General features: G+C 41.4%; 2 protein-coding genes across 2 annotated transcripts in view; both read right to left on the bottom strand.

Moving 5' to 3' along the window:
- Window positions 1–6,957: 6,957 nt before the first annotated feature.
- On the bottom strand, window positions 6,958–98,743 carry LOC136876470 (cytochrome P450 6k1). The gene is made up of 9 exons (XM_067150457.2): window positions 98,679–98,743; window positions 82,859–83,051; window positions 76,595–76,783; window positions 75,239–75,372; window positions 57,267–57,474; window positions 32,754–32,929; window positions 27,006–27,227; window positions 18,041–18,301; window positions 6,958–9,076 (listed from the first exon to the last, which is right to left on the bottom strand). Exons 2-9 carry the CDS (start codon window positions 83,044–83,046, stop codon window positions 8,901–8,903), a joined length of 1,554 nt encoding a protein of 517 aa, XP_067006558.2. The 5' UTR covers window positions 83,047–83,051; window positions 98,679–98,743; the 3' UTR covers window positions 6,958–8,900.
- A 44,757-nt stretch (window positions 98,744–143,500) lies between these two features.
- Window positions 143,501–144,179, bottom strand: part of LOC136875985 (uncharacterized) — a 56,075-nt gene continuing 55,396 nt past the window's right edge. The window contains exon 6 of the mRNA XM_068228118.1: window positions 143,501–144,179. This exon is cut by the window's right edge and continues 2,574 nt beyond it. The gene's annotated coding sequence lies outside the window, so the exon portion shown is untranslated.

Raw genomic sequence — 144,179 nt, forward strand, 5'->3', positions numbered from 1 at the left:
AGAGATATTTCTCGAAAAGAATTTTCTTTTGCCAGCTTTTCAACGCCTTAACCAATTTCAACGGGACAAACGCTGAATCGTAGCGGACGTCATAAAAGTTAATCCCTGTGAATTTCGAATTAATTCATCCCATGGTTGTTGAGTTATAATAATTTAAAGTCTAAAGAAATTACGCACTCACGGTCACATGGCCAAGAGATGCTACCCCTCCCAGCGCTGGTATCTATATATGTCAAGGCTAGCCAGCAAGCAGGCCAGTACAAGGACGAGTATACAGATGTGTGTGAGTGAGACAGAGGAGAGACCGACCCGCGTACAGTATGTTCGCGCAGTCACGGTGAAAGTACTTGCCGTCGCATTTCCGGAACACGAAGTTATATCGCCGACAGAATTATAAAAGACGGCGCACTGTATTTAGTACATCGCGTCGCGACTACAGCCTAATCCTAAAAGTCATTTAAGAATATAATACGAGTGAACTTATTGAAGTGCAAATATCAAATATTTAACGTTCACAGAATATGTCATTACGTGTAGACTTAGGTTACTTCAAATGATATTGAACTTGTACAGAAACTAATGTGTAGAATCACTAGAACTCATTTCTTTTCGAGTATTGAACTGTATTTCTTTATTCACGCCACATCAGTATACGACTTACAGTAGTAATTTGAGTGAAAACTAAGAACTTTTTCTGAGGTAATATGACGTTATAATAACAAGATAAGCAGAAAATAATCCTTAGTGACTTAATGACTGTGTTCAAAGACTGTGATTATCGACTATGATTTGCCTTTTCAAGTGTGAACTGTGTAATTATGAACGTTTCAGTAACGACTTTAAATAGTATTTCATGCAGGAAGGACTGTGATTCTTCATTTAACGTCTTGAAATTCAATTACGCCATAAATAGTGTTCAACAGTAAATGACAGTGTCAGTGATAACTACTCGCACTAAGTGAATTTTTGTGTGCGAAAAATCACCCTAACAAGCTGCAATTCTACATGATCCAGTTCCAACCGTCATCACCTCATCGGGAACGTCAACATGGTGTGTTAAGGGAACATCGCCGATCCTGATTCTCCACGGAACATTCCAGATGTCCATCCTTCGACATTTTGTAGCAACATTTCTTTCAGTAAGTGAGTAGTAACAAACTGACTAAAATTTTTTTCATTAATTTTGAACAGTGGAAACTTCAGTGCCGCGTGTGAACAAATATTTCAAAGTTCTCATAATTTCTCAGAAGTGATTAATTTAATTTCAAATTTTATATCTCACAGAAAGACTTTAGGCTTTTCAAGTGTGCTATATATCAAGGTTTACAAACTGAAAACTGAAAACTTTTAACAGAAATTTAATTTCTCTTATCAACTTACAATTACAAGTGTATGCTTAGGTTTAGAAAGACTTTAGGTGAAAATTCAATACCTCATATTCTCACATATGAAAGACTTTGGAATCAGTGATATTTATTCCATTTTCATGAACAGAATTCAGGAAGATAACGTTCAAACTTTTAATTTCAATGCCAGATTTGAGTCCAATAATCATATTGCAGGGTGAAGAATTAATAAATTGTTTTGAAAATTTTTTTTAACCATCTATTATTCGCTCTGCGAGTCTATCCTACTCTGTATCGGCTCCAAAACCAAGTTCCACTCCCTGAGGTCCTACTCATGCCCTTTACCCAAAAACTTTTACTGGTACAATAGGTAGTTACAACAAACTTCCCTCAATTTGGTATAAATCAGGCATATAGAAGACATTTTATGATGGCAAAGAAGAAATCCGTATTTGAATGCGCTGGTTTGAAAATCTTAATTTGTTTACGCAGAAGTTTTCTACTGGAACTACTTCCAGCTATTTATTAAAAAACAATCCAAGGTGCTTCTTTTCATTTGTGATAACACTTCTCACTGGAACAAACTCTTCATTGGTGTATGTTGAAGTACAGTAGTTTTTCAGTCATGTATTCATATATTTCTCAGGCTTAAATTGGTCAATTGTTGAGGCATTTGAATTTATGAACATAAGGATGGAGATGTAAGGAACGAACAGTGATGACCTCAAATACGTGATGGCTGATAATGTTGTTCATGAAGCTGAAACTTGGATGTTTACGATTACAAGCGTAGCTGGAGAGTTAAAACTCACTGACAGAATGACGAAATTGCAAAAGAAACAAAGCCAATGTAGAAGGTATACGCAAGAAATCAGAAGACACACTCTAATGAGAGGAGTTAACCAGAGCGCATACGGCGTATACCCGCGTATACACTCGACTACAGCCCTGATTACATCGATGGAAATACACCTATCGAATAAGTAAACATTGCAGCTATCTTTAATCTGTTACACACCAGATCGCCTGTCAAAATTCTTCCGAATACCTAACATAGAATTCCTTTCGGAACAGGCGTTGTGGCTCCTGAAAGACTTCACATTTTAGATTAATGAACCCATTAATAATTTTACTTCAAGCATGAAAATCTCGGGGTATGTTACCAAAGCTAAGGCCGTTCACCCATTTTTTAAATTCTCAAAATTTCTTGTAATCATCTTCCATTTATACTCGACACTCTACGAGGGAACATGGGCATCACAATTGCAATGTCATGAAGCACAAAGAACAAATTAAATAAGACGTAAAGCTGTGAAGTATACTGGAAAGACAGGGATAAAATTGTTTCGAAGAATTATAGAATTAACGTGGATTTTGGGAAATATGCCTTCTTTTAAGACGCACATAATTATTACACATATCTACCATTAAGCAGAGGAATAGGAAGGATCGCAACAACAATCAGCTATTTCAAAGATCAGTAAACCAAGCATAGGTATTTCAGAAAAGAGGGTTCAATAAATAGGGGCTCTCAACACCAGATATTCGATATGCGTCAAGTAACTGAAAATGCAACAAGAGGAACAGGCAGTTACAGATATAGAGAAGATATATGGCAGGGTATCAAGGAAAATGATGATGGCTTATGAGGTTTAGGCAATCAAAGGCATTTAAGTTAACAAGTGGGCCACAGAAATAAATGACGGAAGAAGTAGTTATAGGGCTTCATTTTTATTGCTTATCGTACACCGTACGTGCATGGTTTTCTGGAAGATGTAAAATATCAGGGAGAGGTTCAGTTTGGAGGTGTACAAACTCCGCATTTAACTTGCCCATGCTTGCCTGCTCTCCAGGCAAGCAAGCTAGCCGCACATAAACAACAGTACAGGCAGGCTGCTGCACTCCTGGCCAGGTCAAGCTCAGCCCAACTTGGGCAGGCCACAGGTTAGCTTGCTTGCTTGCTTGCTTTCTTCTTCCTGCTGCGTTAATCTATGTTTGCTCGTTCATTGTGCTGATGTGAGACTCGCGTGAATGCAGACAGGAAAGGTGTTGTTACATGCCAGAATGTATATAGGATTCGTCAATACAAATATTATTTTATATGGTTATTTAGTATTACGTTAATCATTACAAAGTTTATTTCGTAATAATAATAATAATAATAATAATAATAATAATAATAAATAATAATAACAATTTTATTTGCTTTACGTCCCACTAACTACTTTTACGGTCTTCGGAGACGCCGAGGTGCCGGAATTTAGTCCCGCAGGAGTTCTTTTACGTTCCAGTAAATCTACCGACACGAGGCTGTCGCATTTCAGCATCTTCAAATACCACCGGACTGAGCCAGGATCGAACCTGCCAAGCTGGGGTTAGAAGGCCAGCGCCTTAACCGTCTGAGCCACTCAGCCCGGCTATTTCGTAATTCAGACGTCTTATGTAACTAATTAACAAATAATATTTGTTTCTGTCAAAAATAGTTACTTAATAAAACGTAGGTTCTCTGAACAAAAATATCATCATCATCATCATCATCATCTGTTTACCCTCCAGTTTTGGTTTTTCCCTCGGACTGAAGCCCTGTATTGTTGCTAGAATAAATTCACCACTTTTTAATTTTTCTTCGATTTCCTTTAGGCTCCTTTTATAGTTACATGCCACATGCTACACGCCACACGCCAAGCATGTGAATTAACATTGTTTAAATGGGTCCATTTTATACTTACCTGTTCGCGTCTCGCGGTCGCTTCCTCCCGCCAGGCATGTGACTGAGGCGGGTCGGGACGAGCAGGTGGCCGCCACGCCTGACATGTCACGCCACGCGGGTGGGACCAAAACCTTATGGGAATGTTTATAGTTGACGCTTCATGCCGGGCGGTTCAGTACAGTTTGTGGTCTAGTCGAGTGCTAACCAGGACAATGGATGCTGGATTAGATACGGAACTGCTCATTAGCGAATGCAATGTAGATCGGTATTATGGGATCCAGGTAACGAAGGCTACAAAAAATCGAGATCTTCGGAATAAGACGTGGGAGTAAATCTGCAGCGTTATCACCCCTACGTATGAAGAAAGATTCATATAACGCACACTCTCGAAACCAAACCGATTCGGGTCAGTCCCAATTGAGTTATGTCCTCCCAAATCAACCTTCTACATCTTTGTCTGATCCAGGTCAATTCCAAATTTACTATAATGATCCATATCAACGCCGGCCATCATATATTTGCCTAGATGAATCTACACATTCTTGGAAATCAGCAAGTTCTGAATAGTTTTAAATGTGAAATGACTAGTCAGCAATATACAAAGCACTTGAACTTTACTCAAAGCTAAAGTTACAAACATAGTGTTAGAAATAATTTACATTTAGTTTTTTACACGGTATTTTATATAATGTTCTTTGTATTTAATACATCTGTAGATTGTAGTTTCACAGAACCGCTCTATTGGACGAATGGGCAGGAAGTGTTTTCTTGTAATATGGAACTGACATTATACTTTTCCAAATAATTCATCAAATGATTTTGGGGTCATCCTAAAATAATTAAAAACATTGTTTCGTCCTCTCGTGGGTTAGTGTAAAGGATTTTGAAAGCTCCTATCATATACTGTATATTTGAATGTTCAGAGGATGAAAAACTGAAATGCCTTTTCCTCTTTTTTATTCCTGCCCTTATCTTGCAGAGGTATGCAGCTGCGAATACTTTAGTTGTAAACTCTGCCATTGTACCTGCTTGACAGATACGAAACTATAAAAGGGTCCTTTCCAAGTGCGAATGCCACATGCCTAGCTTCAAGCATGTGGCATGTAGCATGTGGCATGTAAGTATAAAAGGAGCCTTACGGTTGACTTGTTCATTTTCCTGCTGGTTGCACCTCGAACTACAACAGAGCTGCACTCGACGGAATACGTAGCTGCACTAACATATAACGGCACATTCACGTCGCATCGATAGCAAACTTCACGTTCACTCTTGTCAAGTCCGGCAGTCCGAACGGGTACCAGGCAACCTGTCAGACTTAGGGAAACCCAGGTTTTGGTTTGCTATGACTAGCGCGCTCAGTACGCATGCACTCTTGCTTCGCTGACTCTCAAGCTAAGCTCCTTTGCTTGCTGCAGAGCAGCTTGGGGCAGGCAAGCCCGAAGTACAATTTGTACACCTTTAGTTCAGTTGGGTGGACACATAGGAACCAGTTTAGGGTATTGGTATTAACGCTAGACAGTGTTGAAAGCTGAAATACAGTACCTTGAAGTTTAAGAAAGAAGTACAGGAAGTTGATAAGAATATTTGCATTTCCAAAAGTTAAGTTATGTGAGTTCAAGCGAAACTGAAGAAGAATGAATGTCAGGTAGAAAACATAAGACTGAAATACGTGGATTGTTTCATGTACTTAGGATATGTGTTCTCCCAGGCAGCTGAAAGTATACTACAGTAAGAAAATCGTATCAAGGTGTCGCTTCAGTCCTCTCGGTTTTGATGGTGTGAAAGTGTCTTAAGTACTTATGTGTAAAAATAACGTGAGTGATAAATAAAGGTTACCTATCTATGGACATGGTTATGAAGGGTACTTGGGGTTGTAGTAAGGATGTAAAGGAGATGGTGTGTACGTCTCTGCTAAGACCTCAATTAAAGTATCAGTCAGTCACCACTGATCTGCATTTAGCGCAGTCGCTCTGGTGGCAGATACCTTATCCGTCGTTTACCTAGTCTACAGTAATTTCAAAGAAGTTGGAAATTTATCTAACATTGGTAAATTATTCCACCGGGCGAGTTGGCCATGCGGTTAGCGGCGCGCAGCTGTGAGCTTGCATTCGGGAGATCGTAGGTTCTAATACTACATGTCGGTAGCGTGAAGATTGTTTTCCGTGGTTACCAGTTTTCATACCAGGCAAATGCTGGGGCTGTACCTTTCCTATCCCATTGTCGCCATACAACCTATTTCTGTTGGTGCGACGGAAAACAACTTGTAAGTATATATAAATATATATATATATTGAAGTAAAATGTTATATTGCATTGATTAGGTGGATTACCTCATTAGTCTTCAATAATTAGCTAGACAATATACGGAAATACCCAGCCAAATACGAATGTTTGGTAACCGTATAAAATAAAGGACCTACCATATCGACGGTCTAGTTCTAATACCACGTATCTGACAATGACCTTCCTACCCATTATTTTCCGTAAGACTGGTCACGCCTGCCCGCCACATATGGATATGCAGTCCATCAGAATAATTTTCGCTGTTTTATTTTCCTATGAATAAGAAATCATTCTACGTTATAATGAAAGATGGCTACTCAGACTCATATTGGGATTATGACAGAGAGTATGTAGGCTTTAATTTCAGCAAACGATAGCTGCAGTCGCTTAAGTGCGGCCAGTATCCAGTAATCGGGAGATAGTGGGTTCGAGCCCCACTGTCGGCAGCCCTGAAGATGGTTTTCCATGGTTTCCCATTTTCACACAGGCAAATGCCGGGGATGTACCTTAATTAAGGCCACGGCCGCTCCCTTCCACTTCCTAGGTCTTTCCTATCCCATCGTCGCCATAAGACATATCTGTGTCGGTGCGACGTAAAGCAAATAGAAAAAAAAATTCAGCAAAATGACATTTAACACTTCATGGCTTGTGCATACTTAAAGTTACCTTATTTGTAAGAAATATTGCTATAAAACGGCAATCAAGCGTATCATGCACAATTATGAACCCAGAAGTCAAGCCAACTATTTCAGAGTTAGGATTAACATACAATGTGCTGAGCATGCTCTTTTAGAGAGAATTATTCCCTACGGAAATACAAGTATTGTTAGACTCTGCATTTAAGACGTAAACACCAAGTAATTACTTCTCAGAAATGTTTGTATTCTTTAGGTAAGTTTTGATAGATTTCATGAATAACAGTATCATATACACTGAGTGGACAAAAGTCATGGGAAGACACTGAATGTGTTGATAATAACGAGTTGCTTCTTCGCGAACCCTCAAAACGGCAGCAATACGGCGAGGCGTCGATTCTACAAGGTGTTGGAATTGTTCTGAGGGATCCTGACCCACGCATCTTGCACTACTACCCACAATTGGTCTTGTGTAGTTGGAGCGAGTTTCATGGAGCTTCCGCAGCATCCCATAAATGCTAGATTGGATTAAGATCGGGGGATCTGAAGGGCCAGTCTATGGTCGTAACTTCACTGGAGTGCTCCTCCAACCACCTGCGTGCCACCACAGAGAGTGGACAGGGCGCATTTCGGTGTTAAAAAATGACATCCCCATCAGGGTATTCTAGGGCCGGAAAGGGATGCAGATGGTCTGAAAGAATGTCCACATGACGTGCACCTGTCAGCGCTCCCTGCAGCTGGACAATGGGGCCTAACTGAGACCACGAGAACGCCGCCCAGACCAGAACTGAGCCACCTCCCGCCTGCACACAACTTTGTTGACACGCAGGATCCATAGTTTCATGGGGCAAACGCCACACTCTCACGCGCCCATCTGCTCGATACAACAGGAACCGGGATTCACCGACCATACCACACGCCACCACTGTTCCATGGTCCATTGCCGTCGTTAAAGGGCCCTTGCACGCCGTTGAGCTCTGTGTCGAGGTGTCAGCAAAGCGACACGAGTTGGTCGTCGGCTGGTGCAGTTGCCTCCTTACAGTCCTGAAAGGAAAACGTTTCTGGCTCCGAACATTCAACTGGCCGGTGATCCGACTCACAGTAGCCCATCGAGCGCCCAGTATGTTTCTGCGAAGGCTATGTGATATCCGTTCGTTAAACACCTGTGATATTCCCGTGCGGCGGTTTACTCGGGTGGTAACATTCTCACTGCGATAGTGAAGATCCACCCTGACACTGTTGAGTTCGGAAACCCGAATTCGCATGTAATCTAAGCAATGTTACAACCCACGTGTCGTACGGCGATGATCATCCCAAGTTCAAAGTCAGTTAATTCGCGACGTGTTGCCATTTTCACGCCACCGGTGTCTGTGACAAACTGCTCAGCTACGCCGAAGCTAGGCGCAATGCTCAGGGGTCATATACAGCATATTTTCCAATGGGCCACCCATTCTCATGAATTTTTGTCACTCAGTGTATGTAGGTTTATGTTATGTAAATTTGACATATGATGTATGTACTGAAGTATTGTTGTAGCATATCTAATTCTGTATAGACTACAAGTACAGTAGTTGGAATATATTTCAAATTTCAAACTGAATTTGAATGTCCGAGGATTGATTTACATTTAAATTGTCATCTATAAATATGGTAAACCATCCATACTTCGCAATTCTGTTACCATTGATTGAAATACTTATGTCAGTTTTGACATCAAAATTGATACGTCCTGGATAGGAATTTACTTCAACACTTTCAACTATTTATAATTTAATACAAGATATTACCATACTACAAGCTAGCACTTTCGTGATTAATACACTTCTTCATCTTTTCACATGATTTCTTACGTCTGTGGTTTTTGATCAAATGCTTCAAATACAGTGACAACATTCATAATAAAAACAGCTTAATATCATAAAGATTCTATTGTACATCGGTCCTCTTGACATAGTCGATCCATAATCCTCCTTTGGCGACTGGAACAAGAGAAGTGCGGTCGATCACAATTGGAACTGGAGTCTTAGGTGTTTTCCGAATCTCAAAATTAGATATTATAGTCGCCAGACCAGCCTTCATCTGCGTCAGCGCGAATCTCATTCCTGAAATTCACAAAAGATTAAAATCACAACATTAGTCTCTAAATACGAGGGCCATCCAGAAATTAAGTTTCCTATTTAAAAAAAGGACATTATTGGCACGCGATACAGCAATGCTGGAGCTAATTTTAGACGTAATCACCACCAGAATTGAGACACTTGTCATATCGTGGGATCAAATTTGTATGCCATTGTCGTAGACATCCGCCGTCTGGGAATGCAACCAGCGTGTGTCGTTTTGTCTTCTGCTCTTCGTCCGTGTGAAAAGGCAGACAGGAGGACCGTATTTGCTAGAGGTGCAAGAAAAGATAAAAGTCACTCGGTGCAAGAACAGGATTGCATGGTGGATGATGAAACATTTCCCATCCGAATTCCTGCTGAGCGCCGAGCCGTATGTTGACGAGCATTGTCATGGATCAGCACAACACCTGCGCTGAGCATTCCACGCCTCCCGTTTTGAATGGCCCATCGCAATTTCCGTAGAAACTTTATCACAGACTGAACCTCGCAGGTGGCGGGAGAAAGAATACGAGACACTGCTGCTGCGCTACTGACACCAGACGTGGCTTGTCTGGCCGGAATACGACTCCCACACCATAGGTCTGTCGCGCATGCTTATATTTCCTGCCTAAATATGTTTCCTTTTACAAGAAAATAAATAGAGAAACTTAATTTTTGAATGGCGTACTTAATAAACTGTAATGGAGTTTGAATAACTACTCGTCATGGTACTATGTTGTCTCTATTACATTCATGCTTTCACATCATTTGTCTGCATCTCCGCGTGTTGAATATCGTAACTGTATGGGCTTTTCATTAAATTGCTGATGGTGAGCCATCTTGTGGTGGATTTAGTACTAACAATTCGAAGTGAGTAGTTGGTGCTGCTATCTGGCCGCCAAGAAGATAAGCTTGCTTGGCCGTGAATCGTGCTCTAACAATCAACGTGAGCAGTTGTTCTGTTTCTTGGCTTTTAAAACTGGAAGACGCGTTGAGCTAATCTCTGCTGGTTGTGCCTTAAAGATACAAATTATCTTACAAGAAGGGAAGATGGTGTGGATATTTGATCCCGGCTGATGGATTCTCCATCTGGCATAAGTGCCGAAGATGTGGTTTGTTTTTTGAAAAGATTTTATTTCTCGTAAACACCGACCTCGTAAGTAGCTTCATTGGATGTCATGACTGTTTTATACTGAGGAACCAATCCTGTTATTTTATGGTGTTAAGACGCTGAGTACTTAAGTCTACGATATGTGAGAATTTCTAAAGGTGATGTTCGGATCATTTGTGGGCTAAAGAAAAAAAAATTTAGAGTCGAAAACAGGTCATTGTCGTTAACTTGTAATGTGAAAATATTTGGGGTTTCAATTTAATTTAAGAAGATAATTATATGTTAATTTTCGCTTCTGCATTCAGTTATATTAGGTTTCGTGCACGAAAGCAATAATTATGTTCAAGGAGCTCCGACAAGATGGTGTACGAATTAATTGTATAACCTTAAAAGCGTGGTTTTATTTCATTTCTTGTTTTAAAACATAATCAAATATTTATTTTTAAAAAATATTTTCAAGCCATTTCGGGCTGTAAAAAGAAAACTAGTGCTTTAAATGAAAGCTGATCTAATGACTTACTCGGTACATCGTGTTCTCATTTGATCATGGCGGTTGTCCTGTGTAACGCAGCTGTGTAATAGAATGCAAACGTAATGGGGGCGTTGCTGTGTTGAATCTGTCATTTGAGTATCTGCTTATTATTGTAGTCTTGACGATCATCTGTATTGGAAATATTTGCGTGCATTGGATCATTTCTGCTGTATTTGACTTATTCCTTCGATTTTGTTATCGTCTCTGGGGAATATTGAATTTTTTATCCTACTTCTGTATTTATTTTCATGTTCGTGAATTATTTCTTCGATTTCTGATATTGTGTGTTTGGTTGGTCCTTACTGTTTTCACGCAACCTCCGAAAACCGAGATAGTCTATTAGATAGGTTTTCATTCTCCATTCTGTAATGGTGGATTTAATTATTTAATTTCCAATTGAACCTCGTTCTTTTATTTTTCTAAAGAGGTCTTCTGTTTTCATTCAATAATTATTGATGTAAGGATTTTACTTTCTACTGGGTTTTTCTTTTAATTGATCAGAATAGAATTCAGTATTTATCGTATTATTAAGTCTTAAAAAAATATATATTAATTTTGAGGTCGGTAAATTATAAATGTTTTGGTATTATTAAAGTTTTCTTAAATGGATCAAGGAATTATTATTTCAGTCAATTAGTTAAGGTTATTTTAAGTTGATTCGCTTGGCCTCTTGTGTCCAGTGCTTCCTCAATCAGCGACGGCCTTTTGGTTGGGATAACTGTAAGTATTTCCTTATTTTGCTTATTTATCCCTGGTCGTGCTCACACTCTTGACCTTAACTTATGTTGTGAGAAAACATAAAATATTTAGAGTCACTAAATGTTATGGTAAGTGTTTTTAGATGTTCACTGGGACACAGAAGATAGGATCAGGACATTTCAAAGATAATTGACGTTACCTTGATCGCTAATAAGATGGATGGACATCGGCTAACATAATATGGACACGTTTTGTGCATAAATGGCAATAATTGTGACACGAGAATGGTAAAGAAAATTAATTCTGCCAGACCCCAGTCACGTGAAAGGTCAAATATGCTAAAGGGAGACGCTGGCTGAATACCTGTGAAATCTTGAAACTGTCCTAGTTTTTTAAATATCTGAGACAGAGTAACGAGCTTCTGTACACACACAATCACAGTAGATTCATCACTGTAGGTGATGCTTGCAGCCAATTTTCATTCTTAATTACTAATCACTGAACTCAGATACATTTTCTTAAAATCCAGTGTATTACCGGGTATATGCATAAGTCTTTTCCAGTTTCACTAAGAGATAGCGCCAGCGAACAGTACGCAGCGTATGAATTTGACACATACGTCAGTTTCTTCGTCTGGTATTAACCTACCAGCACACACAAGTTGAGTCCGCCAAACACTAGCGTCTGTGTTGTATCGTCAGTGATCATGTCGACGTTTGTGCCTGAAAAAGAACATTTTCGGCACGCATTGCTTTTCTTATTTAGTCAAAAGGAAAAGGCTGTGGAAAGTCATCGTTTGCTGGTAGCAAGATATGGTGAACACTCTCCATCGATTAGAACATATGAGACATGGTTTCGACAATTTAAAGGTGGTGATTTCACTGTGAAAGACAGTGCGCTCTGGTAGACCACAAAAGTGCGAAGACAAGAAATTTCAGGCGTTACTGAATGATGAACCAACTCAAACTCAACGCTGTCGCCAACAAATGATTCATTTAAATCTCTCATTGATCGAAAGACGACCAGAGTTTGCCAGAAGACATAGCAAAGTGATTTTCTTACCCGACAATACACCGCCTCACACAGCAAAATCAGTGAAAGACACCTTGAAATCGCTTGATGGAACATCCTTCCGCACCCGCCGTGCTCTCCCGACCTGGCATCCATATGACTATCAACTCTTTGCATAAATGGGGCACGTCCTCGCAGAGCAGCACATCAGCAAAATAGAGGAAGTTGGAAAATGGCTCGTCGATTGGTTTGCCGCAAAACACAAGCAGTTTTTGTGGCAAGGCATTCATAACTTACCTGAAAGGTGGGCGAAGTGCGTAGAAGCCAATGGCCAATATTTCGAAAAAACGAAAAATGAATATCCCTTGAAAATTACGAGTTTTCCTTACCACAAAAAATCGTCAAAAATGTATGCATATACAATGTATTTATAAACTTTGTATAGATGGCTTATTAAATCAGATCCTTTATTGTTTTGAAATGTTTCTTTATATTTTAATTAGATTTATTTTTAAAGTTATTGTTCATTTCTTGTCAGAAAATTCTGTTTAATGATACTCCGGTAACAATTAACATAACAGATATATCGAAGGAAGCTTTTAGTGAAATTAGCATAATCTAAAGCAGAAAGTCAGTGCCCAATTTCATTAAATGTTATCGCATCTATAGTATGAAAATTGCAAATAAGAAGAGAACCAACAAAGAAAGTGCAGAGTAAGTATAAAGTTTTGAGAAAAATATCAAAAGTTCCCTCCCCAGAAGCTGACCTAACTGCTGCACTTAACAATGACCTATTATCCTCAACACTGTAGTTATGCTTTCTATTGTTAAACTCTCCTCCAAGCTTTGCCATTCTGAACTATCCAAATTACAATTTTTTTGGTAGAAATAAAGATTGTCACTATATTCATAAGAAATTATGAAATATCCAGAAACTAAATGAACACTATGCGCCAAGAAACAACCATTGTCTTCTATTACATAAATAGCTGTAGTCCCAAAATTCTCACAGGGTATACTCCAAGACAGGGCATGATAATCCCGGATGCAAGACCACCCTGATGTTTAAAGTTAGAAAATTGAGCAAATTCTAACAAGGGGCCTGTCCACTCTAGAGGTCTGTTTCAAGAAATGGCGACTTAGTTCTGGTGCAAGTAAAACAGAAGTGTTATGCTTCCATCTACCAGAGACTAGCTCTACATCGGAATGCGACTGTGGTGCTCCATAGCAATCCAAATCGTCGGTAGCTGGAAGCTTCTTCGGGTAGATGGGCTGATTCCTTTATACCATCAGAGTCAGTGTTAGAGTGGTTGGAAGGGCTGGACATTCTTACATGAAATATTATTTTTATTGTAATATATTCAATTGTATATGTGTAGATTTTATACCATACGCTCAATAAATAAATAGGGGGTTATAGCTGGTTACAACAAACTTCCCTCAATTTGGCATAAACAGGCATACAGAAGACATTTTATGAATCCACATTTGAATGCACTACTTTGAAAATCTTAATTTGCTTACACAGAAATTTTCTACTGTCCAACTTACAGCTTTTCATTCGTGATCACACTTTTCACTGGTACAAATTCTTCAATTGGTGCATGTGAATTACGTTAGTTTTGCAGCCACGTATTCATATATTTCTCAGGCTTAAATTGGTCGACGGGTGAGGCATTTGAATGTATGAACATAAGGATGGAGACGTAAGGAGCGAACTGTGATTATCTTAGATATGTGATGGCTAATAATGTTGTTCATCAAGCTGAAAATTCGATGTTCACGATTACGAGCGTAGCTGGAGAGATAAAACTCACTGACAGAATGACGAAATTGCGAAAGAAACGAAACCAAGGTTGAAGGTAAGAAATTACAAGGTATAAGGTATAAGGCGTATATATCCTCGCCTACAGCTCTGATTAAAGGGACGGAAACACACCTATCGAATAAGCAAACATTACAACCATCTTCGATCTTCTAGACACCAGATCGCCTGTCAAAATTCTTCTGAATACCAAACATGAAAGTTCTTTCAGAACAGGCTGTGTGGCTCCTGAAACATCTCACATTTTAGATTAATTAACCTATTAATAATTTTATTTCAAGCATGAAAATCTCGGAGTATGTTACCGAAGCTACGGCTATTCATCCAATTTTTAAAAATATATTTTTCTCAACATTTGTTGTAATCATCTCACATTTATGCTCGACATGCTACGAGGGAACATGGGCATCACAATATTACAATGTCATGAAGCAGAAAGAACAAATTGAATAAGATTTAAAGCAATGAGTATACTGAGAAGACAGGGATGAAATTCTTTCAAAGAGTTATAGAATTAACATGGAGTTCGGGAAAGATGCCTTCTTTTAAGACGCAGATCATTATTACACATATCTACCGATAAGCAGGGGAATTGCAAGAACTATAAGCTATTTCAGTGATCAGTAAACCAAGCAAGGTGTTCATAGGTATATAAGAAAAGAGGGTGCAATAAATAGGAGCTTTCAACACCAGATTTTCAATATGCGTCAAGTAACTGAAAATGCTACAAGAGGAAGAGACAGTTATAGATGTAGAGAAGATACAGCATATGGCAGAGTATCAAGGAAAATGATGATATCTTTTGAGGATTAGGCAGTCAAAGACATTTACGTCAATAAGCGGGCCACAGTAAGATATTACGGAAGAACTTGTTCTTTGTTCAAGGTAGTTGCAGGGCTTCAATTTTATTGCTCATCTTACACTGTACACGATTAGTTTTCTGGTAGATTTAAAATATCAGGGAGTGGTTCAGTTGGGTCGACACATAGGAACCAGTTTAGGGTATCGGTATTAACGCTAGACAGTGTTGAAAACCTGGAATATAGTACCTTGAGGTTTAAGAAAGCAGTATAGGAAATTATAAGAAAATTTGAATTTCCACAAGTTAAGTATGTAATTTGGGGCGAAACTGAGGAAGAAAGAATGTCGGGTAGAAAATATAAGACTAGAATTCGTGGATTGTTACATGTATTTAGAATCTGTGTTGTCTCAGGCAGCTGAAAGTATACTACAGTAAGAAAATCGTATCAAGGTGTCGCTTCAGTCCTCTCAGTTTTGATGCTGTAAAAGTGTCTCAAGTACTTAGGTGTAAAAATAACGAGAGTGGTAAATAAATATGGACATGGTTATGAGGGTACTTGGGGGTTGTAGTAAGGATGTAAAGGAGTGGGTGTATACATCTCTGGTAAGACTTCAATTAAAGTATCAGTCAGTCACCACTGATCTGCGTTTAGCGCAGTCGCTCTGGTGGCAGGTACCTTACCCGTCGTTTATCTAGTCTTAAAGAATTTCAAAGAAGTTGGAAATTTATCTAACATTGGTACATTATTCCACCAGGCGAGTTGGCCGTGCGGTTAGTGGCGCGCAGCTGTGAGCTTCCATTCGGGAGATAGTCGGTGCGAACTCCACTGTCGGTAGCCCTGAAGATGGTTTTTCCGTGGTTTCCAATTTTCATACCAGGCAAATGCTGGGGCTGTACCTTAATTAAGGCCACGCCCGATTCCTTCCCACTCCTAGCCCTTTCCTATCCCGTCGTCGTCATACGACCTGTCTGTGTCGGAACGACATAAAGCAAAATTGTAAAAATATATATTGTAATGCCTAACTCCTCTTCCTATTAATAAATAGTTGGAATTTCAACTTTCTTGATGGTTTCAGTGTACGGGACCCACACCAGGATTGATTTTTACGAGAACTGGAAAATCCAAACGAGACCAGAATGATTTGGTCTGGGTGATTTCCGACAAAAGAATGTTGTAAAAAAAATTGTGCTGGGAAGACTTTGGAATAAGGAAACTAGCTGGTCGACTAAGAGGAATGTTCCGAGCTGTCAGTGGAGGGATGGTGTGGAATATCATTAGCACACGAATAAGCTTGAGAGAAGCTTTTAAAGGTAGGATAATGTTATTGGATTAACGTCCCAATAACTACTTTCACTGTTTCTGAAAGCGCCGAGATGCCGGAATTTAGTCCTACAGGAGTTCTTTTACGTGCCAGTAAATCCACCGACACGAGGCTGACGTACGTGAGCACCTTCAAATACCACTGGGCTGAGCCCGGATCCAACCTGCCAAGTTGGAGTCAGAAGGCCAGCACCTCAACCGTCTGAGCCACTCAGCCCGGCTTTTTTTTAAAGGCAGGAAAGGTCACAGTATGCAGATAAAGGTGGAATTCAAGAGGACAAATTGGAACAAACATTCATTTATAGGAAGATAAATTAGGGATTGGAATAATTCATCAAGGTAAATGTTCGATAATTTTCCAACTTTTTGAAATCATTTAAGAAAAGACTAGGTAAAAAACTGATAGGGAATCAGCCCCATGGATGACAGCTCTAAATGTGCATCAATGATGACTGATTGACTGACTGATGCATTGATAGATAGATAGATAGATAGATAGATAGATAGATAGATAGATAGATAGATAGATAGATAGATAGATAGATAGATAGATAGATAGATTGATTGATTGATTGATTGATTGATTGATTGATTGATTGATTGATTGATTGATTGATTGATTGATTGATTGATTGAGATGTAGCGAAGCTAATGCAGTGAGTTCACAGATGTGATCAAGTGTGTGCTTCAAGATGGAAGCGAGCTCGCGAACGAAATTATCTTTACGCCCGTCTGTATTCAAATCGATTTTGCTGTACAGAAGTGAAATTTGGGAGACTCACTTCTTATTTATTAATTGTTAGTGACTGACATGAAGGTAATGAGAATGATTGTCGGTAGAAACAGGTAGTAAAAATGGCAGGAGGGTATTCGGAATGAGAAGTGTAGGGTGAGTTTGGAATGAACTCATAAGATGAATTTGTACGTAAACCGGCTTCATTGATAGAGTGTGTGAGGCGAATGGTGGAGGATAGGTTACCTAAGAAAGGTATTCGGGAGATAGTGGATACGAGTACCACTGTCGGCCGTCCTGAATATGTTTTTTTTTACCGAGCTCGATAGCTGCAGTCGCTTAAGTGCGGCCAGTATCCAATATTCGGGAGATAGTGGGTTCGAACCCCACTGTCGGCAGCCCTGAAGATGGTTTTCCGTGGTTTCCCATTTTCCCACCAGGCAAATGCTGGGGCTGTACCTTAAATAAGGCCACGGCCGCTTCTTTCCCACTCCTAGCCCTTTCCTGACCCATCGTCGCCGTAAGACCTACCTGTGTCGGTGCGACGTAAAGCCAATAGCAAAAAAAGATGGTTTTCCGTGGTTTCCAGATTTTCACACCAGGAAAATTCTGGGGCTGTACCTCAATTAAGGCCAGGACCGCTTCCTACCCATTCCTAGCCTTTTACTTACCTATCGCCGCAATAAGACCTATCTGTGAGACTTGCAAATAAAAGCAAGTTACCTAAAAATTAATGGACTGGACTTTACTGGGAAACATTGTACTGACAATATTATGAAGGTACGCTTTCTGAAACTGACAGAACGTAACCCATCAACGACGGGAAGGAGAGGTAATTACAGTTTGAGGAACAATAGCGGTTTGAGGTTTGTGGTATACTCTCACTTCTGTGCTGGAGGCACATTTTTGTGGGTGACAATGGGGAGTACTCACCGAGACATATCCGTGGTCCATCGCCAAATGGAAGATATGTGTAGCGTTTGATGTCGGACTTGCGATCTTCAGAAAAGCGGTCTGGGTCGAATTTCTCCGGATCTGGAAAATGTTGTGGATCGAAGTGAAGGCCTTCGATGGGAATAATAACTACAGAGCCTTTCTCCAAAGCAAGGGTCGCACCATTCGGGAGGGAAAACTGAACGGGCTTCGTACATATCCTGTCTATAACTGGCCCAGGTGGATGAAGCCGCAATGCCTCTGCAAAGACAAAATAATATGGAAAATATTACATACGTTCATGTACAAGATACCTTCAGAAAATCAGGTAACATGATCTCACATGGAGAAGCTTTATTTTACACATGGGAAAGTTTTATTTTACACGCAGATGTAAGGATACACATCAGTAGGGCACTCATACACATTAATTAATTAATTTATTTATTAAACACAATGTGTACAATCAAGTTTTTCACCACTCTGTCATTTCTGTGATTAGAGATTGAAGTCTGTTTACACATTCCACTAAATGGTATTTAGCGCATGATTATTGCATTTCTTGCAGACGCTTGGGTTCATGAAATGCCTCATTATGGCAGATCTTCCATAAAACCCGTGGACAGCGAATCGTGTACATCGATGTCGAAGTTTGAAATTCGGTCCCTTCCAACTTTCTGACTTCATTGCATCAGTCTCCATTATTTCTTGAGGCATCTCGTGGGCTTTTTTCCGTCTCTCCTCGATGATACTTTTATATCCATGCGTTTCCGGAAGATCAAAAATGTGCTTTATGTCTTCCATGAAGAAGGTTTCCTGCGCTATTTCATAGGCAGTAAATGTACCATTTCTATTCTAGCACTTGTTCCAAAGGTACACCAAGGCATCGATGTTGGCATGAAGGAAAGGTCGTTGAATCGCTTACCGCCCAGGTGCTTCTTCAGTGGTCCGAAGAAATGGAAATCAGTGAGTTCCAGCCCCTCGGATATGTTTGGTCTATCTATCTCTGGGCAGATAGATGGTTTGTGGAGTACCGATATCTGTGCTCCTCTGTGTTCTGTAATTTATGAGTTATAATAGTTATAAACAGAGATTTGTTTACGTTAAGTAGTAATTGATTTTTGTGTATTAAATGTGTGGGTGTCGAGGGGACACAAGGTTCATCAAGCTTGGCTGACACAGTAATATATTTATACGATGTGATTTACCCTGAAAAACTTTGCAGGGTTTATCTTAGCTTAATGTTGCGTTTGGAAGTTTGCAACGCTGCACCGTATGTTATTGTCGCAACTTATTCTCTTACAAATGAATAAGTATCTGCGGGTGTCAAAATATTTGGAAGAAACAACATTTTGGTAAGTTTGCAGCTTGTGGCACTCCGCCTCGGCTGTACCCGAAGTTCCAGTGCTTTTAGAAGGCTTAGGTTTCAGGAAGTGAGAACTCTTGTATGACTTGGTGGGTATATATTGTTTTCCATGGCGGAATCATTTTACTTGGTGGAGTGGGGTGGATTTAGTGTAGGATTAATTGTCTGCTTGGCATGGTGGCAAGTGAGGGCGGGTTTTTGAGCCGAGAGTAACTTTAGTAGAAGTATATGTAGGAGGGTGGATGTGTTTTGGCTGGGCTTGTGGGCATGTTCATTGGTGAAATGACCGGGGTTCTAGGGTGGTGGGATTTTAAGGCTTAATAGTGTGGACGGTATTATGTGCGTGTTTAGGTGTTGTGCACGCCTGTAGTGGGCTTTAACTGCCTTTTTAACGAAAGGTCAGCTAGAGAATGAGGCCGCGTGGCTACCGTGAATTCGCACACCACGCCTGGTCCCTTAGTACCTTACAACCAGTGTGACGGTGAGAACCACCACATCTGTTGCAGCGGGTGGTTTGTGAGCAAGTTGTTCAGTTTCGTTTGAGGAAATTGAAGCATTGTGTAATGAGTGTAGGCCTGGTGGCTGTGCGGGTTCGGGTGTCTGTTGTGGGAGTATTGCGTGTTGGTGGTTCCTGTGACTTGGGAGCCAGTTCAAGGTTGTAGGGAGGATGGTCCATTGCCTCCAACCGGAAGCGCTGTAACGACTCACGCACCTGAAGAGATCACGATTGTGTTGGGTGACCTTAAGGGTCATGTTCGACGGACTGGCGAGGATTATTTCGATTGTCGTGGAGGCTTTGTTTACGGAACGTGGAATGGCCAGGACGAAGAGATCTTCCAGTTTGGCTCAGCATACATCTGTCAGCAACATATTTTCTAAAGAAGGACGAGCGCCTTATCATGTACAAGGCAGAAGACCTAATGTAAGAGATAATCGTATATACGCATACAAGTTGTATCAGAACTATACCGACAAAAAAATCAGGAATGCTCTTTGTGTTATGTTAAGAACGATGATGCAATCGGATTGGCGGAAAAAAAATATTTTCGAGAAAATGAGAATACTTTGTTGCTTCCGGGCGCGTGATTCAAATTGACGAACTCGCCATGTTTGCTATGCCAGAGCAAAAGCCACTGCCATGCTCCAAGGAAGAGAAAGGGAGGCAGGAAACTTGGGGTATATGATGGAGGTGTGTATGTTGTCGGTGTAGTTATGATACACCCTGCATACACAGACTGATTGCATTCTCTTCAACTGCAATATAATGAAACCGTTAGTCGATAACAAGGTCATCCCATGAGATCCTCTGATATCTCACATAGACTTTTGATCGTTGAGCTCCAGGTACGCTGTCGGTTGAACGACAAAGTCAGACCAACTACGAAGATTAATTGGTTTATGCTGCATGCAGTGGCGTGCACTGAACCCCATCTGTCTTTGTATTAACATTTTCTAATTATACTTTAGAACCCTTTTTAAAATGTTTAAAAAATTGCGAATATCTAAGCCAAGCCAAGTACAGCTGTCTCCACAATCCGCTCGCACTACCGCAGTTCAGCTTCTCCAGCGAGTTGTGTTTCCTTGCCGGCGCAAAAGAGAGCTACCCCAACAAAATATAAGGTCACTTGGGTGACGCATGCACTTGAAGCTTTCTCAAGGCGGAGCTGTGGCCCCTCCCCCGACAGAAATTTACGGTGACAGGCCAGCTAGCTTAGGTAAGGTAATGTTAGTTTTAATACTTGACACTCGAAGTATTCAGCGCCGCACACTAGAGACTGCTATATCAACATCTTAACAGTATAGCCACTTGCACATCGTCTTGCTAATAAAAATAGAGCCAGTTTATGAAATCACTTGTAATATAGAAGAATATATTTTAATCTTGGGTTTCGGCATGTATACAATTTTTTTGAGCAATTCATTGATTGCACGTGTAGAGTACGTATTCCGATAACCGTAGAAAAATATTAGGTTCCCAGCATGAACACAGAGCTAAGCGCGAGGTAAAAGAATTTTTTATTTGGTTGTCTTGTGATGGTGGTATATAGTGAATTTTTGTAGTGGATTATAGGTGAAGGTTGCGCGAGTTCTGTGGCATTCTTCGTGAATATAATGTGTGTTATACGTCGTGAAGAATATTTTTCCCCGTTTGTCGTTGATGCACACACACTCAGTATGCGAGTAAACTATAAAATTTCAGCGACGATAAAATACCAGTTAAATTTTGCTGATTCAGTTTAGTTTTTAAGTAAAAAGCAAATAGTCCCAGTGTATATTTGTTAAAACCATGACTGTACTATCACGAAGCATCACCGGATGAAACTGTAAGTACACTGTTTAAAATCTGCTATAGATTAAGTTATGATGGTATCGTCACTGTCGTGAATATCAATTTGGAAGTATGTGTGAGTGTGTGGTTGAAAATATTATTGAAAGATCTTTTCAGATAGACCTTCCCACGAAAAACGCAGCCTTATAAAATGGTAATATTGACTTTGGAGAGTGTCGTGGGGTACAATTGTTTATATTTAAAAGAAACATGTTTGCAGTTGGGGTAATGAATATGTTCACCGCACGCCACTGGCTACGTAGTATATAGACAGCACAGCCAGCCATGATGATATCGGGGCTATTTTTACAGGACATGCATGATAAGCATAACGACACGCCAGATCAAATGTGGGAGAGATTCCAGAAGTACTGCTCAAGCGGAAAAAGGCATCATCTTGGAGTCTCCAACGACAGAGTGAAAATAGACAAGGAAACCTGGTGGAAATATAGCATCCAGGAGGCACTGAAGGAGAGAAAGACTGCGTTCAAAGCATGGTTGAAAGAGAAAGTGATTGTACTTTGTAAGACGTTAATGAAAACATGATTTAAAAAACATGTTATCACTCCTCAATAGGAATGAGTGCACGAGAGCGCAGGAGCTTGCCATAATAGCGCCTGGCTCTCAGGATTTTCACTCAGTAACCTACTGTTCAGTTTCCGTGCATTAAGTGAAGCATTACCAAAAATATAATTCACATTCACCCTTTACAATTTCAGTTTCAGGAGTTAAGATGGGGCTACGTCTTGGGCAGACGAAGTAAACGTTTTGTTAGAGAGTGTTCGAATTTTGCCTTATTTTCAGCCAGCTTCTTTTTCCTTTAACACTATTCGTTTTTGTCTACAAAAATTCTAGCGTTTAGCAAATCTTCTCTTCTTCTTAATCTGTTTATCCTCCAGGGTCGGTTTTTCCCTCTGACTAAGCGAGGGATCCCACCTCTACCGCCTCAAGGGCAGTGTCCTGGAGTTTCAGACTTTGGGTCGGGGGATACAACTGGGGAGAATGACAAGTACCTCGCCCAGGCGGCCTCACCTGCTATGCTGAACAGGGGCCTTGTGGAGGGATGAGGCGATTGGATGGGACAGGCAAGGAAGAGGGAAGGAAGCGGCCGTGGCCTTAAGTTAGGTACCATCCCGGCATTTGCCTGGAGGAGAAGTGGGAAACCACGGAAATCCACTTCCAGAATGGCTGAGGTTCGAATCGAACCCACCTCTACTCAGTTGACCTCCCGAGGCTGAGTGGACCCCGTTCCAGCCCTCGTACCACTTTTCAAATTTCGTGGCAGAGCCGGGAATCGAACCCGGACCTTCAGGGGTGGCAGCTAATCACGCTAACCACTACACCACAGAGGCGGACAGTTTAGCAAATCAATCTGTCTTAATCCAAAAACTGGTCGGCTAATGTCTTGCTTGGAACTTACATGCCAGGGATGTTCCGTGGAAATTGCCTGCAGACTTCTCGACATGATTCGGTTTTCACATATGTGCAATGCATGAAAACTATTCGTTTTAATGTGAGATTTCCGGCAACCATATTAATGGTATAGTAACGAACACACACACCGATTATAATGAAAAAAAATTACCACACAAATAAAGAAGAGACTCTGACAGTAACGTCTAGTACTCTTGTAAAACAAACTAAACACGCGATAGCAGCACCCGGACCCATCTGATCGTACTAAACAGCCAGCCAGGTGCCAATAACGTGACTGGCGTGACCTTCAGACCGCCGTGTGTCGGCTCTTGGCCGAGTGCTAGGTTGCGGGATATTTGCAGTCAAAGAGATTTGCGGTCACCAGACATTTGCGATCACTGAGATGTACTAGTGCCCATTCACAAACATTCCCCGGAAGTCACAGAAGATTTGCAGTCACTCCAGCAGTGGTTGAGCCTCAATAGCTTAATTTCGGGGTATCTCCGCTAACCTGCCTGGCTTCCTGTTCACTCGCTTCGGGAGCAACGTTCATTTCTCGATTAAAGAAACAATCTCTTAAGAAAATCGACGCATCGTTGAAGCATGTTTCAAGGACACTTTTTGCGTTCCAACTGCATTAACAAATATGAAAATATAAATTACACACTTCAAACCTACATGAAGTAACCAGAAATGAAACGACGAGAATGATGGTGGTAATTATTTTCTGTAAAGCTACTGCTTATTTCATAAACAACCTCCAAACTCGAGAGTACATAATATTTTTGTCGATTAGAGTGATAATTGCACTTCTCCGCACCTCAGCCGACACAACCCGGGCACAAACACATATCTTCTTCTCCTTAATCTGCTTAACCTCCAGGGTTGGTTTTTCCCTCGGACTCAGGGAGGGATCCCACCTCTACCGCCTCAAGGGCAGTGTCCTGGAGCTTCAGACTTTGGGTCGGGGATACAACTGTGGAGAATGACCAGTACCTCACCTGCTATGATGAACAGGGGCCTTGTGGAGGGATGGGAAGATTGGCAAGGAAGAGGGAAGGAAGCAGCCGTGGCCTTAAGTTAGGTGCCATTCCGACATTTGCCTGGAGGAGAAGTGGGAAACCACGGAAAACCACTTCCAGAATGGCTGAGGTGGAAATCTAACCCACCCCTACTCAGTTGACCTCCGAGGATGAGTGGACCCCGTTTCAGCCCTCGTACCACTTCCCAAATTTCGTGGCAGAGCCGGGAATCGAACGCGGACCTCCGGGGGTGACAGCTAATCACGCTAACCACTACACCACAGAGGCGGACACAAACACATCTCACTGATCGCAAATGTCCGTGATTTTGTGGTGACCGCAAATGTCTGGACACAGAGAGCTATGCCAGCCCCTATCGAAAGATAATCTGACCTCACTGAATAAAGTACATTGAAAAATCAACTCCAATAAAATGAATATTTTATTTTCACGACCACTTTGTACTCGAAATCAACTTTCAAATTATTAGGTCGTGTTCAGTACATACAGTACAGTACAGTATGTTGTCAAGCTGCATGGCTAAATGGTTAGCGTGCTGGTCTTTGATCACAGGGGCCCCGCGTTCGATTCCCGGCCGGGTCGGACATTTTAACCATAATTGGTTAATTTCTCTAGCACGGGAGCTGGGTGTATGTGTTGTCTTCATCATCATTTCATCCTCATCACGATGCGCAGGTCGCCTACTGGAGTCAAATCAAAAGACCTGCATTTGGCGAGCCGAACTTGTCCTCTTACACTCCCGCCACTAAAAGCCATACGTCATTTCATTTCTGTACATATGTTGGTTTTTTAAGCTTAGGCAATCGTGCTCCAGCACGCCAGGTTTTCCCAACATGAACAGAGAAGCTGGTAAAAAATCCAGTGTGCTAGAGGTCGCACCAAGGACGCGAACGTGTGTTGGACATGTCTCAATCTGATCACCCACCAGTAAGTGACGAACATGTACAGGCTGTGTCCGACTTAGTGGGGATGCATCGGATGTGAGCTACGCATACCGTTCCTCCACGGCAGACCGTCATTGCGGTGTACTACTGTTCTTTTTTTTGCAAAACAATCTGTGAGCATCTCTGAGAAAAAAAACGGCGACACTTCATGGATAACCCACCCATCGTTCTGCAGGGTACTCCTACAGTACACACAGCAGGAGATGTGTCTGAATTGTTCAATCGCTGGGGGTGCTCTATCATCCCCCATACTTTCCGGATTAAAGTCCCTGTGACTTCGATAAGATGAAGGAGCCACTGCGTGAAAAGCGCTTCCGTAGAATTGAAGACGTTTTGCAGGTCACCGACCTCTCGCTTCGCACCATCGACAGACTGGGCAGTGCCAACGGGATACAATGGTTTTCGCACGGCTGGGAACACGTTGTACACAACGCTGGTAACTATATCGAAGGCCTATGGGAGTTAGAACCATTCATGTTTTGTATGGATCAAAACATCGTCAGATGTTTCATTCCAGGCTTGTGTCAATGTCATATGTTACGTACACATGTTATGTGACCCTCTTATACTGATTCTGATGGTTCCGTCAGCTTCCGCTTCGAACGCTAGCGCTGTACCGCGTCCGGGAGCCATCTGGTGACGAATGAACGTACCATTTCCACTTCTATTAGAACGTCTAAATTCAAAAGCTCATTTTTTAAGAAGCCTTTCTCGTGGACAGTCGAGATTTTCTTCTGATGACGCAGAGCACAGTTCTTTCACCTTATTTTCTTGACACGGCATAAGCCCCAAAATCCTATATCATGTCAATAAATAAATTACTTGCCAAAAATTAAAAACCAGCCCTTGTATCAAGGAGATGTTAAGTGCAGAACAAAATGGCCAACCGGATACAGGTGGTATCTAAACTCACAACTTTCCACTTCGCATCGGATGCTCTTACCATTGAACTATGCTAACAAAGGTCATATTTGTTCTGTTGAAAAGGACCTCAACTACTGATCTGGCGTAGTTTCTTATTTTCAACTTTATACCCCATAACGCAACAACCCCGAAAGGCCTTGGCTTACCAAGCGACCATTGCTCGGTCCGGTGGCCTGCAGATTATGAGGTGTCGTGTGGTCAGCACGACGAATCTTTTCGGCCGTTATTCTTGGCTTTCATGACCGGGACCGCCATCTCACCGTCAGATAGCTCTAAATTGTAATCACGTAGGCTGAGTGGACCTCGAACCAGACCTCAGATCAAGGTAAAAATCCCTGACCTGGCCTGGAATCGAGCCCGGGGCCTCCGGGTTAGAGGCAGGCACGCTACCCCTACACCGCGGGGCCGGCCTTTCAACTTTATAACTCTTCAATTTTCGGCCCAACGATTTTCGTAGAAAAACTTTGTTATTACGTCACATCTACAGATAATAATTCAAATGAGACTTCTTTTATTTATAAACGTGCAATGCTATTCCTGTGTAAAATGACATTCGTTCTGTTACAATCGTAGGCAAACAAAGGGTAAGCGTTTCAAAATACCTTTTTTTTGGTAACACTCTTGATTTAGATGTGGGGATGCCTATAGATGCATGTGTTAAAGTATGTTAACACGTCAAAACAAATTTAATTGTAAACTGAAAGAAAAAAGAGAGAGAAAGCTGTTCCCTGGGAATTGCCAACCTTTATGATTTAGAAGGTATAATTTCGGGCGCTTCCCGTCGCTATACTGGTTTGAACGCGAGGCACAACCTTGGGGCCAACAATCACAGGTGCGAAACCTGCGCGCTGTCGAGACGGGATGCACCAAATGTTATACCTTTTGAGCTATAGGTCTACACCTGGCACTGCAAAGAGGGTCAAGACAAGGCAAAAGTGCTCACCATTTATCACCATGTCCATGAACACCATCTCTTGAAGAGCTTCGTGGCACAACTGATTGTTGTACGTGGCCAGAACAGAGTCCACTTCTGCTCGAAGGCGATCTTGGACCTCAGGATGCACCGCCAACTCGTAAAGAGTAAAACTTAGAGTGACGGAGGATGTCTCAAACCCATCCAAGAAGAATGTTAGGGCATATGCAGCGATTTCTTCGTCTGTATATTCTGAAATATAACAATTAAAATTAAAACAAAGAATACATAAAATGATAACGCTTTAATGCCGGTCTAAGCCGCCTGTAGATTGCAACACCGCTGTGTAAAGCTCATTTGAATTCGCCCGGGAAGCGATTTGATTCGCTACATTCAGCAGCTGATAAAATAGCAATGGCGTGAGATATAAGTTTAAAACAAATATTTATCAGTATGACCAACCCTGTAACGCTCATATACCCGATTCCCGTTGCTTCCCACCACCAGCATACCTTTTCTGGTAATAGGAATGTGCTTTACTACGTAAAAGTCTTCGTTCGAGTAGATGCTTCTAGCGAAAAACACCCGGAATTGCCTTTACCTCCAAACCAATCCTTACCCGCTGGGGTACATCGATGAACGCTGCTCTCTCTTTTATGCTGATAATTTCAATGAAGTTGAAGTTCTTTGTGATCTAAATCCAAGTGTTGCTTTATCAATTCACCTTTCAGGAGAACAATTTCAAAAACGAAACGTTCTCCATTCATGATTTTTCATTTTTTATCATACGTACATATCTACAGCGTCCGCCTCTGTGGTGTAGTGATTAGTTGCCACCCCCGGAGGCCCGTGTTCGATTGCCGGCTCTGCAACGAAATTTGTTTGTTCTTACAATACTGTCCAATCACGCCCGTGGACGACGAGGCATCCTTCTATGCATACAAAATTGATATTAACCGATAAAGTCATTGTACAGGCTACTGTAAATAAAATATCAGCCTCCAGGAAGACATATAAAGGGAAACATTCAATGTGATTAGATCTACAAATATTTAGCGTGTGTAATAGCATATTTCACGGCATATTTTCAAAATGTAAAACCATAAATGTATATAGATATTGTGACAGTTTCAATAGGCCGGATGGCTTGAATATGTGAATTGAGTGGCATGTCTTCGAGTCAGTACTCTTTGGAGTCACATTGAATTCACCTGTGGGCATAATATTCTTTGAATTAATGGTTTAAGCCGTAAAACTGTATCTTGATGTCAACGATTAGGAGTGAACCCGTCCAAGAAAGAAAGAAAAGAAGAAAGAAAGAAAAGAAAAGAAAGAAAAGAAAGAAAAACAGAGCACGCATCGCTAGCATACGAGAAGCTTGCAGTTTAACACCGGTCATAACCAACCATATGAACGACTTGTGATACTATCAGACTAGCGTGATAGAAAGTCAGTGTGTATGTCAAAATAACGATTATAATAATGATGATAACAACGTTCCTGAATATTATTTTACAAATAAAACTAGTGTGGAAAATTATTACTGTTGCTAACTTGACTAGAGTTCCGGTCCGAACGCGCGTGCGCGGAGCATCAAGGACTCCAACCCATCAGCTGAGAAGAGAAGTAGGTTATTGTGCTAGTGGGTCTGTCAGTCGCCGGACTTCAGTGGAGCTCGACACGTTGTGGAAATAAGTCCTTGGTTCGAGAGCGGACGACGATACTCGAAAACTGAATCGAGGAAGTTGAACTGTATTAGCATAGTTGGACTATTCAAATATACTACTTAGAATATTACTCTTGTCAACGCACGTAATGGTTAGTCCACACCAAAGTTAATAAACAATGTTAACGAAACAAAGTTAATAAACAATGTTAACGAAAACATTTCTCAAGATGTTAATAAACTTTTGTTAACAAACCTCTTTAACATTGTGTCCACACCAAATAAACTTTTGTTAACAAACTTCTTTAACATTGTGTCCACACCAAAATATCTGATTGTGATGTTACAATGGATAGCGTCAGGAAGAAGAAAATACATCTGCAGCTTTCATTATTTTAATGAATGCAATTAGAGAAAAATGCAGACATAAAGTGTGGCAAAGAAAAATATTGGAAAATCGTTTAGAATTAAGTTTGTAGAGGACACTTAGGCCTATGTCAGAACTTTCAATTCATGATGCAGCAGGCTTTCAAAACTTTCTGAGAATGTCCCCACAAGACTTTCAGTTCTTGTTGACAGTAATTGAGTCTGAAATTGCAAGAAATGATACAAATATATCGGAATGTCATCTGCATTAATGTTAGACTAAGTATAACTTGAAGATTCGTAGCGACTGGTGACTCCTATCAAGGATCATGTAAGAGTGTAAGAGAAATACTCCTACACTTCACTTATGTATTTGTATGGTGTATATGAGTTGCTTGCGATTCGACAGTCGATTTCGAAAAATAAATAAAAGTATTGTATTCCGCGCTATGAATTTGCGTGTTCTAATTGCGTCTTTGCGCATGTGCGAACCGAAATGTTAACGAAAACACGAAATGTTAATGAAAAGTTTCATTCACAAAAGTTAAAGAAATTTTGTTTATCAACATGTTCGAAAAGTTAATGAACACGCTATTTTGTTTATTAACAGACAGAAATGTTCATGAACATTGTTCATTAACAATGTTTATTAACAAAGTTAACGAAAACATCTTGGTGTGGACGCACCTTAACATACAGACGTCAAGTTAAGTTGAGCCGCCTACAGTGTTTAGTATACGAACGATATTTCCACAAAGTGTTGTGTGGCAAATTTACTAATATTTCTTGTGCTAGTTTCAGCCTGAAGTTCAAGAGGATAGTTATGGATATCATCAAGGTGATGTCACATACCGCTATACGCGTTGGTGCAGAAATGGAAGCTTAAACGCATGTGACCAGCTGACAGCGATGGGATGAGAGAAAGGCACCTATGACTGTATTATTATTATTGAGTACGACCAGCCGTTCATCATGAAGACGTCGCAAAGCTAAGTCGACACAATTGTGTAATATAATATGTTTGGTACAACAGTAGGTACGTAGCAGTAGTTGGTAAATGGTCTGGCAGTATATTTTAGTTATGTAGTCGTAGTACTTTGCCATATTATAATGACAGTGGAAGATCTTCACATATTTATTCCTGTTGTATAATCGTGTGATATTGGAACGGCGTACATGACTTATGAATTATACTAGATGTATCAGGCAGTGATAAGTTTCAGGGTGTATCTTATAAATTTATTATAGCCACGATTGGTGGAGATTAATGTTAGAGCATTCGTGTACGTAGATTTGATGTTTCTGGATGTACAGTCGTCGTACAGAGGCGAGACACAATCGTATATGGTATCTATTGGGTGTATAATCGTGCGATATTGGAACTTAAGTCTTAAAAGATAAATGATTCCTTCATTTTGGATCAGAACCCGTGTAGATAAGTGCGGAACAGATATAGTTGAATCAAAATATGAGAACCGGCAGGTGGATTGAATCTTCAAGAATCATATACGCGTAGGACTTGTTGCGTGATGTTAGATTGAGTTTGTGATATCCTGGGGTGGGTCACAAATGTATTATTGTATAGTAGGAGTCGTTATTAAATATTTCACTACTGTTAATGTAATAATTTAGTCTTCGAGATAAATTATATTATAATGAATAGTTGAAATAATTCTTCGAGAGTAGAATTGGTAGTGGATTATGACAGATATTTGCGTGATTTAGGATAATGAACCTACGTCTGTTTGAATTTGAGTGTGTTTTCGAAGATGTAATCGTAATTAGCTTTATCCTGAGTTCTCTATAATTCATGACTTTAATGTTCACGATAATTCACGATGGTTCTAGAACACCACTGGAGACTTTGCCCGAACTCAAGATTTTCCAGAATATTCGAGGCTTTTTCTTCCAGATCATCTGACTGAACTCTAGAAATTTCACGATACCTTCAGCTATGATAAGCTTATCCAATGATATTCCGACAATATGATCAAATTATTCAGTGATATTCCGACAATAGGATCGTCTTAATGTAGCCACGTGTGTAGATAGTGTAAAATAGGGTGTAAATATTAGTGTATTTTTATATTATTATGGTTATGGTATTTTGGAGTTGATTTTCCTTTTGTCGCAGATGTTATCATACGATGTGGACAGTGTTAATTTCTTCGTTATTTGCATTCAGAATTCGTGATATGGCATTCCAGAAGTTGAACTTTGAGTTAGGCAGACCATTTCAAATTTATATTACATTTCCAGACTTTAGTAATTTATTTATTTAATTTTTGTTAATCCAGTAAAAAACGACTGGTAATGGAACAGATTATTATCCAATTGAGCCGACTCAGTTTTTTAATAGAAATTAAAGCATCAAATTATGTAATTGTAATACGAACACAAAATTTTGAATAGATATTGGAAAATTAATGTGATTGTTGAACAAAAGTTGATTCAATTTTTTCTCTTTCTGATATTTCAGAGCTGATCGTCTAAATCCAGAACTTTCAATAAATCAAATGAAATCTCTTTACCTGATCAAAATATTAAATTTAACATGTAATTATAATTTGCTAGGACAAGATAGGGCGTGAAATCATGTACCACCCCATTTGATTATTTCATTTGTACTTCAAGAGATACATTTTTAATTTATTAAATATCATTTTCATTATCACAGTTTAGAAGGATGACAATTTGAGTATATTTTTGTTGTTAATAAACCATGCCATATATTAATTTTTTTCCGTATTTTCTTTATTATATGCCACCATTTAAGTTCATATTTCCTATGCATGCGACTTTCTTGGATATTTAATCTATCCGTCCTGTTTATGAACTGAGCACCTGAGGTGTCTCAGTGTTCTCCGACTGTAGCTTAACCTTATTAACGGTTGCAATATATACTATAGATATTGAAATATAATTCTTCTTCTTCTGCTTAATCTGCTTACCTTCCAGGATTGTCTTTTCCCTCGGACTCAGCGAGGGATTCCACCTCTACCGCCTCAAGGGCAGTGTCCTGGAGCTTCAGACTCTGGATCGGGAGATACAACTGGGGAGGATGACCAATACTCGCCCAGGCGGCCTCACCTGCTATGAAGAACAGGGGCCTTGCGAAGGGATGGGAAGATTGGAAGGGATAGACAAGGAAGAGGGAAAAAAGCGGCCGTGGCCTTAAGTAAGGTACCATCCCGGCATTTGCCTGGAGGTGAAGTGGAAAACCACGGAAAACCACTTCCAGGATGGCTGAGGTGGGAATCGAACGCACCTCTACTCAGTTGACCTCCCGAGGCTGAGTGGACCCCGTTCCAGCCCTCGTACCACTTTTCAAATTTCGTGGCAGAGCCGGGAATCGAACCCGGGCCTCCGGGGGGTGGCAGCTAATCACGCTAACCACTACACTACACAGGCGGACGTCATAGGAATTAACTAATGAAAGTTAGTCCCCTTCCCGACCGGGAATCGAACGCGGGACCCCTTAAAACAAAAGGCCAGCATGCTAACCATTTAGCCATTTAGACAATAGGTAGTCATTAGAAACATTTAAACTGATTTCAGTAGTAAAACATACCTCGAAAATCTACAGAAATCTAGTAATAAAAATATCATGTACTGTATATCTGTATGTTTACACAAGCGTCAAGAACCCACGGCTAATTCTGTACTATGGCAATTTTCTGGTGTATCTGTCTCACTGCAAATCTACAGGATATTTCTATCGTATATGCATGAAGGAATTTACTCACCCATCTTGACACCTCCAATTATAATACTACTGGCATCGTCATCCACTCGTCCTTTGTTCTTGATCTGAACTAACATGTCAAGGTAGTCGTTTCGAAAAATCTTATTTTCTTCACGATAGGTGACTGCTTCCTTAATCATTCTTCGGAAGAAATTGGATACTTCCTCGTTCATGAACCTGTGGACAAATGTTTCAAAGGTTTAAATTTAAAGTAAGTAAAAATGAAATGGCGTATGGCTTTTAGTGCCAGGAGTGCCCGAGGACAAGTTCGGCCCGCCAGATGCAGGTCTATAGATTTGACACCCGTAGGCGACCTGCGCTTCGCGTTGAGGATGGAATGATGTTGAAGATGACACCTACACCCAGCTGCCCTGCCAGCGGAATTCACCAATTATGGCTAAAATTCCGGACCCTCTCGGGAATCGAACACGGGACGCCTGTGAACAAAGGCCAATATGCTAACCATTTAGCCATGGAGCCAGTATTAGATAGGTAATTCACTTTTGAAAGGCTGTACACGGGAAAAATGGTGAAAATTGCTCTTATTTCAAATTGGGAATGTTATAATGTATACCAGTCGTCAGCCGTTCATTAGAGGAACATTTGTACCAATTTGCAAATCTTTACTACGACCCTTGAACTTGCGGGTAGGGCCTAAGTACATTTCTACGAAACTCGAGGTAGAAAAGTTCCGCAAATTATCAAGAACGTGTGGGACACCAATACAAACATTCTGTGGTGTTTACAGAACTTAAATTACAATTTTCACGGTGTTTTTATTGTTCATAATTTAATAATTTTGGTAAGAACAAGTAGAAATATTCGAATGACTAACGTGGTATGTAGGCTGTTAGATACCTCAAAATCCCTAGTACATTATTATGGTATCAATTGCAACCTTCTCCGTCGGGTGCATCATACTGACAGCAGTTAAAATTGATCCCTGTAACACGGGTTGCCACCTTCCACAGGGAAAGAAAAACAACGTTTCGATCATTCCATGTTAAGAAACCAGTATTACCCTTAATGGACCTGCAATGAGTGAACTCGCCCCCTCTTAGACACCCATAATTTCTCGTGTTTAAGAAATATAATGTGCTTGACATTGTATTATGAAATAAATAAATAAATAAATAAATATATATATAAATAAATAAATAAATAAATAAATACATAAATAAATAAAGTATGGGGCATTGTTTTGCCCATGCGTTATTAAAATAACTATTGAAGCTTTTCTACTTCATAACCATATTGGTAGGGAGGAAACGCAATTGTGGAAACAGCCATCGCTGTGTTGTCTTCCTCCAGTTCCTTCTTATGTCACTCTAGTACATGTAACGCGGAAACCGATACCGTAGGCTATGAATCCTGGGAGCTTATTACTGTTGTAGAGAAGTCGTCTATTTATATGATGCGTATGTTTTTATTCCTTATATCAGTACGCACTTGTCTTATGTTGAGTGTACCTTGATTAATTAGCCTACGTGTGCAATTTCTTTCTTTTACAATAAAATTTACTTTATAAATGAGGCTGAGGAAGAAAAAAATGTAAACTGTGCTTAATTTGCAGCTATATTTTCTCCTCTTTCTATCTTGAACTAAAAAAATACGAAATTTACTAATTTATTTTCAGCCGTTTTCCTCTTATGCTGTGAGCATCAAAATGAGCCCCTCTAATCCGCCTCCAACATACCCTAGAGTTCGCGAATATAATTTGAACCTTATCTTTTTATCTTTTTTGCTATTGGCATTACGACGCACCGACACAGATAGGTCTTATGGCGATGATGGGGCAGGAAAGGGCTAGGACTGGGAAGTAAGCTACTTGCTTTACGTCGCACCGACACAGATAGGTCTTATGGCGACGATGGTACAGGAAAGGGCTAGGAGTGGGAAGGAAGCGGTCGTGGCCTTAATTAAGGTACAGCCGCAGCATTTGCCTGGTGTGAAAATGGGAAACCACGGAAAACCAACTTCAGGGCTGCCGACAGTGGGGTTCGAACCCACTATCTCCCGAATACTGGATACTGGCCGCACTTAAGCGACTGCAGCTATCGAGCTCGGTGGGAAGTAAGCGGCCGTGGCCTTAATTAAGGTACACCCTTAGCATTTGCCTGGTGTGAAAATGGGAAACCACGGAAAACCAACTTCAGGGCTGCCGACAGTGGGGTTCGAACCCACTATCTCCCGAATACTGGATACTAGCCGCACTTAAGCGACTGCAGCTATCGAGCTCGATAGACAATGTTTTCGCCCTGGGACTGTCATTCACTCGGCCTCAATATCAACAACAACAAACAACAGATAAGCCTATTCAGTAATATATTGGACAGTTTAAACTCATTAAAATTGATAGACAGGTGTTTTTTCAAATGTGGTAAAACTACCGAATGCAACTGGTATATAGAAGGAATGCAACTGGTATATAGATTATGTGATATACTACTGGTATGCTGTTAAAGCGGTCAATAAACACTTAAAACAAGGCTCGATTCTGAAGAAGCCACTTCCATTAAAGAAGCACAAGAAGTCTTCGGCAAAGGTAGTGTTCATGATCAATTTATATTAATTTTTCCAATTTCATGTTCATAATTTTAGCCTTCAAGAAATTGCAAGAAAATGGGCTGCCCCTTCACTTTAGTACTGGAATTGTTGAAGGAGTTGAACGATCCCTAATGAACCAAGCAAATCAAATTTCCTTGAAAAAATTAAACGGAGTGTAGCGTTAAAAAGCTCTGGTCTCCGCAAATTTATAAACATTTTTGGTGCTCTCCAAGGAAAAGAAAAAAATTACTGTGCATCGATAATGTAAGTTTTTTATTTCGTTATGTTGGAGTATGCTCCAATAATGGCATATGGTGTGGACTGTAGAGCAACCACAGACCTCAGGCAGCTAATGGAAACATTTTGGGAAAAATGGAAGGACTTAATAACGGTGGTTTTGGATTTGGAAAAAGCATACGGCAAGTTGGAGAGAGGAAAAATATGGGAAATTTTAGAAAACATTACATCCCAGAAGCACTAATTAAAACATTTCAGATGTTGTACGATGGTTGTGAAAGTAGTGTGCAAGGAGGAGATGGAAGATCTCAGTGGTTTGAAACAAGAAGAGGTGTCCAACGAGGGAGTTATATTTCCCCAGTGCTCTTCATTTAACTATTGGATACTATTATAAAGGAACTCAAAGAAATAGATAGGGAATATCTTAATGCATTTGTTTTTTTTGCTGATGGTATTGCTATTTGGGGAGAAACTGCGAGAGATGTTCAGAGGAGACTGGATCTTTTGAACACGAAGTTTAAAGAATATAAGTTAACTGTGAGCAAGAGCATAACAGTGGCAATGAAAGTTAGAAGGAAACATACACCTTGTAACCTCACCCTCGAGGGAGAGAAGATTGAATTTGTGAATACCTTTAAATATCTGGGGAGTACAATATCAAATGATGGAAGTGCCAAGATCGAAGTGTTGAACAGGATGCAAAAAGGATCCATCTTCTTCCATCAAGTACGGAACATAGTTGGAGATAAGGGAGTTCCTCAGAGGAATAAACAGACCCTGTTTAAGACTTATCACCTGCCCATCATGACGTACAGTCTGGAGAGTTTTGTCGTACATAAAAGAGAAGTAAGTCAACTGAAAGATGTTGAAATGAAGTTCCTTAAATTAGCTGTACAGAAAACAAGGAAGATCAGAATTAGGAATGATCAGATACGAAGAAACCTGCAGGTCAACTTGACCATGGAGGAAAGGCTGAAGTGGCTAGGACACGTTAAGCGGATGCAGGTGACTCGAACAACACCAAGGAAATGTTTTGAAAAGATCCTTCCGGAAAGAACACCAATTGGACGACCTAGAAAAGGGTGGTTAGATCAGATAAGAGGAGACCAAGAGAAGAGAGGAGAGACATGGGATGTCCTAAAGAGAAAAGAAGCATACCAGAACCGTAATAAATGGAGGCACATCGTTTCTAAATATCCTACCCGGCTCGCTGGAAGGAATTCATGATGATGATGATGATGATGATGACGATGATACAGAGAGAGTGTTTTCAGACTACAGAACCATTTTACGTGAAAATAGGCTGAAGTTTATGCTCGAATACCTGTTGCAACATGCTGTGGTTAAGTGTAATAAAGATTTATGAATTTCACTGAGAAAATTGAGCATTTTGTTGTGGTAATGTGCTTTTATGTTTACATTCTGGTCAATGTTTAAAGTGTAACATTTATTTTTATTACACAAATGTATTGCTAATCGATATCAGATTTATGTTTTCAGTGCATATTTCAACATTTCTAGGAACCTCTGTGGCTGAGTCGGCAGCGCATCGGCCTCTCACCGCTGGGTTCCGTGGTTCATATCTCGGTACTCCATGTGAGATTTGTGCTGGACACAGCAGAGGCGGGACAGGTTTTTCTCCAGGTACTCCGGTTTTCCCTGTCATCCTTCATTCCAGCAACACTCTCCACTATCATTTCATTTCATCTGCCAGTCTTTAACCATTGCCCCTGAGGAATGTGACAGGCTTCGGCAGCCGGCACAATTCTTATCCACGCCGCAAGATGGGGGCTTCATTCATTCCATCGCTGACCCGGTCATTGTCTGGAAAACAGGTTGTAGGTTTTTATTCATTTTTATTTTAGTGCATATTCCGACACTTATTTGCATGCACATTTTGACATTTTTGAATTTATTTTTATTATCCGAAGCCTGGTGATCAGATATCATTTACTTGTTCCAGGGATGATCGCATGTGCTTTCTAAGAAGTTTTGTGACTGGGTATGTAATTTGTATGGTATGAAGTTGTTACTTCACATTTAACACTATCTGTTACAAATTACAAATATTCTTATAGATATTATATACGTCTTTATCTGAGGAACTGAAACCAGTTTGTTTATTGCTAGGCAGATGCTATCCATGCTGTCCGGTCTGTGGCAGAGAAGCACAGCAGAGGGAAGACAAGAACAGTCCATAGAGCCTTTCTCATTCATAAAAGGCATTTGATTGTGTCCCCCATGAACTTATCTGGTATTCGCTCCGCACCCATGGTGTCCCGGAGATATGTGTCCGTTGGGTTCAGCTCCTCTATCGCAACTCTACAAGCTCTGAGCACCGCGCAGATGGCGTCACAACAACATTTTATATTCGAGTGGGAGTTCCCCAAGGATCCACCCTCTCACCACTCTTCTTCGTCCTATGCTTGGAAACAGTAATCGCGGACCAGTAAACACCCCATCCATGGACGCTTCTCTACGCAGATGCTGTTATGCTGGCCAGCAGCTCACGAAATAGGCTTAATGAATTGGTTACCCAGTGGAAAACAAGGCTGGAATCATTTGGATTACGGATAAACCTTGCAAAAACAGAATACTGTACGGCGGAATGTTTGCAGATCCTGCACGTAATGGAGATGCGCATGCATAGACAGTAGAGGCGATTGGGAATTAGAAGTGGTGGTGGGGGGGGTGCACAACCATTTATAGACGACAAAAAGTCCTCGGGTCCAAGGGATATCGCGGGGTGGGGGTTGACATAAAAAATGAAAGAAATTGCAATAAAATGGTTAGTTTTTAGTGCTCTCTGAGCGATTTCGATAGAGGGTTGACAGTATAGCAACTTAAGTGCGGTAATAAAGGTACCATAACCGGGCGAGTTGGCCGTGCGGTTAGGAGCGCTCAGCTGTGAGCTCGCATCCGGGAGATAGTGGGTTCGAACCCCACTGTCGGCACCCCTGAAGATGGTTTTCCGTGGTTTCCCATTTTCACAGCAGGCAAATGCTGGGGCTGTACCTTAATTAAGGCCACGACCGCTTCCTTCCCATTCCTAGGCCTTTCCTGTCCCATCGTCGTCATAAGACCTATCGTGTCGGTGCGACCTAAAACAAATAGCAAAAAAAAAAAAAGTACCATAAAATGAATCTTTCGCCAAAGGAACAATAATTACGCATGTATTACAACTAAACAGAAGTACGGTGTGATTATACAACTCAAAAGTAATTTAGTATTTGACTGTACACTAAATAACATACACTAGGCAGAACTGAACAGACATTGGCTGAATGAGACTGCCAGATTGACGAAGGCAAGCGGGTAACCTTGGCAAAAATACACCCTTGCTACCCTTCGTCGCAGAACATGCTACACATTGCTCTGCGGGTCTTCACTAGTTGCTATGGCGCTGTACAATTCGGTTAGCCGCGACGAACGATATATTGTGCGCATTTACGCTAAATATGTTTCTTAAAAATTAAATAAATTCAATGAAAGAATTAGCTGCAAAGACTACAGAGTTTGTAAAAATTGCTTTTTTAAAAATAATTCCCATTTTCATGCGGCTAAAATGGAATAAAAATGGAATATTTGTCCACAAAGTGTGGGGGGGGGGGTCTGCCCCTTCCCCTCGCCCCCTCTAATCACCACTACTGTGCTTAGATCGATGCTGGGAGTCACGCGACTAAATCTCACTAAGAACTAAGAGGTCGGAAACACTCTTACAAGGGAAGAGCGCGAACCGAGAAATCATGGATCTTACGTAAATTTTGCACATACGTTAAATGAGCCAAGAATAACACAGCGGACAAACATTTCTTTCGGAAATTAATTCATGCGACCTACAGAAAGCGTTGACGCGCTTGGCTACGCAGGACTACGGCGCGTGCTGGGTTCAAATACAGTAGAGACAATACGCGACACTTCCGGATTTAGCCTTGTTAAAATGGGAGACAAGTCGCTAGTGGCGCTCCTAGTGGCGTGACCTGAAAATTCACGCTAAATTCAAATATCAATGGAAATGTATATACGGAAATGGATAAATAAATTACGTCTAGAAATAAAGTGTTACTAAGACATTAACTTCAAAGTTGCTAAAGCAAATCTGGATAAATGAATGAAGAATTGTTTAACAGGTTATTATTTAAAGACTGAAATTAGACATATAATCAAGATGTGAAATGGACTGCTGTGAAAGGGCTTGATCTTTCATTTATGCATTACTTTTTTTAGCTTTAGCATTCCTGCCTGAACGTTCACGGCTAGATTTGTCTTATTTTCTCGTTTAAAAGCATTGTATCATCACATTAAAACACTTGTCAACGAAAATATCGGCACATTCCTTACACACATGATTCAATGAATTTACATTTAAGAGCTGGACAATTTTCCTTTTAACTTGAAGCCTACTAACAGAAAGAAAATCCATAAATTTAGCCTCGAAGACATTCAAACTCTCCCTATAAACAATGCTTGCCATAATGCCATTATATTAGGGTAAAGCAAATTTGCATCATCATATTGTTTCAACAAAATATGTACAATTCTTAAATCACCCATATTTTCTTCAGTGCTTGACAACGCATTACGGCATTCCAAATGGGGTGACTTGGAACACAACCAGCCACACACATATGCATATGTATTTTCCTGAATTAAATCAAACCCACAGATCACACCTACAAGAACATGTCGGTATCGAAGGTTAACTACTGCACTATACAATAAAATAAACTTATTATATTTTAAGCCAGTTAACCCTCTACTGCCCAATGTGACTTTGAAGTCACACATTATTCTGTACACATTTTCTACTGTTAGAATGCAATTGAGCCACTACTTCCCAGTGTAACTTTCAAGTTACAGTATGGCTGTGTGATTTTCAACTGTTTATAGTTTAATAGTTATATGCCTAAGCCACCAGGAAGCGCCAAATGTATGGTTGGGAGCATTTCCCAGGCACATGGCGGGTAGCTAGTTTTACAATTATGTTTTGTGTTATTACTAACAAATTATATGCATACAAAATATAGAAACCGAAGGTAAGCATCTTGAATATTTTGTGAGACTGTTATTTTATAAATTAGTCAATTTTCACATATCAGAACATTACTGCCCAGTGTGACCTGGAAGTCACAAACCTAATTTTTGAAAATCAAAAATGAAAAGTCAATAAAAACTGCATTTATATGTAGTTTACAACATATTTACTTAGTATATGGCAGAGAAAATTTTTTAAAACACAACAAAATAATTTGGGCAGTAGAGGGTTAAAATGTGGGTCGCGCAAGTCAGAAGTTTAGGAAGTACTATAAAAATCTCTTTGTAACTGGAAGAATATATATGAAACACAACATTTTCTTGTCACGAGGGAAACGGAAGAAAGACCGCGAATCCTTCTGTATTTCACAGTTATTGCAGCCAAACACAGCTTTCCACTCATACTCATACTGAGAGGAGATATAAAGGAATGACATGCGCTACTATTTACTTATGTCAACTTAATGCAAACGCATAAATAACGCCAAAAACTTCACAAACAAATACACGTGCTCTTATGACAGAATCAGTAACTCTCAGGTCACTCCGCTAGATAGAGCTCTAATCGCTGTCCCTCAATATCTCGCAGTATCGCGTATTGTCTCTACTGTATTTGCTATAAGCGTATGTCAACGTGGCCTCAAACCAGTGCGAGTTGCGGGCAGGGTATGGAGTAGCGGTCTGCGCAGCCGAGCACGCTAATTCAAACATACGAATTTCAAAGCTTTCTGTAGGTCGCACGAGTTAATTTCCGAAATAAGTATTTTGGCCATTGTGTTATTCTTGGCACATTTAATGTGTATGCAAAATTTACGTACATTTGGTGATTCCTTGTTACGCGCCCTTCTCTTCTTATTGTTGCCTCGATTCCCGATAAAATGGGAGAGGCAGATTTGAGGTGGTACGATCACTAGCCCGATCTGACGCAGCACTTACTCTCAGCCCAGATGTACAACGCCCTCGAGGCCGACCTGAAATGCGGTGGATGGTCTGTCTGAGAGAGGACATGGGAGCTGCAGACGCTAATGATCGGGCAAAGTGGAGGGCGAAATGTAAGAAGGCAGACCCCGCACAGAACAGGAAGAATACCAGGACGAAGAAGATGATGATGAAGAGATCTTAGGATCCAGTGGCGGACACACCACTACTAATCTAGTGAAGTACCGGGTTGCGGGGTTGTGTGAGGAAATCTCAACTAACATCGAGGAAGAGGAGGGGAGGCTGGGGAGGCTTTTTATGTACCTCTGAGGAGATGATTGACGAATGAATGGAGCATCACTAGAATGACAGGGACATAGGGAAATCGGAGATCCCGGAGAAAGCCTGTCCGACCTCTGCTTTATCCAGCATATATTTTATATGCAGTCACCAGGTTTGAACCTAGGACTAGCGTTAAAGACCGGTATCTAACCGTTCCAGACACGAAGGGTCCATCAGAGTGTAATGAAAATAAATAGTAAATTTTAAAAAAATCAAATCTTATCCCACAATGAAATCAATTAAAACCTCACTTAGGCGATACAATGTAGGACTGTTTTTATCTCTTCAGTATCATTAAGAGGAACTGCTATTGCTTGCGAGTCTTAAGTTTTAAACCTATATAATATTTTAATAATATATTTGAAAGTAATAAGAATGTCCTTCCAGTATGAAAACCTACGAAAATATTTTGGATTCTTTCACAATGTTTAAACAATATTTGCCATCACTTTTAAAACTTTTGCACTTACATAAGACTGACATATTTTAATTTTAATCTATATTCTATAGTAAACCTTCAGCTGTTTTAGCCATTTAGCGTCTCAAGCATAAGAAAATAAGAAATTAAAAAACATAATGAAAACGCAGGTGAGCTTACAGTTTTACGTAATTCTAAATATTGTGATCATGAGTCATGGGACCAGTAGTTTTATGTGGAATCCGAACAAAAGAGACGCATTGTCCGCTTCGGGAATCTCACATTCTTCTGCATATGGGAGAAGGTGTGTTCAAGGACCACTTTCGGCATGCCTAGAAATGGTTTTCCGTTGTTTCTCATTTTTACACCAGTCACAGTGACTACCTTCCCAGTACTGGCCCTCTCCTTTCTCATCGTCGACGAAAACTGAAGTTGTTAGTGCTACGTTAAAATCGTAGCTAAAATAATCTCAAATGCTCTACAATCCGTGGTCACTTTGGTAAGAATTAAGCACGCTAGGAATAAATTTCCCTCCCTAGAAACAAGAAATATCATAGAACCATTGCAAGCTACGAGCTAGGGCCTATTATGTTATGAGAGGAGCGGCGTTTTGAAAATCTGTATAGGGATTAAGGGGCGTACCAAAGGCCTGTCCTGATAATGTTATATTTAACAGATTTACATCCCGGTTTCTCTGGAACAGTACAAGGTAATGAGACGAAATTTTGATAGGATATAGATTCATATATAATACATTCACTGATCTACTTTGAGGCTTTAATATTATTACAAATTAAGATATGGATTTTTTAAAACAAGTCCTTAAATATTTTAATTTATTTAAAAAATGATCAAATTCTGTGTTGTACCTCTGCCGTTTTAGATCCATGTAAACAAAATAATGTTGTAAATGAGATGTAAAATATTGAGAGCTCTAATTTAAGTAGTTGCTGAGAAAATGGGAAAAAATCGCAAAAAAAGTCAGAAATCAGACTTGAAAAATATGTAATGCCACTAACAAGATGTGGATGCTACGATGCTTCTTACCACATAAACACCAGACGTGACGTAATATCATAAAACGTTTATAGCCAAATTATGCAGCAGGACATTTACTGTGAATCAACGTAAATTACCCCCCTTCTAGAGCAAATAGTTCCGTGATATTGTACCCGATGCATTTACTGGACGTATTAAAAATGGCGCCTACGGAAGGTAGAGGCCAGCCAAGGCAAAGAAATGTGTAATAGGGTATCGATATTGATGTATGCTAGAAGGCCATGACTAACTTAAACCTACCACTATGAAGGCGGTGTACAATGGTGTAGAATCGATAGAATTGTTTAAAAAAATAAGAAGGATTAAACAGATTATTATAAAAAATGACTTAAAAATTGACGTGGGAAGGACAAGATATCCCGAACATCGCTCTCAAAAATAAGCAAGATTTGCAATATCTAACGTGAAATTTTAAGCTGAGAGGACGGAAATATTGAACGAAACGAAGAGATAAACGCTGAAATACAATAAAGAGGGAATAAAATCCAGAAGTTTTGAAAAAAAATATTTAGACGCAAAGTCGTTTGCAAACAAGAAGTGGATTGAGACGTGAGAGCTCGAGGTTGAGCTATATTAAGTGGAAATAATAGCAAGGACAGCTTAAATAAAGAAGCAATCATTGTAAAAATATATTTATACTACGCAGAACCATGATGAATTCATATTTTCCAGAATCGACGCATATTGTCTACTGTGTTCCTGAACAGATGATGGCTTGCTAAATCGGCATAGACCAACCTGGAGGGAGATGTCATCCTGGCTGTTAAAACCACCCGACCCGTGTGGAGGAGGTCACTCTACTTGAGATACCAGTGGTTGAGATCCTGCCCAGTTCCCAATCCAAGGCCTGCGACCAGACCGAAGAGCAACTAAGGCCCGAGATATTGAATGGCGAGCTAAGTAATAGTATTAAGTAGTATAATTTCTTATGTAGAGTATTACCAGTATATGCAATAGATCTGAATAGCCTAAGCGTGAGATAATTAAGTGTGCAGTGAATATAAGAAAGTGCAGTGTGAAATATTTAAGACGATATCTCGTGACAGAATGGTAACGTGTTTACTACATTATCTTATCCAAGGATGAAGGAATACGATTTAAAATGTGACATAGTGTAACAGCTGTTTTCAAAGAATCCCGGTTAGTTAGAAAGATCGATGAGTGATGTAATACCAGTAAAACCCAGTTACGTCACAGAGGGATGCATGTTTGAATTGGTTAAGTTAAATTACCATACTCTTTGCTGTGTGAATATATTGAAAGAATAGATACTGAATTTGGGGTTATATGTTGAATTGTATGACAAAATGCGTTTTGAGGAACGAATTCTGCGCTATTGGAGTGATACGTATCGTTGTGTTTAATTAATGTTGGAGGTTAAACGCGGTAATTATAGATGTTAAACGAATTAAATATGGGTTGAATTGAAGGTTAATAATGAAATAATGGAAGTATATATGGTATTTTAAATGATATATTGCGCAGATTAACAGGGAGTAAAACGTATATGATATATATAATGTGCGATATAGGAGCACATGTAAAGCGACTACGGAATATAAGTATGCCCCAGGGACGAACTATAGCAAGGTATGGACAATAAAATTACGCATATTTTAATGAAGTGTGAAAGTGGTTTGACAATAATAACAACCGGTGATGGGTAAATGAATACATGATTGTATCATATTCTGAATGAATGGTAATTGCGTGGAAGATCAAACTTGTATGCAACTAGTATGATAATGTAGTGTTGAAATATCTTTATGTAGGCATTTGCACATCTATATATGAAAAATGCTTATTGGCTATATGTATATTGAACTGGAATACGTTACATAAGAAATTATCTAGCTAGAGTAGGGAAATTATTTGAGATTTACGTAGGATATCATCGATGGTTTATTAATCTGAAATATTATTAGAGCGAATATTTAGTTAGGAGCCGTAATTTAAGTGGCAATCGGACCGAGAAACTTAGTGCGTCATTCAATATTTCATTTTCTTCACTGTAGTCTGCACCAACGAACTCAGATAATTTTCAATGTAACTTAGGTCACTGATATTTGTATTCAGGACACTTTATTCAAATTCAGTTCATTTCTGCGATAACTTGAACAATGTTATGGTTGTATTTTTGATGAGGGTGTATAATTAACACCGTGAGTGATGGAATAACTTATTGATATACCGAATCTTGACCGTGGTCTGAAGACTTTGATGTAGTATATACTTAAGTGACCAGATGTGGATTTTAATAGGAAGATGAAACAAAGCAATAATTCATTTCAGGAATACGCGACCCAGAATGTTAAGATATGTAAACTTAGTTTAGGAGTAAGGCAGCGCTGACCTAGAATATTTGATTCAGTAATTAAATACTTGTTTATTAGGTTGATAACTTGAAGATTATGAGCAATATTTGACATTAACCATTTCTTTCGCGAATCTTGATAGTTTAATAAATATGTTTCTTGATTAATTTTTATAGAATGGAATGAGTTTTCATTTATAATGGTAGTCAGTAGTTGTACTTAGTGAGTAAGGTTCTCGTTATGCAGATGTGTTTTTCGAAAGGTTGACTGGTGTTTATGTTCGCAAAATCTACTACTGAGCGTTGAATTACGTAATTCTGAACCGCGTATGATGCCGTTACTTTCTCTTTGAACACACGTTAAACCAAAACATAGAAAAATTAACCATTTTTCTGGAGGCATGAATACCCTGAGATATGTAACTGACTAGTTGGGAAAATACTGTGGTCACCCTGACCCGTAGGGTGCAGTTATAAATTTGTCGCCCAACAGTGGAGCAATTGAAGAGAAAGACACCGCGGGAACGATTATTTAATTGAGAGTTAGACCCGAGTAAATAGCCCGATAACTTACTGCTGAACCAACATGGGGGTCTGAAGAGAAAGGTAGTAGTTGATAAAGAGATAGATCGAGAAAGGCATCGAAGACTGTAATGTAATGGGCATCCAAAAATAAGCCAGTTATTTTTGACACTCTGAGCTGAGGTCAAAAGAGAATGATATTGCGGAACGTTGTGGGAAGCAAAAGAGCCCAACATGCGGTTGGTGAGGGAGATACTTGGAGATTTGTCAAGAAAATAGGCTCGGATGAGAAACTGATAATTAAGTATTGAGAAAATGATGTTTAAGTATGAATATTTTCCAGAAGTAGATTGTTAGATGGAGTGATAGGAGGATATTTTATCCTTCTTATTGGAATAATTGTAGGTCTTCGCATTTCATTTTTTATTTTAAAGTATGATTGAATTTATTCTTGATATTTGGATTAATTGTTAGTATGTAAGCAAATGACGAATACCACATGGTGGGTAATTATTTTTCTCTTTTTGGGAAACTATTTCTGAAATGAATTCAAAGAAAAATGATCTGATTTCGTTGGGAAGTTGCTCATACTTTAACTGGTAGGATGATATCGATCTTCAGGAAGGTCTATATTTTAAATAATTTGAGAAACTAAGTGAATATTTAGTATATAAGACTTGATTGCTAGCTTTAAGGGTATTTTAGATTTAGAAATTGAAAAATATTTCACATATTTATTGACACTGTGTGATATTAGAGAACTTTGAAAATTAGAGTTGGTTAGGAAATTAGAGAATTATTCGAAATATTACTGAAATTGACGTGATAATGGCATCTCAGGGAAGAGTGCAAACCAGAAGGGAACAAGAAGAAGAAATGAAAAGAGAGCACAGGAAAAGCATGAAGGAATGCCGTGGTGGTTCCTAGAATATATAAAGAAAGAAGAAGAAGAGAGACAGAAAGAAAAACAAGAACGTGATGAGAAAGAAAAGAAACAAGAAGAAGAGAGACAGAAAGAAAAACAAGAGCGAGATGAGAAAGAAAAGAAACAGGAAGAAGAGAAGGATAGGAGACGGGCAGAGAAAGAACAAAAGCAACGTGAAGAGAGGAAAAAGGAACAACAAGAACTCTTAAAGGAGTTCCGTAGAGAACAAGAAGAGAAACTGGAGGAGTTGACAGAAGAAATCAGAAAGAAACAGGAAGAAATAAAGGAAGACAACACAAGAACTCGATTGGAAATACAGAATAGGCTAGCCGAAATGACTCAGAGTATGTAGAATAGAAACAAGCAGATACACGAAGAAATGGACAGAATTAAAGGACAGGTTACAGAAAGCCAGGAAATCATCAAGAAGTTGAAGGATGAGGAGATTAGCAAACTGACCAGCAATCTCCGAGAACTAAAAGTCAGTAATGAGAAGAAATGGGACGAATTGAGTGAAATAACAAGCGGCATGGAAGGATTGAAGGTCAGACATCAAGAATTGGAGGATAAATTCGATCAGGCTGCTGGCACGGTGGCCGGTAAAATTAATGAGTTAAAAGAGAAGATCGAGACCGATAAGAATGAGGTGGACCAGAAGATGGAGAAGACGGAAGAGGAGTTAAGGCAGATTAGGAAGGAGATGCAAGAAATTAAGATAGAAAACCAGACAACGAAATCCGTTATTTCAAATTATAGTGAACGGCAAAAAGCGATAGAGATTCAGATTAATGAGAGGGAGACTACACCGTCAAGAACACTGGATCCAAGTAGGCAGAGCATAGATTTGGTAAATGGAAGCAGTCAAAATGAAAGTCCAACTATAATAAACGTCATAAAAACTTACGACGATCGCCCAAAGCATTTTGACAACACATCAAAAATCTCACCTAAGCAATTTCTCAGAGATATTGAGGAACATTTTCGCGAAGGTAGAATTCAAGAGGATAAGAAGCTGCGCGTGATAGAAAAACATCTAGACGGAAACCCGAACATCTGGTTCCAAGCTTTTAAATATACTTTCCACAGCTATGAGGAATTTAAGGCAGCGTTCCTAAGAAAGTTTTGGAGTCCAGAAATTCAACAACAACTAAGAATCGAACTTTACGCAAGAAAGTTTTCGTCAACGGGTCAAACCCGATATAGTGACTACTTCTCTTTTCAGTTTCACAGATTTCAGGACTTAGACTCAGCTCCAAGCGAGCTAGAGGCCATAAAAACTATTCAAAGACAATTCCCACCGGAGGTGCAGAGGTTATTAGCAGCCTCAGATGTTGAAACCGCAGTCGATATGGAGAGGAAGCTAAGACAGATCGATATGACATCCTCATATCCATCGGATAGAAATATACGGAGTACGGCTCAAGAAGAAGTAATAAATACCATTAGTCCCGAGGAAACAAACCATAGGGAAAATCACAAGTCAAAGAATAGGCCAGAGGACCATGACGAACAAAGAGAGAAGGGCAGAAAGAGATGTCGTTGCCAATGCAGTGGAAATTCCAATGGGGAATATGGACAGAGTAATAGTAGACATAACCCATATTATACAAATAATCCAAGGTTTCGAGGCAGTAGGAACCAACAGCATTTTAGAAACAGAACATGGTTTAATAATCGGAAAGGACAGAATAATTATCGTAGGAACGAAGAAAACCGAAGGTATATTCAACAACTACGAGAGGAAAGACGAAATAAGAACAGATGGGAAGAAGCAATAAAAGATAAAGATATAAATGGAGACATCGAGGGAGCGGAGAGCCTCGAATTGCAATCATATAAACGAAGGAAAGCAGAAGAGGGGAGACTCAATCCAAATACTCCTGAATTCGTAGGAAATTCGAAGCCACCTGAGAAAAAAACTCCGATTTCCAACTGAGAAGTGAGGAAATATCAAGTAGCGAAAGAAATGGTAAATTCGACAAAATTCGTAGTTGGATAATTGCGCAAGTAGACCACTGGGATATTCGATCTGATGACCTGCTTGGCGAAAATGATCGTGGCAAAGAAAGAACAAAATTTAGTTTACCCGTAATTGTGGTAACAGTGGCCGACATAAAGTTGCATTGTTTGGTGGACTCTGGAGCAAGTATTAGTGTAATGGCATCAGCATTTTTCCAAGAGCTTACTAAAAGAATCTACATACCGACAATCCCTGTATCAGGAATTAAAATAAGAGGAATAATCCCAGATAAATCTGTGGACTGCAAGCTGCAAGCATATGTTACAGTCATGATAGGAAGGCACAGATTTGAACATCCATTCATGATTATGAAGAGGATAAAATATAATATCATCTTTGGTATAGATTTCATGTTAACGACACGAGTGACCATTGATATGGAAAGACGAGAAGTCCGATTCCCAGTAACAGAAAGTGGTGGAACGCAATCTATTGAAACCATACAACTTAATAACCTTACGGTCGAAAGGGAACACTTGAAGATTATGGTGGAGAAAATTGATCCTGAAATCATGGAAGGCCAAGGTCAAAATAAAGACGTATATGAACAAGAGATAGATTTAGAACTAATTGAAAAGCTCGAAGAGATAATGGCTATCGAAGAGGAGGAGGAAGAGAAAACTGAAATTTGGAAAACTATGGCCGAAACTACAATATCATCCACAGAAAAGCGGAAGATCTATGAAATTTTGAAAAGACATATCGAAGTTTTCGACAATAAACCGGGTCAAATACCCAACTTTAAATACAAAATATTAGTCAACGACTGGACGCCATATAAGGGAAAGTTATACGATGTACCAGAAAGGTATTTAACAGAAGTAAGAAAAATTATTCAGGAAATGATGGCTGACGGAATAATAGTAAAGACAACCACACCTTACTTAAATCCGCTGGTAATAGTAAAGAAAAACAACGGAATACTCAGGCCGTGTGTGGACGTCAGGGTCCTCAATGAAAGCCTTATCCCAGAGTACAATAAGGTCCCAAGGATTAAGGATATAATAAAAAAATTTAGAGGTCTGCAGTACTTCTCAAGCTTAGATTGTACATCGTCCTTCCATCACATCGTACTGGAAGAAAAGTCAAGGATACTAACAGGGTTTATGTTTGATAACCAAACGTACGTTTACTGCAGATTACCCTTTGGTTTGAAGAATAGTTCTGCCGTTTTGATCAGGGCCTTAGATAAGAACCTAACAGATGAAGTAAAAGGATTTGTCAACTGTTATGTCGATGATCTAGTATTTGGCAGTACAACTTTCGAAGAACACTGTGAAAAATTAGAAAAATTGTTGAGTAACCTGCAGAAAACCGGATTTAAAATTAACCTAGCGAAATCAAAATTCTGTCAAAATCAAGTGCTTTTCCTTGGACATATAATAGATGGCGAAGGAGTTAAGCCAAACCCGGTAAAAATCAAAGCAATTTGTGATTTCCCACGTCCTTCTAAAGTGAAGCACATAAGACAATTCCTAGGTATGACTGGATTCTTTTCAGACCACTGTAGAGGTTATACAGAGATAGCTGCACCGCTCCAGGAACTCTTAAAGGCAAATAACCGCTGGAAATGGAACAAGGAAGCCGAAAACGCATTCATAAGAATGAAAGAATTGCTTAGGCAAAGCATCAAACTAGGGTACCCTGATTTCGAAAAAGATTTTATTGTCCAGGCAGACGCGTCAAATATTGGTGTTGGAGCATGTTTATACCAAGAGACAGAGGAGAATAAGAAACGAACGTACTTAGCCTTTACGAGCAGAAAACTGCGAAAACACGACGGAGCTCGAACTCCTTGCCATAATACATGCACTGCAGCAATGGAGACGGATTATTTATGGATACCCCGTGATCATCAGAACGGATCATAAGGCACTAACCTTTGGGTTAAAAGCAATGATGACCAGCGAAAGAGTAGTTAGGTGGATGCTGTACACACAGCAATTTAACTTCAGAATTGAACACTGCAGCGGGAAAGAAAATGTATTAGCCGATGCATTAAGCAGAAATCCAGCAGACCATGAAGAGAATATTTTACAGTTAACGTTGGATAGTCAAGACGAGGAGTTGCTATCAAAACTGGAAGACCTTGCTGAATATCAGAAAATGGATGAAAAGTTAAAGATCATCATTGACAAATTAATGGCTGATGAGAGGGAACCATTGATAGAAAATAAATATGAGATGTTGAGCGGCATATTAACAAAGGTCGTGGATAAGACCACGCACAAGAAAAGAATAATAGTACCACGAGCACTGCAATGTGAATTAATTTGGCACGTACATAAAGTAACAGAACATGCAGGAATCGATAAAGTCATTGGAACGCTATCAGAAAAATTCACATGGACAGGGCTGAGGAAATCAGTCAGAAGCACAGTCAAAACCTGTGATATTTGTCAGCGGGTTAAACATGACAATTTTATCACTAGTAACCAACCTATCGCCATATTGCCATCTAAAGTAAGACAAATATATATGCAATTGATATTTTTGGGAAGTTACCGACAGCCAAAAAGGGAAACAAATACATATTGGTAGTAATTGACGTCTTTTCAAAGTATATATCGCTACAGCCAATACAACGGGCAAATACAAAGCAAGTTCTACACAGACTAGTGGAGAAGGTATTTCCTAAAATGGGCAAGCCCGAAAGAATATTGTCGGACAGGGGAACACAATTCACATCTATGCTGTTCCGAGAAAAGCTGAAAAGTATGGGCATAAAACACACATTATGTTCAGTTCGGCATCCGTCGGCAAATCCAATGGAGCGATACATGAAGGAAATAGCAAAATTCTGTAGGATATACTGCAATCATTGTCACTGGAAATGGATTGATGTAATAGAGATAATAGAGGAATGCCTAAATAACACCATAAATGAATCAATTGCTCAGGTCCCAAACCTGGTACATCACAATAGAGAATCACGAAGAACATGGGACAATATAATAAACATATCACTTGAAGAGAAACCAGACATCCAGCAGATCAATAAAATGGTCCAAGAGAGGCTAAAACAACAGTCTGAGAAGAGACAAAGAAGATTACGAAAGACAAGATTTCGCGCACCATTTAAGAAAAACGATCTCGTTTTGATTAAAAAGGCACCAGTAACGAACGCACCAGCCAAAATATGCACTAAATTCAATCATTTATATGAAGGACCGTACAGAATTGAGCAAGCTTATGGAAATAACGCATATCTTATTATAAGCATGGACGGAAAATACAAAAACGTTCACAATGCGTGTAACATGAAGCTATATTTCCCAGAAAACAAAGCTGGAGAAACGATAATATAAGTCCCACAGAAGTACGAATCAAGTTCAGAATAAATATATTCGTGAATCAGCTGATATGCAAAGAGATAGGCTTGTAGAAGCTAAACAACATCAGTTATAATAACAGAATAATCGATACGATTCCATAGAGAAATAAAATCCATTAATCGATCAAAGAACCATGGAGAAATAGCAGAAATGCATCGTCACATTTGTCGATCATAGTTCAAGAGAATAAATATACCGCAAGCAATATATTTAATCTGTACTGGGGGAATAAAATGTACCCGATGCATTTACTGGACGTATTAAAAATGGCGCCTACGGAAGGTAGAGGACAGCCAAGGCAAAGAAATGTGTAATAGGGTATCGATATTGATGTATGCTAGAAGGCCATGACTAACTTAAACCTACCACTATGAAGGCGGTGTACAATGGTGTAGAATCGATAGGATTGTTTAAAAAAATAAGAAGGATCAAACAGATTATTATAAAAACTGACTTAAAAAATTGACGTGCGAAGGACAAGATATCCCGAACATCGCTCTCAAAAATAAGCAAGATTTGCAATATCTAACGTGAAATTTTAAGCTGAGAGGACGGAAATATTGAACGAAACGAAGAGATAAACGCTGAAATACAATAAAGAGGGAATAAAATCCAGAAGTTTTGAAAAAAAATATTTAGACGCAAAGTCGTTTGCAAACAAGAAGTGGATTGAGACGTGAGAGCTCGAGGTTGAGCTATATTAAGTGGAAATAATAGCAAGGACAGCTTAAATAAAGAAGCAATCATTGTAAAAATATATTTATACTACGCAGAACCATGATGAATTCATATTTTCCAGAATCGACGCATATTGTCTACTGTGTTCCTGAACAGATGATGGCTTGCTAAATCGGCATAGACCAACCTGGAGGGAGATGTCATCCTGGCTGTTAAAACCACCCGACCCGTGTGGAGGAGGTCACTCTACTTGAGATACCAGTGGTTGAGATCCTGCCCAGTTCCCAATCCAAGGCCTGCGACCAGACCGAAGAGCAACTAAGGCCCGAGATATTGAATGGCGAGCTAAGTAATAGTATTAAGTAGTATAATTTCTTATGTAGAGTATTACCAGTATATGCAATAGATCTGAATAGCCTAAGCGTGAGATAATTAAGTGTGCAGTGAATATAAGAAAGTGCAGTGTGAAATATTTAAGACGATATCTCGTGACAGAATGGTAACGTGTTTACTACATTATCTTATCCAAGGATGAAGGAATACGATTTAAAATGTGACATAGTGTAACAGCTGTTTTCAAAGAATCCCGGTTAGTTAGAAAGATCGATGAGTGATGTAATACCAGTAAAACCCAGTTACGTCACAGAGGGATGCATGTTTGAATTGGTTAAGTTAAATTACCATACTCTTTGCTGTGTGAATATATTGAAAGAATAGATACCGAATTTGGGGTTATATGTTGAATTGTATGACAAAATGCGTTTTGAGGAACGAATTCTGCGCTATTGGAGTGATACGTATCGTTGTGTTTAATTAATATTGGAGGTTAAACGCGGTAATTATAGATGTTAAACGAATTAAATATGGGTTGAATTGAAGGTTAATAATGAAATAATGGAAGTATATATGGTATTTTAAATGATATATTGCGCAGATTAACAGGGAGTAAAACGTATATGATATATATAATGTGCGATATAGGAGCACATGTAAAGCGACTACGGAATATAAGTATGCCCCAGGGACGAACTATAGCAAGGTATGGACAATAAAATTACGCATATTTTAATGAAGTGTGAAAGTGGTTTGACAATAATAACAACCGGTGATGGGTAAATGAATACATGATTGTATCATATTCTGAATGAATGGTAATTGCGTGGAAGATCAAACTTGTATGCAACTAGTATGATAATGTAGTGTTGAAATATCTTTATGTAGGCATTTGCACATCTATATATGAAAAATGCTTATTGGCTATATGTATATTGAACTGGAATACGTTACATAAGAAATTATCTAGCTAGAGTAGGGAAATTATTTGAGATTTACGTAGGATATCATCGATGTTTTATTAATCTGAAATATTATTAGAGCGAATATTTAGTTAGGAGCCGTAATTTAAGTGGCAATCGGACCGAGAAACTTAGTGCGTCATTCAATATTTCATTTTCTTCACTGTAGTCTGCACCAACGAACTCAGATAATTTTCAATGTAACTTAGGTCACTGATATTTGTATTCAGGACACTTTATTCAAATTCAGTTCATTTCTGCGATAACTTGAACAATGTTATGGTTGTATTTTTGATGAGGGTGTATAATTAACACCGTGAGTGATGGAATAACTTATTGATATACCGAATCTTGACCGTGGTCTGAAGACTTTGATGTAGTATATACTTAAGTGACCAGATGTAAATTTTAATAGGAAGATGAAACAAAGCAATAATTCATTTCAGGAATACGCGACCCAGAATGTTAAGATATGTAAACTTAGTTTAGGAGTAAGGCAGCGCTGACCTAGAATATTTGATTCAGTAATTAAAATACTAGTTTATTAGGTTGATAACTTGAAGATTATGAGCAATATTTGACATTAACCATTTCTTTCGCGAATCTTGATAGTTTAATAAATATGTTTCTTGATTAATTTTTATAGAATGGAATGAGTTTTCATTTATAATGGTAGTCAGTAGTTGTACTTAGTGAGTAAGGTTCTCGTTATGCGGATGTGTTTTTCAAAAGGTTGACTGGTGTTTATGTTCGCAAAATCCACTCCTGAGCGTTAATTACGTAATTCTGAACATCGTATGATGCCGTTACTTTCTCTTTGAACACACGTTAAACCAAAACATAGAAAAATTAACCATTTTTCTGGAGGCATGAATACCCTGAGATATGTAACTGACTAGTTGGGAAAATACTGTGGTCACCCTGACCCGTAGGGTGCAGTTATAATATGTTGTCTTAACTGAACGAGTGCTCAAAAAATCTGGGGAAATGGCTTATGCAGTAATATGCAGTATTTAAAAATATATAAATACTTACAGTCATCCAAAATCAGTGAAACATACATAAACTCCAAATAATAATTTTCAATAGAACACTAAAAATGACAACTGATATTTTCTAAAATTCAAGGTGTAGTAGTTAGCTCGAGCAATCGCGAACAAGTGCACGAACCCTGATTACCGTAATCAGCGTTTAAGATTCTTTCTAAACCTTGTTTAAATAAAGCTGCGGACCATCAGTCCTGATTATTACAAGTTCGAGTGGTTACCAAACATGAACAGTGATTAGATTAGCACTGAAGCTAAAATGGCCGCTAGATTTGGAGATGGTTTCGAAGATGAACTGTTATATCTGGAATATCTGGAACGGAAAAATGAGTGCGAAGATATTATAGTGGAGTAAGTTGATCTTTTCGGAAAACTTAATGATAGGATATCTGTGGAAGGTTTCGCTTAACTAAACAAACAGTTTCATTTCTGCTGGAAACAATGCAAAATAACCTACAATTTCCAGCGCAGAGAAATCATCCTGTTTCTGCTATCAACAGACTGCTCACTGCACTGAGGTATTACGCCACTCGTTCCTATAACAATACTTGTAGGTGATACTATTAATATGTACATAACAACAGCAGCTCGGATTATAAACGACGTGAGTAATATTATAGCTTTTGCAATTATGCCACGATACCGGTTTCAAAATCCGAAAAATTGGAGGAGAAATCTTTTGTTCGTCCTTACTTATAATAAATAGTGTCAGCAAGGAAGAAATGAATATTCCTCCCTTCGAGCATACAATCTTCCTTCTAACAAATGAAACACAAAATAACCGAAGCGCGTTCACTATTCGTCGCTAGCGAGTTAAACATCACGCTAGTGTTTAATTCCACTGCCAGCTAAACATGCTTCAAACAAATTTAGCAGCCCCGGCATAAAAATATGCCACCTCCTATGGATAGGCTGTTGGAAAAAAACTATTTCTTAAAGTAACTTTTTCATTCATATATGTTTATGCTAATGTTGATCCAGGGCAAACAGACAAATTCGAATAAAGAGTAGAGGTAGAGGTGAGATGGCCGGCTAGTTCATGCGTCACGCTCCGACTCTTTCTTTCTCACACACACATTACTTCCCCACCTCTACCTGCTTCCCGCCGCTCACTCCTGCCTACGCGGTGCTTAAACAAGCAAACTTTGACACCCCAAAACAGGTGTTAAATACATGACTGGGCATCTCATTTTGATATGGCTGATAAAAACATTCCTACTGAAGTCGTTGTACCAAATCTCAATCAGATAAGAGACTTACAGTTGAAAGAGTTTCCCTGTACAAATTACACAGTCGCATTAGACGTTACTTCGAAAGGACGACACGCCATTAATTCAAGAATTAAAGGCAAAAGCAGACACTTAAAAAAAACCTAAAAATCAACATTAAGAGGCTATTGATTCATTGACAGCAATGAAAATAATAATAATAATAATAATAATAATAATAATAATAATAATAATAATAATAATAATAATAATAATAACGTTTGTTTTCTGAGAGTTTTATTTTATTAGTTATTCTTTTCATTTTTATTTCTTTAATTAATTAATGTTCATGCGTATACTAATATTTTAGGTAACTTTCCCTCGGAACTGATGACGGATCATTAAATATATTGTAGGATTTGGATTTGTACTGACTGCTTACAAATCTGAAAACATCACGCCTTGCTACAACATAATAAAGCATTAATAGAAACAGAATTACATTTCATCTAATTCATCTATTCAAGAAGACGTAGTGTCATAGCTCTCTTTTCGAACACTGGAATTTTTGAAGCACTTTCCTACTGATATTTAGCAATATTAATTATTCACATACTTGACTTTCACAATTTTCGCTAGGGTAGGCAATATTGTAATCAATGTGAACTTGATATGATTAATCAAGCCTGCAGCCATCATATCTCTCCCCATGTTACGCAGCTCGGCATTCGGATCCTTGAGGGAGTTGCCTGCAATCCCAAAGGCACATGTTGCTACGACATCTGTTGTAAATTTGGCAGCAAGCTCCCTGGTTTCAAGTCCATCTGAAAAGTAAAAACAAATAGAGATATTTAAGAAATGAAGTAATTCTAATGTACATACGTTAAACAATACAGTACATTATTTCTTTACGATAGTAAGTTGTTCACAGCACGTAATTTTGAGTTAGTCTAGTTCTACACCAAGCGTGGCGTTATGTAGTGGCTGAACAAACAAGTCTGTGTCTGCGAAATGCATGGATGAATAATATATGAAGAGCTAAAATAGATAATGTAAATTAAGAAATATTGTCTCCTTAAAACTTATCTGTGTCGTTGCAACGTTAAGCAAATTGTAAAAAAATCCACATATATAAAATGAGAGCTTTGTGTGTACACTGCTCAGAATTTAAAAAGAATGCATTTCTGTATCGGTCGTGTTCACAGTAACAAGGAAATGCACGTTTTAATTTCCCGTCATCTATGTCTGTCTGTCTGTCTCTCTGTCTTGTACCGGGAAATTATTGAATGATAAGCCACGAATAGTTATTTCGGAGAGTTGAAGATGTCTTAATCACAGGGAACACTGGGTGTAGACTCGGAGCTGGGTTCAGAGAGAAGTCCTAACTAAAATGAGTTCACCTTAAAATTGTGCTACCGAGCTCGATAGCTGCAGTCGCTTAAGTGCGGCCAGTATCCAGTATTCGGGAGATAGTAGGTTCGAATCCCACTGTCGGCAGCCCTGAAAATGGTTTTCCGTGGTTTCCCATTTTCACACCAGGCAAATGCTGCGGCTGTACCTTAATTAAGGCCACGGCCGCTTCCTTCCCACTCCTAGCCCTTTCCTGTCCCATCGTCGCCAAAAGACCTATCTGTGTCGGTGCGACGTAAAGCAACTAGCAAAAAAAAAAAAAAAAAATTGTGCTGGTTACAGTGAAGTTGTCTCCATAGATACTTCTTGTTGGGCGGCGACCTAACCATAGAAACACGATCCCTCGTGTTCAGAAATTTAATAATGGAACCACGATCCCTCAAAGGTAGCAATATTAAACCGTGAAAACACGATACTTCGTGTTCAGCAACCAAACCATGGAATCACGATCCGTTGCAAGCATCAGTGGTCTTCGTCTCGGCGCGGGGTAACCACTGACTGATTATGTTACTCCATTGTCCACATTTAACAGTCCCCGAGTATGGAATGTTTTCACGTAAACCACAGCACTTCGTAATCATAACGTCATATTTAATTACTGACTCAGTTCTGACTTAGAACCAGAATGTTAGTTTGGAAAAATAAGTTGCACTTGTGTGAAAGAATTGTGGTTGTTTCCCCACACACACAAAAGTAAAATAAAGTTCGAATTCCTTCACTTGCGTGGTGTCTTCCTACGCAACTGGAAATTAACACTGTTTCACTGCACCAACAACTGCACAGTTTATTCTTATTTGCATCAGAAAATATAGTGTCTGATGGAATAACTTCAGTTTATAATGATTCCTAAATGTTCTATAATGAAATTAAATTTCTGCAGGGAACTACCAAAAGAACTTGTGAGATAAAGTGTCAATTAGCAAATCACAGTTCAAATGGAGATATCACTCTAATCACTGCATTCTACACGAATATCTAAAGCGATCTACGACTTCACGCGTGACATTAAATGTCTAATAGCAAAGTACAATTCACTTGGAAATAGCATTGATAATTATTGCATCCTACTAATTATTATTATTATTACTATTATTATTATTTTCTATTACCAAAGTTCAATTCACTTGAACACATCACTTACAACGACTGCATTCTCCACAATGTCTGAAGTGAACTACTAGAACACATGTAATACGAAATGTCCATTAGCAAAATATCTGAATATTATATCACTCAAGTCGTAATGTTAAGGTTTTCAATTAAGTTTACTTTGAAACTGTTCCGATGTATTTCACACACGTAAGTATGGGCTATACTGCGATTTACAAGTCCTAGAGTCGAATTCGAATATTTACAAGTTCCTTAACAAGGTTCTACTAACTGAAAATATATAAGTTCGTAACACCGAAATTATTCTATGTACAAAGTTCGCATTTCACTCGGACGTAGTCTCGTCTTATAGGTACGACTTTCTAACACGCAGCGAACCCACATCGTCGAGGTGTAGGCCGCTGTTGAACTGTTGGTGAACTGTTGACAGTACCCAGAGAGGTGTTCTTTTATATAGAAATTACTCTGACATAATGTTTTACAAAACCTTGAATATCTCCGTAATCCCTGGATCGATTTTGGAGAAATTAACATGAGGCGACCTTTGAGATGTGTACTGTAAGATGCCGTTATTTATAGATTGATATCTCAATTGGTTTATGGTTTAGAAAATTTCCTGACTGGATGTTTCGAGAAAGTATGACGCAGCTTGACCTCGGCTATTGCTTGGCTAGGCGATGACCCAAGCAGCGTTGTGCGGATCGACTACTTGCGCCTGTGAGACTTTGTTTCTGTCGGCGCTCGAAAAATACACATGCTAATACTTTATCAGTTCTTCATGGTGAATAGTATTTAAGAAATACTTTATGTACGGTCAATCTCGGTACAATATGTATGTAAGTATGTACGCGCATCACGAGAAAATGGCTGACGATATGTATGACGGTATGCAAAGTCGGCGAATGAGGCACAATAACACATGATATAAACAATTTTATTCGCACTGAGTGGCATGATAATTTGGAGGAAGGCCTAAAATTTAATCCTCAAGTATTTGTTATTAATCGTCTTTTCGATAAATACTACATAACTTAAGTTCTATAGAAATAAATTTAAGATCATTTATATCGTATACATGTTTACCGTACCGGGTATGATAACAGATAGATATTCATGAATTTCGATTTTTGTGGTTAAGTCCATATCAACGCCGAACCACGAGAAAATGGCTAAACAGAATTTTAATGAAAATCGGTATGTAAAGTCTGGGAAAAAGGTACTACAATCCAGGCTATAAATAATTTTACTCGTAAAGGATGCAATGGTAGTTTAGTGGAAGGTGAATAAATGCAATTTTTTAAATACCTATGTTATTAGTCCTGTCGAAAAGTATTACATAACAAAAGCTGTAGAGAATACAACTTCCGATCATTTATGTCCTTTACAGTTTCACCATACTATGATAATATAATTAATGAATTTATTTCTTTGTTTCTTAGTTCATGTCAAAGCCGAGCATTGCTAACAGTTAAAGGGGGTGACTAATACTAAAGAAGTATTAAAATTTATCTTATTTCCAATAAGATACAAAAGTGGAAAACTAGAAAAGTGGCTGGAATTGATAAGATTTTGGGAGATATAATAAATATTATGGGTAGGGATATAGTAGCATATCTGAAGTACTTATCTGATTATTATTTGCATGAAGGAACTACACCAAGTGAATGGAGAGTTACTATAGTAGCCCCTGTGTATAAAAGAAAGGGTGATGGACATAACGCCGAAAATTAAAGGCCAGTAAGTTTGACGTGCACTGAATGTAATCTTTGGGAAAGCATTCTTTCTGATTATATTAGACATGTTTGCGAAATTAGTAACTTGTTCCACAGAAGGCAGTTCGGGTTTAGGAAAGGTAATTCCACTGAAGCTGAACTTTTAGTATTCCAGCAAGATATAGCAGACATCTTGGATTCAGGAGGTCAAATGCATTGTATCGCGATTGACCAATCTAAGGCATTTGATAGGGTATATCATGGGAGACTACTGGCAAAAATGAGTCCATAGAAAAAGAGTGACTGAAGGGGTGGGTACATTTCTAGAAAATAGAACTCAGAGAAATAGAGTAAGCGAAGCTTTATCTGACCCTGTAATAATTAAGAGGAGAAATCCTCAAGGCAATATTATTGGGCTTTTATGTTTTCTTATATACCAGGTGGCTCAAGAACGCCGTACGTTCTACCTATAAATGTCCCGCATGCGCAAATGTTGAATGGGATGTCTACCAACTGATTTTCACAGGCGCACTACTGCCAGCGGGTAGGTTACGTCAGAATATGAAGAGATAAGAACCAGCTTCTCGCTCGCAGCATGTTACTCAGCGCTACAGGTCTAATGCACCCCTTGCAATAGTAAACATCATTTTCCACCGCATATTTCTAGGTTGGTGTATGGTACAGCCGCACTGTATTTGTTGTCAGCATATCGGCAATGGATAGAGTGTTCAGCAGCCACAAATACACAGACATTATTTTCATTTGGACAACCTGGCGGAAATGCAGCCGAAGCTCCAAACAGACGCAGGCCAATGCCCCCTACACACGTATTTCACCGAACAGTATTAGTTTTTGTTTCATACAAGCAACTCTATTATCGAGTGGAATATCTACATGTGTATAAATTAATATGTTATTAAAATTCCTTTTCTGCATCTTTAGCGTGTTTACAAACAGTAGCGGTGATTACGGGGTGGGGCGAGGAGGGACAGTGGCACCCTCCCCCAACTTTTTGGAGTAAACATTACATTTTTTCCACTTTAGCTAGCTGGAACTAGGAATTATTTAAAGAAAGCTATTTGTACATATCTTATGTGCTAATTCTTTCCATTTTTAATTATTAACAGAATTATTGGTGGAAATACGCATAAAATGCCGTTCGTCGCTGCTAAACGATTTGTATGGCGCTACGGCAGGTAGTGGAGACTTTGCATGTGCTGTGAGGAAGGGTAGTAGGGGTATATTTTTTTGACAAGGTCGCAGACACTGAGTTATAATTCACCCGCTTGCCGCGCGCATCCATCAGTCTGGCACTCTCTTTTAGTGCCAATTTGTTTCTTAATGTGTACTCAAATACTAAATGATTTTTAATTGCATAATCATGCCTCACTTCTATTTAATTGTAGTGGGGACGCTGGCCGTGTGGTTAGGGGCGCGCAAATGTGAGCTTGCACCCGGGAGATAGTGGTTTCGGAACCCACTGTCGGCAGCCCTGAGGATGGGGTTCCATCGTCTCCCATTTCCACACCAGGCAAGTGCTGGGGCTGTACCTTAATTAAGGTCACGGCATTTTCCTTTCCACGCGTAGCCCTTTCCTGTTTCATCGTTGCCATAAGTCCTATCTGTTTCGCTGCGACGTAATATCAATTGAAAAAAAAATAACTTCAACGGGAGATAATACCAACTTCACGTTCACCGGACTAAATTCCCTCGTTTGTGTTATGTTATTTATTATGTAAATGTAATTAACCTGCTCTGTGGTTTATTTGTAATAATACTTTTTTGAGATTGTGATTAAATGCTTTATACAAAAAATTTCACCAGGTCTCACAAACAAACCACGGGACAGGTTAAATAGGTTTACTTAATAAATAACATAACATAAAACAAAAATTATTTAGCCCAGTGAAAGGAACGTTGGTATTATCTCCCGATGAAATTACAATTACAACTGAATTTATTTTACAATTGGCTTTACGTCCGCCTCTGTGGTGTAGTGGTTAGTGTGATTAGCTGCCACCCCTGAAGGCCCGGGTTCGATTACCGGCTGTGCCACGATGTTTTGAAAAGTGGTACGAGGGCTGGAACGGGGTCTACTCAGCCTCGGGATGTCGACTGGGTAGAGGTGGGTTCGATTGCCACCTCAGCCCCCTCGAAGTGGTTTTCCGTGGTTTCAAACTTCTCCTCCAGGCAAACGCCGGGATGGTCCCTAACTTAAGGCCACGGCCGCTTCCTTCTCTCTTAGTTGTCTAACCCTTCCAAAATTCCCATCCCACCAACAAGGCCCCTGTTCAGCATAGCAGGTGAGCACGCCTGGGCGATGTACTGGTCATCCTTCCTAGTTGTATACCGAGCAATGTCTCACCCTCCAGGACACTGAATTTGAGGCAGTAGAGGTGGGATCCCTCGCTGAGTCCGAGGAAAAATCAACCCTGGTTGGTAAGCAGATTAAGAAGAAGAATTAGCTTTACGTCGCACCGACACAGATACGACTTATGGCGACGATGAGACAGGAAAGGGCTACGCGTGGAAAGGAAGAGGCCGTGGTATAAATTAAGGTACAGTCCTAACACTCGCCTGGTGTGAAAATGGGAAACCATGGAAAACCATCTTCAGGCCTGCCGACAGTAGAATTCGAAACCACTATCTCCCGCGTGCAAGCTCACAGCTGCGCGCCCCTAACCCCATGGCCTGCTCACCCGGTGCAATTAAAAAGAAGTGAGGCATGATTATGCAATTAAAAATCATTTAGTATTTGAGTACACATTAAGAAACAAATTGGCACTAAAAGAGAGTGCCAGACTGATGGATGCGCGCGGCAAGCGGGTGAATTATAACTCAATGTCCGCGACCTTGTCAAAAAAATATACCCCCACTACCCTTCCTCACAGCACATGCAAAGTCTCCACTACCTGCCGTAGCGCTATACAAATCGTTTAGCCGCGACGAACGGCATTTTGTGCGTATTTCCGCCAATAATTCTGTTAATAATTAAAAAATGGAAAGAATTAGCACATAAGATAACAAGGCTTGTACAAATAGCTTTTTTTAAACAATTCCTAGTTCCAGCTAGCTAAAGTGGAAAAAATGTAATGTTTACTCCAAAAAGTTGGGGAAGTGTGCCACTGTCCCTCCTCGCCCCACCCCCTAATCACCGCTAATGTTTGCAAACAAGCCAAAGATGCAGAAAAGGAAATTTAATAACATATTAATTTATACACATGTAGACATTCCACTCGATAATAGAGGTGCTTGTATGAAACAAAAACTAATACTGTTCGGTGAAATACGTGTGTAGGGGGCATTGGCCTACGTCTGTTTGGAGCTTCGGCTGCATTCCGACCAGGTTGTCCAGATTAAAATAACGTCTGTGTATTTGTCGCTGCTGAACACCCTACCCATTGCCGATATGCTGACAGCAAATACAGTGCGGCTGTACCATACAACAGCCTAGAAATATGCGGTGGAAAACGATGTTTACTATTGCAAGGGGTGCATTAGACCTGTAGCGCTGAGTAACGTGCTGCGAGCGAGAAGCTGGTTCTTATCTCTTCATATTCTGACGTAACCTACCCGCTGGCAGTAGTGCACCTGTGAAAATCAGTTGGTAGACATCCCCTTCATCATTTTTGCACGCGGGACATTTGTAAGTAGAAAGTACGGCGTTCTTGAGCCACCTGGTATATATGATATGAGTAAGGAGTGGAATCAGAGGTAATACTTTTTGCGGATGATGTTATTCTGTATAGAGTAATAAATAAGTTACAAGATTGTGAGCAACTGCAAAATGACCTCGATAATGTTGTGAGATGGACAGTAGGCATTGGTATGATGATAAACGGGGTTAATGTCCGGATGTGAGTTTCCAACATAGAAAAATTCCTGTCAGTTTTAATTACTGCGTTGATGGGGTGAAAGTTCCTTTTGGGGATTAGGTATAAACTCAACTTCTGTACTTTAAATCAATCAATCAATCAATCAATCAATCAATCAATCAATCAATCAATCAATCAATCAATCAATCAATCAATCAATCAATCAATCAATCAATCAATCAATCAATCAATCAATCACTACTGATCTGCATTTAGGGCAGTCGCCCAAGTGGTACATTTCCTATCTGTTGTTTTCTTAGCCTCCTTAAATGATTTCAATGACATTGGAAATTTATTGAACATCCCCCTTGGTAAGTTATTCCAATCCCTAACTCCCCTTCCTATAAATGAATATTTGCCCCAATTTGTCCTCTTGTTTTCCTAATTTATCTTCATATTGTGATCTTTCCTACTTTTATAAACGCCACTCAAACTTATTCGTCTACTAATGTCATTCCACGCCTTTTCTTCGCTGACTGCTCGGAACATAACACTCAGTCGAGCAGCTTGCCTCCTTTCTCCCAGTTCTTCCCAGCCCAAAATTTGCAACATTTTTGTAACGCTACTCTTTTGTCGGAAATCACCCAGAAGAAATCGAGCTGTTTTTCTCTGGATTTTTTCCAGTTCTTGAATCAAGTAATCCTGGTGAGGGTCCCATACACTGGAACCATACTCTAGTTGGGGTCTTACCTGGGACTTGTAAGCCCTCTCCTTCACATCCTTGCTACAACCCCTAAACACTCTCATAACCATGTGCAGAGGTCTGTATCCTTTATTTACAATCCCATTTATGTGATTACCCCAATGAAGATCTTACCCTCAATTAACACACAGATACTTACAATAATCCCCAAAAGGAACATTCACCCCATCAACACAGTAATTAAAACTGAGAGGACTTTTCCTATTTGTGAAACTCACAACCTGACGTTTAACCCGGTTTTTCGTCATACCATTGCCTACTGTCCATCTCGCAACATTTTCGAGGTCACGTTGCAGTTGCTCACAATCTTGTAACTTATTTATTACTCTGTACAAAATAACATAATCTGAAAAAAGCCTTATCTCAGAGTACACTTCTTTACACATATCATTGATATAAAGAAAACATAAAAGTCCAATAATACTGCCTTGAGGAATTCCCCTCTTAATTATTACAGGGTGAGATAAAGCTTCGCCTACTCTAATTCTCTGAGATCTATTTTCTAGAAATGTAGCCACCCATTCAGTCACTCTTTTGTCTAGTCCAATTGCACTCATTTTTTCCAGTAGTCTCCCATGATCCACCCTACCAAATACTTTAGACAGGTCAATCGCGATACAGTCCATTTGACCTCCAGAATCCAAAATATCTGCTATATCTTGCTGGAATCCTGAACTTCAGTGGAATAACCTTTCCTAAAACGGAATTGCCTTCTATCGACCCTGTTATTAATTTCGCAAACATGTCTAATATAATCAGAAAGAATGCATTCCCAAAGCTTACATACAATGCATGTTAAAATGACTGGGCTGTAATTTTCAGCTTTATCTTTATCACCCTTTCATTTATACACAGAGGCTACTATAGCAACTCTCCATTCATTTGGTATAGCTCCTTCAATCAAACAATAATTTAATAGGCATTTCAGATATGGTACTATATCCCAACCCATTGTCTTTATTATATCCCCAGAAATCTTATCAAATCCATCTGCTTTTCTAGTTTTCAACTTTCGTATCTCATTGTAAATATCATTGTTATCATATGTAAATTTTAATTACTTCTTTAGCATTAGTCGTCTCCTCTATCTGGACATTATCCTTGTAACCAACAGTCTTAACATACTGCTGACTGAATACTTCTGCCTTTTAAAGATCCTCACATACACACTGTTCTTTTTCATTAATTATTCCTAGAATGTCCTTCTTGTAACCTGTTTCTGCATTAAAATACCTGTAGATACCGTTCCATTTTTCACTAAAATTTGTATGAAAGCCAATTATGCTTGCCATCATGTTATCCTTAGTTGTCTTCTTTGCTAGATTCAATTTCCTAGTAAGTTCCTTCAATTTCTCCTTACTTCCACAGCCATTTCTATCTCTATTTCTTTCCAATCTGCACCACATTCTTAGTCTCTTTTATTTCTCTGTTATAATAAGATGGGTCTGTATCATTCCTTACCAACTTTAAAGGTGCAAACCTATTTTCCCATTCCTCAACAATTTCCTTAATCCCATCCCAGAGTCTGTTTACATTCTTATTTACCGTTTTCCACCGGTCATATTTACTTTTTTTAAACTGCCTCATGCCTGCTTTATCAGCCATATGTACTGCCTAATAGTCCTACTTTTAAAACCTTCCTTTCTGTCACATTTATTTTTAACTACGACAAAAAGAGCTTCGTGATCACTAATACCATCTATTACTTCGGTTTCTGTATAGAGCTCATCTGTTTTTATCAGCACCACGTCCAGAATGTTTTTCCCTCTAGTTGATTCCGTCACTTTCTGAATCAGCTGTCCTTTCCATATTAGCTTATTTGCCATTTGTTGGTCATGTTTCCTGTCGTTTGCATTTCCTTCTCAATTGACATTTGGTAAATTCAGATCTCCCGCTACAATCACATTCGTTTCGCACATAGCCGATTATCTTACCAAATAATTCTGAATCCTTGTCAGCGCTACCCTTTCCCAGTCTGTACACTCCAAAGACATCAAGTTGCTTATTATCTTTAGATCTGAGCCTTACACCTAGAATTTCATGTTTCTCATCTTTAACTTTTTCGTATCTTACAAATTCTTCTTTCACCAGAATGAATACTCCCCCTCCCACCATCCCTATCCTATCTCTAAGATACACACTCCAGTTCCGTGATAAAATTTCTGCATCCATTATATCATTTCTCAGCCATGATTCAACTCATATTACAATATCTGGTAAATATATATCTATTAAGTTGCTTAATTGTATTCCTTTCTTTACAATACTTCTACAGTTCAACACTAACATTTTTACGTCATCCCTACTTCACTTCCAAATCTCTGTACCCTCATCACCGCTCCCTAGGCCACCCCGTTTCCCTGAATGTAGCTCCCTATTACCCTTCTAAACAAATTTACTAAGTTATACGTACCGCTGCGGTTTGAGTGAAGGCGATCTGAGCGCAGATCCCTATCTCCTACCCTCCAATTTGGGTCAAGGAATTTCACTCCTATTTTTTCACATACTCACTCCATAGTCTCATTTAAATCAACTATCACGCTCCAGTCATTATCCCTCCCACGCAATATTCCACCGATAACAATCTCCGCTTTCTTAAGCTTCACCCTTGCTACATTTACCAGATCCCACACATCCCCAACTATGTTGGTACTTATATCAGCTTGCCTTACGTTGTTCGTACCATCATGAAACACTACCACCTTCTCCTTCCCCTCCTCCTTCTCTTCTACTTTTCTCAGCATCTGCCTCAACCTAATTCCTGGATAACATTCTACCCTGGTTCCCTTTCCTCAGGGTTTTATATCTGTACACCTAACGCGGGCAACTGTCTACATCAGAAATGCTCAAGGTGGGTATTGCGTCCTGCGGGCGCGCAGTACTGCAAGCGTGCAGGCTGGCAGGCGATGGATGGGCGTGCTATGCTATTCAACCAGAGTGACATTGTGGCTGCGTCCCAGGACGTGAAGTTTGATCGAAGTTCGCCCAGTCACTCTCGATCAACGCTGCGATACCCGAGTTTTATATGGATACAGAAACTAATGATAGAAGGAGAGAAGAAATCCACGTCATTTGCGATTTACGTTGTAGGAAATAAGTTATTTACGTCCATTGGAGTGTATATATATTTCGACCGGATGCAATAAGGAGTTTGGCCTGCAACCTCAATTTTTTCTTATAATGTACGCAATGAATTACAATTTTCATTATTAAATGCTAAGAGGTGCTTTAGAAATATTTTTAATATAATGAGTTAAGGTGAATAAGCTGTGGCTTGTGGTTGTTTGGGTTTAAATTGTCTGATATACTCACCCACAATCCAATCATGCTTACCGGGAATAAGAACAGTTAGGTTATTTATTTGAAGGTATCTATCTATGGCTATCTATCTGCCGGGTGTATCTACATTGTTGTTGTACTTTGATCTTAGCTAGTAAATATCTGTGTCCTCACTCGTTATTAAACTCTCTCTCGCCATTTTTGGAGGATAGCGATTATCATCGGACGCCTGTGAACTTTTAAATACTATTTTTAGAAATTCAGTGAACAGAAGAAGTCACACAACACTACAACACTGCGCAAAAACAAGGAGTAAACTTGTTGAATTCGGTAATTATATTACCTTTTGCTTAATGTATAACAGTAATTTTACTTTTTTTTTAAATAAATGGAAATACTGTCATGTCCATCCAAGGAATTTTAAATTGTAGCTTGTACGCGTAAACCCCGTACCTTTATAGACTGTAACAAAAAATTACGACGTGTTAGTTTCCTTTAAAAGATTAAATATAAGAAAATAAAACTTTTTATCGAGCGCAGTATAAATTAATCCGGAATATTTTGAAGAGGTCAGTGTTTTTTGTTGTTGCGATTGTAACGCTTTATTTTAAATACTGTACCCCAATCAGGATTTCGCTGAGTAGTCGAGGAGAGCTTCGTAATGACAATTAAACGTCAATGCTCCCTCCCTTCCCTGCAAAGTGTGTCCGCTCTCTCGCTTCATTGTAACGTATGCTTGTTACTAAGCTGCCTGTATTTACGTCACGCCAGGCCGGCCGCACTGGGCTAGCCTCAACGAACGCCCAGCTGAGCACCTCTGGTCTAGAGGATCCTCAAGTTGAAAACCATATTTAAAATGAAATTTCAGCGACATCATTATTGTCTTTGCAGGGTGTATCAGAACTATAGCGACAAAAAAATTCAAGGATGCTCTTCCTGCTATGTTAAGAACGATGGTGCGATCGGATTGGCGGAGAACATTTTTCTTTCCGGGCGCGCGATTCAAATTAACGAACTTGCCATATTTGCTATGCCAGAGAGCCAGCCGCTGCCTGTTGCTCTACGTCAGAGGAAGGAAGGGAAGGGAGGGAAAGTGGGAAGTGGGAGACAGAGGTAATGCTTTGTACGAATGCAAAAGTTTATCGTTCCTTTCGCATAGTCGCTTCCCAGCCCCGGTGTACAGTTTGTTCTGCACAAATTGACTACGAAACGAAGCCCGTAGAAAGAGAAGATGAACTTGTACCAAGAATACAGGCCAGGCAACTTTCCACGCCATTCGTGACACACCAGATGTCCTGAGCAAAGTCCAAAGGTCAGTACTACACCGTTGTAAACTGTGCACTGTAGCAGGAAGGGGACATATTGAACATCTACTGAAATCAAAACATTGGGCTTATTGTTTCCTTCGTTTAGTATTTCATTCCATTTGAAATGTTTTGAGTGAAGGAATACACAATCGGGGGGCGGTAGCGTTGCATCTTCGACCATGATAAATAGTAAAGAACGTTACTGCGACCAAAAGACGAGAGGGGAAATTATCTGGTGCGTTCCTTGACTGACACGTGTGTTTTAATTACAGTGTGTCCTTGTACTGTGTGTGCGGTTATGTCTGTTTAATAAGCAAACTGTGTATATTGGCTGTAAGAGACAAGAACAATCCTGTGCGTGTCGAACGAGGAAACTTGTGCACATGCGCGGAGCATTATTTCTGTCGCCATCATACACCCCACTTCCCCTCTCTCTCTTTCTCATCCCCGAAGCACGGCAGTGGGTTGTGCTCTGGCACTGAAAATACGGCGAGTTCTTAAATTTGAAGCGCGCGCGGAAGTAACAAAGTACCCTCATTTTCTCGTAAAGAACAAGCCAGTGCGATTGTACGATCGTTCTTATTTCTCAAACTATTATAAGATTATATCCCTCACTTATGGCTAAAAGTGCAATGTACCCTCACAACAAATCCCTAAATGATATATTAAAAAAATGTGAGCACGTGGCTAATTATTAAGGCATTTTAAATTGATTATAAACCATTCTTTTAAATACACATCGCAAATAAGACAAGATTGTGAAGCTAAATGCATTTTTGTAACACATCACAAGAAATATAAAAGATTGTTTCTTGTAACGTGCTTCTGTCATAATCTGCGTTTCTACGCCCCTGCGTATTCATCTGCGTTCTTCGTCAACGTATTCATTATTTGATGTTATTTAATTCTTTTAATAATAAAGGGGAAAAGCGCACAACGTGCAGAAATATAATAATCATAGAGTAATACAATATTTAATCCTTTTTTTTACTGAACATTGTGTGCTCACCTATCTCCCGTCTCTCCGTCTGCTCCTGCAACTTATTGTATACTGACTGTTTGTTTGCTGTCTACCCTGTACACCCTACGTCACCAGTTACGTCATCAAAACTTCTGGAAGCAGCTGGTCTGGGCTTCCTGTCACATATGTAAGGGATGGCCAAGCTCGGCCTGTCAGCCTGACATCGACTTACGTAGAGAGAGAGAGAGAGAGTGTGTGTGTGTGTGTGTGTGTGTGTGTGTGTGTGTGTGTGTGTGGAGGGAGCATTGACCCTCTGTGACTTGGCCGTACGATGCGAAACTTTTTCCATCCAACTGGAACTCTAAATCGTCCACATGGGAACTGGGTGAGCTACAAATTGCTTATAATCCTCTGGAACTTTCATTCTGCCCTTCAGGCATGCTTTTCATAGACTCAAGTTTCTGGGACTTTGATCTGGCCTTAATAGTTTTTTATTATTGGAATTTTTTTTTACCTTTGGTAGGTTACTCATAATTTCACGACTCGTGTTTTGAAAACTTTAAATGTGGACTGAGAGTGACCTTCGTGGAGATGAGTGTTCAAAGCATCTGATACTGACAGTAACAGGTGAAATAACATTTTTAAATTACGCAGTCAGATTCGAACTTCTACTCTCTCCTCCTATCCTCAGCTGTTACCTTCATCCTTACCTCCCCTTTTTGATGTCTTTAGCTTTATATTTTTAAGCTTTTATAAAACAACCTGGAGGTGATGCATTTTATACGTGGGTTATTATAATAGTGTTGTTGGAAAATTATTCTTGAAAATGTTTCGTGCGTTCCATAAAATATAAAAAAGGAATAATGCATGCACGGTTTTAACTTGGCTAGTTAGTTGTTTCATTGTCTTCTCTATTATACTTCCACATTCAATGAATGTTGTAACTCCTATTTTTAAAAAAAGGTAAAATAGAAAAAGAAATGGACTACGTCTATGTTTATCCGTGATATATCAAATATTATATATATACGTACATTTTGGAAAGTCATTTATACTTCATATAATACAGTTGTTAATCCTTGTTAGCAAATGGTGCCCTATCCATCCCATTGTAGCTTCCTGACACTCTGCTCGTTACTGTTGTATTTAGCTGTTCCCTTTCATCGTTCAGTCTAGATCAGGGCCTCTCAAACGCCCAAAATCTCACGCGTGCAGATAGAGGCGCAAGAGCTCCGTGCACTGTGCATCGCTGCCGCTCGGCATGGCTCGGATCAACGCTTCGTCTCTGGGCTACTCGGCTAAGCTCGGCTCAACTTGCCTATGCTCGGCTCAAGTCAGCCTGGATTTGGAGCGCTACGGCGCAAGTGGGGCAGAGGGAGACAGGCGGAGCGAGCGAGACAGGCGTGAGGAAAGAGAGAGTAAGCGCTATTGCTCCAAATCGAGGAGTGGGGGGTCTGCACTCTGTTCGACCAAGCCAAGTCGTCTCTTGCACCGTGCACAGTGCATGCACCACGCGCATGCACCCTGAGAGGCCCTGGTCTAGATCATGGAAGAGGTAAATTCAGAATTTTGTCGCCACTCCTGTCCTCGTGTATAACACTGAATGCAGGGCAAGGCAGGAAAAGGATGATCAGAAAATGCACATTGCAGAGATGCATATGCTGCGGTCGTTTGCAATTGTTACTTTGACCAACTTAGTGCGTAATGGAAATGCGTGAGGATCCTTCGTTATCGCCGCTATCCGTAAGAAATTGAAAGAAAGACAACTCCGCTGGGACGAGCACATTAATGAGGGAATACTTTCTTGGAATCAGAAGAGGCGTCCCTAAGTGATAATAAGGAATGCCCACACTGCGGACACATGCAGTGTTGCCAGGTCTCCTGAAATTTCAGGAGATCTCCCGATTTTTTGTAGACTGACACGCCAGAAAACCCGAAAAATAAAAAAAAATTCTCGAATTACTTCTAACCCAAATTGAATGAAAATTAATAATATTGATTAATCGTGCATAATATATTTGTGCCGAAAAAAAGGAGCTATACTAGATGAATGGAGAGTTGCTATAGTAGCCCCTGTGTATAAAGGAAAGGGTGATAAACATAAAGCTGAAAATTACAGGCCAGTAAGTTTGACATGCATTGTATGTAAGCTTTGGGAAGGCATTCTTTCTGATTATATTAGACATGTTTGTGAAATTAATAACTGGTTTGATAGAAGGCAATTCGGTTTTAGGAAAGGTTATTCCACTGAAGCTCAACTTGTAGGATTCCAGCAAGATATAGCAGATATCCTGGATTCAGGAGGTCAAATGGACTGTATCGCGATTGACATGTCTAAAGCATTTGATAGGGTGGATCATGGGAGACTACTGGCAAAAATGAGTGCAATTGGACTAGACAAAAGAGTGACTGAATGGGTTGCTATATTTCTAGAAAATAGGTCTCAGAGAGTTAGAGTAGGTGAAGCTTTGTCTGACCCTGTAATAGTTGAGAGGGGAGTTCCTCAGGGCAGTGTTATCGGACCTTTATGTTTTCTTATATATATATAAATGATATGAGTAAAGGAGTGGAATCGGAGGTAAGGCTTTTTGCGGATGATGTTATTCTCTATAGAGTGATAAATAAGTTACAAGATTGTAAGCAACTGCAACGTGACCTCGAAAATGTTGTGAGATGGACAGCAGGCAATGGTATGTTGATAAACGGGGCTAAAAGTCAGGTTTTGAGTTTCACAAATAGGAAAAGTTCTCTCAGTTTTAATTACTGCGTTGATGGGGTGAAAGTTCCATTTGGGGATCATTGTAAGTATCTAGGTGTTAATATAAGGAAAGATCTTCACTGGGGTAATCACATAAATGGGATTGTAAATAAAGGGTACCGATCTCTACACATGGTTATGAGGGTGTTTAGGGGTTGTAGTAAGGATGTAAAGGAGAGTGCATATAAGTCTCTGGTAAGACCCCAACTAGAGTATGGTTCCAGTGTATGGGACCCTCACCAGGATTACCTGATTCAAGAACTGGAAAAAATCCAATGAAAAGCAGCTCGATTTGTTCTGGGTGATTTCCGACAAAAGAGTAACGTTACAAAAATGTTGCAATGTTTGGGTTGGGAAGAATTGAGAGAAAGAAGAAGAGCTGCTCGACTAAGTGGTATGTTCCGAGCTGTCAGCGGAGAGATGGCGTGGAATGACATTAGTAGACGAATAGGTTTGAATGGCGTTTATAAAAGTAGGAAAGATCACGATATGAAGATAAAGTTGGAATTCAAGAGGGCGAACTGGGGCAAATATTCATTTATAGGAAGGGGAGTTAGGGATTGGAATAACTTACCAAGGGAGATGTTCAATAAATTTCCAATTTCTTTGAAATCATTTTGGAAAAGGCTAGGAAAGCAACAGATAGGGAATCTGCCACCTGGGCGACTGCCCTAAATGCAGATCAGTATTGATTGATTGATTGTCTCACTGCGTGATGTTTTATCGATAACATCGCTCGTTAGGTACTTCCCCACATTAATTTTAGGTTCGAATTACGAAATCTCACCTCTCTTACTGAACTCAAAACTCACGGTTGACTGCATCATTCGAAGGGAAATCACCGATCCGCATATAGAATACAAAATCTGCATCCTGTTTCGCCTTCAATATTGGCGCACAGTTTCTACGCTTCCTAAAGGAAGACTGGGGAGGAAGAGAAGAAGAAGAAGAAGAAGAAGAGCGTGGCCAGAGAGTATTAGTGAAATCGTATATTTTCCTCATAATAACTTCAAATGACTATTGCATTCTTTAATTTAGTTATTTCATAACACTTCAGTGCTCGAGAAACTACAGAAAGTTTCATTAAAACTCCCGAAATTTGTATATGCAATTTAACTGATTTTTAATTTGTAGACCTGGCAACACTGGACACATGTACAGGCAGGAAAATAAATAGAAATACTAGCTCATCCTTGATCACCCCCTGTTCTCCTTCAGTCCCAACAGTATCAGACTCTCCAGGCGTTTAATTTTCATTCGAAAGATCACACCGGCAAAGAACATCCAAAACCCTTCCGTCTGAAAAGAACTTGGAAAAAATTACTTGTAATTACAACCTTAAGAGGCCACATTATTTTGAGAGAATTTGATGACGATGACTCAGATAAATAGCCAGTATATTGTATTTCTTGAAAGTGAAGTTACTAAACTCTGTCATTGCTTTAGCGATGGAAGTATGTTGCATGCTCATACCTGGTCTTCCTTTTGGCGCTTCCTTCTCTAAGTATTCCACCAGATCCTTGCACACTGCTGCCATAAGAGGTACCATAGGTTTGATCTTCGCAGCAGTGAAGGCAGGTGTAAGCAACGATCTCACAGCCTTCCACCTTAAACGAAATTAATCATGAAAGGAACGGAATATTAGCAAATAAGAAATGAATGTCTACTTTATTTTGCTCAATTAAGATGCACTTACTTGCCTATGTGGGGCATGTGAAACGAGACATCAAAGAAATGAGCACCGTTTTTATTATGAAGTAATATTTTAGAAGAACAAAGTGTTTGGAGATAATCATTTCTGGACAATGTCAGTTTTATACACATTTTTGACAGTCAACATTTATTTATGAGCACTAATTTCTTTACAGTTGCAAATATGCAGAATATGCAGAATATAATAATCATTGTCTTAAGAATATAGTAGTCCACCTTTGTGGTGTAGTGGTTAGTGCAATTAGCTGCCACCACCGGGGACACGGGTTCGATTCCCGGATCTGCCACGAAATTTAAAAAGTGGTACGAAGGCTGGAACGGAGTTCTTTCAGCCTCTAGAGGTCAACTGAGTAGATGGGGGTGGGGGTTGTGGGTTCGATTCTCACCTCAACCATCCAACGAGGAGTGAGTTTTCCGTTGTTTCCCACTTCTCCTGGTACCTAACTTAAAGCCACGGCCGCTTCCTTCCCTCTTCTTTGTGTATCCCTTTCTATCTACCCATCCCTCTGTTCAGCATAGCAGGTGAGGTTGTCTGGGCGAGGTACTGGCCCTTTTCCCCAGTTATATCCTCCAGACCCAAAGTCTCACGCTCCAGGACACTTAGAGGTGGGATCCTTCGCTGCGTCCGAGGGAAAAACCAACCCTGGACAGTAAACGGATTAAGAAAGAAAGAATCCAGTTATTTATTAATATGTTCTGGAAAATGTATTTAGCCTATTAAATTTTACCTACTAGTCAGCTTCTGTGATGTAGTAATTATAAAAATTTAGAAATGTAGGCATAAATATTTGAGAATGATTTGATAGAATCTGATGATGTTCTTTCGAGAAGAATACATGTCATTCTACTTTTAATTTAGTTGTTTCCTTTTCAAGTAAGTTGTAATACTGTCACCATGTTTTCCTTTTCAGGTAGCCTATAAATATATGATCAAAGCCTCGCAGACAACGGTGAGTGATAAAATCTTTAAATTAAATCTACTTAATTTATTTATGCTCAAGTGTATAAAATCATATTTCACTTTTCAGACAATTTCTGCAACACAAACCGGTATTACGGAAGTATAAACCTGTCCATGGAAGGAAGAAACTACAGTAAATATATTAAAGAACTTACTTATCTCCTTTCAGGAAGAAAGGGTTCTTGGCCGCCAAAGGATCCAGTTTCTCGTTCACCACGAACGAGTTGTCGTGGAAGCTTGAGAAGTCTCTCACTAGCACAGACTTAATAATTTCCGGATCCCGCAGAAGTAATGTGGGCTCCCGAAACTGATAGAAGCCAATAACGGGATTTCCAGCTCCTTGCCTAGAATGAAAAACACGAGCTTTATAAATTATACGCACGCAATTCTGATATTCAGTGGTCACAAAATGTGCACTCGCGAGTTCCTACCCTCCTAAACTCAGTCAAACTAATTATTGTACATTGGAGTTATGATTAATGCTAACGTAATTAATACTAAATTTAAAAATGTTTCTCTGACACAATCGAAAGATGTTATAACTGAACTAAAATTCCACTCCACTGAGACAAACATAGTTACGCGATTGTGCAATTAATAATAATTGTACCAGGGGGATACATCTTCCCCGGCGTGCCTTCTCTAGGCCACCTATGCTAACGAACTTGAACTTTTAATCTCCAAAAAACATACTTCCTCAATAGTGGGATGTCTGTGCCATCTATTTAATAATGCTCCCTGCTGTACTAAGAGCAAACTCTTGGATATATTAATATTTAAAATTAAACTGTTGTGGTGCCCTTATCGAACTGCGCGCCACGCACTTACATCTACAGTCAAAACGGCAGACGGCAGCGCTGTATAATGACGTCACGCCAAATTTCAGTATAAATTGTCATGCAGGATGACTCCCACTGGTTTCTTTTGGCGAAGTGATCCCGTGGGGAAATGCAACTAAATACACACACGCACCAGACACAGCTCATTCAAGGTACATCCTCTACAAGTGGACTGCAATCCTCTACACCAACTCAACTTACTTTCGGTTCGGCCGGGTGACGCCACAACTTTAACTTCGCACCCAGCCGCCACAATAAAGCATATCGGCCTGACGCCAAGCAGGAAGTCGGCCTACCCAAAATGTTGACCTGTGTTGTCCTGGATGTCCACCCATCAATCTCCTCTCCGACCTCCGCAAGACTGGAGTCTATTGTGCAACCCGGCTCTACGAAGGGTCCATACCAACAACAGACGTACTTCTCATCTCAACTCTTCAGCTGCCCGTGACAACCTTCTAACTACTGGAGCGTACATCCGCCGAAGCCTCCATCGAGTGGAAACCACTCCGAGCGATCTTCTGGTACAACTACCTGACTACTCGCCTGATTTCCCCGCACCCGCTGATTTAACCACCGCCATCACGTCACCTCCATACATCCCCCGCCACACCGTTTGTCCTTTCTTTCCACTACTACCACCACCACAACCTCCTCTGTTCACAACTCCCTCACAACTTCCATCACTACTACGGTTAGATCCCATCCTTCCCTTATAATGACAACATCTTCCTCCACTTCTCCTACCCCTGCCCCCTCAAGTAAACAACAAGAACCAGCAGCTGAAACTACCACAGACACAGCACGTCAATCTTCGCCACAACCACCGCCCGATTGCACCTGCGTCGTCCGTGGCGTGGACCCGCTATCATCACCAGACGACATCGCTCAGGCCCTCCACCTGGCAGGAACACCAGTTCGCAGAGGAACCCGGATTGTTAACGCTTCATGACCTACATACCTCGTGAAACTCCACGTACCGACTCTGGACGACGCCCAACATCTCATCGCCAACGGTATCCATCCCCAAGGCCACCATCATCAGACCGACCCATCTCGCTCTCTTCCCCAACCTTCTAACTGCCCGTCCCCGGCCAGCTCCTCCTTGCCATCCACCGAATCCACAAATCCGTTCTTACCCCTCACCCAGTGTCTTTCCCCCAATACCACTCCCATCAAACCTCTTCCACCTCTTATTCACCTCCTTGCATAACTTCTCTTGTCTATTTCACATCCTCGCCCATTACCTTACCCCTCACACAAACCCCACCTTTGTCCCACAGCCTTTACATCATCCCCCTTCCCTTTCATGCTTTCCTAAATGCCTGTAACCCAGTGCATTATCTTTTGTAACATGCCACAATCTGTCTAGTATTTTTGTAACGTTATAGATGAAATAAATAAAGCATTGTGCAATACTTAGGCATAGGCACACTTCCTCTCCCTTCTCCTAACTCTTAACATCCTTTACCCACCTCGTCCTTCCATCACATCTCCCCGCCCGCCCGCATCTCTTGGCCAGAGAGAGGGCGTTACCCTCTAGGTGGTCCGCCCCACCCCTTCAGGGTGGGGAATGAAAACATTTATAGATAGAGATAGTAGCAACTAAATACCCAGGAGGACTCACCTTCAAAGATCATATCAGTTCGTTTTCGGCCCAAGCGAATTGACGCTTATCTGAAATTATCCCTCTTATTTTAGCCGATAAAGGCTAAATCTAGAAAACAGGCTCACGCTGAACAAGACATCCCTTCGACTAATTCTAGAATATGCCAGTCCGGTGTGGGGAATGGCAGCCAGAACCCACCTGGATAAGGAGCAGCGCATCCAAAACCGTGCACTGCGTCTCATCTCAGGTGCACAATGGTTTGAACGGAATCGGGACATCCATCAATCCCTAAGGATTGATGAGATTAGAATCAGAATAAAGAAGAAGTCCAGGAAATTATATTCTGGACTAATCCGCAAGCCCAATCCCCTCATCACTACGTTGGACAATTAAGACAGCCTTGGCCTCCGCTATAAGCGACCCAAGGTCATCCTAGATTAGTCGCCCCTTTAAAAGGCGCAGGTCACATTCTGACCAGTTCCAATTCCGTTCCAACAGGTCCCCTCACCTCACATCAATGCAGCTTCAGATAATCATGTTATGAAATAGCAACCAAGACGTCCGGCTCCGTGGCTAAATGGTTAGCTTGCTGGCCTTTGGTCACAGGGGCCCGGATTCGATTCCCGGCAGGGTCGGGAAATTTAACCATCATTGGTTAATTTCGCTGGCACAGGGGCTGGGTGTACGTGTTGTCTTTATCATCATTTCATCCTCATCACGACGCGCAGGTCGCCTACAGGAGTCAAATCAAAAGAGCTGCACTTGACGAGCCGAACATGTCCTCGGATACTCCCGGCACTAAAAGCCATACGCATTTCATTTCATTTGAGCGCCCAAGACCACCACAGGTCGGAAGGCTAAAATCCTCAACAGAATCGGCACGCCCGGATTTTGTCTGAGAGTTGAGGCATGGACAGATGTCTACATCCTACTCCAACAACGTAGGGTATTCCGTATTTAAAAATATGGTCTAACAGGTGGACTGACATAGGTCGTGAAGTTACACCTGTGCACGCGCAAGCGTAACCTTGGAAGGATCCATTCCCTTTCTCCCTCTCACAGTAGTCTTCTTGGCCTTCAGCGTACTCGTGACATAATCTATGTCTCATTATACGACTTCATTCTTTACTCTTGATTTCATGTGCTTTAAGATAGGGCTTCCCATAATATTTGTGTTCGGGCAACGAGAATATTAGCGTGACTTAAGGCACACTTAAGAACTGACAACAGTTTTTCCCACTAATAAGCGTCATTTTTTAAAATAATGAACATAGTTAATTTTCATGGTCACTAGCGAGAACAACCTTTAGTTTCAGTGCAATTTAAAGTGAATGAATACTTGTAAACTGGTGAATCAATAAAAATAAGTTCGTGTTTGTACAAGTGTTTGTTTTTTGTACACAACATAAACCTTTCTCTGAGGATTTTTTTAAAGTACCGAAATTGTTGACACTTCAGCTGGTTCCTCTTCTATTGTAATATACCTATCAAACCAATCAAACCAGGGGGTGTGTATGGTAATTCAGCCTATCAAGAAAGTGTAGTTCAATTTAATCTGGAAGCTTTCCCTTAAGAGGAACTACATAAGCAGTGCACTTTAGGACCGTCTTGTCTGAATTACTCCAGTGCTTGGGAATGCGACTTGACGGAGGCCTAGGGAGGCAGGGGTGCGGCCTGGTTGAAGAACCTCCTGCGATACAAGGTAATGGCAGAATTTACATATACACGTGATAGCGCCTGGGGGTAGTTTGATGGAAGGTTTCAACCTGTTTTCTGTTATTGTAATTTTGTAATTTGGTGGTTTAAATGTAGTATTTTTGTCGAAGTCTGAGAACTCTGTTTCTATTCCCTGCTGGGAAATATGTAATGTAAGGAAAAGACGAGTGGTGACCCTCTGCCGTCTCCCATTCCACCTTGCAATTGGGTGACTAATGTTCTCAAACTCTAAATTTTGCAAATCATGTCTCGGCTTTAAATGTTCCTCCTTTAGTCACCCCTTTTAGTATGGGATTAGCCTCTGTATCATTGGGCCGTAAGCCCACTTCGGTTTCCAGTAATTTCTATAAGGAGTGCCTGTGTTTCGCCCTTCTTGATTTTTGTTTATGGCCTGTTATAGGCAGTCCTTTCGTTTTACTCCTAAGGCCAAGTAGTTCATCCACTGAACCAAAATCGACAGCAATGTGGAGAATTTTGTCATTTGTATGATAATGTAAGACAAAATCCAGACAGATCTTTTTCGTTAAATGAGAATATCAATAACTACATTCGATTATATCGCAAACAAAATTAATTTATCTCTATTTTTATTCAGTAAAGACTGGCGCCAAGATCCCAACAGAATGAGGTGCTAGGCTAAGCAAACGGAGGATGTGTTAGCAAGCCACGAACGAGGCTAACGACCTGAAATCAGTCCAGGCACTGACACTGGAGGCGACAGATATATGGAACTTGAGCGGTAACAAGTTAAGAAGAGAAAACATTTTTTAAAAATCTATTAAAGTTTCAATAATAGATTTCAACATTCATATAATTCGTGACACTTGTTCACAATGTCACCCATTAACAATCTCTGAAAAGTTCACGGATATGATATTTGGGATAAGATACAACCGTTCTTCGCAGCAAGTACGGTGCTATTCCATGTTAAGGAAACAGTATTACTCTTATGACAACAAGGTTGCCATATGGAACGGCTCTGCTCAACTGTACTTAAGTTCAAAATAAGCTGCAAATATATTTTTGACATCTAGAGTACAGGGGTTATAGAGATGGGGGAGGGCTTATTTCGGTTTTTACAGCAACATGAATAACGTACTGCAAATACAAAACCTCAGTATTGAAGTTCAAGGCAAACTGGGTGAAAATAGACAATAGGACATTTTTATAGGCTCGGGCTGGGGGATGCAGTTAATTGCATTTAATGAATTTGCCCAGGCAACGCCGGGTGCTACTGTGCTGTAATATCGACCCACGAAAAGAATGGTAACAACTAAATGCGCTTGTGAAAAAGTGATAAAAGTGTGGAAAAAATGTAATGCGCTTAAGAAACAGAAGCTAAATAACAAATCCAAGTGCAGATAAACATCATAGCGAATTTCTGTATCACACCACAGCATCAAAATCTTCAGTAACAACTGCTGTACAGTACAAGAATATTAGAACACACACATATAAATAAATAGATGACTTCTCTTCAACAGGGATAAGCTGCCGGCGATGCACAGCGCAACGGATTATGCGTTACGTGTACCAGAGCGACTCAGAAGGAAAATGAAGGAAGGCAACAACGTGATGGCTATTCCCGCCATTGCGCTTCCTCCCTGCGAATGTATTTATGAAGTAGAAAAGCTTCAGTAGTTATTTTAATAACTCACGGGATAAAACATGCCTCATCCATTTTCTTTCTTTCATAATACAATATAAAGTATATTATAAAATACCGGGCGAGTTGGCCGTGTGGTTAGGGTCACGCAGCTGTGAGCTTGAATCCGGGAGACAGTCACTGTCAGTAGCCCTGAAGATGGCTTTCAGTGGTTTCCCATTTTCACACCAGGCAAATGCTGGAACTGCACCTTAATTAAGGCCACGGCCACTTCCTTCCCATTCCTAGGTCTTTCCTCTCCCATCGTCGCCATAAGACATATCTGTGTCGGTGCGACGTACGGCAAATAGCAAAAAATAAGGAATTCTTTAATCACATGGAATTATGAGTGTCTAAAATGGGGTGTGTTCACTTGTTCACTTCTTGTAAGTCCATAAGAGCAATACTGTTTTTTTTTTTTTTTTAACATGGAATGAGTGGCTTGGTAACTTCGTACCAAGATCAGTGCAAAGTGCAGTGGTCTGCGTTATGACCGCTACCCCGCTACCATTAATTTTACAGTTCATCGCAGAAGAGTTGTGCTAACGGCATTGCGTTGTCGTTGATGAGGCCTTAAGCAAGCAGTATTCTACAAGTATGAAGTTCAACTTACTCGTAAAATGAATTTATCATCTCCCGTCTTGTCTGGCGGAAGAGTAACAAGTCCAAGGTGTTGCCGAAGAAAGGAATTGGCTGCACGTACGGTACACCTTTCTTCTTCCAGTGACTGTACGTCCAGGTGCAGAATAAGTACAACAGTGTAGTCGCGGCTACGGCCAGAAGAAGTGCTTCCTGTAACATGGCAGCTGAAATAAAAAAGAAAAAAAAAGTGGTTTTCAGCCGTCAGGCGTCAAGAAACGAAAGGTATCATGAATAAAAAATTTTCATATGAATACATATTTAAAGTCACTTCTATACAGGGTGACAAGTTGTGAAATATTATGTAACAATTATACGCGAATTTCATACGGAAGGTGACAGATACGACGCGACAGTAAAATAGCTGAGCTGCGTTGCCAAACAGAATCGGTTGATTTGAGGAGAATTGCCTTTATACGTTGGTCCACAACACAACACGTATTATTATTATTATTATTATTATTATTATTATTATTATTATTATTATTATTATTATTATTATTATTATTATTTCGTTATGGCCAACAAAGGAGCGCGATTGAACTTATTTAGCTGATGTCGTTTGGTGATGGGACATTCGATTCATTTTACTAAATCGATTCATTTGATTCCGTTCACGTTACTGAATCGATACAGTGATCCGATTCACGGCACATTAGTCACCGCTCCTACTGCATCTGTGTAGTATGTGCTGGTAAGACAGCAGCAACAGCATTCAGTGCTCGCTGCTGCCATCTGGTCTTCATACTATGAACTCCTTTCTTAGAAAAAAATGCTAGTCACTCTAATACATCGAAGGTTTCCGGCGACGCAGGATGGGAAAGGTCTAGGATTAGGAAGGTAGCAGCCATGGCCTTAATTAAGGTACAGTCCCAGCATTTCCTGGTGTGAAAATGGGGAAACTACGGAAAACCATCTTAACGGCTGCCGACGGTGGGATTCGAACCCACCATCTCCCGAATGCAGGCGCATAGCTACGCGACACTAACCGCACGTTCAACTCGCTCAGTCATTTTTGAAAGTATGTATTTTTCTATCAGCTGATATTTTTTTTAAATCGTCATATTTTGTATAGGCTACGCGAGATGTACAATAGCCCGCTGGTTTTTTGATTCAACATACTGTTGGTTAATTTATTGCGTCAGTCGGCTCACTTACTGTCCACATATGATTGAAGTCTTGTGCAACGATGTGACATATGAACTGAGATAATACTTAGCCGTTCTTCCCAATATAAAACAGGTACTTTTGAGTGGTCGTGAGCACGACTCGTAGTCATAGGGCAGGCCAGAGTCGAGTTTAACTGTGAAATGTCAACTAAGTTATAATACTAAGATTCATTAAACTAATAAATAGTATAACCTAATAGCCTACCTACTTACTCGCTACTTCAGAATTATGTTTTGACTACCTTTTTAACACTGCAAATAAATCCATCTATTATTTAAACCTCCCTTAAGAAGAGGACAGTGAATGCAAGTGGATATTATTTTCAAATGAGCTGAGCTCGAGACTCCATTGTAGCATGCGATTCTTTCAGTGTAACCTTGGCTCTGTATGTATTGCTTCAGAGGAAGTTCGGCTCCCCGCCAATGTCCAGTGTACCGATAATGAACCGTGTGTGTCTCACTGATCCGCGACTGCGTACGATTCTTTCGGCGTGCCATGGCTCACTGTATGTCTCGCTGCAGCGGAAGCTGGACTCTCCCCCAGTGTCCAGTGTGCCGATAGGAACTGTGTGTATCTTGTGTCTCACTGAGCCGTGCTCGTTCACAATTCTTTCGGTGTGCCATGGCTCACTGTATGTCTCGCTGCAGCGGAAGCTCGGCCCTCCGCCAGTGTCCAGTGTGCCGATAGGAGCCGTGTGTATCTTGTGTCTCACTGAGCCGTGCTCGTTCACGATTCTTTCTGTGTGCCATGGCTCACAGTATGTCTCGCTGCAGCGGAAGCTCGGCTCTCCGCCAGTGTCCAGTGTGCCGATAGGAGCCGTGTGTATCTTGTGTCTCACTGAGCCGTGCTCGTTAACGATTCTTTCGGTGTGCTATGGCTCACTGTATGTCTCGCTGCAGCGGAAGATCGGCTCTCTGCCAGTGTCCAGTGTGCCAATAGGAGACGTGTGTATCTTGTGTCTCACTGATCCGTGCTCGTTTACGATTCTTTCGGTATGCCATGGCTCACTGTATGTCTCGCTGCAGCGGAAGGTCGGCTCTCTGCCAGTGTCCAGTGTGCCAATAGGAGCCGTGTGTATCTTGTGTCTCACTGAGCCGTGCTCGTTAACGATTCTTTCGGTGTGCCATGGCTCACTGTATTTCTCGCTGCAGCGGAAGCTCGGCTCCCCGCCAACGTCTAGTGAGTGCGCCACTCAGCACTGTCCGCTTGGAGTAGCTGAATCGTGTGCCGTGAACTCACCGTTCCTGTGAATCGATTCACTCAGACACTTGAATGAATCAATAAACTGCTTCGAATCATGCATTTAGTAGCCAACAATAATGCCGTTGTCTTTTTCTTCTCACAAAATCTCTTCAGCTTCTCGCTGTGGCTTATCGTGCAACCTTCTGATCAGGTTTTGTTGGTGGTAGTGCTTGGATGATGTTTAAAGCAGCGATTGTAGACTAATTTTCTGAAATTAGACCTGTCTAACACAACGTCATCTGTGATGCCTTTTTCCTGAAGATCGTTTCCAACTTCGACCAGCCAATTGTTTTTTACTTTATTTTACCTTATTATTATTATTATTATTATTATTATTATTATTATTATTATTATTATCCGTGGGCTCTCTTCCGTTTTTCATTCCCCTTGGTTCTTGGTCTCTTTGGAACTTCATCCTCTGACTGTACTACCCAACTGTTTACATTTTTACGGAACATATTTCTTCTAATATTTCTGCTATATTTATCTGGGATTTCTGCAAGGTATTTTTGACTTTCCATTCTAGACTCTTCGATTTTCTGCTCTACGTCATGGACTTCTGTGTAAACCTTGTTGCTGGGAGTCTTTGAACGTGTCCATAAAATGTCAATCTTCGTTTTCTAATATCTGCTGTCAGGTTTGGACAGTTTCTCTGTTGCTCTACGGGACTTCAGTCTGTATCCGTCTTCAGTTTTTACTGGACCAACAATTTTCCTTATGACAAGCAGACACGAAAGCTAAAATCCACTGATACGGTTTCAAGTTGACCTAAACCGGATAAATATCTGAGAAATTGGCAATACAAACGAAATTACAGACAACGGACCCCCTACAACTTTATTTATATAAATATGTCTCTCGGTCATGCCCATACATCAACGGTTGCTAACTTCAGATGGCCGCCAGTCATATGACATAGCCTGCATGGTTGCTAAGGTAACATCATCTGGCCTTTGGTCCCAGGGATCCTGGGTTCGATTCCCGGCAGGGTCTGGAATTTTAACCATAATTGGTTCATTCCTCTGACACTGGGGCTGGGTGTATATGTCGTCTTCATCATCATTTCATCCTCATCACGACGCGCAGGTCGCCTACGGGAGTCAAATCAAAAGACCTGCAACTGGCGAGCTGAACTTGTCCTCGAACACTCCCGGCATCCCCCCTGTGGGTGGGGGCAGTAGAATATCACCCACGGAATCTCCTGCCTGTCGTAAGAGGCGACTAAAAGGGGCTCTGAACATTGGAGCGTGGGCTGGCGACCATCGGGCCCTCAATTGAGTCCTGGCATTGCTTCCACTTACTTGTGCCAGGCTCCTCACTTTCATCTATCCTATCCGACCTTCCTTGGTCAACTCTTGTTCTTTTCCGACCCCGACGCTATTAGGTTTGTGAGGGCTAGGGAGTCTTTCATTTTCACGCCCTTCGTGGCCCTTGCCTTTCTTTGGCCGATATCTTCATTTTTTGAAGTGTCGGACCCCTTCCATTATTTTCTCTCTGACTAGTGTTATATAGAGGATGGTTGCCTAGTTGTACTTTCTCTTAAAACAATAATCACCACCACCACCACCACTCCCGGCACTAAAAGCCATACGCCATTTCATTTCATCGTCTGGCCGTCCATCCATACTTAATGTCGCAGCCTGTACAGTTGCTAGGTTGCACTTCCATCACACATTTTATTACAGTACGCGCAACTTTTAGTGATACCTGGTTTTACGGGGGTGAGGAGTAAGGAGTAAGGAGGGAGCTCTCCTGATTCCGGTAATACCGCCAACCGAATGGAAATGAAATCTGAATTTAATCGATAGTATGATCGATCTATATGAATTTTCTTAAAACCGGCCGAGTTGGTCATGCGGTTAGGGCCGCGCAGCTGTGAGCTTGCATCCGGGAGATAGTGAGTTGTCGGCAGCCCTGAAGATGGTTTTATGTGGTGTCTCATTTTCACACCAGGTAAATGCTGGGGCTGTACCTTAATTAAGGCCACGGCTGCTTTCTTCCCACTCCTAGGCCGTTCCTATCCCATCGTCGCTGAGAGACCTATCTAAGGTCGTAAAGCAAATTGTAATTTTTAAACCTTTATTATCTTAGCATGTATTCTCTGAAATATCACTTCCACAATTACTTTCACAATCGTCACTGCTATCTGCAGTACCTACTATTAATTACAACCTAGTCCATGGCTACTTCCATGACACCGCCGTGCCTCCAGTATTCATCGTTGAATAGACTTACTGAGGTGGAAGAGCAGCTGTTTATTTTTTTCTCCATAGCACAGCACTCTGCAACTTGAACTATTATTTTTATTTCCTCGTTGTGTATAGCCCTTGATGGTTATTTCCCTGTAGGAGTTCTAGGTGGTTCCTGTGATGTACTTGGATTTTCCTCACTCATGTTTAATCCTAACCTATATTTTTGTTTTGCTCTGTAAGCAACAACAGTACTGAGCCGTATCCTGCCGGCCCATAAGAGAGACTCAGATCATTATTTGACATAATATGTAAATTTTAGTGATATAAATTTCAGTCATATATGGTAAAGTAATGAATCGCAGGATAGCTGAGACCGGAAGTCCATGGAGACATCAAGTCGCTGGATATTGCCCAATACTTCCTCGGGACCGTGAGAAAGGCTTAGCGTCACTAGGAGTTGGCACATCTTGGCATGTGTACAAGATGCTGGCCATGAGATATATTCAGCCAATGAGAACGCGTGGAAGTGGCAAATATGGAGTCTACATCGCGCGAAGTCATAATCCCAGGTTGACCAACATGGACAGTTGCTTGAAATCAATTCTGTTATTTGACGGATTTCCACAGGTCTACAAGTGAAATATGATCAGGAGTACGATATTAAAATTATAGGAAGAGATTTGATATTATTTGAACTGTGTTTTATTGGTATGTTATAATTAATATTGGATCATTATAAATGGCAAGCACTCTGATTGGTGGTTTGTCTAGACATGCGGGAACCCCATAGCTAAAACGGCGTTAGCCACGCTTCCTTAGCACCTCAAGCTCTGGAGAGCGTCACTCTGATCGCGAAAGCTGACGTGATGTGAACGTTGTTCGGTGTGCTCCGAGAATTGTACGTGAAATTTGCCACGTGATTATATTAATAACAGAGTATGGTTTTAAGACCAATAAACAGTGTTTCAGTCGTGCAGTTGAATAAAGTAACTGGTGCAGAGTTAATTGCAGATCATATTATCGCAAAGTTCACTACCAATAAATAGACGGTGATAATTAGCCGCAGTTTAGAAAGTGAAGGAGAGACGTTCCGTTGTCTCATATTTTCATGTCGGTCGCAGCGAGGAACTCTCGATTCGTACCGCGAACCGCTCTCTATAACTGTGTACATATACCCTAAAGTGCTAAATTTCAAGTGTATTTGTGTGTCAGTGTGTTGGCTGAGTTTATAGTCAACAAAGGGTTGTTCGGCACGTGCAGAATTGAGCGGTGAAGAGATATTCATCCAAAGCCTTCTGTGTTGCAGTGTTCAATAACTTTCAGCAAGAAGATGGCATCGCTCATGGAAGAAGGAAGAGTATTTCTATGTGCTAAAGCAGTGATCAACATGGAGTAACTACCTAACGAAGCAGAGATGTGAGCCGCTGCCATGTGTCCGGAGAGTCGTCCAAGATAAGGTGCATGTTTTAATTATGGAATGTTATATGGGTTATGTTAAAATACTAGTGCAGTTTAGTGTAGAGATTTTCTTTAACGTAAGGTAAGCCTGACGGCATGTGCTTATTTCTCCTTTGTATTGTTATATATACGGATGAGAGAGAAATTATGCATGTTCTCTATATTTTTATTTTTATTTATGGCTAGTTAGATGGGATAATGAGGGAGTTGTTCGGATTATTTGTTGTTAATTTATGCATGATAATTTAGCTTAGTATTATTCCTATTGTTCCTTGTATATTAGTGCTAGGAGGATTAGATTGACAAATTCATCCATTTTCCAAGTTAAACACTTGCTACGTTGAGAGTAAACTCAATTTTATTTTGGTCATTTAGAGAGTTAGTAACAGTTAAATTGCATGACGCATGGTATTTCAGAAGCTGTACGTAAGGAGCTGCATAACAACGTTGAAAGAATAGGATCTTCGAATTTAGGTTGGAAACTGTTTGCCCAATGATTTGTACGGGAATTGAACCCGGTCTCGTAATGTAAAAGGCTGATGAGAATTGTAAGAGATATAAGAGGTTATGATGCATGCGGAGTTATAAAGTGATTATGCAGGCCGATTGCATGCCTGATAATTGAAAGAATGATGTGCAGTGGATATGTACCTGCTATTGTCTTCTGAGAGAATATTAATTATCAGAATTGACGGAATTGATTCCAGACCAATGAGTCTGATGTGTGTAAATTGTCGAAGCATGCGAGGAAGGAATACGATTATACGTGAGTTTCCGTGTAGCCGAAGAAAGATGATATCGCATTGCAAGCTGATATATTGGCCGTGTTTACCTAGACGGCGTGAATGAGATGGTATTTCCGTCATGCAGTCTTGGTGGACAGACACCAAGCCTTAGTACAGTGTTGAGATCCAATATTTCCTTTTAGCTCACAGCGCAGCAGGAAATACGTGACGGATGGTCGCGCTCTTGAGTGCGTAAATATAGCAGAAAAAGGGAAGGGGTGGGCCACCCAGTAGTTTACGCCTTCACTCTGGCCAGGAGTTTCGACTGGTTGGGGAAGGAGCGATAGTGTGAGGAGGAGGGTAATTCGAAGTAAGGAATGAGGAGGTGTGCGTGGATATTATTTAAGGGGATGTGTGCAAGGATTGAAAATTCAGAGGAGAGTACGGGGGTGGGTAGTGAAAAGGTGAAGTGCAAAGTTGTGATAGAAGGAGGAGAAGTTTATAAGGGATGTGAGCTGTAGGCGAAGAATGTCTGATGGAGGCAGAAGTGGGGGAGAGTAAGTGGGTGGGGGTGGATGAAACCGCATATTGGGAGTAAGTGTGGGGGAGGAGGGGCAGGCCAGGGACGCCGACGCGGTGATGTAGGTCGGGGCAAAGGCTGGGGAGGTGAGCGGGAGGGTTCTACTCGATGGTGGCGGCCGTAGACATGGATTCCATGAGCGATGAAGCGTTGACTGTCTGCAGACGTCGGGATTTGGAGGCGCACGAGATATGTGGGTCCATCGGCGTTGTGGGTCCTGAATGCTCTCCGCACATGGATCCGTGCGAGGCGAAGTTCGTGGACGATGACGTCAGTTGGGATATTCGGATCCACGCCGCATACAACACAGCTGTAGATGGTATGCTGGTCTGTCGGCGGTGATGGTGGAGTCGGTGGGCACGCTGTATCTTGAACGGTGGCATTTTCCTCAGAAGACGGCTGGTTTGTTGCATGTTGTTGAGTAAGGGAGGGTGGGATAGGAAGAGGAAACGTCATAAGGGGGGAGGAATGGGACGTAACGGTAGTAGTTGGAGTAACATTAGAGGAAGCGTGGACAGAAGTGTTGGTGGTAGTGGTGATGGTAGAAGTGGCGGTGGTGGTGACAGGGGGGTCGTAGGAAGAGAGCGATGTCAGGGGAGGCGGGAGTCCTTGGGGGTAGTATGGGTGTGGCGAGATTCTCAAAGGCGTCGTCAAAATATGAAGGGCAACGTTCCACACGATGCGTGGTGAGGTCGAGGTACACACCGTCTTGGAGCAGTTGTACGGCATCTTCTGTTGAAACTTGAACAAGGATCCGACGAGTGGGAAGACAATTGTCCTGTACCCGAGGTGCGTTGGTAATCGGGAAGCAGTTATTGCGGAAGAATTGGAGAAGTTCTTCATCAGAGTAGGTGAGCTCGACATCGTGTAGAATGCAATTTGGCATGATGGTGATGGGAAGGCCGACTACCTACGTGGTGTCAGCCGATATGCTTTTTTACGCGGCTGGGTGCCGAAGTAAAGGTGTGGCGTCTCCCAGCCGATCAAAAAGTAGAAGATGTTGTGTTGAGTACGGAGAAATCCACCTTAGAGACGTGTGGTGTGTGGTGTGATCAGCGATCGTTGCGAGGAGTGTGTGAAGATGGCTCCAGGTGCTCTCAAGTTAGCTGAGTTTGGTATTGCTTCCACTTACTTGTGCTATTCTCCTCAAATTCATCTTTCCTATCCAACATCCCTTGGTTCATTTTATTACGACCCTGACGGTATTAGGCACTTAGCGGCCCTTCCCTTCCTTTTGGCGTTGTTTCATTGTTCACAGAATCGGACTAGAGTTGGTTAGTGTGTGCAGGCTTCGAAACACTGAAGCAGCGCAATCACTTGTCTCGATGCCTCGGCACAACAACGCTTCACCGTTTCGAAGCAGTGAGATCGCTTCATGTGTCGTGTCACGGAAAAGAACAGTCGTTCCGCACACGTCAGCTACATCGATGCTTCGACACAGTGACGGTGCTTCGCTTATTCTCTCGACTCAATAGAAACATTTCACGTGAAGATGAGCCAACACTCGTTATAGATACTCCATATTCCGAACCGCGTGTGAAATGACTAAAAGAGTAATGAATTCCGCAACGTAAGGTACTCGTATTTGTTTTTACACAGAAAAAGGATATTATTGTTCTCAAAGCAGGGCCATGCTATAATAGAAAGACGCTCCCATTTGTTCAGTGCAGAGGTTTAGAAAAATATGCTTTTAACTTCAATTTGAAGTATATTTTTAAAGTGGATTTGACCAAGACTATTATTGTACATATAATAACCGATCTTGGAAGCTTCTTACATTTAATACTACTCATTTTATAGCCATTCAAATTAGTTTTCTTAGTTTCTTAACTATCTATGCTTTCGTAACTGCTTCACCACGCCATCGCGAGACACTGCCAGGTACTGCGTATAGGAACACTGTTTCTCTTGAGTCAGAGGTGGAAGTGTGCCGTGTGTCGACACACTGCTTCACCACGCCATCGCGGGACACTGTCCAGGTACTGCGTATAGGAACACTGTTTCTCTTGAGTCAGAGGCGGAAGTGTGCCGTGTGTCGACACACTGCTTCACCACGCCATCGCGGGACACTGTCCAGGTACTGCGTATAGGAACACTGTTTCTCTTGAGTCAGAGGCGGAAGTGCCCCGTGTGTCGACACACTGCTTCACCACGCCATCGCGGGACACTGTCCAGGTACTGCGTATAGGAACACTGTTTCTCTTGAGTCAGAGGCGGAAGTGCCCCGTGTGTCGACACACTGCTTCACCACGCCATCGCGGGATACTGTCCAGGTACTGCGTATAGGAACACTGTTTCTCTTGAGTCAGAGGCGGAAGTGCCCCGTGTGTCGACACACTGCTTCACCACGCCATCGCGGGACACTGTCCAGGTACTGCGTATAGGAACACTATTTCTCTTGAGTATGAGGCGGAAGTGTGCCGTGTGTCGGCACACTGCTTCACCACGCCATCGCGAGACACTGTCCAGGTACTGCATATAGGAACACTGTATCTCTTGCATGAGAGACGGAAGTGCGCCGTGTGTCGGCACACTGCTTCACCACGTCATCGCGAGACACTGTCCAGGTACTGCGTGTAGAAACACTGTATCTCTTGCAGTCATAGGCGGAAGTGTGCCGTGTGTCGACACACTGCTTCACCACGCCATCGCGGGACACTGTCCAGGTACTGCGTATAGGAACACTATTTCTCTTGAGTCAGAGGCGGAAGTGTGCCGTGTGTCGACACACTGCTTCACCACGCCATCGCGGGACACTGTCCAGGTACTGCGTATAGGAACACTATTTCTCTTGAGTCAGAGACGGAAGTGTGCCGTGTGTCGACACACTGCTTCACCACGCGATCGCGAGACACTGTCCAGGTACTGCGTATAGGAACACTGTTTCTCTTGAGTCAGAGGCGGAAGTGTGCCGTGTGTCGACACACTGCTTCACCACGCCATCGCGGGATACTGTCCAGGTATTGCGTATAGGAACACTGTTTCTCTTGAGTCAGAGGCGGAAGTGTGCCGTGTGTCGACACACTGCTTCACCACGCCATCGCGTGACACTGTCCAGGTACTGCGTATAGGAACACTGTTTCTCTTGAGTCAGAGGCTGAAGTGTGCCGTGTGTCGACACACTGCTTCACCACGCCGTCGCGAGACACTGTCCAGGTACTGCGTATAGGAACACTGTATCTCTTGCAGTCAGAGGCGGAAGTGCGCCGTGTGTCGACATACTGCTTCATCACGCCATCGCGCGACACTGGCCAGATAACGCTTATCTTGCACTCCGAGACGGAAATGTGCCGTGCACCGACACACTGCTTCGAAGCAATTCGCTGTGCCGTATCGAACGTTTCGAGACAGTCAGCAGTGTCACTTCACCCATCTCTACTTCTGCCACGGACTACAAGGAAAGCAGTGTTTCGCGAGGCGTAGTGAAACATGAACCACCCTTCATACCTAAGTTCAGTTCATGGAATAAACTGTTTGACGTTCTTATAACGACAAAATATGAGGTTCATGAAATATTTATGAGCAAGTGTCCAAAATACAGTATGATAAATAGATGATGTACAGTATGATAGTACTAGTATATAGTAATATTATGCGTTTACTTCTTCACTATACTCTTAAAATGATACTAAACTGGGTTCACTTTTACAGTTTAAAGCATACTAAAGCAGTAACTAATTTGAATAATTATAAGATGATTAATGAAATTTAAGAAGACTTCAAAATAGGTATCCTGTGTACAATAACAAACTTAACCTACTCCAGTTTCAAAAGCGTAGTGAAATATCAGTCTAAGTAAATGAACTAACTCCAATAATTATAAAATGAGTAACGAAATCCAAGAAGAGTCGGAAATTGGAATTTTACGTACATTAACAAACAACCTAAATTACATACGAAAGCATAGTAAGATAGTCAATGAACTAAATTAACTAATTTGAATGATTGTAAAATGAGAAATTAAATCCAATAAGAGCCCAAGGTTGGTATTATCCATAAAGAAACAACTTGACCTGTCCGCCTCTGTGGTGTAGTTATTAGTGTGATTAGCTGACACCCCGGGAGGCCCGGGTTCGATTCCCGGCTCTGCCACGAAATTTGAAAAGTGGTACGAGGGCTGGAACGGGGTCCACTCAGCCTCGGGTCAACTGAGTAAAGGGGGGTTTGATTCCCTCCTCAGCTATCCTGGAAGTGGTTTTCTGTGGTTTCCCACTTCTGCTCCAGGCAAATGCCGGGATGGTACCTAACTTAAGGCCACGGCCACTTCCTTCCCTCTTCCTTGTCCATCCCTTCCAATCTTCCCATCCCCGCACAAGGCCCCTGTTCAGCATAGCAGGTAAGGCCGCCTGGGCGTGGTACTGGTCATTCTCTCCAGTTGTATCCCCCGACTCAGATTCTCACGCTCCAAGACACTGCCCTTGAGGCGGTAGAGGTGGGATTCCTCGCTGAGTCCGAGGGGTAAACCAACCCTGGAGGGTAAAAAGATTAAGAAGAAGAAGAAGAACAACAACTTGACCTAATACGGTTTAAAAATCTACTTCAAATTGAAAATGAAAAATGAAAACCTACAACCTGTTTCCAGTCAGTGACCGGGTCAGGGATGGAATGAATGAAGCCCTCAACTTACGGCGAGGATATGAATTGTGCCGGCTGCGGAAGCCTGTCGCACTCCTCTGGGGCAATGATTAATGACTAACAGATGAAATTATAGTGGAGAGTGTTGCTGGAATGAAAAATGACAGGGAAAACCGGAGTACCCGGAGAAAAACCTGTCCCACCTCCGCTTTGTCTGGCACAAATCTCACATGGAGTAACCGGGATTTGAACCACGGAACCCAGCGATGAGAGGCCGACATGCTGTCGCCTGAGCCACGGAGGCAAATTAAAGTTTAAAAACAAATTTGTCGAACATTTTGTACTTGACAAACGGGAGCGTCTCTTTGTTATAGTACAACCCTGATTTGAAACCAATGTCCCTTTTCTGTGCAAAAGTAAGACCTTACATTGCGGAGTACATTGTTCTTTTAGTAACCTTAATTGCGGCTGAGAATATAAAGCGTCTATTAACGACTGCCGGCTCATCTTCAGGGCAGTGTCACGCGGTGTGTTTCTGTTGAGGCGAGAAGGTAAAGCACCGTCACCATTTCGAAGCCTCGATGTAGCTGGCACTTACGGAACAACTGTTGTTCCTGTTCACGCGACACGACGCACGAAGCAATCTCACTGCTTCGAAACAGCGAAGTGTTGATGTGTCGGGGCATCGAGACAGCGGATTGCGCCGGCTCAGTATTTCGAAGCACACACACACTAACCAACTCTACAAGTTACTGTGTACACAACACTGCTTCGAAGCAGTACATATCGATTTTCATTAAACATTTAGTTCTACAAAACATTAGTTAAGTAGTATGTATCGATAGGACTATTAATAACATAACTATTTGAGAATACAATTATTTATAGCCTAGATTGTAGGGCATCATTCCCCGACTTTAGATACCGATTTTCATTAAACTGTCTTCAGCCATTTTCTCGTCATGCACGTACAGACAGACAGACAGACAGACAGACAGACAGACAGACAGACAGACAGACAGACAGACAGACAGACAGACAGACAGACAGACAGACAGACAGACAGACAGAGAGGAATGACGGAAAGTTAAAAGGTGCATTTCCTTGTTACTGTGGACACGACCGATATAGAAATACCATTATTTCTTAAATTCTGAGCAATGTACAGACAAAACTATTATCTATCTATATCTATATATATATAAAATAAGAGTTTTGTCTGTACATTGCTCAGAATTTGAAAATAATGGTATTTCTGTATCGGTCATTCCATAGTAACAAGAAAATGCACTTTTTACTTTTCCGTAATTTCTGTCTGTCTGTCTGTCTGTCTGTCTGTATGTATGTACACGCATCACGAGAAAACGGTTGAAGAGAATTGAATGAAAATCGGTATGTGAAGTCGGGGGATGAGCCTCTACAATCTAGGCTATAAAACATTTTACTCATGCTGAGTGAAATGGTAGTTTAGGGGAAGGCCTAAAATTGAATTCTCAACTATTTATGTTATTAGTGGTCTAATGAAAATCGGTATGTGAAGTCGGGGGATGAGCCTCTACAATCTAGGCTATAAATCATTTTACTCACGCTGAGTGAAATGGTAGTTTAGGGGAAGGCCTAAAATTGAATTCTCAACTATTTATGTTATTAGTGGTCGTATTTTAAAGAAAATGGGTATGCAAAGTCGGAGAATAAGTTGCTACAATCTAGGCTATCAATAATTGTATTCACGCTGAGAAAATGGTAGTTTAGGGAAGGCCTAAAATTTAATTCTCAAATATTGTTGTTATTAGTAGTCCTATCTTGATGAAAATCGGTATGCAAAGTTAGGAAATAAGTCGCTATAGTCTAGGCTGTAAATTATTTTATTCACGCTGAGTGAAATGGTAGTTTAGGGGAAGGCCTAAAATGTAATTCTCAAATATTTCTTATTAGAGGTGTAATCGATGAATGCTACATAACTAAGGTTATATAGTATTAAATTTCCTATTATTCATGTCGTATACATTGTTACCGTACTGGCTATGATCACAAAGATATTCATGAATTTGGATTTTTGTTACTAAGTCCATATCAGCGCCGAGTAACGAGAAAATGGGTAAACAGTATTTAATGAAAATCGGTATGTAAAGTCGGAGAATAAGAAACTACAGTTTATGGTATAAAATATTTTACAAATCACAGAGTCGAAAGAAAACTAAATGTGAAGGCCTACAATATAGAAAGCTCATAACATTGATCAACAATAACATTACATTGACCATTGTTTGTCGTGATGTGCTTTGTGTCTTCTGTTGCCCCTCATCTCCGGTAGATAGGATTACTGCTGCGTACAGAGTATTTTTATTTGATTTACGTCGCACCGACATAGATAGGTTTTATGGCGACGATGGGATAGGAAAGGGCTAGGAGTGCCTTAGGCCTTATTTAAGGTACAGGCCAGTATTTGACTGGTGTGAAAGTGGGAAACCACGGAATACCATAATCAGCGCTGCCGAAAACGGGGTTCGAATCTACTATCTCTCGGATGCAAGCTCACAGCTGCGCACCGCTAACCACACGGTCAAATCGCCCAGTCTTACAGAGTGTAACAGCCTGTCTGAATATTGATGGGAAGTAGCTGGGGAGTTAGATAACTTTCTTCTTTAGCATGGCATTTCCCTGGTTTATAAATTTTCTGATACTACTGGTACGTAACACAGTGGATCATCATAGCATTCGGGCTATTCAATCCCTACTCTGAGGCACTGATTGGAATGAACAGTGTGCATATTTAGCGGAATAATGGCAGATGAGTGTTCATGGCAATCTGCGGCCTGGTCATCCCAGCTCTGTAACTTTGGACTATTAGATTGGCACCGCAATCTAACCGCAGCACTGTTCGTTAAAAGTGATAAAACGTGCGGCTTTCCATTTGATCGAGTATTTTATATGATAGCATTGCTTTTAATCGCTACATTCATACTTACGTTTTTGTAATGACCTATGTTGATTTTAGGTTAGCAAAACCACAAAGTCAGTCTTTCTGAGAATCCCGTAGCGAAGCACGGGTACATCAGCTAGTTATATATATAGATGTAAAGATTGTTACGCATTTGATTGTTAACATTATTTAGAATATAAACAGTACCATTGAATTTTCCGATAAAATTTTTATGTCTGCCCAGGACGTCTTCGACTTAATAAAATTATCAACGTTAGCACATACTGACATGGATAATTTCCGAAAACCATACTGACGCTCATATAAAATATTATTTTTCCCTAAATAGTTATATCTATATAGTATGTCTTTTTACATTTCACCAACATTTTGTATAAAACAGGCAACATTGAAATTGGTCGTTAATTCGACGGATCTGAGATACAGACTCCTTTAAACTATTGTAATAACTGTATCAACATTATTACGCTTCTTAAGCACGGAGCCATTTTGGGCGGTTTTAATATTTACCCCTTAAAAGATTAATCACCACCACTACATTCTTAATTGCGACTTTGTTTTCCACTATTTTCTTCATATTGTGAAAAAGAGTACTCTTTTACAGTACTATATAATGGCACTCTTGTGATGCTGAGTAAGTATTAGTCAAATTGCCCTTTAGATAATGGGGGTGAACAAATTATTTTAAATGTTTTATACCTGTGACCCCAAATAATCTAAAAAATAGAATAAAATTGAAAAAGTGAATTATAGCCTAAATAAAACCATTTTTACACATTTAAGGAGGAAATCATATCCTCCCTATATACAGTACAAAACTAAAAATGCAAATTTTTGATACAATTCATCTCTACAAATTAAAAGAGCTTTCATTATATTTCAAAATTGTGTACATGTACGGTACTCACGCTCGAGAGAAGCTCTAACGTTGCAGAGGACGGGTTGCACACTCAACTGATATGATTAAGTTTCATCATTGCGTGACTGGCAGTCTCAAATACAATGATTGGACTATGTCAAGGTTGCTTTCTATATTAGCATCAATTGAGATTGGGGACGGGAGCACTGAATATGATCTCGCATTTTAAACAAGAAGAAGGGAGCGATAGAGGTTATGGTGATCTGAAACAGACATCAGAGTGAAGAAGGAATTCGTAGTAAAATAGTAATAGGAGGCAGCATTAGGTACAGTTAGCAAAGGTTATAATAATAATAATAATAATAATAATAATAATAATAATAATAATAATAATAATAATAATAATAATAATAATAATAATAATAATAATAATAATAATAATAATAATAATAATAATAATAATAATAATAATAATAATAATAATTCTGAAGTTTATGAGCTAAAGAAATACAAAATATGCAAGCATTTTAGGGTTAGGTAGAAAGTATTACAGTGTTACTGACATAATAATAATAATTTCGTGTGGCTATTTCTAGCCGAGTGCAGTCCTTGTAAAGCAGACCCTCCGATGAGGGTGGGCGGCATCTGCCATTTGTAGGTAACTGCGTGTTATTGTAGTGGAGGATAGTGTTATGTGTGGTATGTGAGTTGCAGGGATGTTGGGGACAGCACAAATACCCAGCCCCCGGGCCATTGGAATTAACCAATGAAGGTTAAAATCCCCGACCCGGCTGGGAATCGAACCCGGGACCCTCTTAGGCCAGTACGCTGACCATTCAGCCAACGAGTCGGTCACTGACATTAAACGTGTCGGAAAGTGATAAGCGATAATAAAGCTGACACATGCAAACTGACAGAGTTACATAGGTAAGTTAACATTCAGTATCATGGCCCTGAGTCGTAGATCTCATTCTGTTTTCTTAAAAATAACAAATTTTTACTAGTTGCTTTACGTCGCACCGACACAGATAGGTCTTATAGTGACGGTGGGATAGGAAAAGGTCGGTAGTGGGAAGGAAGCGGTCGTGGTCTTAATTAAGGTACAGCCCCAGTATTTTCTTGGTGCGAAAATGTGAAGTCCGTCTCTGTGGTGTAGTGGTTAGTGTGATTATCTGCCATCCCGGGAGGCACGAGTTCGATTCCCGGCTCTGCAACGAAATTTGAAAAGCGGTAACGAGGGCTGGAACGGAGTCTACTCAGCCTCAGGAGGTGAACAGAGTAGATGTGGGTTCAAATCCCATCTCAGCTATCCTCGAAGTGGTTTTCTGTGGTTTCCCACTCCTCCTCCAGGCAATGCCGGGACAGTACCGAAATTATAGCCACGGCCGCTTCCTTCCCTCTTCCTTTTTTCTAGTGGCTTTATGTCGCACCGACACAGATAGGTCTTATGGCGACGATGGGATAGAAAAGGCCTAGGAGTTGGAAGGAAGCAGCCGTGGCCTTAATTAAGGCACAGCCCCAGCATTTGGCTGATGTGAAAACCACGGAAAACCATCTTTAGGGCTGCCGACAGTGGGATTCGAGCCCACTATCTCCCGGATGCAAGCACACAGTCACGTGCCTCTAACCGCACGGCCAACTCGCCCGCTCTTCCCTCTTCCTTGTCTATCCCTTCCAATCTCCGCATCCCCTGTTCAGCACAGCAGGTGAGGCCGCCTGGGCGAGGTACTGGTCATCCTCCCCAGTTGTATCCCCGACCGAGAGTCTGAAGCTCCAGGACACTGCCCTTGTGGCGGCTGAGTCCGAGGGGAAAACCGAACCTGAAGGGTAAATCGATAAAGAAGAAGTATCAAAATTAGTGATATCTTACATGTGTTTTGGTTTGGGTCATCAGTCCATAGACTGGTTTGATGCAGCTCTTCATTCCACCCTATCCTGGGCTAAGCTTTTCATTTCTACGTAACTACATCGACTCAAATCGGTTTGTCATCCTCATACCTTTGTCTACCCCTGGCATTTTTACTGCTTACACTCCCATCAAAAACTAAAATATATATATACTCTGCATGGATGTATTAAGATGTGCCCTGTCATTCTGCCTCTTCTTTCGGTCAAATTTCGCCAAATCCTTCTCTCACCATTTCGACTCAGTATATCTTTATTTGTGATTCGATCTACCCATCTCAACTCCAGCATTCTTCTGTAACACCACATTGCTAAAGCTTCTATTATCTTTCCTTTTTTGAACTACTTATCGTCCAAGGTTCACTTCCATACAACACCACCCTCCAGACGGAAATCAGTGTTCGAAGCGAGCAAATTTCTTTTCTCAAGAAAGGTCTTCCTTGCTTGTGCTAGTCTGCATTTTATGTCCTCCTTACTTCTGCCATCGTTAGTTACTTTACTACCCAAGTAACCTTATTCATCTACTTCCCTAAAAACTTTATTTTCTGATCTAATATTTTCCTGCATCACCCGACCGGGCGAGTTGGCCGTGCGGTCAGAGGCGCGCGGCTGTGAGCGTGCCTACGGGAGATAGTAGGTTCGAATTCCACTGTCGGCAACCCTGAAGATGGTTTTCCGTGATTTCCCATTTTCACACCAGGCAAATGCTGGGGCCGCTTCCTTCCAACTCCTAGGCCTTTCCTATCCCAACGTCGACATAAGACATATCTGTGTCGGTGCGACGTAGAGCCACTAGCAAGAACACAAAAATCATTCGACTACAACCATTACCTTTAGTTTTGTTTTGGATTATTATTATTATTATTATTATTATTATTATTATTATTATTATTATACCGAGGGTACACCTTCTCCGGCTACTTACACTGCGCTCCTTCTGTATGGCCATCTATTTCAGTGGACACGAACTTTTACAAACTTTCAAAAACTTTCTTCTTCGACGGTTAGATGGCTCTGTCATTTATTTGCTAGCGACATCTAATGGATAGATACCAATTCATTGCTGAAGGTATTTTGTTTTTGTAGTTCGTAAACCTTTTTGCCTGATGATTGTTTTTTAATGCACCGAAGTTGTCAACACTTCACCTGATTCCTCCTCTATTCTAATCTGCCTATCCGTTGCCTACGTGATATACAAGGCCTGGAAATCCTGGCTAGCTGATGGGGTCACAGAGAGTTTCAAAATACGCCGTTAGATGTCATCTTTATGGGCTGACCTACACAATGCCCTTAAATGGGAAGGAACACAAGTATATTGATATTCACTTGATAAACTTATAAAATGCTATAAAGAAGGGAAAATCTTACAAAAAATATATCGGTTTAAATCACATAATACTTATTCCGTATCTGTCAGTCTATAATATTTTGAAGAATCTTTTAAATCTTCAACATGTTCCAGTATCTGCATCAGTGTCGGCAAGGTAACTTTTTAATGTATTCCTGTGTTGTAGTTTCAGTTGCTTTTCTATGCCATAAAACAGTTTTTATTCAAAATAGTCTCACCAAATTTGATGTTTTTTCACTCCGTATGGCTATAGCTGATCTACTTTCTTCTCTACTTTTGTTGTTTTCACCTTCTCAGATTTTAATTCTGTCAGCTTATGAATTTCTTTCTTATATCTGTCAAGTGACTTTCTCAGAAAAATAGATTTACTTCTATTTCTACTGTATTTAGGTCTTATGGATGCTTTTGGATTTGGTGTGGATACTAGAATTGCTACTTTGGTCATAGGTGGTTGATGAGGTTTTCCCATAGTTGAAGCTGCCACTGATTGAATTCTTTCAGATTTAGATGAATTTAAACTGGGGTAGGATCACTTCTGCGTTTGGCATATATTTGTTTATGACTGGGGTAACCACTAAGTATGGATGATATTTTATTTAGAAGAAGCCTCTGCTTTGTGGGGCTAACACTAAAATCAGATTCAAGGAAATGCTTGCTATACACTATGGACGGTCTTGTTGGTAATCATAAAATACCTAGTTTTTTTGCCTTACCTCGAAACGGAATTTTTCCACTTCTCGAGTAAGGTTGGATCAGTAAGAAACAGACGGCACGACACATTTTTTTCCTTGCACTGTTTGAAGTAAATCTTGGAACGAAGCAACGCACCATTTTTAATGCTTTACTCACATTGTGCACGAAATGTACATTACATGACTTGGATCTACAATAATTATCACAGTACTGACAGTAACACCACACTATTCGTCATTGCCATAAAAATACTAAAGGTGTTTTAGTACAGTTGTAGACGAAGAAACAACCTATGCATTTTTACTACTGTTAAACGTTGTCATTCTGTACCCTGATGGAGTTACGCCCTTTCTCAGGACAAAGACACTTTAAGCCACGATTTAAGGTGTGGAGACGATGAGGGGGTGGCACACGTGGCCTATAAAAGGTTGTGTCCCAAATTTTGCCTTAGTGAGGGAGAATGAAAAACCACGTAAAATCACTCTCAGGTTAGCTGACTGTCGAAACCAGACACTCCCCCTCCCGACAGAAGAGCTGCAAGGGTAGCATAACTAGCCGCTGTTGAGCTGATGGCCACTCTGCTCAGTCGATATAAATTATATGAATAATCCAAAAAATGGGGGCCGATGACCTTGATGTTAGGCCCCTTCAAACAACAAGCATCATCATTATCAAACTACAAAATAACCAAGCAGATCGAAACTAACTTATAGACGGAATAAGACGTAGCATTATTAAAGCTGTAATTAATGAAGGAAAAACGATAAGATGATGCATCTATAAGGTTTCTATAATTCGTACAACGATAGCACGCCAAAGGATACCATGAAAACCATTAATAAACTGCAATCTTATCAGACATGTAATGCGAATCTTATACAATGGTACGGATCTAATTCACTGGCAACAGCCCATAACCCTGACATCTACCGGTAAGACTACAAACCTAAAGTGTCCCACTGTTCTGGCGGAAAATCGCTGTTTCAACAGTTTTCTTAATAACATGTAGTCTTTTCTTTTCGGGTTAAAATGTAGTACCTTCTGTGCAGTCTTCGGGCTATATTACTATTCCCTACTGGGAAAATATTGAATGTAAGGGAGCACGAGTGGTGACCGTCAGTTGTCTCTCGATCAACTTTTGAGCTGGGTGATCAAAGTTTTCAACCTCTAAATTTTGGAAATATTGTGTCGGCTTTTAAATTCTCCCAAATTAGTGACTCTTTTTAGTATGGAATTAGCCTCTGTGTCATTGGGCCATAAGCCAACTTAGGCTCTCGTCTACTCCCGAGCGTTCTTTAAGGAGTGCTGGTGTTTCGCATCGTTGCTTTTTGTTAATAGCCTGTTTTGTGTAACCCTTTTTTATAAGGCCATGTAGTATGGGCAATTATGGCCCGGATTATTCTTTATAGTTATTAGGGTAACCGTGTCTATGTTTTGGATTACCTTTGGGAACAGTACTTAAACTTATTGTGGACTTTGGTAATAGATAAGCCCGTCATGGGGCACCTGGTGTATGAACACTATGAAAAGGAATCACCCTATGGGGTTGCCGAGTGTAACTAATTTGTGAAAAGCAACTGATTGCCTGATTGAGGCTAGCCTCTTGCATCATGGACCTGAGAGTCCTCTAATATTGTACCTGTTCGGAGCAACAATGCTCTTTCAAAATATTGTACATGTTAGGATCAATCAATCAATCAATCAATCAATCAATCAATCAATCAATCAATCAATCAATCAATCAATCAATCAATCAATCAATCAATCAATCAATCAATCAATCAATCAATCAATCAATCAATCAATCAATCAATGATAAGTTATTCCAATCCCTAACTCCCTTTCCTATAAACTAATATTTGCTCCAATTTGTTCTCTTGAATTCCAACTTTATCTTCATATGGTGATCTTTCCTACGTTTAAGGACACCACTTAAAATTATTCGTCTACTAATGTCATTCCACGCAATCTCTCCTCTGACATCTCGGAACATACCACGTAGTCGAGCAGCTTGTCTCCTTTCTTCCAAGTCTTCCCAGCCCAAATTTTGCAACATTTTTGCAACGCTGCTCTTTTATCGGAAATCACGCAGAACAAATCGAGCTGCTTTTCTTTGGATTTTTTCCAGTTCTTGAATCAGGTAATCCTGGTGAGGATCCCATACACTGGTACCATACTCTAGTTGGGGTCTTACCAAAGACTTATATGCCCTCTCCTTTACATCCTTACTACAATCCCTAAACATCCTCATAACCATGTGCAGAGATCTGTACCCTTTATTTACAATTCCATTTATGTGATTACCCCAATGAAGATCTTTCCTTATATTAACACCTAGATACTTACAATGATCCAAAAAAGGAACTTTCACTCCATCAACATAGTAATTAAAAATGAGAGGACTTTTCCATTTTGTGAAACTCACAACCTGACTTTTAACCCCGTTTATCAGCATACCATTGCCTGAGGTCCATCTCACAACATTTTCGAGGTCATTTTCAGTTGCTCACAATCTTGTAAGTTATTCTTTATGTAATTCCTTTATTTTGTACCTCTTTTAGGACTTCTAAGTCCAATGAATTGTTGAAGCTGACTAACACGTTGTTAATATTTTCGGCTTTTCTTTGTTATTTCATTAAATTTCTCTCTCTCTGAATTTTAAGAAACGTAATAAATTTTGTCAAAATAAAAGTTGCTTTAAGTAATCCCCTGTCCAGCCATTCAAACCAGGCGCTTAATATTCCTCAGTTAGCCACGGAAATGGCTGTAGCAGTTATTATTATTATTATTATTATTATTATTATTATTATTATTATTATTATTATTATTATTATTATTGCTAGTGGCTTTACGTCGCACCGACACAGATAGGTCTTACGGCGACGATGGGATAGGAAAGGCCTAGGAATTGGAAGGAAGCGGCCGTGGCCTTAATTAAGGTACAGCCCCAGCATTTGCCTGGTGTAAAAATGGGAAACCACGGAAAACCATCTTCAGGGCTGCCGCCAGTGGGATTCGAACCCACTATCTCCCGGATGCAGTTTATTATTATCATTATTATTATTATTATTATTGTTGTTTTCATTACTACTATTATTATTACATGCATTTAGCCATTTAAAGAACACGTAGAACCATTATACACCACTGGTATTCTCATCTTGACCTGCTTGTTTTTCTTATTTTCCCAAAACTTCTTCATGCTTTCATTATGGGCCAGTCGTTTTTCTTGTGTCCATGCGTTCTTTAGTTTTAAGTTCTTTGCCGTTGGATCCTTGAAAGATCGTATCTGGATGCGTAACATTTCGAAAGATCTCCATTCATCAACTGAGCGATTCACTTCAGTCGCACGCAAAAGATGTATGACATTCTGCAGTCATTCAGCACGAATGGATAACTCACGACTGTCCTAGGAAATCTTTTCCGTTATCAATGGAGCACGACAAACCAAAGTACGCTGGTTAGAAGACACATAAGAAGATCTCACAGAAGCTTAGATTGACCCTCTGATAACAACAAGGACTACATACTTGTAGAAATAACACTCATAAGTTTGCACCCACGGTTTCCAAGCGTCTCGTAGTCTGCATCTGATGCATAGTGGATGGAGAATGTGGAGCCTGATATCAGGCTTCAAAGATTTCTGTAAATTAATTGGTGTCAAATCAAAATGTCTGCGCACGGTAACAAAGGCCACACTATTATTATTATTGTTGCCATTCATGCTTTCACGTCCCGTACTTATAGACATGATATAGGCTTTTGGGCTTATGCCGTGTCAGAAAAATAAGGTGAAATTCTTTACCTTTCGCAGAGAACTGTGTTCTGTGTCATCAGAAGAAAATCTCGACTGTCCACGAGAAAGGCTTCTTAAACAATGAACTTTTGAATTTAGACGTCATAATAGAAGTGGAAATGGTACGTTCATTCATCACCAGATGGCTCCCCGGACTCGGTACAGCGCTAGCGTTCGAAGCGGAAGCTGACGGAACCATCAGAATCAGTCTAAGTGGGTCACATAACATGTGTACGTAACAGATAAAAGACATAGACACAAGCCTGGAATGAAACATCTGGCGATGAGGAATGTACGAATTTGGAAAATACCGAGACGAAATAACAATAGTGAAGAGACAGGGAAGGGAACTACTACGTAAATCCCTAATGGCTAGCAACCGTGTATTACTTAATTGATAGCCAGTGTCCCTGTTGAAATTGTTAGGATTTCTACGTATTTCCACAGCTTCCCGTATAATCCTGGACCTGTAGAATCTAGTGTGGGTAAGAGTTCGAGCATCTTGGAATATGACATTATGACCCGATGATGGAGCATTTTCAGCTATTGATGATTTGTCTGTCTGGTTGAGACGAATATTACGTTCATGTTCCCTGATACGGGTACCAATGGACCGGCATGTTTGGCCGCTAGTACAGGGAATTTCGTATACCCCAGGATGTAAAAGTGGGGACAGTTTGTCCTTGGTTTTACCCAGACTGTGAACAATTTTAGTGGTGGTGCCAAACACGGTTTTTATATTGTTATTATTTTGTTGTTAATTTTTTATTATATATTATTATATATTATTATTATGATTATTAGGCCCCGGGTGTTAGAAATATGCAAGCATTTATGACCTAAAAAGTACGACATTATGACAACAAATGACTAAAATATTTTGGCCACATTTTCGAAATCTTCAAAATCTTGCCGCTGTTTCAATTATGTTGACATTATACTTTAAAAATCTATCACATTCAATAATGATAAGTAGGTAATAATATTAATTTCAATTTTTATATTTTGAATTTGTTTAATTACTTATTCGAGAGGTAACTCTCGACTCTGCACAGAATGAAATTGTACCGGAGGTACACCCGCTCCGTGCATTTATATCAAGCGTCTTTTAGAAGGCCATATGTAATATAAACTCTGAATCTGCTAGTGGAAAAAGTTTGAACATTTATCGCCAGATGTTTATACTGGGCGCCCTCTGGTGCGAAGATGAACAATCATATTTCAAAGTAATTTTGTGTGTCAAGGTTTTCTAAACTGATTTGTTTGTAAATTGTTTTTGGTGGCCTAAGGTTTCTAGCACTTCTGTCTCTCCCCGCCAGCTTTAAAAATTAGCCAATAAGAAATTTTTAAAATTTATTTAACTTACCAATAAGAATTGTGGTTGTGTTCAGGTCTTCGGCCCAGAGATTTCTGGAACATTCCTTTCCGCTATAAAAGCTGGGACCTTTCGGTCCATATTGTCTTTTGATCGCTTCAGCCCAGCAGTAGAGTGTGTGAGTAGAGGAGGCAGGCGAGGGCTTGCCTCGTCCATCTCCGTAAGGTCCACCAGCTCAAGGTAATGGCAGACATCTTTTAATCATGAAATAGTCTCAGAAAGCTAACTCGAGGGGAAGATTTCAAAATTCTTTCTTAATGTAATCCGTCAATGTAAATTCTCAATGTGGTTTAACCCTCTTGTATTCCCCATTAACTTGGTCTTGAGGTGACTATGGTTTCGTAAACTTTAAAATTTATATTTTCTTTGTAATTTAAACTTTCTCTCCTTCTAGTCACCGCTGTAGTATAGGCTTAGCCTCCGTAACTTAGGACCATCAGCCCAAATAGTGTTTTAGGTATTTTTCAAGTGTATTTCAGAGGAGTGCAAGTGCTACATTTCGATTTCCAGCCAATAACTTTAACCTTTTCTTTTTACTAAGGCCAGGTAGAATGGGCACTTATTGCTCCTGTTAAAGTTAGCTACTATTTTTCTATTTCCTACGTAAATTCGACTTTTGAGCAAATAAAACAGTATATACTGTTTATTTTTTGGTAAAATGTAGATTGTGCCGTTAACAGGCTTGCATTTTGCAAATTTTGGAGAATAGTCTCCGAGGTACTATAAAAAAATAGTATGTGAGGCAAAGACGATCCTTGTGAATGTAGTGAATCTTGGAGCTCAGTCTTCTTGACGTTTTATTGAAGGGAGCAGAGGTGCTCTTGTAAAATATTGTAACTTGCGAGCTTCAAGCTCACTTTGTTAAATCGTTGTTGTTCTAGGCCTTTCTAATATTGTTTATCGAGCTCACGAGCAAATCTTGTACTATTGTTATTTGTTATTGCTTAGCAAAGTTTAACATCTGAAATGAAAATAAATAAAGAGGGAAAGAATAAAATTCCTAATTTTAAAGTCTTTACTTAAAATTTGATAGCTTATCTATCCACTTATTCATGCCCGCACCTCCTTTCACCTCTCTGTTCCACAAAACCACGGTTACAGACATAAATGTTACATTTTGATGGGTGATGAGAAAGAATTACAAAAGCAAGTGACATACATTTTTAAGTTTTCAAATAGGAACGATCTTCTATTTTCACTCAAAATTGACTTGTAACAAGAAAAGACGGCTCAACATTCAGGATATTATTGATGCCTATTTGAAATAAGACAAATCACTGGCTCCCCTTCATGGAATGTTTCCGGCTTGCCACTCAAAATATCGCTAATCTTGGAGAGAGTAGAGTACCCTTCGTTCCGACCCATCACACACTGTAGTTTTACATTTGCACATTCACCAACTTCACCACGTACAGCCTTTAACTCACTTTCAGCATTTTACACCAGTTGAACGGCATCACAGAGCTGAAGACCAGTTTCTTCTAATTGTTTGATTTTTATTAATATTATGCAGAAATTTGATTTGATACAAGCAAGATCTCCGGTCAGTGTGCTATTTAAAAACAGCGTCTTGGCGGTTTTGATGGAGGAAGCTTCACCTTCATTCAATGCATTAACGATACCTTCGATAGCATTGTAATGGGTACAATAGTAGAGTGCAGCGTTAAGCCACGTTCTCAACGTGTGAGGATGGGTTTGGGAGGCAATGGCACAGAAGGAACCATTTCTTGAATTTTTTGCACTCGTAGTGGAACTTTGATGGAGATGTTTATCACTACTGAAGTTAACTTATCCACATCAGGATAATTTCCAGGAATTTCTTCCGCAATTCTATTTAGTGCATGTGCAATGCATGTTAAATGTACCATTTTAGGGTAGAGAAGCTGCAGAACTTTCGCACCTTTCACCACATAGGGAGCTGCATCAGTGACTAAAAGTAGAACATTTTCCCTCTTCACTCCTTCAGGCCACAACAGATTCATGGCATTATCGAAGCTTACAGCAATATTGTTGAGTGGTTAGTTCTGTCCAGTGCTTCACAGGAAACGAGAAATTTATCTCCTGCTCGGTCTCCCCTTTGAACACCAACACAAAAGTTTGCCACACATCTCCCTTCAGCGTTGGTGGTTTCATCCATAGAAACCCACATCTTGTTAACAGCAACGCAGAATCGTATTCTATTAAAACAACTTCGTAACAGGTAGTCACATACTTCTTGCGAAGTGTTGTTGCGTTCGGAATGTGCTGATTAGCGTATTTCTTCAAGAAATTGCTGAAGTGCTGATTACTAACTTTCTCCAGCGGTATATCAGCAGATATCATCATCGTACATAAATCGTTGTAAAAATCTGAAGTAGGAGCTGTTGACGGTTCTGTGATGTAATATTTCGGGCCAAATTGTTTCTATGTTTTGCTGTTCTGCAGTGTTGTTCTACATTAAACAACTTTTTAGCTTCTATTTTAATTTTGCACAGCTTACAGAACAGAACAGAGCCATCTATACTGAAATGATTATCTCCAAACTCCTGCACAAATACTCGCAACTTTTCGCTTATTGAACCGCTAGTTTTTGGCACAATGAACTGAGAGTATTCGCCATTAATCACACATAAAGCGAAATCTGTCAAGTAACTGAGCCCACTGTACCTTTCTATCACCCCTTTCTCCTTTGGCACCCCCGTGAAGGGCACCTGCTAAAATTATTTACAAAAGCGGTTGACCTTACAATAGTCATCCTCCATTGGTCTTTTACTTCCTTTGCAATCGCATTCTACTCATCTGTCTCTTTCCATGCAGCTTACCCTCCTAATTCACATAAACTACTTTTCTTAGAAATACATATTTAAGAAATTACAGACAACAATTAGGAGATGTAAAAATCCGTCTTTGAGACGACTGGAAGCAGGTATGCGAAAATGGAAAAACACGGAAATACACGGGGAAATATGGCCAAAATATGAAAAATTACCGGAAAGTGACAAAAACGTTATAAAAGCCAAAATATGTATTTACACTGATTAGCCAGAATGTTATGACCATCTACTACTATCGATATAAACCCGTCCAGCCGATAGCAGCGTCACTTGACGAGGAATGACTGCTAATCAGACACATGAATGGGAAAGGCGCGCGATCTATCTGAGTTTGACCGAGGGCAGATTGTGATGGTCCGGAGGCACGGCACGAGCATTTCGGAAACTTTACGCCTTGTCGGGTGTTCGAGGAGTACTGTGGTGAGTGTCTTCAATACGTGGCGAAACCAAGGTGAAACCACGTCCAAACGTCGAGGGGTTGTGTCGCCACTTCTCAATACAGATGTCGGACGTCGTAGGCTGGGCAGACTGGTAAAATAGGACGGGCGGTGAACTGTGGTGGAACTAATATTAGACTTTAATATTGGGCAGAGTACAAGTGTGTCTGAACACACAGTGGAACGTGACTATTGTGACTGGTTGTTGACGCAGTGGTAGAGCGTTGCATGATCTGATGAATCCCGATACCTTCTTCATCCCGATGGGAGGGTGCGAATCCCTCGTCTTCCGGGGGAACAGCTCCTTGACATCTGTATCGGGACCGAGACAAGCTGGCGGCGACTCAATTATGCTCTGGGGAACATTCACGGTGGATCCATGGGTCCAGTGGAGCTCGTGCAAGGCACCATGACAGCCGAGAGGTATAGTACACTGGTTGCAGACCACGTACACTCTTTCATGACGATCATGTTTCCCAACGGCAGTGGCATTTTTAACAAGATAATGAGCCATGTCACAAGGCCAGGAGTGAGACGGAGTAGTTCGAGGAACACAATGGCGAGTTGTAATTGATGTGCTGGCCACCAAACTCACCAGATCTTAACCCGATCGAACACATCTGGGATGTGATTGAACGTGGCGTCAGAGCTCATCGCCCCCTCCCCGGAATTTACGGGAATTAGGTGACTTGTGTGTGCAGACGTGGTGCTAACTCCCTCCAGCGATCTACCGAGGCCTCATTGCTTCCATGCCAAAACGCGTCGCCGTTGGTCATAATGTTCTGGCTTATCAGTGTATATGACCCGTGAAAATTGCATAACGTTATTCACCGTAGATAAAATCATGCTTAACGTGTACTTTCCATGGAAGTAATTTAAAGAAAAAATATGACGTGTCATGAACAACTGGATGCTAATTATTATTATTGAAAATGAAAATCCACAGCCAGTTTCCATCTTCATCCAGGTCAGGAATGGAGTGAATGAAGCCCCCATCCAGTGGTGAGGGTAGGAACTGTACTGGCTGTCGAAGCGTGTCACACTCCTCTGGGGTAATAATAATTTCGTGTGGCTATTTCTAGCCAAGTGCAGCCATTGTAAGGCAGACCCTCCGATGAGGGTGGGCGGCATCTGCCATGTGTAGGTAACTGCGTGTTATTGTAGTGGAGGATAGTGTTATGTGTGGTGTGTGAGTTCCTCTGGGGTAATGTTTAATGATTGACAGATGAAATAAAAAGATATTGCTGGAATGAAATGTGACAAGGAAAATCGGAGTACACGGAGAAAAACATGTTCCCTTCCGTTTTGTCCAGTGACCATGATTTGGACCACGGAACCCAGCGTTCAGAGGCCGACGCGTTGCCGACTCTGCCACAAAGGTCCTGATTATTATTATTATTTCCTTTTTTCTTCCTTAATCCGTTTACCCTCCAGGGTTGGTATTTCCCTCGGACTCAGCGAGGGATCTCACCTCTACCGCCACAAGGGCAGTGTTATGGAACTGAGATTTTGGGTCGGGGATACAACTGGGAAGGAAGACCAGTACATCGCCCAGGCAGCCTCACCTACTATGCTGAACAAGGGCCCTGTGGGGAGGATGGAACGATTGGAAGGGATAGGAAAAAAAGTGGCTGTGGCCTTAAGTTAGGTATTTGCCAGGAGTAGTAGGAAACCGCGGAAAACCACTTCGAGGATGGCTAAAGGGGAAGCCGAACCCCCTCTGCTCAATTGGCCTCCCGAGGCCGAGTAGGCCCCGTTGCAGCCCTCGTACCACTTTTCAAATTTCGTCTGAGATCGGGGAATCAAACCCGGGCATCCAGGGTTGACAGCTAATCACACTAACCACTACACCACAGAGGCGGACATATTATGATATAATTTCATGAAATCTAGGCTCTTAGTTGTAAGGTACTTGAGAACTTTGTTTTGTACCATTTCAAATTTTCTCATGCGAAGGTTCGAATTCCACAACGGCTAATCACTTGTTTTCAAAAAATGTTCGTCGTTTTCTTTACTATGGATTTGTAAGAAGAAGTTATTCAACATTTTCGTGGCAAGTGGGACGTTCTTCGCTACTCACCTCCTCTGTGCCAAGCGTGAGATGTGCTCCTGTCAGTTTAAATATTGAGTTACGGGACTTCAGCTGTGAGCTCACTTCCTGTCCTTTACGAGCAGTTATACAATTCATCTCAAGGACTGAGGGGAGATTGTATTAAGTAATTTCGCTTAACTTCAGCAGACTAGCCTAGTAGTTCAGTGTTGAGAAATCTTTAGTTCAATTAGATATACCGGGTGACTCTCTTTCTACCTTTCTTTCTTTCTTAATCCATTTGCAGTCAAGGGTTGGTTTTTCCTCGGACTAAACGAGAGATCCCACCTGTATCGCCTGAAGGGCAGTGTCATGGAGTGTGAGACACTTGCTCGGGGATACAAGTGGGGAGAGAGGACCAGTACCTCGCCTAGGTGACCTCACCTGCTATGCTGTACAGGGGCTTTGAGGGTGATGGTAGTGGTGGTGATGCTTATTGTTTTAAGAGGAAGTACAATTAGGCAAACCTCCACTGTATAACACTAATCAGAGAGAAAAATTTGAAGGAATCCGACACTTCGAAAAATAAAGACATCGGCCAAAGAAAGACAAGGGCCACGAAGGGCGGGAACCTAATACCGTCGGGGTCGGAAAATAACGAGAGGTGACCAAGGAAGGTCAGATAGGATAGATGAAAGTGAAGAGCCTAGCACAAGTAAGTGGAAACAATATGAGGGGTCATCTAAGGGCCCCGTGGTCGCCAACCCACGCTCCCAAATTAAGATCCTCTGGGGCACCTTTAGTCGCCTATTACGACAGGCAGGGTAGATAAAGGTGAGGAGCCTAGCACAAGTTAGTCGAAGCAATATGAGGAGTCAGCTAAGTGTCCCGTGGTCGCCAAAACACGCTTCCAAATTAAGATCCCTGGGACACCTTTAGTCGCCTCTTACGACAGGCAGGGGATACCGTGGGTGTTATTCTACTGCCCCCACCCGTAGGGGTTGTGGGGGATGGGAAGATTGGAAGGGATAGGCAAGGAAGAGGGAAGGAAGCTGCCGTGCCCTTAAGTTAGGTACTATCTCGGTACCTGCCTCGAGAAGAAGTATGAAACCGCGGAAAAGCACTTCGAGGTTGGCTCAGGTTGGAATCTTCTTTTTTTTTTGCTAGTTGCTTTACGTCGCACCGACACAGATAGGTCTTATGGCGACGATGGGATAGGGAAGGGCTAGGAGTGGGTAGGAGGCGGCCGTGGCCTTAATTAAGGTACAGCCCCAGCATTTGCCTGGTGTGAAAATGGGAAACCACGGAAAACCATTTTCAGGGCTGCCGACAGTGGGGTTCGAACCTACTATCTCCCGAATACTGGATACTGGCCGCACTTAAGCGACTGCAGCTATCGAGCTCGGTAGAGGTTGGAATCGAACCCTTCTCTACTCATTTGACCTAACGAGGCTGAGTGGATCCCGTTCGAGTTCTCGTACCACTTTTCAGAGCCGGGAATCGAACCCGGGCCCCAGTGGGTGGCAACTAATCACACTAACCATTATACCATAGAGGCGGATGTTAAAACTGTTTCATGAGCTATAATCTGCACACAACATGACCCAGTGTACTATAGCGTAGTTGATGAGGGCGAGGAAAGCAGGTAGGGCATGACGTGGTTTGGGTGGCACGAATCCTCCCCGAGAATGCTCATTTTTTTAAAATTTCTGTTTTTGTAATTTTTACTTCAATGTATGTGAAATATCCTATTTTATGCACATTTTCAGTGAATGACAGTGTATGTATCTCTACAAAGTACCTATTTGATATTAGGGTAGGATAAATACGGAATAAGAATTAGGGGGAACCAAACTACACTGAGTATGTGTAGCTACGGTAGCAAATACTCGAAAAGCCACCGTGGCTCAGGCGGAAGCACGCTGGCCTCTACCACTGGGTTCTGTGGTTCAAATTCCTGTCACTCCGTATGAGATTTGTGCTGGACAAAGCGGAGGCGGGGCAGGTTTCTCTCCGAGTCCTGCGGATTTCCCTGTCATATTTCATTCCAGCAACACACTCCTTTATAATTTCATTTCATCTGTCATTCATTAATCATTGCTCCAGAGGAGTGCGACAATTTTTGGCAGCCGGCACAATTCCTATCCTCGCCGCTAGATGGGGGCTTCATCCATTCCATTCCTGACCCGGTCGAATGACTGGAAACTGGTTGTGAAAATGCCTGGCATTTTTCCTTGCTTCCCCATCGATATGGAGCATGTCCAAGTACGAGTATTCATCCGTGGAAAATATGACGAGTGACTGAAATGACATCCACCTCTGTGGTGTAGTTGTTAGTGTGATTAGCTGCAACCCGCAGAGGTCCGGGTTCGATTCCCGGCTCTGCCACGAAATTTGAAAAGTGGTACGAAGGTTGGAACGGGGTCCACTCAGCCTCGGGGCGGTCAATTGAGTAGAGGTGGATTCCATCTCAGCCATCCTAGAGGTGGTTTTCTGTGGTTTCCACTTCACCTCCAGGCAAATGCCGGGATGGTACCTAACTTAAGGCCACGGCCGCTTCCTTCCCTCTTCCTTGCCTGTCCCATCCAATCTTCCCATCCCTCCACAAGGCTCCTGTTCAGCATAGCAGGTGAGGTAGCCTGGGCGAGGTACTGGTTATTCTCCCCACTTGTATTCCCCGACCCAAAGTCTGAAGCTGCAGGACACTGCCCTTGAGGCGATAAAGGTGGGGTCCCTCGCTGAGTTCGAGGGAAAAACCGACCCTGGAGGGCAAACAGATTAAGAAGAAGAAGACTGAAGTGACTCATTCCAGCCGTATGAAAGAGCACTACACAGTAGCCAGTATCCACTATCCAGTATTCAGGAGACAGTGGGCAGCCCTCAAGATGGTCTTCAGTTGTTTCCGATTTTCACACCAGTGAAATGCTGGGGCTATACCTTAATTAAGGCCACAGCCGCTTCCTTCCCACTCCAAGTCTATTCCTGTCCCGTCGTCGCCATAAGACCTACCTCTGACGGTGTGATGTAAAGCAAGCATTAAAAAAATTTATGTTAAAACATCATATCGACACAAAAAAACTGAAAGATGTAGTACTCGAATCATCAATGATACGCTCTGTTAACTGCTAGGCTAGCATCGAACTACTTGCGCTACGGTGGAACGGTGAGTGTGTCTTTTAATAGAAATAGATTAGAGTACATCACTCTGTCAGTTCACTATTTCATACTCTCTTCACGTCACTGTAACCTGGGAGTGATACCACTGGGAAGGAGTACCAGTACGTCACCCAGGTCGAACCCAGTATCTCCGGAATACTGGATACTGGCCGCACTTAAGCGACTGCAGCTATCGAGCTCGGTAGGGAAGGAAGCGACTGTGGCTTTAAGTTAGGTACCATCCCGGCATTTGCCTGGCGGAGAAGCGGAAAAACACGGAAACCAATTCGAAGATGGCTGAGGTGGGAATCAAACCCCCTTCTACTCAATTGATTCGCTTTCATCTTCCCTGTCCGACCACTCTTGGCTACCCCTTGTTCTTTTCCGACCCGGACGGTATTGGGAGTTTTTCGTTTTCACGCCCTTTGTGGCCGTTCTCCTTCTTTTGCAGACACCTTCATTCTCTGAAGTAGGGATGGGTAGTTCGCGAACGAACTAGTTCTCGGGAACTACTTCACTCCCACGAACTGTGAAGTGTGTACTCGTCTCTCGGGAACTACTTCGCGAACTGTAGGACTTCACGAGTGTGAAGGGAATGGGAAGGAACTCGTTCGCGGACGAACTAATTCAGCGGTTGCAGAGTGCTCTGGCGGGAAAATTACACATTTTGAAGTAGTTCGTGAAGTAATTCTTTCTTGGGAGCCAGTGTTGGAGTCTGACAAGAAAAAGTTGACTAACGCTCAGATGTTATAAATTTATGTTTCAGTCAGGGGATGAAATCACCACCAAGAAAAGGGTTCTCTTGCGATAACAGACCAGCGTTTACAACATCTCATTTTCAAGTCGACAATATTTAACAGACACTTTTATTACATTTAAAAATAAATTGATTTTTCCTACACTTACATTCCTGAGAGTTTGGGGGCGGGGAAGAGAGTGTGAACTGACATTACCGGTAATAGGAACGTTCATCTCTGTAGTATCTACGAATGATACAGAGAAGTGCACCTGTGTGCTACCTGTTGTCCACTTTGTGTACTTCCTCGTTCTGGAAAGCGCGCGAAGCGATGAAGGGATGAAGCTTTGTGTGAAGTGAATAACAATGAACTTAAAATCACAGCAATAGAACCAGCTTTTGGGTGGTTAGGCCGTGTGCATTATGCAGAGTTTCGTCCAGACGTGCCATTTGGACTCATCAGCTGGAATGGCACGCCCCTCCAGGACTCTGCTTAGCAGGCAGACCAAACTGTGTGGCCCCGCCGAGTTAGCAAATCAAGTTTGCTAACCTGCTAAAGGAGAAATCATTTCTCCGTTCAAAAAATGCTCCCCCATTGGAGATACAATGTCAAAAAATGCTTTCACAGCCGCAGATCTTAAAATCACAGCAATAGAACCAGCTTTTGGGTGGTTAGGCCGTGTGCATTATGCAGAGTTTCGTCCAGACGTGCCATTTGGACTCATCAGCTGGAATGGCACGCCCCTCCAGGACTCTGCTTAGCAGGCAGACCAAACTGTGTGGCCCCGCCGAGTTAGCAAATCAAGTTTGCTAACCTGCTAAAGGAGAAATCATTTCTCCGTTCAAAAAATGCTCCCCCATTGGAGATACAATGTCAAAAAATGCTTTCACAGCCGCAGATCTTAAAATCACAGCAATAGAACCAGCTTTTGGGTGGTTAGGCCGTGTGCATTATGCAGAGTTTCGTCCAGACGTGCCATTTGGACTCATCAGCTGGAATGGCACGCCCCTCCAGGACTCTGCTTAGCAGGCAGACCAAACTGTCGTCGTCGTCGTCCATGAGGTCATTTCATTCCTCCCGAAGGGGAGGCGGGCCATCAGCTGAACTAAGCAGCTCTTCGGCCATGAGAAGGGTAGAAATATAACTGAAAGACATAATGAAGAGTGTATGTATCGTACATACGTAAAGGAGCGGATTATAGCTGTGGCGCAGGGGGCCGTGAACCGCAAAGGGGCCCACAGGGCCGACCCACACCACACACACCGGGGCGGACCCCAACTGGGTACATGTTTATTAAGGGAGGAGTTGGTATATCTCGGGCGCGCAATAACAGAAAAGAACAAAATACATAAGAAAGCAAAGTACATTAAAGAAAAGTATTACATATAGTGAGCAGGGGGAGGGTAGGGGTTCGGAGGAAAGGTAGGGAAAGGAGTATAGTGTTGTAATAACAAGTAATAAAGGGTGGTAGAGACATTAATGATAGAGGTGGAGAGAAGACGCAAAAGATCCAATATCGGGAGCGGCGAAAAAGGGAGGATGGACTGGGGAACTGGGGGAGGGATGGGTGGCGGTGGGGGGATGGGTGGCGAGGGAGAAGGAGAAGACGTGTAACTTGTGGATCCAGCAAGCCGCGGGGGGGAGCGCGAACGCTCCACCCGATGGAGACGTCCTCGAAAACGGACGCCGGTGGTGAGAAGACGGTCGACATCAGCAGGGGAGGCGAGGCGAAGGCGTACCATGAACGTCGGACCATCGGTGTTGAGGATGCGAAATACCCGTCGGACAGGGATGCCCTCCTGTTGTAGTTCGTGAAGAATATCCTGGTCCAAAACGTCGGGTGCAATCCCACGGACGACACAGCTCGGTGGGACAGACGGCGGAGAAGTCAATGGAGAATGGCCGGCAGGGCCTTGAGAGACAGACGAAGCGGCGAGAGTAGCATCCAAGTGGGTTGCAGATGACGATTGAAATGGAGGAGCGGTTGTAGTGCAGGAGGTCGGGGCGGTGGACATGATGGGGGAGGAGTGACTGTACGTGACGGTAGAGGGAGAAGTAGACGGAACACAGGAAGGGACAAAAGAAGGGGAAGGAGAAACGGAGGTTGTGACGGTAGTGACGACAGTAGTGACGGGAGGAGAGGTGGACACAGGAGTACAAACAGTGGTTGTGGGAGGCTGCGCTAGGGAAGGAAACTTAGTTAAGAAATCAGGATCGGAGGCAAGTTGCTCAAGAACATGAGCCGGAGTAGGAAGAACGGGATGATCAGAATAGAGGAGGTATAAATAGCCGGAGCGGAGAGCGCTATGCGCACAGATGGAGGAACTGAAGAACACCACGATGTCCGGTGAAGGTTGTCCCGAAGAGGCATCTTGAAGGCGCAAGACCACAGAAGTGGGAGTATTGTTATCACACAACCATTTGCGAAGTTCAGCCGGAGTATAATGAGTGTCCACATTCTTAACTAGACAGGAGTTAGACAGCATGGTGAGGGAAGGCGACAGCCAACGAGGCGTCTGCCCATGCGATTATTCTTGGGCCGACTGAGCCGCAGCAAGAAAGAGCGCCACCCAGCCGAAAAAATATGTGGACATGCGTAGTGCTGGAGTATGACCAAACTGTGTGGCCCCGCCGAGTTAGCAAATCAAGTTTGCTAACCTGCTAAAGGAGAAATCATTTCTCCGTTCAAAAAATGCTCCCCCATTGGAGATACAATGTCAAAAAATGCTTTCACAGCCGCAGATCTTAAAATCACAGCAATAGAACCAGCTTTTGGGTGGTTAGGCCGTATGCATTATGCAGAGTTTCGTCCAGACGTGCCATTTGGACTCATCAGCTGGAATGGCACGCCCCTCCAGGACTCTGCTTAGCAGGCAGACCAAACTGTGTGGCCCCGCCGAGTTAGCAAATCAAGTTTGCTAACCTGCTAAAGGAGAAATCATTTCTCCGTTCAAAAAATGCTCCCCCATTGGAGATACAATGTCAAAAAATGCTTTCACAGCCGCAGATCTTAAAATCACAGCAATAGAACCAGCTTTTGGGTGGTTAGGCCGTGTGCATTATGCAGAGTTTCGTCCAGACGTGCCATTTGGACTCATCAGCTGGAATGGCACGCCCCTCCAGGACTCTGCTTAGCAGGCAGACCAAACTGTGTGGCCCCGCCGAGTTAGCAAATCAAGTTTGCTAACCTGCTAAAGGAGAAATCATTTCTCCGTTCAAAAAATGCTCCCCCATTGGAGATACAATGTCAAAAAATGCTTTCACAGCCGCAGATCTTAAAATCACAGCAATAGAACCAGCTTTTGGGTGGTTAGGCCGTGTGCATTATGCAGAGTTTCGTCCAGACGTGCCATTTGGACTCATCAGCTGGAATGGCACGCCCCTCCAGGACTCTGCTTAGCAGGCAGACCAAACTGTGTGGCCCCGCCGAGTTAGCAAATCAAGTTTGCTAACCTGCTAAAGGAGAAATCATTTCTCCGTTCAGCAGAGTCCTGGAGGGGCGTGCCATTCCAGCTGATGAGTCCAAATGGCACGTCTGGACGAAACTCTGCATAATGCACACGGCCTAACCACCCAAAAGCTGGTTCTATTGCTGTGATTTTAAGATCTGCGGCTGTGAAAGCATTTTTTGACATTGTATCTCCAATGGGGGAGCATTTTTTGAACGGAGAAATGATTTCTCCTTTAGCAGGTTAGCAAACTTGATTTGCTAACTCGGCGGGGCCACACAGTTTGGTCATACTCTCAACACACTTCGTCGCGCCCAACTTTTTGCGGCTGGGTGGCTCTTTCCTCATCGTCGTCTCAGCCGGGCCAATCAATAATAATTAGGCAGACGCCTCGTTGGCAGTCGCCTCCCTCCTCACCATGTATGCCTATCTTGTTAAGGGCGTGGACACTTCTATTCCAGACTCCTACATTTACGAGAGAATTGCTGGTGGCCCCAATGACCCTCTCAGCTCGTCGCTCTCCGAAGTTATCCGGCTTCAAGACCGTCTTTCGGGTCAACCTTCACCGGATGTTCTGCTTCTATACCGAGACTCGTATGAAGGATACTGCCTGACAACCAATCGTCTCTTTCTCAAGAATCGTCACCACGAAGTGGTCACCGCTCCCGAGCATCTCTTGCGAGATCTGAGTCATCTTCCAGACCCTCCTGTCACTATTCTATCCCGTTACCCGCATAAACCAGCGCAAACCTCTGCTCCCACTACCACAACTACTACTATTACTACTACCACTACTACCCCGTCCACCACCACTGCTTCCCCTTCCATCGTTCTTACTACCTCCAGTCATCATTCTCCCATCATGTCTGCCCCATTCACATCCCTCCCTCGTTCTAATTTGCCTCCAGATCCTTCCATTGCGGTTACAGTCGCCGACCATTCAACTGGTGCTCCCCCTTCGCAACCCTTCCCTCTTTCGACTAGTACTGTCTGCGACACTGACCCACTCCTTCCCGCCTTGGATCCGTCTTTCAGCCGTTCTCCGGATACCGTCAACACGGCTCCAACACACCTCACTGGCAACGCAGATGTTTCCCGACCAGCGCGCCAACTGTCTCCCCCTCCAAGCTGTGTCATCCGGGGGATTGATCCTGCTATCACCGAACGGGACCTACTTCACGAACTGCAACGGACAGGCATCCCAGCTCGCCGGGCGATTCGGATTTTTAACGATGAAGGCCCGACCTTCATGATGCGTCTACAACTGTCATCTGCTGCTGACGTCGATCATCTCATTGCGACTGGAATCCGTTTTCGCCGTCGAGCGTATAGAGTGGAACCTTCCCGCTCCTCATCTCGTGCCGGCCCCCTGTTCTCTCCCACCCCTCCTCTTCGTTCTCCTCCCATCACGCCACCCTCCCCACCGTCGCCCACAGTCAACCTCCCTGTTACACAACCACCTTTTGTCCTACCCCCTCACCAGATTTTGGACCTCCTCCGTCTCTATGCCACTTCCGTCACGAATATGACCACTATCCTCTACTACCTCCTCTTACAATACTATCCCATTCCGTACTCCCACTTCCTTCCGCAACCCCCTCTCCCACCCACTAATTTGATGTAAATATATGTAACACTTTTCTTGTATACTGTACTCTGCTTTCTCATGCATTTTGTTCTTTTCTGCTATTGCGCGCCCGAGATATACCAACTCCTCCCTCAATAAACATGTCCCCAGTTGGGGTCCGCCCCGGTGTGTGTGGTGTGGGTCTGCCCTGTGGGCCCCTTTGCGGATCACGGCCCCCTGCGCCACAACTATACCCTGCTCTTTTACGTATGTACGATACATACTCTCTTAGCTATGTCTTTCAGTACTATTTCCTTCCTTCTCATGGCCGAAGAGCTGCTTTGTTCAGCTGATGGCCCGCCTCCCCTTTGGGAGGAATGAAATGACCTCATGGACGACGACAGTTTGGTCTGCCTGCTAAGCAGAGTCCTGGAGGGGCGTGCCATTCCAGCTGATGAGTCCAAATGGCACGTCTGGACGAAACTCTGCATAATGCACACGGCCTAACCACCCAAAAGCTGGTTCTATTGCTGTGATTTTAAGATCTGCGGCTGTGAAAGCATTTTTTGACATTGTATCTCCAATGGGGGAGCATTTTTTGAACGGAGAAATGATTTCTCCTTTAGCAGGTTAGCAAACTTGATTTGCTAACTCGGCGGGGCCACACAGTTTGGTCTGCCTGCTAAGCAGAGTCCTGGAGGGGCGTGCCATTCCAGCTGATGAGTCCAAATGGCACGTCTGGACGAAACTCTGCATAATGCACACGGCCTAACCACCCAAAAGCTGGTTCTATTGCTGTGATTTTAAGATCTGCGGCTGTGAAAGCATTTTTTGACATTGTATCTCCAATGGGGGAGCATTTTTTGAACGGAGAAATGATTTCTCCTTTAGCAGGTTAGCAAACTTGATTTGCTAACTCGGCGGGGCCACACAGTTTGGTCTGCCTGCTAAGCAGAGTCCTGGAGGGGCGTGCCATTCCAGCTGATGAGTCCAAATGGCACGTCTGGACGAAACTCTGCATAATGCACACGGCCTAACCACCCAAAAGCTGGTTCTATTGCTGTGATTTTAAGATCTGCGGCTGTGAAAGCATTTTTTGACATTGTATCTCCAATGGGGGAGCATTTTTTGAACGGAGAAATGATTTCTCCTTTAGCAGGTTAGCAAACTTGATTTGCTAACTCGGCGGGGCCACACAGTTTGGTCTGCCTGCTAAGCAGAGTCCTGGAGGGGCGTGCCATTCCAGCTGATGAGTCCAAATGGCACGTCTGGACGAAACTCTGCATAATGCACACGGCCTAACCACCCAAAAGCTGGTTCTATTGCTGTGATTTTAAGATCTGCGGCTGTGAAAGCATTTTTTGACATTGTATCTCCAATGGGGGAGCATTTTTTGAACGGAGAAATGATTTCTCCTTTAGCAGGTTAGCAAACTTGATTTGCTAACTCGGCGGGGCCACACAGTTTGGTCTGCCTGCTAAGCAGAGTCCTGGAGGGGCGTGCCATTCCAGCTGATGAGTCCAAATGGCACGTCTGGACGAAACTCTGCATAATGCACACGGCCTAACCACCCAAAAGCTGGTTCTATTGCTGTGATTTTAAGATCTGCGGCTGTGAAAGCATTTTTTGACAACAATGAACTTGTTCGCGGACGAACTACTTCAGCGGTTGCAGAGTGCTCTAGCGGGAAAATTACACATTTTGAAGTAGTTCGCGAAGTAGTTCGTGAAGTAGTTCTTTCTTGGGAGTGAGAGTTAATGAACTAGTTCCCAGAGGTGAATTGCTCTTCCCACTACTACTCTGAAGAATGAGACCTCATCCATTTTGCTTCTGATTTGTATTAATAGAGGGTGGTTGCCCACTTGTACTTCCCCTTAAAACAATACTCACTACCACCGGCATTGGGTTCATGGTTTACGTGGATCTGCTCTGTATCTCCATAGGAAAACATGACTTTACCACTGAAGACAACGTCTTCCCACATGAAGTTCAGCATTCCTATGGCATATGCAAGGCCTCGGTCAAATGGCGGTAATGTAATTTCAGAGTCCTGTATCCCTAATTTGGTTACGTGCAGTTTGCACTGTCTGCCTCTGTGATGTAGTGGGTAGTGTGATTAGCTGCCACCCCCTGAGGCCCGGGTTCGATTCCCGGCTCTATCGCGAAATTTAAAAAGTGGTACGAGGGCTGGAACGGGGTCCACTCAGCCTCAGGAGGTCAACTGAGTAGAGGTGGGTTCGATTACCACATCTGTCATCCTGGAAGGGTTTTCCGTGGCTTCCCACTTCTCCTCCAGGCAGATGCTGGGATGGTACCTAACTTAAGGCCACAGCCGCTTCCTTCCCTCTTCCTTATGTATCCCTTCCAATCTTCCCAACCCCTCGCAAGGCCCCTGTTCAGCAAAGCATGTGAGGCCGCCTGGGCGAGGTACTGGTCATCCTCTCCAGTTACATCCCCCTACCAAGAGTCTGAAGCTCCAGGACACTGCTCTTGAGGTGGTAGAGGTGGGATCCCTCGTGGAGTCCCAAGGAAAAACCGATAAAACAGATAAAAAAGAAGAAGAAGCAGTCTGCACCAGGAAAGGAAGAATATGCCCTCAAATAAACTGTCGAAAGTAAGGTTTTTTTTACTAATGCAAAGGCCTCATCTTGCTCTCTGGTAGAGGTGTGTGGGTGGGCTGCAGAATGTATCCTAGCATGAGAATGTTCCCCATAAACCTTGGCCTATCTCTTAACAGTGGAAGTGTTCTTCTATTACAGAAAAATACAGCCTTCATCAGCGCCAAAGCAATTGAAATACGGTGCACAAACTCTGTAATTATAGTAATGACTGTTGTAAACAAAGTATGGGGCAACTTACTGACATGCAAGGATATCAGACTGTAGAAAGTAAAATGGTCCGCTTCTGTGGTGTAGTTGTTAGTGTGATTAGCTGCCACCTCCGGAGGCTCGAGTTTGATTCCCTCCTCAGCCATCCTCGAAGTGGCTTTCCGTGGTTTCCGACTTCTCTTCAAGGCAAATGCCGGGATGGTACATAACTTAAGGCCACGGCCGCTTCCTTCCCTCTTCCTTGTCTATCCCTTCCAATGTTCCCATTCCTTTCCCCTCACAAGGCCACTGTTCAGCATAGCATGTGAGGTCGCCTGGGCGAGGCACTGTCCTTCTTTCCAGTTGCATCCCCCGACCCAAAGTCTCACGCTCCAGGACACTGCCCTTGAGGCGGTAGAGGTGGGATTCCTCGCCAAGTCCGAAGAGACGGTAAACAGATTAAGAAAGAAAGAAAGAAAGAAAGAAAGAAAGAAAGAAAGAAAGAAAGAAGAAAAGAAAGAAGGAAGGAAATGTAGTAAAATGTATCATGATATTCCCTTGGGTATTGCAAGAAAGGACAAGATACTGGTTAATGATTCATAACAAACACAAAAAAATGGAATTCTTCTTCTCTTCCTTATATGTTTACCCTCCACGGTCGGTTCGGTTTTTCCCTCGGATTCAGCGAGGGATCCCACCTCTACCGCCTCAAGGGCAGTGTCCTAGAGCTTCAGACTCTGGGTCGCCGAAAACAACTGGGGAGGATGACCAGTACCTCGCCCAGGTGGCTTCACTTGCTATGCTCAACAGGGGCCTTCCGGGGGGATGGGAAGATTGGAAGGGATAGACAAGGAAGAGGGAAGGAAGCGGCTGTGGCCTTAAGTTAGATACCACCCCGGCATTTGCCTGGAGGAGAAGTGGGAAACCACGGAAAAGCACTTCCAGGATGGCTGAGGTGGGAATCGAACCCACCTCTACTCAGCTGACCTCCCGAGGCTGAGTGGAACCCGTTCCAGACCTCGTACCACTTTTCAAATTTTGTGGCAGAGCCGGGAATCGAACTCGGGCCTCCGATGGTGACAACTAATCACACTAACCACTACACCACAGAGAAAATGGAATTAATAAGGTTAGTTAACTATAAACCGTTCAACTAATGACATGTATGAGGTGAATGACGAGGGACATCTTTAAAATGCACAAATAAGAAAAGAACGTCCTGGATGGGAATAGAACTCCCGATGCTCATATCAGCCTATGTCTTCCTAACAATACCTCAGCCGTCTACAGCACCCGGCACATGAACTAGGCAGCTTGCTGTGCGTCGTACTATTGAACTTGAGCGGATTGTCGCGGATTGACATTGGTTACGTCAACATTGAGATATCTATGTATTCTTTGTATTTGTATAGTTGCCTTTTTTACTCTGTGACGTATGTGTGTTGATAATAATAAAACGTGATATTGTGAACACGACGGTGAAGTCCTCTTATAATTCAGTAGTTACGATTTATAACACAAAATTTTGGTGCCGAAACCTCCGGGAATATTACGAGTTCAACGCGACACGAGAGAACAGAAGAGGATTTTCACACCACGGACAAGGATGTTGAGCGACTTAAATCTCGACATATCTACGCATCTCTGTGAAGAAGAAAGGATCACCAACGCAGAACTAGCTACATCTTCAAACCAACAGATAAGACGAAACACAATTACAGTATACGTAGTGTTGACCGTAGATTGGTAATTTTTTCTGAACATTTAATGCATAGAAGTTTGAAGGAATTTCAATATTACTCGTAACAAGAAATATAACCCCACCTACGTCAAAATATACGTAATGGCTTCCATTCCAAAGAGATCTATGCATGCAACACTCGAGGAGAACACTAGCGCCGTCTGTTGTAAAAAGGGAGTAACTAAGCTATGATCTTTAACTTTTAATAAGACATCTCTGGCAACCATTCATTGACAATAGTGTATGGCGTAACGTTGAGCCGCGCAATCATTTCACATGTTTATTTTTTGTCTGAATATCTCAAGGAGTAATAGTATTCAGATCAATGAAGAATTAATTTACTAGCAGGAGACATTATGGAAAGCAGCATAGCGAATCAGCTCACGAAATTGAAACGTAGACGAGTAACTCAACGTTCGAACACTACGCGTTTTATTAATCAGATTCATTCGTTCGATCAATCCACGGACTTAGATGAAATAGAGCATATCCGCGAGCGTCTACAGGAAACGTTAGCGTCCTTAAATGCGTTAAATGACAGTATCCAAGATTTACTCGATGACGCGGAGTACGAAGACGACGTGGCAGCCTGTGAAGAATATATGGACAACTCCAAACGGGCGATTAGAAAGGCCACTGGCCTCATACAACAGAAAAGCGCGAGGAATGAGGGGACTCTACCACTACGTATCCGAGTGTCCTTGTTCAACCCACGACTACAGCGGAGCTAAAGCTTCCTACAATATTAAACTGCAGTCATTCTCAGGGAACGTAGAAGAATGGCCGGGATTCTGGGAGCAGTTCGAGTCCTCCATTGACAAAAATTCGTCGGTGTCCGTCGTAAACAAACACGTGTTTCTCCGTGGGTACTTACAGGAAGAACCAAGGCGTCTTGTAGACGGTATATCTATAACGGCAGACACATACGAACAAACCAAACAAATTCTGATAGCACGATATGGTGATAAGAACAGGATTATTCAGTCTCACCTCGATTACTTGGAAAATCTCGAAGTTTCAGTTTCTGAGGCCCCCGAAGTATTAAACACGACCTACATTGAATGCCATCACCGGATACAAGCATTGAGAGCACTAGGGGAAGACGTCGACGCATATGGTCGAATTTTAGCACCCAAACTATTACGAGCCTTTCCAGAGGACATCTGTCGCCGTTGGCTCGTCCACGCTAAAAGACTAGGCATACAAGAAGGGGACACTACCCGACTAATGGCGTTCCTTAACGAAGACGTGGAAGGCGCTCTTAACGCTCAAAAGATACGGGGTGACGCCCCATTAACGACTTCTTCATTACCCACAGCAACCACTCTTCACGTAAACACAAAACCAAACAAACAAAAGGGGAAGCAGACACCTCGACCAGACCCGTTCTGTGTGTACTGCGAAAACCGAGGTCACGGGGGTCAGGATTGTCAACAGATGAAGGATCCCCAGGTGAGAGTCGAGAGACTGAAAGCCACAGACCGGTGCTTTCTTTGCTTACGCCGTGGGCACAACAAGACACGGTGTTTTAAGAAGGGGAAGGCATCCTGCAACAAATGTCGAGGGTCACACCATGTATCCATTTGTACCGAGGGCAGCAGTCAACACACTTCCGTGGGCAAGATAGGGGTCATCACGTCCGATTTCACACATCTGCAAACGGCCCGTGTAAGGATCAAGGGGCCGACAGGGCGAAAAAGACTAACTCGTTGTATCCTTGATGCAGGGAGTCAATCGAGCTTCATCTACAATTCTCTGATTGATGCGCTGCAGCTTAATGTTACTGATCGCAAGACTCTTGAGATAAGCACGTTTGAATCACCCTCCAATATGTATATTAGACGGAAGGTTTGTTTCGACATTATGGGCTACTCAACCAGAGCTCAAGTATCGATTACCGCCTTTGAAAGTCACAGCTCCTACACTTTTCAACCAACTGCACCCCAAGACATAACCGCGCTAACATCGCTAAGGAAGATGAAGCTGGCTGATCCGAGTGACGACCTTGACAAAGATCTTCCGATCGAGATACTTATAGGTGCGGATTCATACTGGAAGATAGTAACAATGAAAGAACCTACCAGAGTAACATCACTGGTTCTTCTTCCTACTATCTTCGGTTACATTCTCAGCGGAAGTAGATCTGGCACTACGATCAACCAAATAATGGTCCATCATGTCTCACTCACAACGGATCAGATAACTGATGAAAGCGTGCGACGGTTCTGGGACTTAGAAACTATTGGAATTGTGGATAACCAAGAGCGAAAATTATCCATTAAAGAAAACACCATTTTTCAAGAGTTTCGCGAATCTTACCGCATCGAACATGGAAGGAGAGTTGTATCATTACCTCAAAAGGTGGGCATTCCCTTAACTGACAATCGCACCACCGCTGAAAAACGATTCTCCCTATTAGAGGCTAAACTGCAGAGAAACAAGGACTTGAAACACATCTACTACAATCACATGTGGGACTACATAAGGCAAGAGCACGTGGAAGTTGCACCCGAGGACGTCACTCCTTATAATGTTTACTATATGCCACACCACATTGTAAAGAAACAAAGGGGAGACATCACAAAGTACAGAATTGTCTTCGACGCGTCATCACATGAACCAGGCTCGCCTTCACTGAACGACACACTGGAAATAGGTCCTAACTTGCTCCCTGAAATATTGGGAACCCTGCTACGTTTCAGGAGCCACCCGAAGGCTATCGCGTGTGATGGTCACCAAGCATTTTTGCAGTTAGCATTAGACGAAAACGACAGAGACCTCACGCGGTTCCTGTGGTATCGCACCGAGAATACAGGAGATGATGCGTACAATTTCACTGACGAGGTCATAGCCTACCGTTTCAAACGTTTGCCATTTGGACTTGCTTCGAGCCCATTTCTTCTGTCCGCTAGTCTCAGGGAACTGGCAACACTGCGTCAAGATAATTATCCATTTGCATCGGGTCTTCTCGATAAATCAACATTTATGGATGACTTTATAACAAGTGTTGCAGACGACACCCTCGCAATGAGGTTATATCACGAACTCACCGACCTTTTCATGGAGATCAAACTCCCACTCCGTAAGTGGGCTACCAATTCACTGACCTTGAAGGAAGCCTTGCGCAACGTGGGGGTGGAAATGAGATCCGTAACGAGTGTGCTGGGTATCGATTGGGATACCTCTGAAGACATCATTTCGACCGACAAGGGGAAAATAGCAAGAGACCTGGTGGACAAACCAGGGACGAAGAGGAACATTCTACGCGCCACTGCCAGATTCTATGACCCTCTCGGACTTTTCGCACCTGTGGGGATCGTAGCAAAACTTATATTCCAAGACACGTGGCTCCGAGGCCTATCATGGGAGGAAGTTCTTCCATCAGATCTTGCACGAAACTGGTATTTGTGGACTTCTAAACTTCAGCACCTATCAACCATATCCGTTCCCAGGTGGGTGGGCATTATGGGACCAGGACATGAACCAGAGCTACACGTCTTCTGCGATGCTTCGGAGAGAGCATACGGAGCTGTCGTCTACACGAAGTCAACGCTTAACGACACTCCGGTCACAAAACTTGTCTGCAGCAAAAACAGACTAGCACCCGTGAAGAAGTTAACTCTACCAAGACTAGAGCTGCTAGCCGCACTTGCTGGTACACGCCTTCTTCACTACTTCTGCCAAGAGACTGGCTGTGACATCAAGAAGGCTCAGCTGTGGAGCGATTCTACTGTTGCACTTGGATGGATTCGCAACGATCCGAATAAGTGGAAGACCTTTGTCTGCAACCGCGTGACAGAAATACATAATCACGTAAACCCCAGTCAATGGAGACACTGTCCTGGAGATCAGAACCCTGCAGATCACCTCACTCGAGGAGTATACGCAGATCAGCTAGCCTCCTTAGAAACATGGTGGCATGGTCCTCGCTGGCTCATCAAAGACAGAGGTGCATGGCCACTTGACCCAACACCCACCTGCACGCAGTTGCCAGAAGCCAGGAAGACGCAACAAGTTCTCACGATCACTATAGCGGAACCCCTACTGGATATCTCGAGATATAGCTCATACTGGAAATTGCTACATGTCACAGCTTGGGTACTTCGTTTCGTCAGTATGTTGAGCAAGAACACAAAACACCCCAATGCACTAACGGCAGAAGAGCTACGTGCGTCACGCACATACTGGATCAAAAGGGTTCAAGAGGAGCGGTTCACTATTGAACTAGCTGCATTGCGAAATGGTGAACGATTACCAGGCACTTCACAGATTGCTAGATTTAACCCATTTCTACATGAAGGTATCATCCGACTTGGTGGCAGACTACAATTCTCAAATTTGTCTCAAACTGAGAAACACCCAACAATTCTGGACGGCCGTCACAGGTTCACCGAGTTAATCATTCAAGTGACCCACATCAAACTTCACCGTCTTGGAGTACGAATAGTACTGGCAGAACTACGTGAAGAATTCTGGATTCTGCGAGCTCGACAAATAACTAAGAAGATTCTGTATTCTTGTCTACCGTGCAAATTAGCGCACAACAGCAGACCAGTGGTGATTGAGGCGCCATTACCAGCAGACCGCCTACAGATGACACAACCCTTCTCTGTGATTGGGATCGACTTCGCTGGACCCCTGTACGTTAGATGTGGCAGCAATGTTAACAAATCGTACATCATTCTTTTCACTTGTGCCACCACCCGTGCTATCCATCTCGAGCTATCTACGGATATGTCTACGGATAGATTCTTGATGGCCATGCAGAGGTTTGTCAGCAGACGAGGTGTGCCGCACACCATATATTCTGACAACGCTCAGACCTTCCTCACTGCTCATAACGAGCTTATGGAACTCAATAAGATTGTGACAGACACCAAGGTGCACCACCACTGTGCTCACAATGGTATTCGTTGGAAGTTTATCGCACCGAGGGCGGCTTGGTGGGGAGGCTTTTGGGAGAGAATGGTTGGCTCTGTAAAAAGATGTCTAAGAAAGGTACTCGGCCATTCCCAGCTGAACGAATAAAGTCTCAATACAGTATTGACAAGTGTTGAAGCCACCCTCAATAGCAGGCCAATCACCCAGGCCACAGACACGGGAGATCTTCTGACACCATCCCATTTTTTAGTTGGAAGAAAACTAACGTCCATCCCAGAAGGGCCAGAACCGAGCACGAGGAAAAATCTCGTAAAGGAATACAGATTACAACAAAAGGTCTTGGGGGACTTTTCACGACGCTGGAAAAAGGAGTATCTGCTTCAACTGAGAAGTCACCATGAGGTCAAAAATCAAAAGACCAATACACATTTGCCCAAGATCGGAGACATCGTCCTCCTACAAGAAGACGTCAGACCTCGCCACATGTGGAAGAAAGCGAGGATAGAAGAGATGCGCCCAGGAAGAGACGGACGTGCAAGAACGGTCGTTCTGCGGCAGCCTGACAACACGCTCATTACTCGGCCAGTGCAGCTGGTCATCCCTTTGGAGATAGACCAGGGTGGGGAGGATGTCGCGGATTGACATTGGTTACGTCAACATTGAGATATCTTTGTATTATTTGTATTTGTATAGTTACCTTTTTTACTCTGTGACGTATGTGTGTTGATAATAATAAAACGTGATATTGTGAACACGGCGGTGAAGTCCTCTTATAATTCAGTAGTTACGATTTATAACACGGATAAACAAAATTACAAGCGATATTTGTATTATTTAATTTATCGGATCAACAAAAGCTAATGTGTAGTTTAATTCCTTCATTCCATTCCCCAGAATAATGGAATAACATTAGCCACTCAACCAAACAGTTTTCAGGAGTGTGTGAAGGTGAATCGAACTCAATGAACAAATTCCCGCATACACAGATGTGCCTGTGAGGAATATACATTCTTTCTTTTAGCAACTGTACCAAACCCTGTCTGCCCTAGGAACGTCCTTCTCAGCTTTAAAACGAATAAAAACATACTCAAGGAATAGAGAAAATGGGCTTTAATACCTGGTATACTGAAGCAACAGTCCGCCTCTGTGGTGTAGTGGTTAGCGTGATTAGCTGCCACCCCAGGAGGTCCGGGTTCGATTCCCGGCTCTGCCACGAAATTTGAAAAGTGGTACGAGGGCTGGAACGGGGTCCACTCAGCCTCGTGAGATCAACTGAGTAGAGGTGGGTTCGATTCCCACCTCAGCTATCCTGGAAGTGGTTTTCCGTGGTTTCCCACTTCTCCTCCAGGCGAATGCCGGGATGGTACCTAACTTAAGGCCAAGGCAGCTTCCTTCCCTCCTCCTTGCCTATCCCTTCCAATCTTCCCATCCCTCCACAAGACCCCTGTTCAGCTTAGCAGGTGAGGCCGCCTGGGCGAGGTACTGGTCATTCTCCCCAGTTGTATCCCCCGACCAAGAGTCTGAAGCTCCAGGACACTGCCCGTGAGGCGGTAGAGGTGGGATCCCTCGCTGAGTCCGAGGGAAAAGCCGAACCTGGAGGGTAAACAGATGATGATGATGATGATGATGATGATACTGAAGCAACATATACATTTTTTGAAATAACTTTTGACTACTGTTCTATACAGGAGAAAAGAATGTTCACATTTAACAGGACCAGGGTTTTTTCTGCCGGTACGCTCCAGTACGCGTACCGGTAAACATTAGAGTGTTAACATTGTGGTGAAGGTTTTGATATCTTTCTTTCTTTCTTTCTTTCTTTCTTTCTTTCTTTCTTTCTTAATCCGTTTACTCTCCAGGGTCGGTTTTTCCGTCAAATCCAGCCTCCACAGATCTGAAATATCAGCTTTTTTGATGAGCAATGATGCCACACGTTAGGATCATTGATCTCGTTCAGAGGGACTTTTCCCATTAGAGTCCAACCCAGGCGGGCTTCAAGAGCAACAATTCCTGATGCTAAGTCTTTACGGCGACCTGTTAGTAGCCTTCCTGCAACATCCGCTCCTATCAGGATAACTATCGGCTCATCAGCGCGACCAACATCCGTCAGCGTAATGTTTCCCCTCTTCAATTCTGTCATCCAAGGCCCATTTTCAACTGAGGAAGTCTATTGGCATATAACGGGCTGATCTAAAACCATAAAATAACCAGAATAGCTTCCATCAAGCTTACCTAACCTTAACTTGTAACAATGATATTTACAACTATTGGTATTTATACCCCCGAACAAGGAATGTATTACATTTTCTTCCCACTGAGGTACATACTTCAATTATTCTGCAATATCTTTCAAGATGTAGGACTTCTGAGATCCTGTGTCAATGAGAATCCTTACACAAGCTTCCTGACTATCAGTTGCTATATTCACTCTCTAGGCGAATGCTGGGGACGACTATTGATTGATTGATTCTTTGTTTTTTCCTCCAGATCTAAATGATATATTTGATCCATTAATGGAGAAAAAATAACAAGTCTGACCTAAACCAGGTAGGCAGACATACGAACAAAACCAGAAATAATAATAATAATAATAATAATAATAATAATAATAATAATAATAATAATAAAATGGCAGTGCTGCAAAATAAACACTGTCGTATGGCCCAGGATCCACACTCATTGGTGGTCTGTTGGCCATGGCAGAAGTCAGTATGATAATAGGAAACTAAAATGATAACATATTTACTGTGTAGAATACAGTAATATCGGCAGACGGCATCGGCTGGGCACGCAACTCAGCACAATCTATCCTGAACACTGACCTCTCTGTTGCTCTACTTAAGTTGCAAACCCAGCTTTCGCATTACATCCGCTGTCGTGCCGGTGTGCAATTATTACCCTTACGTTTCATTACTAGTGTCCACTGTTAAACACCATTATCTAGCTACAGCTCCAAGTATTATGATTTACCAACCGAACATAATCATGATACCTAGCTATTATTTACAAGCTCACCAAACCTACCACTGTGTCACTGTTTCACAATCATCCTCCACCTCAGATTATACCACCTAGTCTTATTCTTCCACCACATATCATTTACGTCCTCGATCTCAACCAAACTTTGTTTCATTCAAAATTTCAGGCCCATCTCCACATTAAATTAAACCATCACACTTACCATTCCATACTACTCCAACCATACATCTCTCCACACATTAACTTCCTCCCTCCAGCAGTTCTGTTCGTCAACCGAAGGAGTACCACAAGGCTCTGTACTTGGACCATTGCTTTTTATTTTATACATAAACGACATAGCATCTCGACTGAAATATTGTAACTATTATATATATGTGGATGACCTCCAGATATATTATCACACAAATATTCGTCTAGCAACCGATAAAATGAATGCTGACTTAAAAATATTTCATCATATGCTTGTGAGAACTCTATATAAATAAATCCCTCCAAGACAAAAGCTATTATAGTTGGACAATCGGAACTGATAAATATGACAAAGTCCTTAGACATCCCTTCACTCACTATATCTGGTACCAGAATTCCGTATGAAAGTTCGCTAAATAATCTAGGTGTTGTTATAAATGAAAACCTAAATTGGAATGAACACGTCACACGTATCTGTAACAGGGTATATGCCTCACTCCCTCCTCTGAAATACCACCATAATATTTTACAGTTAAATATGAAAGTCAGGCTAATAAAAACATTAGTTCTACCTTTATTCTGCTATTGTGATGCTGTATTCATAGACGCAACGAAAGAACAAATTAGAAAAATACAAAGCACCATGAATTCCTGCATCAGATTTGTATTTTCGTTACGCTACAACACTCATGTCACACCTTATTAACTTTCCCTCCTGAAATTTGAAGAACTCAGAAATCTTCATGTAGCCCTGTTGGTGTATATATCACTAACTGATAGAACTCCCCTGTACCTGTCATCAAACTTTACATAACTTTCCTCTTTTCACCAGCATAATATACGTAGGCTTATTTTAGATTTATGTGTTCATTCTTAAGCATTCTATGAGCTTAATAAAATATACCTATTCAGTACTCAACAAACTTCCTCACTTCGGACTGAAGTAATGGGTCATTTTGCTCCGTTGCCTTCTACACATGCCCATTATTTCATTTCACTGCTCCTCCCCGAGCTTTATAGAACATGTTTACATTCACTGTAGGGTTCGCTACATCCTTCTTCCACTTCACGGTCGATGCGGCCGATATTCTTCACTTCACTTATACTTTCGTCTTCAGTTTGCACAATGGTTGTAACTAGGTCATACTTTACATAGTCACACTGATTGAGCATATCACTGTTGGTTTCTCGCAGATAGCTGCAGACCCTCACTGTCATGGAACGTATCTTCAATTCTGGGGGCATTTATTTCTTCTGTTGATGAGATTCCGGCATGGTGGCAACAGTTCTTGATAGTTGTGGTAGTGACGCAATTCGGGAGTCATCCAGGATTTTCTATTAGCACTGTAAAGTAACGGCATATTTGTAACATGGCTAAAGTATTTAAGAAATTTTGGATTAAAAATCACGAAGAGTTTTCCCCTCTCATTTCCGTCTGCATTAACACAAACCAGAACTGTTATTCGCTCTTTAGATAACTTGCCACCTTTGAATTTCAGAGTTTTGTCCGGTGTCAATCTAAAGAAAATACCAGCCTCGTTTGCATTCGCGCACAAAAGGCCACACGGCACTAAGCCATTCTTGGCTTGTTTCGGCATTCACACTATTCGCTTCACCGCTCACTTTGCCGAAACTAATGTTGTGAAGCTGCTTGTAACTGTCAATCCAGCCAATCTTCTTTTACTACCGCTTCTTCCCCCACCTGTGGGGTCACGGGTGCGAACTGCATCGCACATGTGGATTTCACCCTATTTTACGGCCAGATGCCCTTCCTGACGCCAACCCTAAATTATACACTATTGCGTGTTACTGTGGTGGTTGGTAGTGTAGTGTGTTGCCTGAATATGATCAGGAGAGTGTTGGGACGGACCCATACACCCAGTCCCCCAGCCAGCAGAATTAATCAGAAATGATTAAAATCCCCGACCAGGCCGGGAATCGAACCCGGGACCCTCTGAACCGAAGGCCGTTACGCTGGCCATTCAGCCAACGAGTCGAACTGTCAATCGGGCAAATGCTGCACCCAAATTCTTCATCTTTTTATTTCTTGGCAAATTCTTCTGCTTTCATCATAAGGAGAGGTCCACTAATGGGTACATTGTAGCTTCCCTGTTCCATAAAATACTTAAGCAGCGCTGCATCGTCGTCGCTCCGTTTAGGTTTTCGTAGGCGCTTGATTTCCGAACCATTCTGTTCAAATGCAGAAAAAAATTATCCTTGCTTTTCCAAATCGTTTGGACTGTGGAATTAACAAGGCCTAACTCACGAAACACCACGGCTCCTTTAATTCCATTCTCAATTCGGTGAATAACTTTAAGATTTTCTTCCAACATTAAAACTTTCTTTTAGTAGTCATACTGCGTTAAAATGCGTGCTCTTAGTGAAGACTTCCAGTCGAAAATGACCACACGCAGGTACCGGCGATACCGCAAGAATTAGGGCTGGTTACAAATGGGTGGGAAATCTGTCTGCATTCCCGATGTCTATGACATAAGAGGACACGAAATAATTTTTCAGGTTGCCACATTTCAACAAAACATTTCATAAATATTTTGGTTCTTACAAATTCTTATTCCAAACAGTGGTTGAAAATAACGTTATAGAAGAGGTAGACGCATACACGTTTGTCGTATAAAACAAGGCTGAAAAACACATTTCTTAGGAGGAATATGTCCGTACCACAGAAAACATGACGCTATAGACGAGTTGTCGTCATAACAAAGTTCAACTGTATTGATCTGATCGTTATGTCCTAAAGTAACTTCTTGTTGATCTGTATACCAAGTTTTTATTTCATCTGATAAGTGTGAGAAAGTTTGATGTAAACTTTATGAAACCAAACCACATTTTTTTGTTACTCAGAGATCATAGACGTAATAAATTTGGCATTTTGTGACGCTCGTAATAATATCCGCCTAAAATTAAAATTGCTTTTTGCCTGGATTCAATTGTTGATTGTGTATTGATTTATATTTAGCTGGGTGGTTGTGTGAGATCAAAGCAGCCTACCGGCCGGGCAGATCAATCCACTTGGCCCGGGTTGAACATCGGTAGGGTGTTCCCTGCTGTACAATAAGTGGACGTTTGTTGTTTCGTCAGTTGTTTAAAACATCAGCGCTCGATACTGAAACCTTGAACTTACCATTCCATCGTTGGTCGGCCACAGCTGCTACAGTAGAGCAATACAGAACTCTTAAATCATGGGTCGTTGCAGGAAGAAATTCGGTCACGATCTTAACCAAACGATGGGGTTCAGAAGAGAGCCTAACTACTTGAAATGAGGAGCAAATACGTGCTTACTGACCTTTATTAAATTCGAAATGGCACGGCAACATTATTAATTTAATATAAATCTTTGAAATAAAAAATTATAAATTATTTATTATTGAATGTTTCAAACGCAGTCACATTGCATAGCGTTGATTTATTTCTCACAATATCGAAGAGTTGCTTCGGAGAAAGTAATAAATTAGAGGACAGCGAAACTGAAAAACTGAAAAAGGAAAGACCTGAAAACCGGGCACCTATTACTCCAAACGAGAACTGAGAATTAAACCACACGATCCGTGGAAAATCTGACTTTCAACAAGTAGAACGCCTGATTTCCTCTCAATTAAGGTTATCCACCAGTCGAATACCCTTGAGGATACGGAACACCCGCCGAATGGACCCTTAATCGAACCAAATTGACTATCAGTTGCTTTGGATAGGTTGCGAAATATTATGGGAAAGCATGGTGTTCACTACGAGTTAACAGCATCATTCACAATTGAAATAAAATTCCACCATGTATTTGCCATTTCATGACATCCTTAAGTGACAAAATAATCCCGATGCTAAATGTGCATCACCCAAACAACTGTTCGGAAGGAACCAACAACAACATGATCCGCGAGGATCTTACGTTACGTCGTTCTGAAGGAACAAAACTGCGAAATGCAGGAAACACTTATTCATCACGCCTTTAGAAGAAATGCCAAACACTGAAGTTAATTAAAAAGTGGTAAATCACTTGAAAAGTATTATTATCAAACCGATTTTCAGGTTAGAAATGGTTATGTTACGCTTAATAAAATTACCAGTCCACATTGAAAAATACAACAAACTTAAGGAATTCTTTCCTTTCTCAAACAATGACTACCAGTACAGATCCATCTAATTATTGTTTGTCCCAACACACTACCTACAAATTTATCATTTAATCGAACTCAACTACGTATATAAATGAAAGAACGACAAAGATTGAAAATAAAAAATAATATTACTGGCTGACGAATCTAAACCACATTCGCAGCTCAAGTCTCACACTAATACATTGAGCGTCAATATGCACACTATCAAAACGAAACGGACGTCAGAACGACAAAACAATTAAGTCCGTAAAATAAAATAGAATAACAAAGTCATTTAAACTCAACACGCATGGAGAATTACAGTAAAATATTTAATCACCATCAGGTCGATATCCCATGTTGGGCAACCCTCATTCGCCGATAACGGTCCCATATCTTAGGGAGCACCTTCCTGCTGTTTGGAGCTGCGCACAAGTTGGCCTCATTATTACCGATCTAACCCTCTTCATATTTCGTATTTTACTGTAGATGCTACCTTCTCCCAGGTAACTTCGCAAAAACAAAAAAAACATCTAATCTGAGACATGAGTATGTACAGCTGACATCCCAGACCTATCGTCGGGCTCACTTAAAATCTGTACACCCTAACACTAATCTCTATGTACACGATACCTTCCTAATTCTATCGTCAAGCGTGAACTAGGACGTCTCATCATCAGTATACTCCAAGGATAACATGTGACGTCCTAAATCTATTGTCGGGCGTAAAATGGGTCGTATTATGCTTCTCCTGGCATATTAGGCGAACTAACAATTTCAAACAAACTCTGACATTTCAGTTGTAAACCTGGTCAGACTAATAACACACAACGGAACCACGTCTCTTACCATTAAACGAATGCAAGTCGGAAAATGCAGTAAGTCTCTATCTCGTTACAAAAACAACGTAAACTCGAAAAATAAATATTACGTGACGAACAATCCCCCCAACTCAAACACGATCTCAGCATGCGCAATGAAGTTTTAGGGAAGAAATAATAATTCCCAACACACGTCTACCATTTAGTGGATGTTGTCCAAAAATAATAATCATCACTACCGCATTGGAAACCCTCAAATTGCCTACCGTCATTTCCAAATATTTGTATCTATGACTATCCAGTGAAACGAAATTCAATAAATTTACACGGTCAAACAACACCAACCGTGTATTCTAAATGCACTTTTATTCTTGAGGTCACATTATTTTAATATTCATACTGACTTTACGTAACTAGTCACTTGACTTTTACTACCAAGATTTTTAATCTTTACTAGAATCGTTTTTCACCTGGGATTTTACTAGAAATCTACGGTGCCTCACACAGTAGTCGTCTCGATTTTTGGATTGTTAGCGGAATACACTACAGCCTGCCACAATACAGCCTGTCTCACAAATCCTTCCTCGGCAAACATAGCCTGTCTCAAAACTCATTCTCCTCGCCTTATCCCAGCGGTATTACTTAAAATCCAGGCTCCCTTTCACCTTCAGTATTCCTATCACTCTCATCTCCACATATATAACTTCTTCGCTCTCAATCCATTTTTCTTATATTTCCAAGACCCTTTTCACATTTCGATCCCCTTGCGAAAAACAATAACCATTACAAAATACACCTCTTTATTTTACTGCTACTACAACTTTCGGACCTCGAGAATACAAGAACACACCGCGATTTTTCCGTATCATCGACATACACGATCTCACAAAATTTTACTTCCCATGAATAAAACATAACTCTATCGAATTTCACTGGAATTTTCTAAATGCCTGCGATCCTTGTAAAACATACTTGTTAAATGCACTTTTAACATAGGAAAATTTTATCCCGCGGTATATATTATTATTATTATTATTATTAATTTCGACAAAAATTTCTGAATTCAAACGATATTTGAAATTAAGACATTCGCCACGACTACTTTACCATTATCGCTTTCCTAATTTTCCTCACTTTGGACAATATCTCATAGAACATTAAGACCAGATTTAAACGTCGCATTTTACAGTTTCTTGACATGAAATTTACAAACCAAAATTTTCACACGCTGACCAAAATTATAACACTTCTCGCCTGATAATTACAAATATCAACCCGACACACGTCTTGAAAAAAAAAATTGGTTGGGACAAACAAAACAGTCTAACTACAACATAATACAAAATATAGACAGACCTGCATTGACGTCATCTCCAGTATTCTGGCTACATTTTCGCCAGCTGACCTCGTGCTTAGCCGTACATTGGTACAAAGAACATCATCTTCTCAAACATATCAATCTTACAAATACTGCCTTTTCACACGTTATTAAATGACAACATAAATCACGCACTTCTTCGTTATAATTTGTACAGCAAACCTCCTTCGTTATGCAGTCAACTGCGACTGTCTCCCTTCTCCCCAGAGTCGGCTCTCAGTCACCCTAATACAACAGGTGTTCAACAGGTAACGAAATCAGAACTACTCTGACTAGCTTCCCAACTCCCTTAACACTTTCCAACACACACGAGGTGATACAATAAAATCTGCTATGTACATTAACAGACGCCTATGCTTTCACAGTTTGTCGGCGAAAGTTTAGAAAATTTCTATCACCTTCCCTTTCTAACAGAAGATGTGGACCACAGCCACGAGCATGTACTAAGTTATTTGTAGATCAATCTTATACAATTTTCTGCTGACGACGGGCGTAAGCTTCCGCTGCTTCAGAACCCAGACCGACACTGAGAAATATGCAGAGGGGGGTTTCTTTTATAGTCTTAGGAGTGACGCTACTCACACCACTAAGCTTGATTATGCAATCTGCTAATTTCGCATCCAATAGACCTATTTTCATGAAACTTGTTCCAGAATTCCTTACAGACTTGCGATTTATGTTAATCTTATAATTTTACCACACTCGTAACAGGTGAAATAAATTATTTCTGCGGGTTTTCTTCATCCATTGACCTTGGCACGTGGGGCTAGTCCACTGATCTGACGCTGATTTGTATTTAGGCTTAACTGCATTTATATTTACCCTGGGGGTTCTGTCTTCACGTAGGGTTTAAGAATAATTTAGATTATTTATTTCTGTATTTACTGTGTTGCCAAAATCTCTCGTTACGCAGAATTCCGTGAATTTGAAGAATTGTTGGTTACTCGAAGTCCACCGAGGTGTCATGGTATTTCACGAGCTTACCGCGGGTGAGTTCGTTCCCACGCGACAGCGAGGCTCTGGAAGTGCAACATGGCTGCTCTCAAAAATAAAAGTAGCTAGTTATTTGAAATAAATATTGAGAAAAATAAAAACATATTTTCATCATCGTAGAATTATGGGTTCAATACGTCACGATAAAATTAGGTAGTATAGGTAGAATTCAACCGTAAGTTCCGGCTTATGAAAGGGACCTCTTCGATACGTCAGTGATTAATTCATCAGCGCACTTCGCAGAATTATTTGAATACTTATTCTCCTTAGAAGTAGAGAAGGAGTTATTAACGTATTAACTTCACAACGGTAGAGGAGGAGAGAGTCAGAAAGACAACTGAGTGAGCTGGCTGATGATTGGACACAGTTAGTGCTAACTTTTCGATAAAAGAAAGGGTGCCAACTACTAATTCAACAATTCGCGCTTAAAAGTACGGAGATTGAGTTCGTAGGTGGCAGAGAGATAGTAGTACGAAGGCTAGTCTGTCAGTAGGCTGAGTGTCAGGGCAAGATAATGATAGTCAGAGTATTTAGTTGAATGGTTCACCGGCAGAGAGCACTGGAGAAGATGATTGGAGGGTCAACTATTGTTGGGAAAACCTCTTACACAAATGTCACAGTATGCTACACACATCTTCATGTCCAGACTGTGAATTAACTACGCGTGTCCTCATTTAGCTCCACAACTCTCATTAGTAAATCGATAAAAACTGAGTTTAATAATCGTCCCCTTTGTGTCCCTATACTTCTCTTTCCCTTTATTAACGAGTCCTTTATGTCGTAGATAACCTATCCTGCTCCATTCGCCTTACATGACCCAATCACCGAAGCCGGATTACGCCCACAGCTCCATCCATCGATACGACTTCGGCCTTTCCTCCTCGTTTCTTGTACCTTCCTGCCATTGGTCCCATTACCTCTATCGTCTAAGTCCACCCAGCTTCCCTGGCGTACAGCAAACAGACCAGTGTTAAGGTAGCATAGGCCGGAATCAGACAACTGCACGTAGGAGCAGGAACCAACTGCTTTGTATTTCCCTACTGAGAACTCTTTAATCTGTCCCCTGCCTGTCGTAAGAGGTGAGTCCTCTAGTTTCCACTTGTGCCAGGCTCCTGTGTGACCTCCCTTGGCCAACTCTTGTTCTCTTCTCACCTGAAGGTATTTGGTTCATGAGGCCTTCACACATTTTCTTTACCAGATACCTTCATAATTTTAGCTGTCCTTTGTTTAGCGATACTAGAGATGGTTGGTGTTACGCTATGAATGTGATATCTCCCATTAAATACTTTGTTGTGTAGTTAAGGATAACATTAAATAAATATTTCAAGTAAATCGTATATAGTAGCATTTTGTTTCTCTTGCAACTTTACTGTTGTTAAAAATAAAATAATCACAAAGATAATTACTCAGAAACTTAATAAAATACTTGAAATAAATTAAATTAATAAAAGCAATTTAGCGAAATATCCATGGTATGGGCGCCAGAGTTCACCAGAATGGATCTTTTGAATTTTAATAGAGTATGATAATTCTTTACCTCCCAGGGCGTGTACATAATTCTGCGTACCGGAACATCTGCTTCAAGCCTTACCTTACCTTCTGAAAACGATTAAGTAGGTAGGAGCTGCATCTAGGTTCATAAATAACTCCACTGATTGTAAAATAACTAACTATATTCTCAATAAAATCCGTGCATAAGCACCTCATCAACACAACAAAATATGCATATAATACACACACAAAAGTTTGCTGGAAGACTCCATATTTACAACAACAACAATGAAAACAGTGAGGAAACGAAAGCGAGAACTAACCCACCATTTGTATTTTGTCCGTTGAACAATGCACATCTATGTAAATAAGTACCTTTCAATCTCTCGGTATCAACACGACTGGCCGATTCTGATAATCGGCACTTATTATACCACACAGATACTGTACCTCATAATACTGCGTTCACAGACTCTAACACTTGTTTTAAAGATTTATTCACTTGAGCAACGCACGCTTGTTGTTCTAAAACGTAAATTCTGAAAAGTCTGAGATTTAGCACCTCCCAGATTTCACCAACATATAATACCAGGCCGCCACAAGTGCTAGAACACTTAGTTCCTAAGCACTCCACAATTGTGTGTCAGCCACGTTCCACATACATAAAATACTATGTTCCACATACGTTTGAAGTCCAGTCCAGTACAGTGCAGCAGTGTCACTCGAGTACCGTATATCCAGAAGATGTAAGTCTACCAGTGCTACTTCATTCCCGTACAGTCTGACCTTCCCTCGTCGTATGACACTTTCATATATAGAGCTCAATTTCTCCCTTCCTCTCAAAAAGATACGT

This window comes from Anabrus simplex, chromosome 6 (assembly GCF_040414725.1).
Source record: "Anabrus simplex isolate iqAnaSimp1 chromosome 6, ASM4041472v1, whole genome shotgun sequence".
Lineage (NCBI taxonomy): Eukaryota > Metazoa > Arthropoda > Insecta > Orthoptera > Tettigoniidae > Anabrus > Anabrus simplex.

Coding starts and splice junctions, on each gene's coding strand:
- LOC136876470 (XM_067150457.2), bottom strand. CDS start 83,046: ATGTTACAGGAAGCACTTCTTCTGGCCGTAGCCGCGACTACACTGTTG. Junction 76,784..82,858: donor ATGATAAATTCATTTTACGA/GTAAGTTGAACT, acceptor TTTTCATTCTAG/GCAAGGAGCTGGAAATCCCG. Junction 32,930..57,266: donor GCGAAAATTGTGAAAGTCAA/GTATGTGAATAA, acceptor ATTTGTCCACAG/GTTCATGAACGAGGAAGTAT.